Source organism: Cynocephalus volans, chromosome 6 (genome assembly GCF_027409185.1).
Source record: "Cynocephalus volans isolate mCynVol1 chromosome 6, mCynVol1.pri, whole genome shotgun sequence".
Taxonomy (NCBI): domain Eukaryota; kingdom Metazoa; phylum Chordata; class Mammalia; order Dermoptera; family Cynocephalidae; genus Cynocephalus; species Cynocephalus volans.
In genome coordinates this window covers 31424542-31568720 of record NC_084465.1, presented here as the reverse complement: position 1 = coordinate 31568720, position 144179 = coordinate 31424542, and the positions used below count along the sequence as shown (strand labels likewise).

The 144179-nt window shown below is 36.4% G+C and overlaps 1 pseudogene; it reads right to left on the bottom strand.

The window, feature by feature from the left end:
- Positions 1–57213: 57213 nt before the first annotated feature.
- Positions 57214–104693, bottom strand: LOC134380886 (large ribosomal subunit protein uL24-like; annotated as a pseudogene).
- Between the last annotated feature and the right edge of the window lie 39486 nt (positions 104694–144179).

Below are 144179 nucleotides of genomic sequence, written 5' to 3'. Positions count from 1 at the left end.
ACATACTCCTAGGTGACTGTCATAGCAGTAATGAGATTTGACATCTAAACTGACTAGAGCATTTCTAATGAGCTGTGGTGGTTGCTGTCAGGGAAACTTTTCTAAACCACATAAAGTCTTGCCATTGTATGCTGTGTGCATGTATTTTTAAATCCTGAAAATGTTCCAAAATTCCAAGAAATATCAATGATATCTGATTTATACTAGACAAATTGAGATATTTCTAAAACCTAATAAATGTCAAAGCTGAGGTTTGACACATGTAGTATCAGATTTGTGGAAGGACTTAAAGCTATTTTTGGAGTTGATTTTGGTACATAAATAGGAATGCATAAAGCACTTTTTTGGGGATATCTTCTCCCTGCTTCATATTGTTCAGCACCTTTAAGATAATGGATAGTATATCTAGAAAAAAAATTGCTAGGAAGCATTTTCCTGTTTTATATCAGTGTAATATTTGAGGTAAGATGTTTAATTCTTTAGGAAATCTTTTAAAAACTGTTTAAAATCCAAAATGTCATTTCCATTGGAATTTTCTGGATAGATGTACTCTGCAGTGTTATTAGATATAGCTACCAGATGTTCTTGGTCTCTGCCCATTATTTTCTCTCCCTCTTCCTTACCCATATCCCCATGCTTGGTCCACTGACTTCTCTGCCTGCAGACTCAACCCACCTCCAGCTTCTAGTCCAATTCTAACTTGAGTCATTAATATTAAACCTGTCCTTCTCAGGTGATTTAGGATACAGAGACTCAACCTGCACTCCAAAATAGTGCCTTAAGTCATCCTTGTTGACAGTCTGAACTATTGCATGGTGTCTCAAATCTGAAAACTCAGAGCTTACCTTTTTCTCCAAGTAAAAGAATCCCAAGCCTGGGATTCTCTTGGACCCTGTAGGATGGCTATTAAACACTGATGGTTCCCTGGCTTTAGTTTTACTATCTAAGAAATTTGAAAACATGTTTCTCTTAGATTAATGTATTTGTCTTATAGTTACTAAATCATGTTTCACTGATATGAGAAGCTTCCCAGACCCCCTTTAAGAACTGTCCCTGCTCCTTTGGGACAGATTTCTCTAAGTTAGGTATTGCTTGGATTTCTACAGCAATAGTGCCAAGCACTGCTAGCATTATTCCTGTTGCCAAGCTCCTATCATCTGCCCCATATAAACCCTATTATTATTATCTTGGATCCGTCATGCCACCTCTACTGTACTTGGGACCAAAGTTTGATGAGCCCTTAGGCACTGGGTCTTTGTCACTTTAGTAGGTAAATCAAATACCCTGGTCTTTTTCCCTAAGTACTTTATCTTTTTGCTCTGCATCTTTGAGGAATATTATATATGACTTATCTCTGGTACTCACTGGAGAGAATACTGTTTCAAAATTTATAAAACATAAAGTTCTAGAAACATAGAATTGAAAAAGTAGGAATTTTTACCTGCCTAGTGTAATATTATGTATTAATTCTGTTTTGGTATATTAAGTCCATTGATTCCTTCCTTTTAAAAAACATTCATAACCTGTTAGATGGAAAGGAACTCAAAAATCATTTTGTAAAATATTTTTAATTTTCAGATAAGGAAATGCAGGTTTATCATGTTAAAATGGGTTGCCCAAGATTACACAGAGAGAAACCCAGGCTTGCTATGTCTTATCTGAGAGAAGGTTAGGAAGACTGATTTAGTTTTAGACTTTAGACTTTATTTACTAATGAGTACCAGCTTCTTTATCCCAATGCTCAGCTGACTGATATCTGCAGGATTCCAGTAGCCTTTAAATGTCAAAGAATGGACCATTGAAATAAATCAATGCTGGAAAGAAGTTTCAGAGAAAGTTTCAGTTTTACAGAATTAACTGTTTCAGAAAGCAAGAGAATCCCTCTTTTCTAATACTCTAGTATGAGCTTTGAGATTCGTACTAGTAGTGACTAAGAAAATGTCAGCAGGGGGCAGCCAGCTACTGAAGTTTAGAAATATGCTTCCTTCCTGGCTGTATTTGTCTTACGGTTTCTAAATCAGGATTTATAAAATTAGATTTCATAGAATACTTCATAAAATGGTGATGATGTTTGATTAAATATAATAAGAATCTATTTTGTTTCAACTCCAACTATTCCAAGGCCAACTGGTGTACTGCAAATCAGTTCTCACACTCATCACTCAGAGTTTAGTGTCAGATTGTAAACATTTATGGGCATGATATCCAACAAGACCACCTCTGCTTTTAATACCAGCCACAAGTTCCCAGCTCACCAACACTTCTGACGACTGGGTATAAAGTTGGGGGTTCTCATGACCCCTTCAGGTGTGATAATTCACTAGAATAATTTACAGAATTCAGGAAAATGCAATACTTATGATTACAGTTTTATTAAAAATGATATGAACCAAGAGGACCAGCCAAATGAAGAGATTGATAGGCAAGGTCTGAGAGGAAATGCAGATGTCATTCTGCGTCCCCTCTTTAGGGAATCAGGGCACTTCAACAATTGAAAAATTCTACTAAACTTTAGTGTTCAGAGTTTTTATTGGGGTTTTATTACATAGACATGATTGAATGAATTATGGCCACATGCTAGAACTCAATCTCTAACTCCCTTCCTGTCCCCAGAGGTTGGGAGCTGGAGCTGGTATCACATGGCTCATAGCCCCAACCTTTTAATTGAATGATTGGTCTTTCCAATGTGAGTCACCCCCATCCTGAAGCTACTTAGGGGCCCACCATAAGAGGACTCATTAGCATAACAAAGATACAAATATAACTCCAAAATTCTAAGGATTTAGAGTTTCCCTTGCAGGAACTGGAAATGAAGCTTAGTCAAATTCTATTTTGCAACAGAATCATATAAACATACATGTATCCACCTTTGTCAAAGGATGTTAGTGCTTAATAATAATCTTTTAGTTGTTATTCTTATTATCTATTGCTGTTTGTCACTAAAGAACTAAAATTAATGTCAGTGATAGACTTCTTATCTGTAGACCTCTTATAATCTAGAAAATATATACAGAGATAAGTTCTCAAAGAAAATGTTTTGCTATTTAGACAAGTAGAGTCACTTTGTTCTTGATTAAATATTTTCAAAATTTGTAAATTATGAGAAAGTATGCTCTAAATCCTAGGCTTATATTCAATTCATGTTTATAATAGGCATTGGGGGAAAATTACAGATACACCAACAGGGAATATAGGAAGAAAACTTCTGAAGGATAAGTAATATGATGTGTTTAATTAGGCATAAGGAAACCATATTTATATCTTTTTGGCTCTGTCCATAGCTAGCTATGTTATTTTGAATACGTGGCTGCTCTTAATTTCTCTCTTCCATTTCCAACATGTATAAATCATGTATAATTATTTTCATTATAATTAAAAATATATATTCTGATTTTTTAAATGTAAAAATCTTTCATCAGAAATGACCAAGCCTATGGTATCAAAGTGGAATTAAGGTAATAAACCCACAGGCTACTGGCACCAAAATCTGGCAATGGGGTACTAGATTTTAGTGCCTCAGGGAGAAGTAGACTGAATGTATTGTACAAAAAGCAAAGAACTGAAGACTATATTTCCCCATCCATAAATGGAAGCTATAAAAACTCTATTTTCCTGTCTAAGGTTGCATCCAGATGCAACAGTCTCATGGGCGATAAAGGGAGAAATCAAAGGATCCTAAATAATTAATAAATAGACATACTGGGTATTGGCTTTAGTTCTGAAAATGTGAAATCCCTGAAGAGATATAAAACATGCTTCTGACTGTGGGGCCATAGGAGCTTAGCTGAGGCTACTTAAATACTGCTTAAGAGAAAAGGAGAAATGGGAAGGAGAAAGAAAAATAAATCAATGGAAAATAAACAAACCAACAAAAACTACAAACCATCTGAGGAAATCTAATCCCATGAAATGGATCCTTTCCCGTTGCAAACAAACATGCAAATATGAAAACAACAACAAAAGTGAAAAAGAAAATAACTCATGAAAATATAGAATTTATTAAATAATCAAGAACTTACTTTAAATAAACATATTTAAAATCCATGAAGAAATAGAAGAGAAAATAATATTTGTAAAACAAAAGTAGGAAGCATCGAAACAAAAACTGGTTCTTCTTGTGAATTATGAACCAATTAGATTCTTTGTAATACAATAAGTAACTAAAATGAAAACCACAATAAACATTGTACTTGAGACAGTTGAAGAGAAAAATTGTAATAGAGAACTTTGAAAATTACCCACAACACATCTTAAAAAGATAAAGAAATAAAAACATACGTATGAAGTTCAGAGAAATAGAAAATAGATTTAGATGGTCTAGTAAAATATGTTTCAGAGAGAGAAACTAATAATTTTCAAAATTGAAGAGTAATATAAATCCTTATACTGAAAGGATATTCAATACCATATATACTAAACAAACAAAAGATTACTTAGATTGGATAGATTGGGCCTTGTATCAATAAGATTGCAAAAATCTATACCCAGCAAAATTAATAAACAAAACAATGGTAAAAAAATTTTTTTTTGACATTTAAAAATTAAAATATATTAGTTTTGCCTCGGAATGTCATAAAATGTTCTCTAAAGAGTATTATAGCAGAGGAAAAAATAAATCTAGAAAAAAAAACTGTGATGCAAAGAAAAATGTTTAACAAAGACATTGATAAAAACATATCAGAAAGTAAAAAATAGCAATGACTGCAAGTATAATTTTTGTATATTTAAAATAAAGGAGAACTAATTTTCTAGACTACAATCAGATGAAAGTAGCTCATAATTGCTATTTCAAGTATGATAATAGTTCAATAAATAGCTCATACTTGCTTTGTCTTCTCTGAGAGAAGGTTAGAAACACTAAGTTTTAGAATTTAATATATATAACGTTAAGTAAGGTGTTAAAAATTTCATTTTCCAATTAAAAAATTTTTTTTTATTGACTCAAAATTGATTATACATAATTTTGGGGTTCAACATTGAGATATGTTGATCAAATCAGTATTACCAGCATATAGATTGTTACAAATCATAATTATTCTTTATGCCCCTTGTCCAATATCTACCCATCCCCCCCTTCTCCCCCCTCTAATTACCCTAGATTTCTTCTCTTCTTCTGAAAGAATAATGGTTACTCTGTTGATTTGTTGCCTAGATGATCTGTCCGATGCTGAGAGGTGTGATCAGTTCCCCCAATATTATCATAGAACAGATGATTCTTCTGTCACTCTGGAATGGGCTTTGTGGAGAGAGACATCATCTTCTTTTCTTTATCTCTGTCAATGCATTCCAGTGGTTGGCAGACCATCTAAATGGTAGCTGTGGTGTCTAGCCGCTTTCAGGGAAGCCATGGTTATTGTGGTGTCTGTGGTGGGCTGCCCACATGGAGGTGATGTTTTTGGCATGCTCCTTGGTGTTGGCGGTGTGCTCGGTGGGGTGTGTCTGGTCCCTGGATCCATATCTCAGGTCCCCAGGCAGGCCCCAAGGTGCTGGTGTGGTGTGCCTGGTGTGGGAGGGGGATCTGGTCCTTGGCTTCATACCCTAAGCACCTGGGCAGGGCCCTGAGGTGCTGGAGGTGTGTCTGGATGTGGGAGTGGGGTCCGGTCCCCTTCACCATGCCTTGGGTCCCTGGACAGGCCCCAAGGTGCTGGCGCCGTATGCCTGGTGTGGGAGGGGATTCCGGTCCCTGGCTCGAAGTCTCCGGTTCCCAGGCAGGCCCCAAGGCATTGGTGGTGTGCCTGGGCCAGAACTAATTTGTTGTCCTTTGCTTACTTCTAAAATGGGGATCTTCCTGTGGGAACCAGTACTTGAGCTGTGTAGTTGAGCTAAATTGCTGCTTGCTGCTGTTTCCTTAGCGAAGGCTTTTTTTGCAGCTCACGGTTTAATAGTTGACCTTATGGGTACTTCTGGCCCTCCAGAGACCCAGTGGATCCAAGTTGTGTAGAAACTCTGATCTGGGCCTGAGTTTTTTCATCAAACTGCACCCCATGCAATTCTGCATTCCCGACCAGTCTCCTCTGAGTGGTCCTGCGTTGATTAGGTGGCGGGTCAGCTGTCCTTGCTGTGTCCCAGTGTTCTTCTGGTGGGCCCATCTCCCCCACTGCCCATGCTCCAAACACTTCCCATGGGATGGGCTCCACACCAGTCCCTTGCGATGACTCACTGGCCTCTGAATGGCTCCCCTTTTTTCAGTTGTTCTGTCTCCTCACTCGTGCATGGGTCTACAGGAACCCTATTAGTGGTCTTGCTGTCCTGGGGGCCATCAAGGCCCTCTTCTCCCCTGCCACCTCCAAGTAACTCCATCTGAAGGGCACAGCTGCGGCTTCTGCTTCTGACAGCTCCTGCTCCACGTGCTCACTGGTTCCAGCATTAAAGCAGCCACGGCCTGAAACCCTCAAAGCAGTTTTTTCTTTCTCTCATTGTGGTTTCTCCCGCCTTCATGAACTCCACGGATCTCTCCTCCTCTTCCCCTGAGCTCCAGTGGCCCCAGCTTGGTTGATGTTACATTTTAGTAGTTGTAAATTGGTTGATTTGTGGGAGAGGGTGATGCTGGGGACCATCTATTCCACCATCTTGACTGGAACTTGAGTCTCATGTTTAAAAAGAGGAATGGAGGAGATTTAACCACCGTGTTCAAAGAATTTCAGTGAGAAAGTAAAAAAAAATTTTTAAACAAATGAAGTCATGCATCTTGTGAAGCTTTTTGTGACAGCTGTTCTACTCAGCCCATTGGGAAGATTGGAATAACATCATCTTAACTTTTACTTGTCTTTTGCTTGTGCCCTGGCTAGTCTAGCCCCTAATACTGTAGACTCTGAACAATATTAGCTGAAGATTAAGTTGTTTTTTTTAACTGACAATCAGAATAGATTCTCTTCTCTGACTGAGTCCATTTCACAAATATTTATCAAGCTTCTGCTTCATAAATCTCATTTCCTGTAAAAGGATGAATAATATTTTCTCAGCAATCGCCTAGGACTTGAGGAGAAAGGTGACTTCTAAGTATCCTCTTGGACTCACCCCAGCCAGCTTCACTAAAATGCTAGCTGTTCCAATAGCTAAACGTCTTGGGTGTACCCTGTTTATTGTGATGTACTTTCTGAAGGGCCATGTGCTCTTGACTGATGTGTTTCAGGGCCTGGCAATCCCATATGCAGTAACCACAGAGTGGGCAAAACTTGTCTGCACAAGCACACACATTGTGTCCTCATCCTCAGGGCCACGTGGTGTTGGCAGTGGTGGGGAGACTCCTGAGAGGCAGACAGTGGCTCTGGCTGCCAGCTTTCCTTTGCATGCACCTCAAAATCTAGAGAAAGGCTGAAAGCAAAGTGAATGTCAGTTCTGGAGGCTGGAAGTTCAAGGTCAGGGTGCCAGCATGATCAGATTCTGGGGAAGGCCATCTTTCAGGCTGCAGACTGACGATTTCGTGTTGTGTCCTGATTAAGCTGGGCTGTGGGAGCACTGAAGCTGAGCAGCTCGCTATGTCCACATACGCAGCTTTGGTGTCAATGGTGAGAGGTCACAGGTCATCACTCCAGGCTGGAGAGAGTTCACTAAACTAACCAGATGTGAAAGAGACCCGGCCTCTGAGTGGCTCCATTTTTTCAGCTGTTCTGGCTCCTTGCTCCTATGTGGGTCCACAGGAACCCTATTAGAGGTCTTGCTGTCCTGGGGGCCATCAAGGCCCTCTTCTCTCCTGCCGCCTCCAACTGACTCCATCTGAAGGGCACAGCTGAGGCTTCTGCCGACTCCTGCTCTGTGCGCTCAGCAGTTGTAGCCTTAAAGCAGCTGCAGTCTGATATGCTCCGAGCAGTTTTTTCTTTCTCTCATCATGGTTTCTCCCACCTTCATGAACTCTGTAGGTCTCTCCTAGTCTTCCCCTGAGCTCCAGTGACCCCAGCTTAGCTGATGTTACATTTTTATAGTTGTAAATTGGTTGATTTGTGAGAGAGTGACACTGGAGATTCTCTGTTCTGCCATCTTGACTGGAACTCTTACGTGTTAAAAAGTTTAAAGGTATATTCCAATAAGCAACGAAAATAGAAACTCTCTCAATTCCACGGTAGGTGAGAATGAAAAAATAGGCAAAGATATAATATGATAATAGAAAATACAAAATACAGTGGTTGAAACTAACACAACTGTATCAGTAATCACAATAAACTGTTTAACCTATTATAAGAAAGAAACTCTAGAAACAAACAACTATAAGCTATTTACAGTTGGCAAACCCAAAATAAAGCGTCACAATGCTATAGACAGAATGTGTCCTCCCACCCCCACCCCCAAATTAATATGTTGAAGTTTAAATCTCCAGTGTGATGGTATTTGGAGATGGGGCCTTTGGAAGTTGTCTTTGTCTGTCTGAGATGCTATAACAAAATATCATGTACTGGGTACCTTATAAACAACATAAATTTATTTCTCACAATTTTGAAAGCTGGGAAGTCTGAGACAAGGCGCCAGCAGATTCAGTGTCTGGTGAGGGTCTTCTTTCTGGTTCATAGATGGTGCCTTCCTGCAGTGTCCTCACATAGTGGAAGGGACAAAGCAGCTCTCTGGGCTTCTTTTATAAGAGCCCTAATCCCATTCATGAGATTTCTGCCCTTGTAACCTAATCATCTCCCAATGGCCCTACCTCCTAAAACCATCACATGGGTGATTAGGTTTCAACATATTTTGGGAGGGCACAAACATTCAGACTATAGCAGAGGTAATTAGGTCATGAGGTTGAAACCCTCAGGAATGGCATTAGTGCCCTTATAAGAAGAGACACGAGAGAGATGTTTGCTCTTTGCTCTCCACAATGTGAGGATACAGCAAGATGACCATCTACAAACCAGGAATAGGACCCTTGATAGACCCTGAATCTGTCAGTGTCCATGATCTTGGACTTCCCAGCCTCCAGAACTGTGAGAAATAAATGTTTTTTAAAATATCCAGTCTATGGTATTCTATTATAGCAGCTTGAACTGATTATACCACGTGGGAAAATTAAGAAGGAAATGGAAAAAATCACTACTAACACCTTCACATCACTCTTGCGACTTTCATAGTCATAAGCAATATCTATGGAGCACTTCTTTGGTTAAACTTTATTCTAAGATCTTTACATACTTTATCTTATTTTCCATCCTCATTGTGAGCTTAAAATAAAAAGTAATACAATAATACTAATATCAGGTAAGCAGAGCTTATGAAAATAGCATTTCCTCCTTAGCCCATTTTAACCCCATATAAGCTATGCAATTGATAGCTATCAAAGGGATTTTTCTGAGATACAAATCTGATCATTTCAGTGATTTTCTTTGGTGCTTTCAATAGCTCTCATTTTCTATATAAGAATAATAAAGGCAATTCAACTTACATAGCACTATCTGCATTTCAGGAACTCTCTAACTACTTTATATGTGTATGTAGCTCATCTAACACTTACATAACATTATGGGGTGGGAACTATTTTAATCGCATTCTGCAGATGATAAAATGAGACACAGAGGCATACTTTGTCCAAGTTTATGCAGCCATCAAGTGGCAGAGCTGTGATTTGAATATTGGAGTTCATGGTTCTAGGAGGTTATGCTTCTACCTATCACATTATATCTCCTATTTTGACAACATATTGACTTCTAAAATTTTATTTTCAAACCTCTGTGTATTTTTTCATTGTATTTTTCATCAATTTCCAACACACATTGTAATTTATCCACAATAAACTATCAGACTTACAATTTCTGAAATTTTAGGCCTTAGTACCTTATTGGCTGAAATATCTCTCTCATCTGGTCTGCTTATGAACATCTTTCAAGATTCAGCTCAGAAATCACCTTTTCTGAAGCCTTCCCTGGTACTATGGGTGAAGATCAAAATATTTAATAACAGGAGGGGTGAGGTACCAACCAGTCAGAATGAATGCTTTGACCAATTAGGAGCAATGCTGGCCACAAGTGGGAAGACTCTTCATTGGTATGAGCAGAATAAGAGACCAGCCTGGCACCTTCCACCTCACTCCTGGCAGAGGTGGGTCCTCAGTCTGCTGTGCCCTTTATCACTTCACACATATGTGTTATAATAGTGCCAGGTGTCAATATTCCTCTGGAGGCTATAAACTCTTTCAGGACAAGAACATTGTCATATTCATATATTGCCAGCCATGAACACAGTACTTGTCATGTACTTGGGCAAATGATCAGAATAGACAATTCTAAAAAGAAGATGTACAAATGGCCAATAGGTATATGAAAAAATGTTCAATATCACTATTCATCAGGGAAATGCAAATCAAAACCACAATGAGATATTATCTCACCCCAGTTAGAATGATTATTATCAAAAATACCTATAATAACAAATGCTGGTGAGGATGTGGAAAAAAGGGAAGTCTCATACATGGTTGGTGGGAATGTAAATTGGTTCAGCCATTATGGAAAACAGTCTGGAGGTTTTTCAAAAAACTTCAAATACAACTACCATATGATCCAGCAATTCCACTACTTGATATATATCCAAAGGAAAGAAAATCAGTATGTCAAAAGGATAGCTGGGCTCCCATGTTTGTTGCAGCACTATTCACAATAGCCAAGAGATGGAATTAACCTAACTGGCCATCAGTGGATGGCTGAATAAAAAAATGTGGTATATGTACACAATGGAATACTATTCAACCATAAAAAAGAAATGAAATCATTCATAGCAACATGGATAAGCCTGGAGGCCATTATGTTAAGCAGAATAAGCCAGGGACAGAAAGAAAAATATTGCATGTTCTCACTCATATGTGGAATCTAAAGAAGTTGATCTCATAGAAGTAGAGAGTAGAATAGTGGTTACTAGAGGCTGGGAAGGGTGGGGGTGGAGATAGGGAGAGATTGGTTAAAAAATACAGAATTACAGCTAGCAACAAATTCTAGTGTTCTATAGCACTGTGGGGTAACTACAGTTAACAGCAATTTATTGTATAAATTCAAATCGCTAAAAGAGAAGATTTTGAATGTTTCCAACACAAAGAAATAGCAAATGTTTGAGGTGATGGATATGTGAATTACCCTGATTTGATCATTACACATTGTGTACATGTACCCAAATATCACATCATACCCCATAAATATGTACAATTATTATGTATCAGTTGAAAATAATTTTAAAAAGTGCTCAATAAATATTTGTTGACAACATGGAAGAAGAAATGAAATCACCTAGTCTTTCTAGGGTCTCCATTTCCTTAGTTGTTGAATTAAGAAATTTAATTGAACTATAAGGTAATTGAACTATAAAGTCCTTCCAGGAAAAAAAAAATCTATAAAACAAATGAATTTCATGAATTATATCAGTTGACAAATAGTGATTAGATGATTTCACCACAATAGTAACTCAAAGAAAATGCTATTTCGTTAGACATTCTAAAATATTTAATATTTTCAGCAGAACTATTTAAATGTTATCAAGTCTATATTAAAGAACTTTCAGGCCTAGACTAAACCACTTATCAGCTCATACTATCTAATTTTTTAAGAGAAAAAAAAATGGGGATAAAAAACAAAAATATTTGGTTGGCATTTCATAGAACAAACTTATTCTACTTTGGTAGACTTTGAAAAAATTTAGTTAATTAACACATCAAGGGCAGCAGAACAGGAAGTGCCTATTATTGAGTTACTCTGATCCATAGCAGCTTGAATGAATGGCAAAGGGTATAAAAACTAACCCTTTTTTTGAAACTCACTCATTTGTCAGTTTAATGAGGGCATCATCTAAACATTTGGTTTCCAAGAATGTCAAAAGTCAGAATTTAAGAAAGGAAGACAAGATGCTAGTAGAGAAAGTGGTAAGAAACAGAAAACACAAGATGGGGTGTAGGCAAGGCATAGGCAAAAAAGAGGAAGAACGTGTGTATGATTGGATCTAAAAATAAAGAACATTTAAAGTTAACACAAAACTCTTAATGAAAAAGTGCAGAAGGGATGTGTCTGCTGTGATATGAGGGTGACATTTGAGGGCAGCAGGTAAGAAGGTCATAGCCTTCGCATCAAGAATTTTCTATACCATGCATTTGTACAAATAAGAATCTGGCTTATTTCACATAAGTGAGTTGTTAAATATGCAAATAGAATTAAGTGCAGTGTACAGTATATTAAAAATAAAGACTTGGGACAAGGAAATATCTACCCATCTGCCTTTACTGGATGGAAAATTTAATGAGACAAAATCTCTCTGAAGACTCTGTGGTTTACCATTGCACACTTTATATTGTTTTTGTCATCCTTAACAAGAGAAGGTAATTTCAAAACCCTGAAAACAAACTAAAACAGAATGGGAGATCATTATAACTTAAATTTACACAGAGTCTGATTTTGCAAAGTTAAAATTTCAGGTTCCTGACTTTTTTTTACATGTTTTATAATTATTATTCTTCAAATTCTCTTTTAAGTGCCAAATCTGATAATTGCCTGAACCAAAATTGAGTTGCCAAATTAGCTATGATTCATAATTTTATTTTTAGATTATTACATTGAACCTTTATTTGACAATTAGACTATTATGCTGAAACTGTTAGACTCTTAAGTTTTACAAAATTATTATTAACTGGTAGCTTTTTAACACATTTTGTGACATGATAGTCTATCTTGAAAAAATTTAATTTATACTGACAAGCTTTCTTCTTTTCTAATTCATGGCTTTTTTACTTAGAATAAAAGAAAATTAAGTTAAAAGTTGAATATCTAGTTCCCAGTATTGTGCACCTTTCATTGCCACACTGTGAAAAAAGTCATTTTGTCTTTTTCCCCTTTGCCATAATTTGTTCCTTGTCACATTAAAATCTTCAGCATATTTATATAAAACATTAGTTAAATTGAGAACAATAGAGATCATTGAGCCATTTGTGTTAATTTGTGACTTGAACTGATCCTCATCTGAGATGTGGATTAAGCAAGTCATGGGGCATATTTACATTTGACAAAGTCATCATTTTTTGGTTGAAGAGTTTAAAGGATAAAACTAGTCTGTTGAATTAGATTATCATTTAGACAGCATCTAGCAAATGTTGTAGATGATCTTTAAAAATAAATCTTAGCATATAAATGCTTCTTCAATGAAAAACCAAAATCTAGACAAATTGAGAATGAATTTTAGTGCTAATTAATCAAATGAACCACTTTTCCATTATGTGAAGTGGTTGCCAGGCTGTTATAAAGCTCTGAACAGAAACTCCCCAATATTCATAATCCATTCCGCAGGGAAATGTTAGGGTAACACTATTCAACTTACATTGGGCTGTAGCATGAATTCCAAGAATAGGTATTGGTTGTAGCTTTCTTTGTGATGCTTCTAGGTGTGAAGCAGTGATATTTTTGAGGCTGTCAACATATAAGAGTGAAAGCTGTTTGCTTCTTGGATGTTCTTGTTTTTACTTTATTTTAAACAGTGATCTGCTTGCTGCTTCTGATTAAGATGTCATCAGTCAGGGCAATTTGAGAAAAGTAAATCGTGTTCCTCTGAGTTGTCTTGTGCAATGGCTGTAGTGTAAATAAAAGAGAAACAGTCTTTTCATTATTTACTTCAATTGCAGCAACTCAGTGGAGTAAATCAGAGAGTTCTGCCTTTGCTAGGACCGCAAAACAGGCTTTGCTCTCATAATACATATGGCATTGAGATATTTTCTTTTTGTTCAGATCACAGGAAACCACTTATTGAATAAATCACATATAAAATATGCGATAAGCACAACACAATTAAAGCTTATTAGAAAATTCTTGGATTGTAGAATTTCTTAATATTGTAGCATGAAAGAATTAAGGTGATATTGTTATATTGTAGGATAAGATCATTACAGAAAATTTCAGGAATATTAATTTGAAGTGGGATGTACAGGACAAATTGGAAAGTGGACAGACTGGAGTCAGGGAGATGAATTAGGAGACTGTAAGAACTTTTACTGTGGAGTGACACATGGTTGTAATGTTTTAGGCTAAGAAAAAGACTTTAGCAATAATCTAGTGGAGCCCTCATTTTGTAGGTGAGAAGTGAGGCCCAGAGAAGTTGACTTGACCAAAGTTAATCAGTGGTAGCATGATTCATCAATCCAATATTTCTAACACCGCTTCTGTCCAGTACATATTTTTATTATAACATGCTGCTTCTAAGATTTATTGTTGCTTTGCACCCCACGGATTTGTCACCCCATTTCCCCTAGCTGACAGAACCACAAAGGATTACTCAAAGCCCATCTCTTCTGAACAGTCAGAGGCCCTGAAGTGATTAATCTCCCCTGGAACCCCTCAAGATAGAGGCATTCCTTCCTTGGAAAATTAACCCCAAATTGGGGTTCTCTTCCTTCATTTATTTTCCGGAGTTTGTTAATGTTAAACTGGACATTATTGTTTTCAGAGCATCTAGTCTTTTGTAAAATTTTTGATCAATTAGAAGTCTTTTGTTTAAGAACAGGATGTCACTCCCAAGTTACAAACACTCTCTTTAAGGCCAAGAAAATTTAGAGAACTGCTTTTGTAGAGAAGATGTTATTTCCCCCTTTATGATCAAGGCATTCCTCATAAAAGCATTGATGATCAATATCTTGATTGAAAAGGTTTTACCTTTTTTGGTATAGATTTTTTGGTGTTGGCAAAGCTGATTTTCAGGTTGTCTGGTTCCATGTCACTGGAAAGTCCTTCCCCAGGTGGTGATCTTTTGTCCCATGTTGGGGGGAAAGATGAACAGCAGGATGAAGCAGCAGGTAGGCCAAATTCAGGCAATATGAAAGAGGGATCAGCAACTTGGAAATGAGACATGCTATCTTATATCCAAAGTTCTAAATTATATCCTGTTACAAAGAGAGAGAGAGTTAATTTTCATTAAACTTATAAAAATAGCCATATTTCCGCAATAATCATAAGGATACTTAAAGTTATTAAATTTGGGGGGGATCAAATAGGGAGAAAATAAATGCTTTTTATCTCTGTTTTAAATGACATTTTACCAAACTGTTGTTAGCTATAGATAGCTTGAGAGAGAGAGAGAGAGAGAGAGAGAGAGTTTTCATACACTTGGAAAACACTAGGAGGACCAGCAGTGTTTTAAAATAAGTAAATTGTAAAAACCCATAATTCTTTTTAATTAGTTTACTATTAACTTTCATTGTCTTGACCTTTGGGAACAATTTCACAAACCCATCAGTTTCTTCATTAAAATTTTGGAACTTTAGTTTAAAGCTATGAATTCAAATTTTGTCAGAAACTGTACTATCAGAGTTTTTTCATGAAATATTTGAAAACATAGCATTTTTAAATTATAATTAAACCAAGGTTATGACCAGTAGCATTTATATCAAGACACAGAAATTTAAGAACCTTACAAGATTTTGGAACACATATCCATAACACTTTTAGTACTGACAATGTTTTCCCATATAGTCTAATTTATTAAATAAGCCAATTAGTTTTGATACATTTTCTATATATCCTTTGAGAAACTCCAGGGCCCTTGGAATTCCTCAAAGTTAAAGTTAAAATGCTGAGCTTTCAGAATTTGGTTTTGGAAAGTCTTGTTAAATAACAAAAGGCTTAAAACATTTAGTTGAATAAGATCACAAATTACTGCAAAAAATAAAACCAAAGTGACAAAAGGTTTTAAAGGCAGAGAGCACAAGAACTTATCATGAATTGTTTTTTAAACCAGTTATCTAAGGGAAAAAGAAAACCTTTTACAATTTTGTATTAAGAACAGTCAAGTGAAAAGACCTCTAGTGATCCTGTTTGATTAGTAAGCCCAGGCAATGATGTGTGCTGATAAGAACATTTTTATACATTCAGGTTAGTAAGTAGGTGTCCATTTATCAGAGAAAATTATACAAAGCCCAGTTTGAGTTTTAACTATATTTACCAAATGTGTATTTATGGTTTCCCAGCCAAAAACTTGGTGTGTTAGATCTATATCATTATCAGTTAATGCTAACTAGGGCCTATGTGATATTTGGCATAGGTTTCTTTTCACTAGCCATTTCAGGTCCCGGGTTTCCACGTGGCATTTGGAGCTGTGTGGAGCTTATGACAGAGGGTGGTATATACATTAAAGATATTGTTTCTCTCAGCATGGCCAGGAGGCAGAGCTGAGATAACAAGGAGACCTATTGACCTAGAGACAAATTTAGGTAAAAGGTTTGAATCAAATTTTGAAAATATATTTATCAAAACTTTAGAAGGTTTAAGTCACGTGAACTTGAAAAGTATACTTATTTATTTAATAAGCATCCATTAATTATAAGCCAATTTGATACCTTGCACATAACACAATTACACAAACAGATATGAACATATAGACATAACATACAGCTTACACATGCATATATGCAGACATAAACAACAAGAACAAACAAAGACCTTATAGGTTTTGTTCAAGATATAAAAAAAATCTCACTAGTGAAAAGGACAGTCAGGTTTAGATTGTGTTATTTCAAAAAGACTTATTGGTGAGGCTTCACCTTGCCTTAAAGAAAGCAAGATAACCAATTTTTGTAAATACATTGTAAAGCAAAGTATGCAAGCCTTTTCAAGAAGATGCAGAGAAGATTTTCTTCATTTTGAGAAAATAGCATAGAATTCTACCATAGGATTTTGCGAAGAAATACATAGATGAGACTAGGAGAGAATTTAGAAGTCTGTTTCAGATAACCAGTTTGAGACCATCTAGTTAAACAGGTAGATTTTAGTCTAGTTTTTGTTTTTTAAATGGTTTGCTGAGCTCAAGAGCTGAGCCACCAATCAGAGATGAAACCATTTGGCTCTTGAGGTTTTTGGGAGAAGAGCAGTAGACCCAAAAGGGATCTAGTTGGTGCTATGGATGCTTTTCTTCACAAAACCCCAGAGTCTTCAGTGAAAAGGAGTAGCATATGCAGTCAAGAAAAGAACCATGGTTTTTTAAGAGAGGAGAGAAGCATTGTGCAGATAAAAGAAAAGCATGCTCAAACAATACCAACACTGTAAAGAAATATTAACTTCTTTTATTTTAGATTGTCCAATTTAAAGTTTTCTCAGTCACTGGCAAAGATTAAGTTTTATCCTTTTTTGGTGACATAAACATGTCTTAGTTTTTCGTTAAGGTCTTTGATAGGTCTCAGAGTGATTTGACATAGATTCCTAGTTGTTAGGCGGGAAGCCTTAATGAGACCCATTGCATAATTAACCAGTGACCAATTTGTTCCCAAGTTTTTATCTTAAGGCTCCCTTCCTTGAGGTATCAAGGACAGGGTTGTTTAATATCCACTAACAGTTTTACAAGCTGCTACTCAGTTACTTACAGCCTGCTGCTTTAAGGAGACATTGGAGTTGTAACATATGTTCAGTCTCCCCATTTGTTAATGAATTATCCATATTTTAAAAGTAAAGAGAAGTAAAAAATACCTCTGGGGTTGAAAAGACCTAACTTTGACCTGCCACAGGCATGCAATCACTAATTGAAAGCCACCTGTGATTCCCTTACTGGGATGTGTCTCCCTTACTAGGGACTCCCTTGCTGGGACGATCCGGACGTCCTTTTCCTCTCCAATGCTTGGCAGGTCAGTCTCTGATCCATGGAGGACTTCCTCACACAGGGCACCATTTTGTCGCTTTGCCCCCACGGATTTGTCACCCCACTTACCGTGGTTGACAGAGCCACAAAGGATTACTGAAAGCCCATCTCTTCTGAGCAGTGAGAGACCCCGAAGTGGTTAATCTCCCCTGGAACCCTCAAGCTAGAAGCATCCCTTCCTTGGGAATTTAACCCCGAATTGGGGTTCTCTTCCTGCATTTATTTTCCAGACCAGGAAGTTACAGGAAAAGAATATAGGTGGGGTTATAGTTTAACAATATAGGCTGGTAACTTTCAATGAAACAAGCTAGATGACATTCCAGTAAGGCAATTAAGTGATCCATTAACAAAAGCTTGATCTTAGCAAACTTTCCTTCTTACAGCAATTTCTCAGTATCTTTACATATCAATCAGTATCTAGTGTGTCTTTGAGCCAGCAGCCTTGCTGTGTTAGAACTCTTTATCTTACACCAGAGATTTTATAGCCTGAGGAAAATTTCCTGTCCTTTGCAAGGTCAATATTTAAAACTGCAAGGCTTTGGAAAACCAGGCCCTGTGAGGTACATTTGCTTTATGAATCCTCTACATGACCCAGAGAAGGTGATTTGACCAAAGGTAATCAGTGGTAGCATGATTCATCAATCCAAAATTTCTAACACCATTTCTATCCAGTACATATTTTTATCATAACATGCTGCTTCTAAGATTTATTTCTGAGAATTAACAGAATCCCAAAACTTTAATATTTCATTGATTTGGGACTGGTAGTAAGAGAAAAGGAGCCCTGTACTGAATAAATTGCTCATTTTCTCCCAGGTTTAAAAAAAAAGAAAAGAAATAAAAAGGAAATCATGGACTAGGAGTTAGGCTTCTTTGGCTGAGTTCCAGTTTTCACCAAAAATATTCTAATATTTGACAGAGTTTTCACTATGATTCACCATGAAGTTAACAAAACTTAAGCTTCAGAAACTCCATCCCCACAGGCCATTTCAAGAAAAGCCATAGGAATGTTTTCACATACTTGGTAAAATTTATAAAAGTAAATTGAATGAAGTCAATTAATACCACAGTCTCTATTTTCTGATCTGTACTCGGTCATACTTCCCTTTATGTGGGTGACATTTGAGTGATCACAGGCATTTTTGACATCACTCTAAGGAAAAGCTAAATTTGTGCATTTATGCTTGGTTTTTTTTTTTTTTTTTTGTCTTTTTCGTGACCGGTACTCAGCCAGTGAGCGCACCAGCCATTCCTAAATAGGATCCGAACCCACGGCGGGAGCGTCACTGCGCTCCCAGCGCCGCACTCTCATGAGTGCGCCACGGGGTTGGCCCTATGCTTGGGTTTAATGAAATTGTATTTATGTGATTTGCAGTAGCATTGGGTATAGGTTTTTTCTAGCCATCCAGGTGAAGAAACTGTTTTCAGTATCAGTCCATTTCTGTTGTTTATAACAGAATATCTGAAACTGGGTAATTGATATAGAAATTAAATTTATTTTTTACAGTTTCAGGGCTAGGAAATTTATGGTCCAGGGGGTGCATCTGATAAGGACCTTCTCCTTGGTGGGAACTCTTTACAGGGTCCCGTGGCAACATTGGGTATCACATGGTGAGAATGGCATAAGCAAGAAAGCTAACCTTCTCACTTGTTCTTATAAATGCATCACAGTCATGCCCATGACAACCCATTAAAACATCATCCCATTACTCCATGAATGGATCAACCTATTCACTAGGGCACATTCCCCACAATCAAATCATTTCTCAAAGGCTCCATCTTCCACCACCACATTGGGGGTTACGTTTCAACATGAGCTTAGGGAGACGCTCAAACCACAGCATTTTTCTTTAAAAGGCATCCCCAAATTGTGCATAATTAAGTCACGCAAAACCAAATTTCTCTCTGTTGGAATAGTTTTTAGGAATCCTGATAAAGAGAGTTAAAACAAAATTAAACAAAAAACAAGAAAAGAAAAGAAGAGGAGAGACAAGAGATACTTGTTTCACTACCTCATACCTTTGAAGGGCATTCTCAGGTAAGAGAATCCATGGATAAACACGTATAAGATTTTCCATTAGAATATAGAAAGTCAATATTTCAACTTTTGTATATATTTTTTTCTTTAAATTCTTTAATTCCTCTATGTACTTATATACATGCATAATTTTGTATGGATTTGATATTGTAAACTTTTTGCAGTCATTGTTTTTACCTGTTTTTAATTTCTTCAGTTAGTTTTCTATTACTGGGGGTTGTATCAATTAGTTTGATAAGAGAAGCAGAATGGTCATAAATCATATGGAAAAAGGAATTTATTATAGGAATTAGACCCAACCCATTTGTGGAAGCTGGTGAAGAAGTCATGTAAGGGTATTACTTCTGCATATGATGGTTAGCCTGAAGTTCATGTAGGTCAGAAGGGTCAGCAATTAGGAAGAAAAGCTGAAAATGAAGCAGGGGAGAGTAAGGAAAAATTATGAATTGTGAAGACCAAATAGAACCCATGAGGTCAAACAGAACCCACATGTGCCTTTCACAGCCTCTAAGCTTGGCTCTGTGTTTGACTTAGAAGAGAAAGCTGATCACCTTCACCATGGAGTTGCATAAGTGCCTGTCCCAGGAGTCGGAGAAGCTGAAGAAGAGAGTCCATGGGAGCAGATGTGGGTCTGGCAGTTGCCCCAAGCCAACAAGGTAGACCTGTAGATTGGCTGCTCTGTGTGCAAGCTGGAATGATGTAAGGAGTGTGACAGGACCTGGCTACCTACCTATACAGACCTTCAGAATGAAATGGCTCCTGCTTCACTTTTGCCTTTCAAATCCTGGGCAAATTTGTCTTGTCTCCAACCCTAATGTGCAACTATACAGGGAAGGGAATTCTAGGAAATGACTTTCTGACCTACGTAAATTGACATATTTCTCCATTGATCAGACATTGCTGAGCATGTTTTCACGATTGCTGGACATTCAGATATGCTGCGTAAGAATTAACATTTTTTCTTTCCCTTTGTTTGCCACTAAGAATAATGCAGCAGTAAACACCAATAACATATATCCTTGTGTACTGATTGTTTTATTTCTGTGGGATACAGTCCTGTAAGTGGGCTGGACCAAATAGTAGACATATTTTTAATTTTAATAGATGTTGAAAGATTGTTTTTCCAAAAAAGGTCATAAAAATTAACATTGTAACCTGTAGTTTTTTTTTTTAGGATACTGATTTTCCTATATATCTGCCAATAAGAGAAATGATAGCCTTTTAAAATTTATACCAATCCAATGGGTGAATGTGTTATCTCATTTTATATTTGCATTTCTCCCATTTACAGAAGATTTTGAGTATATTTAAAAAATTGATATTTTGAGCATATTTTTATAATTACTGGCCATTCAGATATGTTCTTCTGTTAATTGTTAATCCATATTTTCTTTTCTATTTTTTTTGTCCTTCTGTCAATGTATGCCATGCTATTTTTCAATTGTTGGAACTTGTAATTAGAAAATTATTTGTAGAAGTAAGCTAAGGTCTATTATGATGTTATCTCTCTCCAAAGAAGATTTATGTTTTCTTCTTTTAGGTTGGTGCTTCCTGATGGCTCTAGAAATGCAGAATCACTTAAGTTCTATTTCAAGAATTAAAATGGTTCAAATCTCAGGTGCTATCTATGCAAAGACCTAACTACTTCTAGTTTACACATATTCCTAGGATACAGTATTTTGTTCCCTCCCCCCAATTCTTACAGCTTTCAACTGAAATTTTGAAACACTTATCCTGAGAAGGCCTTCAAATGGTACAATTCAATTTCTTATTCTCTCTGGCATTGCTCGTGGAATCTGCGAGGGAAAAACAGCTCCATACTTCTGGGCTGATCTCCCTATGCCTTTTACTGTTTTAACTCTTAGCCTTTTAAAGTACGTTTTAGTTCATTTTGTGTTGCTATAACAGAATACCTGAAACCGGATAATTTATAAAGAAGAGAGGTTTATTTGGCTTACGATTCTGGGACAGCTGCATCTGGCACGGGTCTCAGGCTGTTTCTACTCATGGTGGAAAAGTGGCAGGCAGCCGGTGGGTACAAGCAGATTACATGGCAAGAGGAAGCAAGAGAGAGAGAGAGGAGATGCCAGGGTCTTTTAAACAACCAGCTCTCGTGGGAACTAATAGAGCAAGAACTCACTCATTAATCTCCCCTCCCCCAGAGAGAGCATTAAACCATTCATGAGGGATTCACCCCCATGACTCAATCAGTTTCCAACACTGCCACATTGGAGATCAAATTTCCACATGAGTTTTGGAAGAGACAACATATCCAAACTCCATCATGGTGATTTAAAATATATATATACTAATGAGCTCTTCTACTATGAGTTTGGACCAAATTTCTCAATCCACCATTACCAGAACTTACTGGATCTGAAATTCTAATGGCATTCATGCTCATAATAAAAGCATTATTGTAGCATTGGGGTTTCTGAGTGGATCCTCAATAAATAGCATCCCTCTTCTCCATTTGGGATTAACAGCAACTTGAGAAATAAGGCAAAGAGTAAAATGGTGTCTACGATACCTCACTTATTAATAACAGACCTAGTTTAGCATGAGAGTCACTTGGCCTGTTACCAGAATAGGATAGATGCACCCAGACAGTTACAGGCCATGCTGTACAAGACAGCCTCTTTGTGTAGTTGTAGCCTCCTTGTGTAGTTGTGGCCTCTTCTGATCATCTGGCTAAGTAGGGGACAACCATAGCCTCCTACATGCAGGCCTGCTTTCTAGTCAGATGTCTGTCATCTGCTGAAGAGTGAGCAAAGGGCTGACAGAGGCTTAATAGTGCTTAGGAAAAAACTTTTCCTCATGGACCCCAGAGAAAAGGAATGCCTCCTAATGGGGTAATGACAGCAATTTAATTTCATTAATTGAGAAAGACTCTCAAAAAGGCTAATATTTGGTATTCGTATATAGCTTAGGATAAAGAGGTATGTGCTTTTGAATTGTTAAATATTTTTAAATACTGAAGATACCAAATATTCTCGGATCTTTGACTTTTTAAGTTATGTGACTTTGGACAAGTCACTTAACCTCTTTGAGCCAATGTTTCTTCATTAGTATGAAGGAGACCATAACCTCTTTTTATCTGATTTGTTTCCAAAGCTCAAATGAGGTGATGTGTTTGAAGTACTTTATACATACAAGTGTAAGAAAATGCTCTTCTTATTTTCTTGTGGGATGTGTGTGTGTGTGTCTGCGTGCGTGTTAGGTATTTTCATTGCTTTCTGAGTGTGGCCTCCTGGGTTGCTGCCTCTTAGGATGCTTGTTTGTCTGCCCTCTGGCCTCCTGCCAGTGCTTGAGGGACTTCCTTTATCTTATCTTGGTGGTGTAACCTCACCATCTCAAACTGTCACATCCTTTTTACCCAGTTTTTTACTTTCTCCCCAAGCACAGGTGAGTGGCAGGTGTTGCACATCTTTTCTAACTTAATATCATGTTTCTAGAAAAAAAACACTTCTATTTGAAAACTCCCAAACCCTGAAGATTACTTCCTTCTATCAAAACATATTCTTTAGTTCTCTGACATGCTGGCTTATTAAATTGCTGCTCAGCTCCAAGTGCTTCAATGGAGAACTACATGCAGCTTTTATTTTCTCTAGCGAGATGTCTCAGGCTTTATCCAAAATATAAGCAGTGAAGTGTCTGAATATATTTTACATATATATAAAACTGTGCTACTCTCCACTCCAACTACACCAGACAGTTCCTCTTCATGCTTCTATGAATATCAGAGAAAATTTTGAGATTACTATTAGGTTAAACCTAGAGGAGTTTCTTTTTTTTCTTTCTCCTGAGAAATTGTGTCATTATAATGTAAGACTTTAATAGAAAGCTTTTATATGTTAGCTCTCTTTGCTTATAAATTATGGAAAGAGAACATTGAAAATGAAAGTATACATGCTTAAGAATTCTATTGCTTTAGGTTAAAATACTTTGTCCTAAAATCCTAATGCTAAATTCAGTTCTATTATTAACCTTGACTTGTGAGATAAAAGCTGGACTATGAAATGGATATGCAAAATATTGGATTTTTCCTTTAAGCCTGTTAAGTATCCTCTAAAGATCATCTCAGTTTTGGCAAGCATCTGCTCCCTAGCTACTGCTAGCTTTGCACCCTCTTTGTTCAACTGCTGCCTGAGGCCTCTGGCCTCTTTTACTCCAGAGATATCTCCTGTTTCATCCTGCGGTAGAGGCCTTCCTTCCATTGTGATCTACCACTAACATCTATACCCACTCAGCAGCCGAGAATACTTTTTCCAGCCTCACTGGAGGTGCAGGGTAGATCAGCTTCCCTCTGAGAGTCTCCCAGAATTTTCTAATTCCCTATTAACAAAAGGAACTCTGAATTTGGGTTTAAGAAATGTTCTCCATTTATAATTATTCTCCCCTGCAAAAACAAGTCTGTTGGAAACCTTTTAGATTGGGATTTCCTGGAGTTTTCCCCTCTGGCCATCATGAATTTTCTTTGCTGAGTATATGAAATTTCCTCTTACTGTTTATTCTCTAAACCATTTGTTTCTCTTAGGCTGAGGCTGCAAAGTGCCAAAATATCATGGTTTTCTATAGTGTAAATGTCATTTGGACAAATGGTTGTGTCAGTTTAGTTTAATACAAATAAAACAAACACTAGTACCTGTGCCTCCTGATAGTCATGGTGTCACAGAACATCAGCTTAATTTTTGTATTTGTTTCTTGGCAGCTTAAGAACAAATTTTTCACTTCTACATCTGAGTTGCATAGACAAGAGCTGCAGCTCATGTCTCTGCTTATTTACTTGATATGCTTCATATATCTTGTGAGACTATCCATCTAATCACAGAAGAACAAAAATGAAGTGAAGTGATATGGAAAAAAAAAAGCCTGTGCCAGTATCCTGCTTTGTTATTTTAAAGACAATATGTGAGGATTCGGGGGATGCTTTCCACTTTAGAGTTACCTTTCTCTGAAATCGGACTGAATTCGATTCAGAAATGATTTCATTTCCATATATGTCCTTTCAGGTGGCTCTCAGTGTTTCCAGGTTAAAGTTGGCTGTCCTATGATATGGGATTTATATTCTACACACCTGTTCTCCACATTTCTTAGGTACAGTATTAATCATCTTTGAAAGTACTGCAGCATATTTGCTATTAAATGCCAGGCCTCCTATGAAAACTGTTGAAGCTTAAGGAAAATTACTTCATTAACCACAAGTTCGACATTATTTTTAGCAGCAAGAAATACGAGTGTCTTCAGAGCTCTGGAAGGCAATAACCTTAAAATGAAAACCATTCACAGTTAACTCTCATCTCTTTATTGTTTTATGGGGGAGATGTAAATCTACTAATCTGCAAATTTTATGTTAGCCAGTAACCTTTTAAAAAAATGTCTGATCGCAACTGGTAAGATACAAATTAGGAATTTCGTCTACACTTTGTTTCAGAGATATTAATAAAATGACCACAATGTGCTACAGAGAAAGGAGAAGGTTTAGATATTAATGTTCTTCAACACAAACCAGGTAAAGTATGCTTTGCTCTCTTTATTCCTCACTGTCATTTATTTTCTTTCATACACTTTTAGAACGAGAAGGAAACAAAGTTCATCTGTTCACCTTCCTCTTTCTATAATGAGTAAACTGAGGCCCAGAGTTGTGACTTGGCCTCGATCTCACACCCTGTTAGCGGCAGAGCTCAGACTTGGGCACTGAGACTGTGACAACAGTGCTCTGCCCACTAAATCCCAGTGTGTCTCTCCAGCTTACACTTTCATTTTTAGACTTACGATCTGGCTCAGCTGTGATTAAGGAAAATAGAGGAAAAACAAAATCAGTAAATATCACAGTTGGGAAATGATAGTTTAAGTTTTGAAAAGTACAGACTAGAAGGCCTGGTCTTATATAAATTTAGGTAAATGTGAAATTTTAAAATGTAGTCTTCTAATTTTTTCATATATCTGAATTAAAATGAGAATTTTAGGTTAGATTTTTCGTATAGAGCAAAACTTTCAAACTGTGATTCAGGAGAAAAAAATGTTAACAGATGTCCTCTTAAAAAAAGGTTTTATTAAAAAAATGAGAATGCCAGGTGAAACAAAGCTAATCTTTTTTTATTTTATTTATTTTAAAATTTATTTTATTTTATTATTTTTTTTAATCATAGGACTTTTCAGAACCTTTGCCTTGCTAATAAATGTGCAATGTGAATTTCCCAGAAAAAAGTAGAGCATTCAGTGGCTCATATAACCAGGAACTCCTTTTTTTTTTCAATTAAATATGTTGTAATAACTGTGGGACTCTAATGTTTAGACTTTCAGCAATTTGGAAGACTCCATCCAGTTTAATGGCTTTAAATTCTGTCTGAATGCTGATGATGTTCATATTTTTATCTCTGGTTCTGATTTCTCCCTTGAGGTCCAGAATCACGTAGCTAACTGTCTTCACATCTTTATTTGGATATGTAATAGGCATCTCACACATAAAATAATCAAACACACTCTTCATATCCACCTCTCACATTTATACACTCAACCAGTTTTTCCCAAAGTAATTCCCTTCTCAATAAATTGCACCACTATGCACACCCTTGCTCAAGACAGATTTAGACCAGCTGTCATGCTGAAGTCATCTCCTTCTGTCACCAGTGTTTTCTACAGAGGCATGTGCTGAGATGAAATTTTCATGCAAGACACTTATTAAAGATCAATACCTGTCAGAGGAAGAGGGAGGAGGCAAGATTGGGCAGAAGAGAGGTCAGACTGTGCAATGCAGCCCCAAGATTTCAGCCAACCTGGCAGGGAGTTCTGGAGTGAATAATCCCTTCCCAGTTCTACCATGTTAGGACGAAATGGTTGCTCTCTTCGACTCCTCCCTTACTCAGTCACCATATCAGGCTGCCCAGGTGAAGGAATGACACAATTTCAGAAAATTTCCTCAGGAAGTTGCTGAAATGTACTCTGCTGAATTCTTGAGGCCTACCCTTTGCAGATCTTTGGTGTTTTCTCTCTGGGACGCTTTCTCCACACTGGTCCTCTGCTCTGCAAATGCTGGCAGCCTTTTTCTCTCAGAACTTCCAGTGCCTTCTCCTCAGTTCAGGGTGTTTTCTTCCTGGCTTCCCTTTTCTTGTTCTATGATCTGGAAACTTTTTAAAGCTGTAATATGGGGCAATGCTAAGGCTTGCTTCATCTCTTCTGCATCTTTCAGAAGTCACTTTTCTTTGTTGTCTGCTGTCCAGGGTCTTAAAATCTGTGGTATATATTTTGTCTGATTTAATTTAATTTATTTTTTGGATGTTTCAGGAAGAAAGGTGAATTGGTCTCTGTTACTTCGTCTTGGCTAAAAGCGGAAGTACTTGGAGTTTATCTTTTGAACTCTTCTTTGTACAGTTTATTTTTACAAAAAAGTATTTCCTTGCAAGAGCTGATTATATCTTGCATCACTCCTTCATCTCAAACAAAGCCTGTGGTGATTGCCTTTGTTAAAGTTTGAAAGTCTCTTCTTGATCTTCGTTTTCCTTTTCCCCTTTATCTCATCCTTCCCTCTTTTCAAGGGAGAAAATATCACGCACACACACATACACACCACTTGTTTACATTTTGATATTGCTACAGATCTTTAAAACAGAGAATACAAATATATTTTACTTCATCTCATCCTGCTGAAAATACCTGAGAGCCCCATTGTGCAATTGAACTTTCTCTGATGATGGAAATGATCTGTATATGTACTATCCAATGCAGTAGCCAACAGTTACTTTAAATGCCTCACATGCCTCGTGGCTATCGTACGGTGCAGGCCTAGAGTTTATTTTTGCTAGAGGTAGATAGCAGCTTCAAATGATGTAGTTCAAATCTCTCTTCTCTACCAATTTTTTAAAAAATCATCCTAATGATAGATTGTATCACCATAGTTTGTGGTCAGATGCAGCGGCTCCTCTATTTACTTTCTACTGTTAATACTAACCATATATGTGATAACATTTAACCTCTTTAAATTTCAATTTTCTTGACTAATGGACCTGAGGACGCTTCTAAATATGTTGTAGTAAAGTGTGTGTGAGGTAATGTGTGTGGTACTCACTGCTCAATGAATATTATTATTATTTTCTTTCTTCTGGTATCTCTCCTTTTAAAAATAAGTATTTCTGAAGGTCGTAGAGTATTAAGCCACTCACATGTTAGTGTTATTATGCTTAATAAATACCTTTCCTCTGGCTTGATTTGTGCACAGGGGAAATACTCTGAAAGAAGAAAGGAGAGAAGTAATTGGGTTATCTTAGAGGACTCAGAATGCACTGAAGACAAACTCTGTCAACTTGAAATGTCCACAGAGCAGAACAACAAGAAAAATCAAAAATAATTCAGATTTAACAAGAGAACTAGGTTCCTTTTTACTTTCAGGTTAAATGGGAACCCATGTGGTTACTAAAAATCAACAATGTTTTTTTTCAACCTGCTTTTCCCTAAGAACACTCTGGTCACAACTATCCTTTACCTCTAAGACTTCATGTTCAGTTTAGCAGGACTGGAACAACACACCAACATAGCAGCTTGCAGCCAAGAGCCCCAGCAATAACTTTCAGGAGATCGGCAACGACAGTGACAACAAAAGCATATTTAGCTTGTCTTTTAAAAATAACATCACGGATACATCAGAGTCTTAATTCCATGGATCTCTTCTTTGTTGTTTTCTCCCCAGGCAACTAATCTGGAGCAGAACATGGCAGAGAGCTCTCAACTAACAATGAGCAATATGACCACTATTGAAGACTGTTCCTCTGTTAAGTGTAAAACCATTAAGCCGAGGGTTCTGTTGGCAGTCATAAATGTCCATCAGCATGAAAGCCCAGGACTGCATGTTTGCACAGTGCTAAGATGATTTGGGGAACATGATGCCAGGTGGCAGAGAGCAGGAGTTTATGCTTCTCTTTGCTGCCTCCTCATGAGCTCTGTGAGGGATGCTGGGAAAGTTATGGACATCTCTTAGCTTCAGACTACCCAAAAGAAAAAAAAGGTGCTAAAATTGGGGTTATAGTGCTGTACAGGATTGTTGTGTGGATAAATGAGATCATAAAAGGCAAAAGGGAAACTTCAGTGGGTTATGAAGCTCTTATTATCTAGAGCTATGATATTCATTTAAACTGAATTCTCAGAATCTTAGATGCTTTAGAATGTCTATAAATGTCTGATTTAATTATTTAAACATTTATTTTAAAACTATTTTAAAGTTTAATACAACTTGACACTGTCTAAAATAGGTCATGTACCAATTTTCACACCTTAGAAACCACCAGTGCATTAGCTTGTGCTTTTAGGCTCACTAGTTTGGGGACTGATATAAATTTTAAAAAAGGCTTTTTCTGCCATCACTGAATTATGAAGAACTGTAGCTGTATTAAAAGTCTTATAAAGTAGCCACTGTGCTAAATTTGTATTAGCAAGTACTCAGTAGAGCACATACGCATTGAACTTATTAAAATGTCAGGCAAAGCTCAGGGGCATCCTCCAGCCCATATCCTCCTTCTGCTCCTGTTGCTACACTGCAGACTGCACACAGTGTGCGGAAACTCACTCAAAGTCACTTGGAGAGGAGAAAATATGAAGACATTTGCTTGTATTCAAGGTTGGTACTTCACAGCAAAACAAAACAAAACAAAAAAATTACTCATTTTCTCAAAGTATTTTATGCAGTAAAAATTTTAAAAGTATTTCTGATATTCCTGCAAAATTACAATAGCATCTTGAAACACAGCACAGTCAGCATATAAATCAGGTTCTCCATTTCTTTCAAAGATGAAATTCATGGAAATAAATTGAAATCCGACAGTGAAAATATACTTGTATAGCATAAAGTTATTAAGTAGTAGGTAAGAGAAAGAATACCATTGAGGAAAATCTCACGGAAGTATGTACAAGTGACATTGCAGCAAATGTGTTTATATGAGCTTTCATTCAACAACTGTCATTACTACTGTCTGATGTAGTTTAGAGAAGCATCTAAGCATGCACATTGTGGCAGAAGTGGCAAGTTGTTTTTTCTAACTTCCCTTCTCTCCGTCCTAAGAGAGAGAACCAAGACTGTTCACAGGACACAGACCACTAATATCAAAGACTGCATTTTTTAGCCTTCTTTGTACTAGGTGTGGTTACGTAAGCAGAAATTTTACATGACAGATTCTGGGAGTGCCTCTGCCCTTTCTTGCCACTTTTCTCCATCTCATTTCCTGGAACATGAATGTGATTGCTGGAGCTCTGGCAGCAATCTCACTTAATTGAGAAATGCTGGGCTTGAGAATTCACCTTACTAGCCCTGGGCTGCCTATCACTGAATTCTTTTATATGAAAAAATATAAGCTTCTGTCCTGTCTAAGCCACCATTATTTTGATTTTCTGTTATACAAAATCTTAACTGATATATACATATGATCACTCGACAGAAATTATGTAACATCTTTACAGTTATACTAAGTCAAAAGCTGTAGATTACTCCACTTGGCTTATTTTTATGCCACGTATTTTGTTGGATGAATATGAGGAGAATTTGCTACTTTTAAAACAAGTGACAAATACATAATAGAAGAAAATTCTTAAATTTTAAGATTAATTTTTAATGTACTATCAAATAAATTGGTGTGTATTGCCATCTTTTCTGATAGAATAATTACTTAAGTAGAAAATTATGAAGGTGATGTAGTTCTTATACCATAATAATATCCAAGACACTTTCAAGAATTCCTTGTATAATAGACTGCATCTTGCACAAGGAATATATTCTCAAATTAGCACCTCTGGCAAAATCACATATACTCAGTATTATCCCTTAAGTCCTCTTACAATTCTCATAAAATTAGGCTATATAGAGCTTTGGGATATAGCTCTATCCAAACTTCTGGGTAGTTAAAACATCCTTCATTTGTATTTGTGGTAAAATTCCTAATTATGAGTGGTCTCCTAAGGAGAAAATTCTGATCTCCCCATGCTTTTCTGCAGCCTTAACTTCTGATTTATGTAATAAGCCTCTAAATCCCAATATACGTTAATAGATATGTTTGTTTTGGTGGAGATTAAACAAGATAGGGGAGTTGCATCTTAATGTACAGCTAGGTTTTAAAGTCAGCTTACAATGTGTTATGCATTCAGGAAGTATTAGCTTCATGTGCTATGTATATATTCTCCAGGTCTTAGTCAGACATCAACATCTTTCAAAACACTGTTGGTTAATTTACATACAAAAGTCAATTTTATTAGAGTATATTTTTATTGTTAAAATTTTCAAAATTATTTGTAATTATGTGGGCAATTTGCTCCAAACTTTTACTTTTTTATGTCCAAATTCATTTGCAAGCTGTCGGTATGAATAATTCACCAAATATATCACTGATAAAGAAAATATGTTAATTAACAGGTTTTAAAAAATATGATATTCTTGCACTGGCTTTGTATCTTGCTGGTATTTTTAACCTACTGAACAAACTCAATTTGGCAAGGCAGGAATGTAGCTGCATTCTGTGGATAAAATCTCAGGGATGGAATTAAAACTTTATGTTTAGGCAGATGAGGAAAAGAAAGTAAATATGAATCATTTGTTGCTTTAAAGATTTGACAGAGGGGAGCACTGAAGATCCCTAATTTTAAATTAATTTTTATTTGTATCAAAATACTGTGAGAAAGCAATTTTGAAAGCCATATAGAGCTAAGAGACATTAGAAAGCATCAGTTTCCTTTTACCTTCATATCCCTAAATGTCTTCCCACAGGCAAAGACTTTCAATTCTTTAGCTGTTCCTTCTGATATTTAGCTCTATGTATGTAAATATCTTTGGCAATTGCTATTTGTTGATTCATTAATTTTAGGCATTATCATTTGATTTCCTGTTTTAAAAGATTAGGATTTGGGCTTATTTAGTGTTCTCTACCCTACTGTTATGCTTTAAATGAATATTTGGTAAAACTCACATAGATCGTTTTCTTGTTACAACATAAACATTTCTTCCTTTGAGCCAAATAATATTCTAAAATTATATTTTGTTCCCTGAACTACTTTCTTTATTTTCCTGGAGATAATTTACTTGTTTTTACATTTATTTAATTCTTCTTGAATATTGAAGCTTTATGCATTTGCAGGGAAATCTGAAATTGTTTTCTATGCAGCCGAACCCCTCAGATTATTTGTCAAATGCATTTTTGTTGTGGAGAACCAGCTCTTTGAGTCCTTTGCCTTCTCGCTACATCGGAATTCTTTGCTCTCCAGGTTTGATGAAGCGCTGGTATGACTTTGGTGCCCTTTGACTCTTCCCTGTACTGGATTCCCGGTTTATATATATTTTTAAAATTTTTTACTCAGACTGTTACTTAAAAATGTGTTGGTAACTGTGTTAATTCAGTGACTTTAAGTGTTTAATACGCTATTGTGTATGTAAGAAGTATTTATGCAGACTTCTTTAAAGAAGTGTCTTACCAAGTGAACAGATATGATGATGATGGGGGGAGGGGGGAAGAGGGAGGGGGAAGGAGGAATTGGTAAAGGGACACAAAAATCAATACATTGTATATTGATAAATTTAAAAAAAAATAAAGAAGTGTCTTACCATTGAATAAAGTTCCTATTGCAAACTGTTATTTCAGTGAGTGAATCTAATGTATGTATTGAGGTGTTTGTAGACACATGTTTAAAGGATGAAAGGAAGACTGTTACTTAAAAGATGTGTGGATAACTGTATTAATCCAATGAATTTAAGTGTTTAATAAGCTATCATGTATGTGTGAAGTGTTTAAACATACTCCTTTAAAGAAGTTTCTTACATGTTGGTTAAAGTCTTAATGGGAAAGCGTGTTGTCAGTGAGTGGATTTAAAATGCGTAGTGAGGTATTTATAGATACATGTTGAAATGATGAAACTAAGAATGTCACTTAAAAGATGTGTTGGTAATTGTTAATTTAGTCAATTTAAGTGTTTAATAAACTATTGGGCATGTATGAGGTATTTATACACACTTTCTTTTTTAAATTTTTTAATTGACAAATTATAGATGTATATATTTATGGGATATCAAGTGGTATGATTTTTGAATACAATGTGGCATGGTTAAATAAAACTGGTACGGTCACCTCAAATATTTAACAATTTTGTGATAAGAACATTTGGAATTTACTTTCTTGGCAAAGTTTAATGTATAGTACTTAATTATCAGCTATATTCGCCATGCTGTGTAATTGATCTCAAAAAAAAAAAAAAGAAAGAAAAGAAAAGAAAAAAACTAAACTTATTCCTCACATATCTAACTGAGGCTTTGTACCTTTTAACTATTATCTCTCATTCTCCCCATCCCCCAGCCTCTGGGAACCACCTTTCTACTCTCTGCTTCCATGAGTTCAATTGTTTTAGATTCCACATGTAAGTGAGAACATGCAGTATTTGTCTTTCTGTGTTTGTCTTAGTTCACTTAGCATAATGTTCTCCAATTCCATTCATGTTATTGCAAATGACAGAATTTCTTCCTTTTTTTAAAAGACTGAATAGTACTCAATTGTGTGTACAGGTATATACCACATTTTCTTTATCTATTCATTCATTGATGGACACTTATGTTGATTCCATAACTGGTTATTGTGAATAGTGCTACAGTGAACATAGGAGTGCAGACATCTCCTTGACATACTGATTTCAAATCTTTTGGGTAAATACCTAGAAGTGGGATTGCTGGGCCATATGGTAGATCTAGTTTTAGTTCTTGAGGAACCTCCATACTGTTTTCTGTAATGGCTGTACTAATTTACATTCCCACCAAAAGCGTCCAAGAGTTCCCTTTTCTCCACATCCTCCCCAACACTTACTGTCTTTTGTCGTTTTGATAATAGCCATCCTGACAGGTGTGAGGTGATACCTTACTGTGGTTTTTATTTGCATCTCCCTAATGATTAGTGACATTGAGCATTTTTCATATATCTGTCAGCCATTTGTATGTCTTCTTTTTACAAATGTCTATTCAAGTCCATTGCCTGTTTCTTAAGAGGGTTATTTGTCTTCTTCCAATAGGGTATTCAAGTTCCTTATATCTTTTGGATATTAATCTTTTATCAGATGTATGGCTTGCACAGATTTTCTCCCAATCAGTAGGTTGTCCCCTCACTCTGTTAATTGTTTCCTTTGGTGTGCAGAAGCTTTTTATTTTGATGTAATTCCATTTGTCTATCTTTGCTTCTGTTACCTGGGCTTTTGGGGTCAAAGCTAAAAAAATCATTGCCAAAAAAAATGTTGCATGGATTTTCACCTATGTTTTCTTCTAGTAGCTTTACAGTTTCACATTTTATGTTTAAGTCTTTAATACATTTTCAGTTGATTTTTTGTATATTGTGTGAGATAAAGGTCTAATTCATTTTTTTGCTTGTGGATATTCAGTTTCCCAACACTGTTTTTTGCAGAGACTGTCCTTTTCACATTGTTTGTTCATCGAACCATTGTTGAAGATCAATTAACCGTGGATGTGTGGGCTCTTTTCTGGGCTCTTTATTTAGTTCCAGTGGTGGATGTGTTTATTTTTATGCCAATAACATGCTGTTTTAATTGCTATCACTTTGTAGTATAATTTGAAATCAGGTAGTGTGACACCTGTAGTTTTGTTCCTTTTGCTTATGATTGCCTTAGCTATTTCAGGATTTTTGTGGTTCTTTATGAATTTTAGGATTTTTTTTTCTATATCTGTGAGAAATAACATTGGGAATTCCTGACTTGTTGATTCCCATAACTTCATCTTTTCTGGTTTATTCCTGCATTTTGATGAAGCACATCTTCAAATAGCTTCCTGAGAAATGATTCATGGGAGATCATTTTCTTGAAATTTTCATATTTAAAAATAGCTTTGTTCTACTCTCATATTTGATCAATTGTCCAGTGGTCCTATAATTCTAGGCTAAAAATAATTTTCTCATAGCACTTTAAAGGGAAAGCATTATTTTATTGTCTTCTAGCTGCCAGTGTTTGTGATGAGAAATCCAATGCTTTTCTTATTTCTAATCTTTGTTAGTTGCCTTGTTTTTCTTTTCTGGAAACTTATTATCTTCTCTTTATTTTGGGGGAGTAATATGTCAGTATTATCTGTTCTATACAATGTAACTAACTGAGATCATATAGGTCAAACTTTGTTTCCATCAAAATTACTTTTCCAAAGAGTTAGGCAAAAGAAAGAGAGGGGAAGGGGTAAGCTGTTAAGTGGAATTAATTTACTGTTCACACTTCACATCTCTTGTAGGTAGTTAGTGATGGTCATCCTTCTCATTCAAAGAAATCCCTCATCTGCCTTTATGTCACAGACAATCCCAGGGAAGAAGAGTCATGAGCTTCGATCTTGACTACCTAGTCAGATAGTTCAGGGACCAGGTGGCTACTTTTCTTCTGTAATTCATAGCTGCATACATCTATAACAGCTGGATTTTGGTGACATTATCAAGACAGGCTGTGCTTATCCTGGCTAAGATCTAGTATATATGACTAATTTTTACAATGGGAAAATTAGTAGGCTTTCTTTTATTGTATTTTGTTTATTTTAAATTATATTTTTAAATTATTAAGAAATACATATTAAATGCAGAAAGCCTGGCAGAGAGAAAATTTATTCATAATTCCAGAGATAATAAATATTCATATTTTGACACATGTTATAGAGAATTGTGATTTTTTTTACTTAACAGTGTATAAGAAGCATTTTCCCTTGTCAATAAATGTTGTTGCACGTATTGTACAACATGATTTTTTAAGTGCTTAGCGCATTTTCTTTTTTTAATTGACACACAAAAATTTTATATATTTATGGTGTACAACATGATGTTCGATATATGTATTAGTTGTGGAATGGCTAAACCAAGCTAACTTGCATTCCCTTACACATATTTTCTTGGGGGTGAGAACACTTGAAATCTACTCTCTTAGCAATTTTCAAGCATACAATACACTGTTATTAACTATGTTTGTCCAACATGATTTCTGATGGTTGCATGGTGTTCCATTGTATGAACTTGTCATAATATATATAAAATTTTCTTTGGTCTTGAGTCTTCAGGGTTTTTTGTTTGTTTGTTTTTGCTGTCCTAAATATTACGGAACACAAAGTGGCTCAAGCTTTATCAGCCTATAAGTGAAAATGAGTGACATGAGCATTAATTTTCAAATTATGCTGTCTCATAGCCCTTTCTTAAATGATTCAAATCTCTATTAATTATTTTTGGAAGTCTCTGCAGATGTCTTGCTTGTGTTCAGGAATAAGTCAATGTGTATTTTTTTCCCTCACGTCTTTCAGAAAGCCCCAGCCACCATTATTTGAGGAGGGATCTTGACTCTTCTGCTAATGCTGGCACCTTCTAGGATGTTATCTCAGCTGCAGGTGATCCTCTGCAGGTGTTTTGCAGCAGTATTCTTAGACCTTGCTGAAACTGTCCTGACAAAGAAATGGGAGGAATATGCCTTTCCCCATTCTGAGCTGAATTCTGTTTTCTAGGCCCTAAGACATTGATGCTTAAGCCCAGAATGTCAAAAAACATTTCATGGAAACAGTCTTTTGCTTCTGACTCTAACTCCTTCCTCTTTAGGGCAGTAGTTCTCCATCTTGGCTGCCCCTGAGAACTACATGTGAAATCTTTAGAAAATATAGATGCCCAGGTCATACTTCAGACCTACTGAAATAATCTGCCAGGTAGAACCTCAGTATATGTATTTCAAAAGTTCATCAGGAGGTTTTGCTGTATGTGGTAGATCCTGTTGGTGCCTCATGCAGACACACCCTCTACTGGTGTTGTATCCCTCTCTTAGCTCATGCAAATGCTGTGGTTAATAGCTTACACTTGCAATCTTTTCCAGATTATTCAGAGATGCTAGGGAAGTTATAGCAATACCACAGAGATTTCATTGTAAAGCATCATCTGCTCGTTAAATCATATGCATGTGAATCCCTGCCATGAGCTCTGCTTCTGTGAAATTTGACTTAAGACAATGTACAACCAAGTTAGTACTCTGAGGCTCACCCACAGTCCATGGAACTTGGTAAGGGATGGACATCATGTTTTTTCAACCATTGATCCAATTTCTCTTCTCCCTCTCCAAGTAGCACTGTTCATTAAAATGTGCATGCATGTACATCTCTCTCTCTCTCTCTCTCTCACACACACACACACACACACACACACACACACACACACACACACACGACTATTCCTTTCTCTTTTCAACAGAATAACAAAAGTCATGCATGCCAACTCATCTGCTACTTCCTACTATTGCATTTATCGACCTGTCTTTGGGTCACATCTCTTTTTATTTCCTAAGCATCGGTCGCTACAACTTGAATTTCTGGGCTGATCATAGGGCTTTTGCTTTATAGTGTCTGCAGTTTTTCTGAGAATTTATTCTAGAACCAGTAGTATAAAATGTTTTCATTCCCTAATACCCTTACCAGGGTTTCCTAGCTTTCTACCCTAGTCTCTCTGGGGAGGGGAGGAGTCAGACAGACATAAATGGTGATTATATTCTGTGGTTAGTAAAAGTGGCACTGGGTATAGATAAGGATCAACTTAGAGGTATGGGGTGAAGAGGATTTGGAATGAGAGCACTTTGAGGCAAGGACAAATAGCACGTAAAACAAAAGATTCTCAGCTTGAGAAGGAGAGACTTGGACATTATCTAAGCCAAGATGAAGAATGTGTGTTCTTTAAGAGATGTTGTCTGGATTTCTTTCATTCACCATATTCCAACTCTACAAGGTGGAAAAGGCTGATGCAGTTGAGTTCTGCCCAAAGACAAAACTCAACCACACTATTATGGAACACAGTGGTGAAAAGAAGAGAGTACAATAGCTTTTGCTTGAAGCAAAATCTTTCTCCTCTTCCCATGGAATATTTTATTCTGTATTTATTTTCTTTGTCATTGAGCTGCAAGGGCAGCTGTAAGTATGTATTTGTGATTTTGTGAGACTTGGGTGTAGATATAAAGAATAACTATATATAAATACTTTTCCTCTTTAGTGCTTCAAGCCTGCCCATGATAACATTCCATTTATTTCATTGGCATATGAATAAAAAACTTCTGAACCCCTATGTCTGCTAATTACAAGTATCTTTAAGGGAAGTCAGAAGGTAAAGTGGATTCCCTGAAATTAAGGGCTCTCTATTCATAGCATTCTGATTAACCGAGGATTTATACACCTAGATTTTGAGAAGAAAGGAAACATAATCTGAAAAACAAAACAAAACAAAAAAATACCTTTTGGGGGGAGGAACTGTACTAACTGCAATCGTTGCCTTAATTCGCATGAGGGAGTAAATCTGGGAAGCCTACATGTGAGTTACTATTCCTTAGTCTTTGCCTTGAAGGTACATGAATTAATTTACCAAAGTTTATCCTGGAAGTAGTTTAGTTAAAAAAACCTTTGGTTATTTGTATATTATTCCTCTATAATCACTTCTTCCAAAACATCTTTTTAAAAGATTTAATATGACCAGGCTAAGAATCAGAAGGGTCACAGATGCATTTCCCAGGTAACACTCCCTGCTCAGAACTGACCATAGTCAGGGATGGATTCTGGTGCCTAAACATCTTCACAGAGGTGCTGAGTTGTCCTGGAAAGCCTGCAAAGAGCTTTGTGCCAATGACTTATGTAATCTGTTCTTGAAATGGACCTTATTAAATTTCTGCTGGGGTAATTTGCTCTGGGGACTTCATGAGTTACTTGAATGGATAAATAAGTGGTCAGTCTTTGACCTGACTCTAGTTAGGAGAACAGGGTTCATGAGGGGATAGGAGGGCTTCTGTTTCAGGCTAAGACAGTTCACACAGGGCTTACTCAGTACTACAGACTTCTAGTTCCTTCTACCTGAGCCACGGACTCCTTACCTGCTCCCTCCTATTATCTCTTGTTCCCAATTGAGAATACAAAATTCGTATTAATATAAATAAGAAAAAAAAAGACTAATATGTTATTTTTTTCCTTGTCTCCCCAGGGAGCACATGTTTTGCTGGAGGCAAGACTGGGCATGCCTTCTTTCCAAATCTTAAGTCTTGTAGCTGAGTTTTTTCTTCTGATTTTACCTCAACATCACACTATTAAGGTCAATGATTGGTGCCTGGACTTACACAGACTATTTCTGAACCTCAGTCACTGACATAATGCCAGCTGTTTTCCCGGCATGCTCCTCTCACCCTCTGTGCTTCAATGGCTGTTAATGAACACTTGAAGGAGGCAGGGGCTTTCTGCATTCACACACAAAGTCTGTAATTAGACTTAGCCAAAAGAAAATGAGCTGATGAAAAGAAAGAATAATGAACAATAAAAATGTGCCTGGTAGGAACCTGAAGGAGAATAAAAAGATAAAACATTGTGTGAGTACATGGCCCTTGGGCTAACATCCGCCATAGGGTCAGATGAAGGCCACTGGTAGCCACAAGTGTCCATGTCCTCTAAAGCATGGGCTTCGCTACAGAGGTCCCATAGGGACACCTAGAAGGAAGACCAGGTGAGGATACTCAGAAGGGAGACCAAGGTGGAGGGTCCAGGGTCAGGCAGGCTGCTCATTGCCAGCACGTGTTACATAAGAACTCAGGCAATTTAAGCAAGGACTTGCAGGAGCTGTCTCAGAGCTGCACCAGGCCCATGAACCTCTGCCTGAGAACCAGAACCATGGGGTTGTGGCAAGACCATCACCTCTGCTTGCTGATGGGCATGAAGAAACACATCTAAATCAGCCATGAGGCACAGAAGATTTTGGAAGGGACCAGGCTCACAATTACAGTCAGCCCTCTGCATCCATGGATTCAACCAACTGCAAATGAAAAATATTCAGGAAAAAGGCGATAAAAAATAACACAAACAAAACAAGTATAACAATTATTTGTATATCATTTACATTGTATTAGGTATTATAAGTAATCTAGAGATGATTTAAATTACATGGGAGGATATGCATAGGTTGTATACAAATAGTACACCATTTTATACAAGGGGCTTGAGCATCTGAGGAGTTTGGATCCACTGGGGGTCCTGGAACCAATCACCAAGGATTCTGAGGGACAACTGTATGTGGTTGCTGAAAAGGACTTAAATGAAAGAGAAAGAAGGTAGCATGGCTACTGCTCTTCCAATAGTCCTGATAAACCTTTTTTGGGTTCTAGGAGGAAAGAGTAAGAGGAAAGAAAGAGAAGAGAAGCAAAGTTGCAGAGAGCAAAGAATAACTAGAATGGCACAGAGAGGAGCGAGGGAGATGGTTATAAAGAGGCTTCTTCCTGTCAGAAGATGCAGAGTAAGGAGAAAGCCACCTAGCTTTACCATCTATCCTTTTAGGATTCTGGGAAGCATTGGCACAAAATTCAATCCAACTAACAGGATATGAGGGGATGTACCACATGCCAGGCACCTTGTTTCATGTCCTGAGGGATAAGAAAATGAAAGAATAGTCCCATGCTGTAGGGTTAATGCAGTTTGGCAAGGGAAATGACACATACACAAAAAACCCAATAACAGCCCACTGACTAAGATCTAAAATAAAGATGCAAGCAGGTAGCAGTATGGGAAAAGGGGAAAAGAGAGTAATGCTTTCTTAGGAAAAGCCTCATGGAGCAGGTGTGCATATAAAGAACAACCAGGACTTCAACAGGCACGGATAAGGGGAATGGCCGTCCAGACTGAGGAGAGAGCTTGAGCAGAATGAGGAATGGAGCTAGGAGTCTGCTTGTGTTTGGGGGAAGGTGAACTTTCTCATGACCCTGGAGCTAAGAGTGAACAGTGAATGGCAAACCTGTAGGTGAAGGCTAGGCCAGGTTGTGCAGAGCGTATAATGTCAGGCAAGGAGGTTTGATTTGATGATGCATGAGATGAGGATACATTGATAGCAATTAATGAAGAGATTGACAAGATCACAGTTGTGCTTAAGGAATATGAATCTAAATGTATTACGCAGGATGAGTTAGAAAAAGCAGAGATGGGAGATACAGAATGTTGCATGGCAATCCTCCATGTGTCTCTTGCATTTATGCATGTCTTGGAAGCAGAGGCACTGACTGCCGTTGTTCTGCACTATCTTTTCAAGAATTTTTTTTATGGTATGAAGCCTTGGAAGATAGAGATAGTGTCTCCCTCCAGAGCTAAAACAGGTAGGCTTACTGTCTATTATAAAAGATTCAGTTTGCCTAAGCTTAGGAGTTCCTCTCTTGTAATGCAACCCACTGTATGTGCAGGAATTCGTCTGAGCCCATTTTCTATGCCCCTTTAGATTTTGTGGGTAAGGGAAACTGATGCAAACATGTTGCTTGCTGTGAGTAATAGAGTACCTTGTCTCTGACCCAGAAGTCTCGTGTCTTCTGCCATATTCATGAAACGATGGCAAGCTAACTTGTTACCTGCAAGCAGTGAAAAGTCTCAAACTCTTCTTAGTTGTTAATGGAGAGATATCCTTAAGAATCTATTTCATTAATCTTAATAGTAAAGGCTTGTTTTACAGCAGAGACAGAATGATACTTTATTTTTATATATAGGAACATGACATATGACAGTTTTATAATATCTAGAAAATATTGCCATGTCTTTATTACAAAGGTATTGTGGTCAACAGAAATATTGACTCAATCCCATCCAAGATCATCAATTCACCCCCCACCCATAGGAAAAGTGTGGCTCTAGAAGAGGTGGGTGTTAGGGATTTTTATCATACGTAGAATACTTTTCACTTGAGTTTGTTTTTCCAATGTGCCTAAATAAAGCCAAAATAGCTTTCTCAAAATGTCTTCTCTGTTATAACTATCTTTGTTTTACCAGTACTCTAGAACATAGTAAATAATCAGTAAATAATAGAGCCTTATCAGTAAATAATAGAGTAATCAGTAAATAATCAGTAAATAATAGAGTTTTTATAATAATAAAAACAAGTGAAAGAGAGTAATTGAGATTTAGAAATGAAACTAGTTGGGAAATTCTTGTCTTCAATTACCTACTCCAGTCCTGATGATAGAGTTCTGTTTAAATTTATTTCATTGTCTTTACATATAGTTATAGGGTGTTTTTTTTTTTGTCTGTTTGTTTGTTTTTTAACTTCCTCTGTTGATTACTATTTGTGTAACCCTGAATTTCAGTATTCTTACCATGAAGCAAGAGGGTTGAACTTGATTATCTTTTTTCTCCTTCCAGCATTGAATTTCAAAAAGCCTAGTTCATTGAGCTGAGTGATAATGTTATTTCCAAATTATTTTTTCCTCACTAGAAAAGTTACTTAAATTGGTAAGAAGGAAAGATGACTATCTGAATATGTATGTTAAATAAACATCTCAGTTTTTTTTCTATGAATAGACCTTTGTCCCCTTCCTTTACTTTGAAGTAAAGTTTAAATAAAAGGGTAGCAATACTTGAACTTTAAAGTAGGTTCATAGTATCTTTAATTTCTTCCAAAGAAGACAAAGAATGGATTTGTGTAAGGTATAAAGATGGTGACTTCTTACCAAAATATAGAAAGTATACGTGCTGAACTTTAGTTGGAATCCTTATTATTCACGATTAGTTTCTCGTGTTTGCTAGAAGTATGAAAAATCAGATAGGAAATATTTTCTCCATAGGAAGAAATGTCCCATTAATTGTGATTACACAAAAACAAAGCCTTTATGGTGCTGTTTCTCCTTCCAAATGTAAAGATAGGCATATGCAGTGAGCTTAATTGGTCACCATTGTGTTAAAGGTGCCAAGGTCACAGGTTCAAATCCAATGTGGGCCAGTCAGCTCTACTCTCTTCTGCCCTGCCAACCACTCTACAAACAGGAACCTAAGTGGAGGTCATGCCCTACTGATGGTATCAGTTATGACTTCAGTCATGATGAATGGTGAAATGGAGGTCACAATTCCTGTGACCTTGAGTTCATGTCTTCTTTATATGTAAATATAATTTATTTCAAAAATATTAATTGCCTTAATGTACTCATAACTATGTGCGGGGCAAAAAGAATTTGGCTTGATAGTATGATGCAATATCTATTCTGGAGAAGCTTGTAGTCTTGAATGGAAAAAAAAACCTCATGAAACATCAAATCAAATCAAATCAAAATAAACTAAAAATACTTTAGAGCAGTATATGACTAAATATGTAGAGGAGTAGTTTACACCACATTTTCTAGAAATAATTCTGTTCATACTATTCATATGCATGTCCAACATCAGTGACTCCATCAACTTCTAGAATTACTTTTTGAGTCAACTAATGTTTGTCTATAGCAAATCATCTTCACTTCCAACTAAGATGTTTGAGATATCAGCCTAAAAGTTAAATCCATGTATAATTCTGTCCCTGGAAACGTTACCTGAGCATGGGTACCCATTTTTGTAACATTAGGACATTAGGACAGTTCCCTTCCTTCTGCCTTTTATCCTATTTGTATATTTTTTTTATCTTCACCATGCATTCAATTACTGTATTGCTTTTTAAACTTATCTTTAGAAGGTTGATTTTCAATGATATTTAATACTTGAAACTGTGAAATTATACTCTCAGGTATAATGATCAAATTTTCCCCTCTCTTTTTAAAAACATATTCATTCTTTACCCCCATGTTTACCTGAGCTAACCCCACTCCCTTAAATTGTCTCTTCATCCTTTACTTCTCCACATATGTCTGAATTCTCTATTTGTCTGATTTACTCCTAAGAACATTCTAACACTTAACTCAGGCATGTACACTTATTCTTTACTTAACAACTTTATTTTTTTTCCTGAAAACAATGCTGCTAAGTGAAAAATTGTTAAATTCTAAAAAATGCCTTTATTGTGAATGGAAAACATTTTGATGCATTCTATCCAAACACAAGATATCCAGACAATTTTCACAGAGAGAAAAATTAAGCAATAAAACAATAAAAGGAAGTACTTATAAACAAAACGTAAGTTTGCGAGTAAAAAAATGTGGATTGTAAGAGAGTACATCAAAAAGTTCATGGAAAAATGGAACTAAAGATATATGCATGAGCTTTTGGAAGACGCTTTGTATGTAAAATACAATGCATTAAAAATTTATTGTATGTGCTAAATGATGAAGACACATGATGGTGAATGTTGGGGGTGAAAGGGCATGAGGGAGTCATTTTTGAATTTAGATTAGTTTTTCTACACTGCTTCCTCATCAGTTTTTCAAACTTAATGAGGATCATAGTTATCTTGCTCTCAAACCGCACTTTAAGACAGTTGCAGCACAGAAAAAACACATTTAGGGCAAAATAAAAGCTAAACAGAAGAGTGCTTTGAAGCCTATGGAAAAAGTGCATATGCACATTTACTATGAAGCGTCACAGAAAATCTAAATTTTTCATCCCACTCGCTCAACTTACATTGAATCCTCTGCATCCATGAAATCAACCAAAGAAAAATGTTTTGAGTTCTTCTAAATATGGTACACAATTCAAATTTGGTCTATTATCATAGTCTCTGACTACAGATATTTATAATGAGTGAACATATGTATCTTTGCCTGAAACTATAATTTAAACTATTATTTCTTAGAGTATATTTATTTAGTGTGTTTTTGGATGAAAAATTCATTATGACAAAAATAAAGGAATCTGAAAAGTGGTATAACCTTTTAAGAGCTATTATTGTGAAAATTTACTAACCATTCTGTACTATGTGAGTTGAGTCTTTGCTTTTGTCTTTGAACATCCCAGAGTGTTCCTTCCCTTTATTCTCCTCTGTGTAGAGCTTTTCCATGTCTTATAGCATTGCTTATAATGTTCTTTTTGTGTATTTTCTCTACTGCATTACAAGATCTCTAAGTGAAGGACCATAATCTTTTTGTCCCTAATCCTTGACCCTGTACCTACACCCATAGTTCTTGATCAATGAATGTCTAAGTCTTCACATTCACTTCAAGTACCTGCCTCTAGATTAAGTCAGGTTTCTGTGTTACCTACTCCATAGACTACTGAAAATGGTTGTCTGTCTTAAATTACCCCAATAATAATCAATACATTATTTCATGCCTGAGAGAACATTTCTCCCTATCAAAATTATGTTGGATAACTAGAGTGGAAAATACTCTAGTGATCAAAGGTTTACCTTTTTTCTTTGACTTTACCTAAGTTTCAGTTAGAGTAAAATACTGGGTTTCTTCTTGTAGTGATCTTAGATCATTTGCTGTGGGTACCAGATGGTTTTCTCTTCCACTTGAAAATGTAAACATCTGACAGACTTTGTCAAGGCATGTGTCAGTAACATTATTCATGGAGAAAGTCTTCCAAATGACACGCCTGTCTCTGAGGACATTTATCTGGAGAATGTGTTATGTCTTTAGATGCCTCAAGTTCACACATTAAAGACATTAATTCAGTTGTAAATTGTTGCAGGTCTGTAGGCTCAATGCCTGAAAAAAATTACACTCTGGGAAATGAACATTTTTACTCTTCTTTTTCTTTTTTTGTTTTAGGGTTCTAAAATGTACTTATAAACTGTAAAGGAGGAAAAACATCTGATTTTCTTTTTAAGTAACTATTCATCTGTCACTGATTTCTTCACATACTGAGAGCCAATTGCATTTTCTTGGAGACTTTAACATCTCCTAAGAAACTGCGCCTGGGAGAACAACCAGACTATCTTCTGCCGGGACCTGCCCCAGACTGAGTAACTGATAACCCCTCAAAACATCAGGTTGTGCTGAGACAATATGTTGATGTGCAGTGTAGAGACATTCCTGTCAACAGTAACGTAATGGGTTTGAGTTAAGCCACCCTTTCTTTTCACTTCACATGACAATGAATAGTCATCAGAAAGTCAAGTGTCTGCAGGTAGCAATTGTAATCCAGGAACAGTTTGTCTCCTTACAGTTCTGATAACACAATCTTACTTCACTAGCACTGTGTCCAGCCCTCAAAGAGATCATCATGTCAGTGGTAGCAAGAACATAAGAATATTTTTGGTGGAAATAAGTGCAAATGGACACATGTGCAAGGTGGTGTACTATTGATTTGGACTCATTCTTGCATATTATACAACAAGAAAAATAATGGTGACCAACATTTACTGAGCACTTATATATCGGGTGCTGCTCTAAGCATTTTTCAGGGTTTTGACTCAGTTCTGAAATAACCTATGAGGTACATGCTTGTATTATTATAACTGATATTGTACATATGAGGAAATGGGGGCATAGAAGGATGAGATAAATTTCCTAAGGTCCACAGCTAATAAGTAGTGAAGAGGGGCTTTCAGATCACAGAACTCATATTCCTAAACCATTATACTGCACAGCTTCATAGAATGATAATATGTCTTTTGAAGAGTCTGAGTTACTTCAGCTTTTTATTTACTCTTTAGTTTACAAGGCTGCTGTTTCATTAGGAAAAGCATAAACATATACCTTTTCCTTCAATCTTTTCCTTTTCAGCTGGATAAGTTACATATGTGAAGGCTGACAATATGCTTTTTGCAGCCAGTTAGTTTAATTCTGCCAAGTTAGCCAGGTAATCTGGACAGGTGGACTAAAGGAGAAAACATAAATAAATGGCAAGTTAACAATGAGCATAAAACATCTTTTACTGTTTCTTTGGATAAAACCAAATGCCAGTTTATGTTAAGAACTCTTAGTAACAGGAAAAGAAACCAGTATGTTAAGAAACCAGTAACAGGAAATTCTTTAACCCGACAAAGGACATCTATAAAAAAGCTATAAAAAAATCATGCTAAATGAGGAGGAGATGAAAGCATTCTTTTTAAGAGTCAGCAAAAATATGAGAATGTACACAATCACCACTTTTTATTTGACATTGCATTAACCTGTAGCCAATGCTGAGAAAACAGCAAGCTTTTTTCTCAGAGAAGAAGAAATTAAATGAAATGGATACTTTTAGAAAAATAGGGGAGTGTGACAACAAGACTGGTTAAAAGATCAATGTACAACAACAACAATTACAAAAATAATTTTTTAAATATATGATTTTAAAATAACAAAACAGTAAAGCATATTCAGTGCTCTTATGGGTTGAACTATGCTACCCCACAATTCATATGTTAAAGGCCTAACCCTCAGTATCTCAGATTGTGACTGCATTTGGAGATAGGTGTAGAGGGTTAAATGTTTGATTTTAATGTTTCACTATTAGATAGGGTATGCAGTTAAAATCTCACGGGACAAAAGTCCTTAGTTAGGAGGCAAAAGCCTACAGATATGGGGCAAAAGCCCAACCTTATAGGAAAGAATGTAAGAATGCTGAGATTGAAAAAGACCAGGAAACTCACACAGGATTATAACCTTTAATGTGGACAAGAGAACTGAGGCAGAACAGATTGTTCTGAGGGCAATAACTCTTAATATAGTGAAACCTCAATGATGGGAAAATATATGAGTTAAGATTTCCAAGTACATGGGGGTCGTTCCACATTTTGCTTTAAGCTGTTTGAGTTTCTTAAGAAGTCAGGCACTTTAATGATTATCTTATTGTTTCTTTTGCATGTCACATAGCTTAGATTTATGACTTTTTTGATGGTACATTGTTTAAACTATTTTGAGCCATGCATGCTTGGATGAAGATTGTTACGTAGCCAGTTTCATTATGTTCTTATTATGATTGACTAACCATTTGTTCTTCTACTGCAACTTCCTTGTCTTTACAATAAAAACTGAAGCAAAAACCGACTTGGGGCTGCACCTTGCTTCTCCTTCCTAAAAGGAGGAGTCTTGATAAAGTCCCTTCGGGCTTCTTATTGCTCTTAACCCTTGGTCTCTGAGTAATCTTCGTGTCTCCATCATTCTGTGAGTGGTGACAGATAGAGACTCTAAAGAATTAAGGTTCAATGAGGTCATACGGGTGGGCCTTAATCCAATGTGACTGATGTCCTTTAAGAGCAGGAGACTATGACACAGACACACATTGAAGAAAAGGCCACATGAAGACAAAGGGAGAAGGTGACTGTTTATAAGTCAAGGAGAGAGGCCTCAGATAGAAACCAACTTTGCTGACACCTGAGTCTTGAACTTTTAACCTTCAGAACTGTGGGAAATTAAATATCTGCTGTTTAAGCCATCTGGTCTCTGGTATTTTGTTATGGCAGTCCTAGCAAGCTAACACAAGTGCACAGTAGTAAATCTAACAAAAGATGCATAAATACAACTTTACAAAAAAACGTAAATTAATTCTAAATTATGACCTCTTATCAATGGATAGGTAGACTTAACATTATGGAGATATTAATTCTCCCTAAATAATTTAGAGATTAAGTACAACTACAATAAAAATTCTAATAAAATTGAAAACATTGAATAAAGCTAAGAAACTTGACTAATTGATTTTAAAATATAGTTGGCCCTAGGTATCCACAGGTTCCACATGCACAGATTCAACCAATCACAGATCAAAAATATTTGGAAAAAAACCCAATAAAAATAACAATACAATAAAAAATAATACAAATAAAAATACAGTACAACAACTATTTACAAAGCATTTACATTGTATTAGATATTACAAGTAACTAGAGATGATTTAACATATATGGGAGGATGTATGTAGGTTGTATGCAAATACTATGCCATTTTATATCAGGGATTCAAGCGTGTAGGACTTCCTGAAAATACTGAGGGATGACTGTATCTGTGGAAGAGGAAAGGACCAAAAATAATCTGAACACGTCTCAAGAGCAGGGAGAAAGACAGAAAACTTCTGACAGATGTAAAGATTATCATAACAATATAGCAACTAAGATAGTATAGAATTAGTGAAGGGGTCAGAAAACTGACCAGTTTTTGAGAAACAGAGCTACATCTATATGAAATTTTGATATGCAACAGAAGTAGCATAAAAAAGTCACTGGAAAAGGAGGTACTGTTTAATAAATGGAGCTAAAAAATGATTATCCATGTGGAAAAAAAGAATGTGGATCCTTGTCTCAGATCAATACAAAATTAAAACCACAAAATATATTAAAAACTTAAGTATCAAAAGCATCATTTGAATGCTTTTAGAAAGAAAAATAACAGTTGGAATATCTCATAACCTATGTATAGGGAATGCTTTCTTAACTAAGGCAAAAATCTGTAGGCATAAAAGAAGTAAAATGATAAATTGAACTATAATAAAACCAAGAAATTTAGTTTGACAGACAACACCTAAAGAAAGAGAGAAAAGAAACCACAATTTAGGAATAGATATTTGCAACATTTACACACCAAAGGATTGGTGTCAGTAATCTATAAAGAACTCTTACAAATCAATAAGTAAAAGACAAACAATAACATAGAAAAATATGCAGAAGATATGTGAATAGGATATTCACCAAAGAAAAAATAAAGAAAAACAAATAAGAGAACCTTCATCTTACTAATTATCAGTGAAATAAAAATAAAAATCATAGTGAGATGGCATTTAACACTCTTTCAAATACCAAAAGTTAAGAAATATGAAATTATCAAATGTTGAGAAGATATGGATCTTTTACATTGCTGGTAGGTTGTAAATTAGTATGACACATTTGGAAAACAATTTGAATTTAATTTTTAAAGTTGAGTATCTGCATTCACTACATTTTATAACTTACCCAGGGGTTTCACTTCTAGACACATTTCTAGAAGAAATTCATAGAAAGATCTATATTATTTTTAAATTCTATTTTCCACAAAAGTTCTGAAGTACCCTCATATGTACCAAGACACAACAGAAGATGTTCCTAGCATCTCCGTTATGATAACAAACAATAGAAGCAACCCAAATACTCATAAACAGAATAATTACATTTTAGTGCATTCACACAATGGAATATTATACAGCAGTGAAAATGATTGATCTACTTTTCTATAATCATGGATAAATTTTAGAAACTTGATGTGTGAAAAAAATTAAGTCCCAGAAAATTTACACAGAATGGTACTCTTTCAGAACCAAGGAAAACTAGGTTTGAGGCTGTACCTCTAGCTAGTAATATGGTAGTCCTGCACTTTGCTTTATGCTCTGTGGATCTTTTCCCCTTTGGGAACTTACATATTATGGCAGGTGAAGGACAAATTTGGGGAGTTTAGTAATCATGTCTTGCCAATCTAACTTTTAATTTAGAAATATCTTTTGGCACCATGTTTTGATCTGATTTGCAGAATTGTTGCCCAGTTTCAGAAATATGTAGTTGGCTGATTCTGCCCTCAGTCCATTCCTGGTAATATTCTACTCTTTTTCACTCATTGCCTTATAATTCAGTAATTTCTGTCTGTTTGTCCATTCTTCCAACTCATTCTCCATCTTTGGCTGGTGATGGGAATAGGAAAGGGATACTAATCTTATTATTTTGTATCCTCAAGTAATAATTACCAAAACTATTTGTATGCAGTGCTGCAAAGCAAATAATTGTTACAAGAATATATTCATTAATCATCTGAGGCCATAATTTTAAAGTTTAAATTGAGTAATTTTGTGTTAATAGCTATCATGAACTGAGAAATTATTATGTGCCAGTCACTTTATATATACTGTCTATAATTCTTACACTAATGGTGCAGATCAGGCATTATGTTGAACATTTTACTGAGGAAGAAATTGGGGAGAGTTCCTTGCTAAAGGTCACACAGTAAGTAACTAAAACAATTCTCTTAGCCTCTACACGTTGCCACACTTTCTGTCTTGAAAAGTCTCTTTTAAAATCTGTTTTTTTATAATTCCCTTCTTCACCAATATTTTTTGACAACTATAGCAAAGCCAATAACCTGAACTGTTTACAAACTTCCATATGTCAGTGCTATGGAAGTGAGAAAGGATTAAAATTGTGGTGTGTTATTAGATTTAAGTTTTTGTAGCAAATAGTTCAACAGATGAAAACGTTGTTCAGTTTTTATGGGATGTGAAAGGAGTCTTTGAAGCAAGGCTAAGCAGTGTAAGGCAAATCTCTCAGTTATCTAAATTACATAGCCTATGTCATTCAGAAGAAAACTTTCTCTTGTTTGAATTATTACAATTCTAATTTATTTGATCATATTGTACAACTTATGTATTTCTGATATTATAGTTATTTCTGTATGGAAAAATCTATGAAGGTCAGGGTTATGTCTTATACTCTTTCATATTCTCTGTGTACTATTTAGAAGAATGCTATATATAGTAAATACTCAAACACCAGCTGCATTAATGCATTTGTAAATACAAATGTTGTTGTAATGCAACACAGTTGTCTACTGCAGTGATGAATGTTGATTAGTTCCACCCCTCCACCATAATGGGTGAAGGCAGAAACATCAGTTCTTCATATATGAATTTAAATGGATTTATGCTCCCTAGTACAGGGAAAGAGCATGATGGTGTTGACAGATGTGAGCGTCTTTTCTTCATCATTTACTAATTTTTTAACGTTATACCACCAACCTCTTAAAGCTTTTAGTAACTTACCTTTCAGAAGAATTCTATTTCTTCCTCTACAAAATGGTGATAGTAGCACTACTTTTTTTATAGGACAGCTATGTGGCTGAAATAATATAATGTGTGTGTAAATGCTGCTGTACCATTTTAAGTGACTATGCTGGGGCAGGAATGTGGGGATGGTTAGCTAGCCAGTAAATTCTTCTACACTGAATTTAATTGATTTCTTCTATAATACTGAATACTGAGTGAATGAAAAGCCATCCTTGTGCTAATTGAGATGAAAGGTCTTGGGCAATGCCATAGAGGATGCTTTTAACAAAACCAAGAAGCACATCCAATATTTCTGGCTTTGAATCATCCACTAACTTTCATCAAAATAGAACAGAATAAAAAGACACCGAAATAGTGTCCATTATATAATAATTTTTGGTGTCCGATAAAGACGGATTTTCACAACATGGACTTCCTGCGTATGAAATTGTCTTTAATGTTCCCAAACTTCACATAAACAGTCTTAACCACTGTCATTCCATTTGTGCATTTCAGAGAAGAAAAGCCTTCTTTTGCTCAGTTTACGTATTTTAAAAATTACAACAAAGTTGAAACACAATTTTCACAATCTTAAACTTAAAAGCTAAAATATCAATTTTCTAGAAAAAAAACATAAGTGAGTATCTTTATGACCTTGGAATGGAAAATAATTTCTTGGCAGGACAGCAAAAAAGTGATAAATTGTACTTCATAAAATTTTAAAAATTTGGTCATCAAAGGACACCATTAAGAAATGAAAAAGCAAGCCAAAGGATGAGGAAATATTCACAATACATACGTCTGACAAAGAATGTGTATTTAGATTATATAGAGAATGCTTACGACTCAATAGTAAAAAGATAACATCATAAAAATGCACAGAGGCTTGGACAGATACTTTATAAAAGATATATAAATGACTAATGGACACTTAAAAATTTGCTCAACATCATTAGTAATCAGTGAAATACAAGCTAAAGCCAGAATGAGATACCTCTACACCCTTAGAATGGGTAAATTAAAAAAGACATAATACCAAATGTCGGTGAGGATCTGGAGCAATTGGAGCAAAGTCGCTCTGGAAAACAGTTTGTCAATTTCTTATTATTTCAAACATGTAACTCCCTTATGCTCCAGTAACCCCACTTTGAAGCATTTACAGTAGAGAAATAAACATACAGATCCACAAAAAGACCTTCACAAAAATATATATGACATATTCAGTTTTATTAGCTAAAATCTAGAACCAATCCAAATATCATGAACAGGCGAGTGGATAAATACATTGTGGTACATTCATATTATGTTATACTTCTCAGCAATAAAAATAATTACTGATATATGTAACAATTTGAATAAACTTACAGACATTATGCCGAACAAAAGAAGTTGAACACAAAACTAACTTGTCATGAAAAAAAGGACAAGTGGTTCTGCTGGGGAGTTGAAAAATAACTGAGAAAAGAGAAAAATTTCTAGGATGGTGAAAATAGTCTACATTATTTTATACCTATATTATTAATCAATGCCTTAAATATTTCAGTGCCAGCCCCAAACCTTTATCTATTGTTGATAAACTCTGCAGCTACATTTTGATTAGGAAAATCTCTCAGTGGGAAAATCTCTCACTAAGTTACAATGTCCAATAGAAGATCTTCATGCCATTTGAAAACATAATTTTTCCAAGGTCAGTTTTATGTAACTTTTGCTATTTTAAAACTATAGCCAAGTCTTGTCCATTTGATGAGGTTAAAATGTTCTTTAAAATTATCTTTTGGTAGCCAAGAATTACTCTTCTTTACCCTTTAGTTATTTCAAAAGTTATAATAGTATATTAATGTGGATAAATGAGACTTAGAAAAATATGCAATTGCTTATGGATTAGAAAAAAAACCTCTCTATTCTCAACAATATGGTAAAATTTACATATTTTGCAATTATTAAGTATCACAGATATTTTTCTGAACTGATCATGTCGTTACGTTCCTAAGAGGAATCTGTATTACATTTTCTTGTAATGGGGGCTGGAGTCCTTGAATACTTTTTAACAAGGAAGTTCATTGATGTAGACACTATATGATTTTAGCATCAGAGGAGGAATAGATAACTGTATGTGACTACATCAGCTTATGTATACATATATATTTATACTACTGCATGTATATGAGGATATACATACACACTCAAAAACATACATATACCACATAGGTGCACATACAGCAGAGGTTTCATGTTTAAATCTTTGTCACTTATATCAAGAATGTGGCCCTCTTGAAAGTACTGTTCAGATATTTTCATAAAATCCACTTATTGCCTGTTAACATGTCAAAAATGAAGTTATTTTTGCTGGTGAATTTCCCACTGGCTAGGGCAAGAGTTGGCAAAGGAAATGAGCAGTCATGATTAGTCAGACAGAGAGTTGATGCTGTAACAGGCTTGAGATATAAAGCAGAGACAGCTAGGCTTAGCTTTGAACAAATTATACAGCAGAGATGCTTTGATGTTTGTTGGTGATAGCTCACCCAGACAATCCAACAAGATTTAATCAATTTAGTTCCCAGGTGACAAGAAGCAGAGATGAGGTAGGGTGACATGTAAATAGCATAGCAGAGGGGAAGAAATTGAGGTGTGGTTTTTATGTTTCTAGAATTATGTTCTTGAAATGGCTACACCTCATGGATAATCAAAACAATCAGCAGCTTTGAAACATTTTGAGCCCCATAGTTATATCTGACTTTGTAGGACGTAGCTTAGATATGACTCTCTTCAGCCAATAGTCTAAGCATTCTTGATGATCAAGAAGTTTATCCCCTCTTCATGCAAGAGAAAAGAAACGTAGCAAATCAGAAGAATGCAGCAAGTTGTCAGCAGCCATTCTGAATGCCCTAGCTTGCATTATTATCAGTCTATTTATTTTGTTGTTGCCTGAAGATGCATCTTCTAGTCAGGTATTCTTTTCAAAAGTCACATTTCTCATTTCAATTCTTTAACAATTCCCAACAGTAATTGAAGTATTTTTAAAGAATATATTTGGACCAAGAAGACAGAAAAAAACAACCATAGAATAGGGTCTTGGTTTCAGTTTAGGGGACCAGAGCTTTCCTAACTGGATGGGAATTTTTAAAGACCTCTCTGCACATTTCCAATCTACTCCAGGGGAATAAACGAGAGTTGGGACTGACGGCTGCCTCCTCTTGTATTGCCTCTACCCATCCCACTCCTCCTCTCCAAATTCTAAAATGCCAATAAGAACCATTTATTCAGGAATAACTGAAATGAACAATAGTTCAGACCTAAAGAGGATTTCCTAAGAAAGCTAAATTCTCTAGTCCCTGTGCTTTCCTAGAAGAGTCCTGTTGTCTCCAAAGGCTCTGGGAGGCCATGGCTTCTAAATTTCCTGTCATAAATCATCGGGGCAGAAATTGTTGATAAAAACATGCTGGAATATTATTTTCAGCCTGTCTAGGGCCAGCATTCACTTTGATCTTATAAAATGCATTTAATGAACACCATTTCAGATAAAAATGAAGTCAAGTGAGTAAGAAAGAAAAAATAGTAATCAAACTTCAGCTTTGACACTCCAGTCAAAACAATTGTATAATTTAAGATTGTTATTCACATTTCAAGTTGTTTTTTGATAAGACAGTATATATATATAGATAGATAGATAGATAGATAGATAGATAGATAGATAGATAGATAGATAGGTAGATATAGATATAGATATAGATATACACACACACATACACACACACACTTGGATAAGAGCATATATATGTATACATACACACACTGTACCTAAACTTGTGCATTATTGGAAGGCCATTTGTGACCAGTATAGAATACACTTCCAATAACTTTAAAAAGTGAAACTTATGCCAAAGAAGTTCTGAAATTGTCAGCTGCGACCTCCTGCTTAGCAAGGCCAATTCATGTCTGAATTGCTTCTCTCACTTAGGATTCAGTCCTCCAGGCAGAGAGGAGTCTCCTTCATCAGTAAGCCCACTGTCAGCACTGTATAAATAATTAATTATTATTAATAACCACTATCACCATCTTCTCTGTCTCTCTCCCCTGAATACAGCCTGTACCTCTCTATAAACTTCAGGGAACAGGTTTATTTGGTTACTATGATAAATAGGAAGTGGCAAGCATGCCCAGGGCCACAAAAATTTCCAATAGTAGCAGTTGAGCAGAGTGGATTCTGTGTCACATGAAAACAAGGCTATGTGAAATGTAAATATTTTCCAGTGACTTGAAAAATGTAATCAATTTATTTTGAGTTTTAGGATCCATAAAGTTATAGGAGTTTAAGTTTTGAGCTTCAGTCAATCAGCAAATATTTGTTGAGTTCTTCCTACTTGTGTGGTACCTCAAGCAACCTACATAAAAGGAGTGTCCTCTCTGTCTCAACATACCTGAAACTAAGCTTATGCCAAGAAATGCTCTCTTCCTTTTTATGAACTCTCCCAAGTGTGCCTGTGGCAAATATTTCCCAGAACTATAGAATACAATACTCCAATTGTGGCCATGGGACTGTCAAAGAGAACTGAACTATACTATATCAGGACAAGCAGAAATTTTGACAAAGGATCTCATAGTAAGCATGACTAAGATGAAAATAAATAGTATAAGTGTGGAAAACATAAAACAAACAAACAAAATCAATATGCAAAAGAAGAGTGTAGAACTTTCTAAATAAAAGGCAACCGAAGCAACATATTTCTTTAAAAGCTCCCTACCATTATAAAATATTTCAATGACAACATAAATTTAATAAAATATAAGATCAAAGATATGAATGCAAGATCAAAAAATATGAATATAATGTTGCTTTGCCTCCCATGGATTTGTCACCCCTTTTCCCCTGGGTGATGGAGCTGCCAAAGATTACTTAAAGCCCATCTCTTTTGAGCAGTGAGAAGCCCTGAAAAGGGGTTAATTTCCCAGAATGTTCAAGATAGAGGCATTCCTTCCATTTGGGAAATTAACCACGAATTGGGGTTCTCTTCCCACATTTATTCTCTAGACCAGGAAGTTACAGGAAGAGAACATACGTGGGGTTTTTTTCTAAGTATAGTATAACAATTTGAACAATTGGGCCGGCCCCGTGGCACACTCGGGAGAGTGTGGCGCTTGGGGGCGCGGTGGCGCTCCTGCCTCAGGTTCGGATCCTATATAGGGATGGCCGGTACGCTCACTGACTGAGCGTGGTGCGGGTGACACCAAGCCAAGGGTTGCGATCCCCTTACCGGTCACAAACAAACAAACAAACAAACAAAAAACAATTTTAACAATAGAAGCTGGTAACATTCAGTAAGACAAGCAAGGTGACATTCTATAATGTGATTTTCAAGAAGTTAAGTTGATCCACCAACAAAAGCTTGATCTTAGCAAACATTCTCTTCTTACAGCAATTTCCCAGTATCTTTACATATCAGTCAGTAACCTATCTGTCTTTCAGCCAGCAACCTTGCTGTGTTACAATTCTTTGTCTTACAGCAGAGACTATAGCCTGGGGAAAACGTCCTGTCCTTTGCAAGGTCAATATTTGAAACTGCAAGGCTTTGGAAAACCAAGCCCTGTGAAGTACATTTGCTTTATGCATATTCCACATCATGATAAATCTTAAGATCAGAGACTAGATAACAAAACAACTACATGGGATAAAAAGGCAGGTGGCAGAGTCAAGAAAACAGCACCAACACAGAACTAGTAAACTAGAAATAGCAAAGGATGGAGGAGACGTGACAGAAAATAAAATGCTCACTGCACCAGATCTTTTCCATTTGGCTTTCATTGCACTGAATGCCCGGTGGCCAACCAATAAGCTACATACATTAAGGGGTGTCCTTCTCCTGGCACTTCCGGTTGTGTTCACCTAAAGGGAAGTAGCTGCAGGAGACTGCAGGGAGGAAGAAGATGATGGTCTGTGTATTTTTCTTCCCGGCTAACTCCTCATAGGATCAGAGTGGGCTTGCTGCCTCCCTTCCTCAAACCATAGGTTCTCTCTCTCTCTCTCCTCTCTCTCTCTTTCTCTCATTCTCCTCTCTCCATCTTCCTTTCTCTCTCTCTCTGTCTTCTCTTGGAGTCCCTATAATGACTTTCATACTTCACAACTTCAGGTCTAGGGCAGGTAATAACTCCCTGTTCCTGCACTATCCCTTGTGGTTTTCCTACAATCTTCCCACACTTTTATAAACACTTTCTTTCTTTCTTTTTTTTATCTTAGTAATTTTCAGTGAAAATTGTATATAAGATTACTTTATTCCTGCATCTCCTCAATTGTTTCTTTCTTACATTTGCCCTTTTCCTTTCCTGCTTGGCAAGATTTGGCTTTCCATTCGCGGATCTTTTTTCAGTCTTTGTCCAGTTTTAGCCAAGTGATAACCTAGGGGGTGGATGTCCACGTGGACAGTTGTGCCATTCGTCTCTTCCTGCTGCACCTGTTCAATGTAGATGACATTTCTTCCCATAATCCTGGACTGCTTTGCCCATTTGCTGACGTGTACAGTGTCCTCACATAACCTGAACCTCGTCATCTTTTCAAATGGGCGTGGATCAAATGTTGTACTTCCATCTCAGCTTTTTGGAAAGAGGGGAAGACATAACCTTCCTGCAAATGTGGGGAGGTGCATTGAAATGCCTTTTATGGTTCTTGATTCAGTGAGAAGTCACAAGGGGACTTTATTTTGGCTGCTACCACCTCGGCAATGGCTGCAAAAGGGAAAAGCAACAGTTTCTTTCTTAAATTTCCCTCAAATTACCCAATTTGGTTGTGCTCTTTCCTGGCTGACAACACTGATACAGAAGAAAGACTTTAGAAAAATAAAGTGAATAAAAGATAATGATATTATAGACATAGATATGATAATATATAATATATGTTATTTATATTAGATATATATAATATAGATAGATATAATAGCCATTGGTATAATAATAATATAAAATAAGATTATTTAGCGATTACAAAGTCTCAGATACTTTTTAAGTACCTTACATATATAGTCATCTGAAGACATTTAGAAGATAAATAGCTTGGCTAAGTCTCACGAATAAGTGGAGAAGCTGGGGTTTGAACCGGGCCAGCCTGGCTCTAGCACCTGCTGTCTTCATCACGTCCTCCATCACCTTCCTTCTCAGGTGTGGAGGGGAGAGACAATCCTGTAAAAGCTAAATGGTATTTCAGAAGCTAAGAACCCAATGAATGGAACAGAAAAAGCGTTAGTCAAAAATATAAAAAAGCCATGTTCCCTAAAATTAACAGGTGACTTTGTGTCTTGAAAAGAAACTCTGTGTTCTAGGAAAATGGATTCAGACCAATGGATGCCAAGATGTGCCTTAAACATAAGAATACTGTTCTTTGTGGATTTTTTTTTTTTGGCCTTGTAGGAAATATCTCCTGCAGTGAAAGCATTTATGTTAAGTTCGTGTTCTTCCAGTTTGACTTCAGTTTTTCCCCTTTCTGTTTAATCCAGAAGTTAAAACAGTTGTTTTTCATGACGAAGTAACATTTATAATATGATCAAAGTCTTATTATCTGTCTGTCATATATATGTATAGGAGAATTTCTGGAATTCTGATTTTTCAGTGCTAATGAAGGCTAATTTCTGAGAGCTGGATTGTATGTTTTACTTTTTTCTTTACAATGAGCATGAATCATTTTTACAAGAGTAATATAATCATTCCTAACATGAAAGAATATATAATACATGCATTTAAGAAATATTTTTAAACTAAAGATAGCAAAATTTTCTCTTTGTTACATATACATTTAGGTCTTTATCTGAGACAGGATTAAATGGATGTTCAAGGAATCAGATGATTTTATGTAAATAGACTCTTGGCAACTCAGGGCAATTAAAGCAAGTATTTATGTTTTTAGGATTTTAGGCTGCCTTTCAATCTTTGTAACTAATCTAATGAAGTTAATTTTTCTTTTAAGTCTGATAATCTTGTAGGAGTTAAGTATTGCCATTATGAGTTCAAGCTCTCAACTGTGATGTAGTCCATGTAAAATTATGAAGTATTTATCTACCTTTGTCCTGATCATAGGGCATTCTTTATGTTTAATTTTTTTAAAATTCTTGCTTTTTTCCTACATGTAGGTATTTTCTTGCTGTTTTCTAGCTAAATTCTGAAAAAGGAAAAACCTAAGATATTAACAAATAGATTCCATTTCATTATTTTCCATTAATACATTTATTTTGGGGCCTTCTTAGAGAATTATGCTATAAACAAGTTATTTGCTAACTGTTACTCTGTTAAAAATACAGAAGAATAATTGGAAAAACAATTACTTTTTTTCAATTGCTGAGCATCATAGCTGATCCCTGTGCTCACTGGAAAAAAAAATTGTATAATGGAGTTATCATTTTGTTCATTGACTCAATATTTTTAACTTTATGTTTATTTATTCATGAACTGTATGTATATATTATGACAAAATGCTTGATTAAGACTATTAAATATACTTATTGAATTAAAGTTGAATGAATAAATTCAGTTCACTGTTCTTGTTTTCCATAACAGACTATTCAGACTGCAGTTTAGCCAACGTATTTGTTCATTTATCAGATGTTTATTGAGCCCTTACCCCTCAGCAGGTATACTGGGGTATAACATTGAATGAGAGAACACCCCTGCTGCACGGAGCTCAATTTCCAGCAAGAGAGAAGGCCGGACCAATTAATTGTGCTGTCTGAGGTAACTGGAAACACAAATAAAAGTGAAAGTATTGATCGTGTATAAATGTAACCAAAGATTACATGGAAGAGGAGAAGCAAGAAAAAGCAGATTTAAAACCAGGCCCAAATTACATTGCAATGCAGGATGAATGCAAAATAAACAGTAACATAAATAAAAAACAACTACAACAGCAGCACAACCTTTATTTTGGGTAATGTCCTATGTTAGAATGCTTTATTTCATGAGATATTTCTTTGAAAGGCCTGGTTCAGATGTTTGAAAGGTGATCACTATAGGGACTTTTACAATAATTTGTAACTAAACCATTTTCTAGTCCTAGAATTTTGGGGTCTATCTTGTAACAATGGAAACTTCTAACTTGTTGATCATTTATACTTAAGCTTTTTAGTATTTAAGAATAAAAATGTGTTGAAGAAGAAAGTGTCCCTACCAGCCACCTTTTCTCTTTTATTTTCTTAGGTACTGTCAAGGAAAATTTATCAGACTTAGAAATGGGCAAGAGATTCCTGGGTGCCCTTTCAGTGAACTGCTGGTTACTACCTAGTGGATCTTTGAGAAATTATCTGATTTTTTAAGGATATGTGCCTTTGATTGTCTTTTTTTTTTTTTTTTTTTTTTTTTTTTTGACAAGAATGATTTACAACTCTGTAGTGGTAAAATATTAGGTTGTAGGAAACTGAGAGTAATGCAAATTATTCTTGGCCAGGGTGATTTATACTCTACAGAAAAGATGACTCCAAGCTTCAGATTTTCTTACCCTATAAGATATTAAACTCTTTTACATTTATTAGCAAGTGTATTTCAGCACTTCTAATTCCTATATACAATCTGTCTGTTCTTCTAATTTTCTTTAAACTGGATCTAATATCTGACTGATTTCTTCATTTAATTAATGAGTTAAATAAATTTTTGTCACATGTTTATTTCATATTTGTAAGAGGTCATGACTTACTATTTGGAATGTTGTGCTTAGGTGGTATAAATATTGACCTAAATGTCTTCATTTTTGGAAAAATGGAGGTTATTCTTTTTATTTATTTATTTTTTTAAATAACAAATAAAAAATAAAAGGATATTTCAGGAAAGTTTGCTTGCATGCATTGATTGTAAAATTAGACCTCTAGTTTAAAGGATTTGCTTTGTGGAGATTTTACATTTACATTTGTTTCAGTCTCTCTTAAATTTTTTTATCTATTGGAGAGACGGATCAGTCAGATCTTTTGCCTGTGGCACTGGGCAATAGAGAAAATTGGCAAATACATGAGTAATAGATTTTCGATGATATGAAGAATGGTGCATCCTTTATGAGTCTATCTAAAATTAACCACACTTGAATGAAAGTATTGGTACTGAAATAAAACTTACAACTTTTATAATTGTTGTACAATTTTAAAAGTACTTTCAATTCATTGTTTTATTTATAATCTCAATACCATCAGAGGCTTGTAGGGATAATGAACCATATTATATACTTTTTAAAAGCACCAAGAGGTTAACTGGCTTCGTTTCCCATAGTGAAACAGAGAAGAGTTTGCAATACTATGAACAGATCTCTGGTCTTCTCTTATATGATCAAATTGTACAGGTCTATTTTTCCTATAACATATGCTGAAAATATGGGTGAAATTTTACTCCCTGTTTTTTCTGGTTTTGCTCAATGAGTGTGGGCTATTTGGTTCAAGTTGGTGAGTGGATTCTTTTACACTAAATAATTCAAGAGTTGCTAGTGACACAGAAAAAAACAAGGAGCCTTTGTTGTACCAGCATAGCTTATGGAGATTTGGCTATTTTGTAATTTAAACAAATTTCCAAATAGCAGCTTACTTTTAATGTGTTCCTCATTTTGTGCACTTGGGATCACTCTGGATCAAATTCAATTTTTAATTTTTTTAAATTAAAGGGTGAGGTAAAAAGAGCAGGGCATTCCCAATGGTTTTGTGGAGAGGAAAATTTCTTTTTCTTTCCACAATGCCTCGAGACTTTGGGGTAGGTAGGATAGGTAAAGGTTAATAAACAATAATATTGAAGAGTTTCTTCCTTCTGACAATCTCAGTAAACTTCAGAAAAAAGAATATTTATTATTATATCAATGCATAAATACATATTTTATGAATGCCTTCTTGTGTCAGCTATTGTGATGGGTGCTGGTGATGGGAGTACAATGAGAAATAAAATTTGCTTCTTGAATTTAAGGAGATTCTAGCAAGGGAAACAGAGAACAATCATCAAATAGGAAAGAGGAGACAGAAGCTTGAGATGTGCCATAATGGGAGTGTGTTCCAGGTACCGGTGGGCTGGAAAGATGATGGTTAAGACAAAGGTTTGTAGTAAAAAACTTAGTTCACATTATTTAATCTCAGTTTCCTCATCTTTAAATTATTAATTTAGATACTGCCTTACGGATTATCTGTACAAAGAAAAAAATTTATGTACAGTGCCAAGCATCTACAAGTGTTTAATATATGATAATCACCATCTCTCTTCTTATCATGACTAATAATAAAATGGAATTTAAAGGATTGAATAACATATCCTCTAGAAGAGGAAAGAAGGAAAAGAACAGATTTGATATGCAAAGGCCCAGAAGTGGGAGGAAGCTTAATGAAATTCCTCAACACAACTGCATCTAGAGTGGATGGAAGAGGTGCCAGAGGTGAGCTGGAAGATCAGGAAGAATCCAGATCATGCAGGGCTTTGCAAACCACATTAGGATTTAGAATTTATCCTAAAGTTCATGAGGAGTTATTAAAGGATTTCTTCAAGCAGGAGTGTGATATGTCCTTGTTTTCACCTTACAAAAGTCAATTTGAGTACAGTTCGGAGAATGCGCTGGAAGGGGGCAAATTTGAAGGATATGGGGAGACTATTACTGAAATACATATAAAAGATGATCTTGTCTTGAACTGGCCAGGAGATGTTGGAAAAGAAATAAGTGGATAGATTTGAAATTTATTTAGAAGATGAAATCAACTATTTGGGATTAGAAGTGAAAGACAAATGGTGGGCACGGTTCAAAAGGAAAATGGGTGGTGTAATTCACTGGTGTGATTCACTGGCCTGGAGATGCAGTAGAAAGAGGAGGAAGAAATGTAGGAGGAGAAAAAAGATATAGGGAGATTTAATAAGCTTAGGTTTGGATATGTTGGGTTATTCTGTTTCTTGATGCATAAAGGTAGACTAAAAATGAATACTCAACCACAAATATGAGAGTACTTCAAAAAGTTCATGGAAAGATTCATATTATCTTTAAAGTGCTCTTATACTATATGACTTCCATTTTCCCTTGATTATTTTTGGGTATGTTTTATGGAGAGGATTAAGGTAAAGAAAGATTTTCTTTTGAGCCTCAGAAAGAAATTCAAGTGTCAATAGCAATAATTTCATCTTCCTGAATCCCAAGTATTAGGCAGTTGTTCTGAGCAAATTTTGTTTTGGGTTTTGGGCCACAGAACACCATTTATTTCAATGTGTAACAAGCATGCCATAAAAATATCTGAGAATGCTGAGAAACATTGCTATCCTAGTGAGTGTGAGATAAAATATTACTTTATAGCCACAATCCAAGTTCTGGCTCTGGGTTTATCATGTAAATTATGCAAAAATAAATTTAAAAAATAGACTAATTACTATCTTCACCTATTGTTAATTTGTGGGGAAAACATTGTGATTTTTTCTACTTGTAAATCAAATTTCTTTTTAAACCTCATATACTCTTAACCTTACACTTTTTGTCGTTCTAAATACTGAAATTTTATTTATAGCTTATACTATCTATTTCACCATTTGAATCCTCTTTGACTACTGACGAGGAACTCTTTTGTGTTCTTTGGTTCCTAGATATCAAAGAATCTTCAAATACACCTTGCCATCTACTACTTAGGAATTAATTTTTTATGGAAGTTAGTTTGCCACTTGGTTTGAGGTATTTGAGTGTCTTCGATACTGGTTACTTTTATCTGTGTTTCATGGGGTGCAGGAACAGTAATAAAGAATGTTACCCTTGAGTAATAGGTTTTACGTTTTTGGCATTTGTCCAACCTATTCTATATAAAATTCCTCTGATATTTAAATTTCCACTGTAAAGTGAATGTATGGAGATAAATTTTGGAGTGACCACAACCATGGTCTTTACACACTTGGAGACCACTGTGGTTACAGACCATAATAGCCCCCAAATCAGAGACATTGAAGGACAAGCACAGATGACATTCCAAACTCTGGATAAAAAGTTCTGGATGTATCCATAATTTTTTTCTCTTTAGCTTGTGATCATTAAGCAGTATTTAAACATATAAGTACATTTGAGTCAGTATGTAAACTTTCATTCATTCATTTTCATTCATCCACTTACTTTTGTTGAATACAGTCACTCTTGTGCGAAGTGTTTAATTTCTGTAAATAAAACAAGTATTTCATTGATTTTACAAGGTGAAATGTATAATGTCTTTTTTCTTCTCTTACATTCAACTAATTGACAAGCCTTAATAATTTTTGACCTTGAGCAATTCATAAACTGCACAAAAATAATTGGTTTGTAAGCAAAGTAAGGGTTAAAACTTTGTATGAAATAGTCTCATTTTCCATTAAAAATCTTCAATTTTTATTTTTTTAGTTTTTGGAATTTTTCCCAACTCAAATAGTTGGTTCAAAAAATCTCTCAGACTAATGCTTATTAGTGATAGAAATTGACTGTTGATGTAGACAGAATTACCGAGAAATTAATACCCACGTGTCCATCTTTACCACTTCATAGTCTCATCTCTAATCACCAAATTGTGCAAATAAAGTCTGTTAAAACATTCAACACACAGTTATTCTTTAATCTAGTCATTACACTAATTTGTGTAGAAAAGAAAAATCTCTGACAAAGAAAAATAATCACCCAGAAGAAAGCAGTGTATTGAGGCCCTTCATTTATCTTAGACATTGTGGTCAAAGAAGGAATGAGAAGGCATCTGTGCAAGAGGAAAGAGTAATTAAATCAGTCTCTGCTCCTTTCCTTAGCACATCTGAAACCAAGTGAAGAAGCGGGTGTCAGTGCTGCTCCTTTCTTGTGGTTGAGACCAGCTTGTGTCCTGAGAATCCTGGGAGCATATAAAAAAAGCATAGGATAAGACCTTGGGAATGTCAAGCTTCTTTCCTGAAAATGTCATTTTCTCTGTAGGAGGTTTTCTTTTGGGAGGAGCCCAGAAAAACTTACCTCTCCCAGGAAGCAACAGACTTTTAAAAAGCTTCTTCCTTTTTAACAGGTCTTATTCCTGTAAAGTAACTAGCAGTTAGCTTCTAGAAATAAATTTTTTTTTAAAAAGGTTGTTTAGTTAATAAATAAAAATAATTTTTTTTTAGCTCTGTTCAGCTGAAGGGTTTTGGGGGGTTTTTTGTTTGTTTGTTTGTTTGTTTGTTTTGGTTTGTGGGTATTTTTGCAATAGGTTGGATTACTTTTTGAACTAAAAATAAGTATACTATGAATACATGGTCTCTGATCTCATATCAGGTCCAAGGCAAGATAGAACGAGTGGGAAGTTATTGATATTTAATTTGTATTTTACATTATGAAGTTTTCTGTGGCACAGGCCTCTATGCATAAGATGTGCTGAATATAAACTTTCAGATGATGAAATGTGATACTCACTGTGCCTTCAGAGGCTAAAATATGTCCTTCCTGATGTGATTAAGTAAAGCCTATTAAAACATTCAATACACAGGTTTCTCTGGAATTAAAATTTCCATAAGAAGAGATTCTTTCACTGGTAAGAAAACACTGAGTAAATTAGTTTTATTTTGTATACAATTTCTGTTTGGCAAATGAATGATGGAAGTAAAATCACAAGGATCTTTAATCTTAGGAGACCTAATGATTTCCAACTACTTTTAAATTAATCACTTACAAACACTTGATGCAGTTATGTTACATGATTAAATAAAACAGCCCCTACCAGGCTAAAAGCCTGGGAACTACTTTTGGGGATAAAGGTCTCCAGAATTTTCTCATGCCTGGCACCTGCAGCTCTGCTGTCTTCCCGAATGAAAAATACTTAAAAATGACATGCAGGTCAAGTTAAGCAGTCTCCACCAATCCTTGGTCATCCATCAATGAGTATTATTCATTTTACCACCTACATACTAAAAACATGATTGAAGATAAAAAGCAAAGGATTAATTCAGCTTGACATTGTAGAAGTTACTCTTTACCCTTTAGTATCTTGTTTCATTTGGAATATGGTAGAACATGGCTGACTTCATTTAGCAGTCCTCTAACTATTGGTTTTACTAAGATAGTCCGAAATGGGATGACTTTAAAAACTCAGCTGAAACATCTTTCATTTGCTCTAAGACAGAAGCATACAAAGATGGAGGATGGCCCAGAATGCCAAGGATTTGTATGCTTTTATAGCATTTCATATTCAATTATGCAACAGAGTAATGCAATATTTACAAGGAAGCAGCACTAGTACATAAGCTAAAAAGTTATAAAAACATACACACATACATCTTCTCTACTATATTTATAGTATTGGAAAGACTGTTATCCACAGGGCATAAAGCTACCAGAGCAGAATTCTCCAGCATGGGCAATGTGCTTTCTGAATGATTTGTTTTCCTTGTTATTTGGTTCTATTATTAATTTTATTGTGTGATACCTATAAAACCATTAAAATTGCAATTGTGAAGAAAACCAATTATGATTTTTAAAAAGTTGCATAACAAATTTATATTGGCAGTATTAATTAAAGCAGTGTAACTACATAATTTGTGGAAAAAAAATTGAAGATACCAAATTAGGGTCCATTTATTGTTTTTCACTGTAGAGGAAAGTTATGCAGTTTTATCATGACTATTGATGGTTCTTGTCACAAACTCACCCCTGTGAATGCTCTCTCTACTTTCCCAACAACAAACACTTGGCCAACTTAATGACAACTCCAACAATAGGACCCAGATTTAAGGAATCCCACTACTTATTTGAAGATTGTAGTGTTTATTTACATTCACAAGACACACTCTTTAAATAAAGCCCCTTTCTTACTCCAATACTTAGTCAAATATGGTTTATTTTGGGATCAAGAGCATGCCTTGATCATATGGTTGGTAACAAATGGGAGTATGTGGTTTACTATATGCATTCACCTTCCTTGTTCCAAAACACATTTAATACAACTTGTAAAGATCCAATACAGAATACCAAGAAAATATGAGGTCAAAATTTAGAAGAGCCTGAGGCAAAGGTAAAATAAGGATAGGTAACTAAAAGGAAGCCAAGAACAAGATTATTGCACAAAGCTCCTGGTGTGATATTCTGTGCTCTTCTTGAGGCGTGGTACATGTTTGATTCTGTTTTCTAATACTCACAAAGTGGGAGAAAATAAAAAAATCACACAATGACTTTGAAGTAAATATTATTCAAGCAAAAGCACAAATGTGTTAAAAGAAATAATTTTTTTCCTATGGGACAAAGTGTATACAGCACTAAATGATAACTCAAGTAGTAATGTAGAGTGAAGATGACCTGCATAGAAATTTTATCAGGTGCTATGATGTGACATCATTCAAGACACAATTTTATAATAGCATTTTGCTGTTTGGTAGGAGGGGGAAGAAGATGGGAGGCATGGGGTCTCTGGCTTTTAGTCTCTCAAGGAACAATATTGGTCTGTGAGTCAGTGAAGTCCATGAATTCTATTTCCCTTAACTGAGTTTCTGATAAGAACAGGGCTAACACACCTTTGAGGTCATATCTTTTAATTAATAAATGTCATGAGTACAGCTTTTTAGTGTTTCCACTCAAGGGAAAACTATAAGCTTTCAGAATCAAGATTGTTCTCCCAGAGCACAAGCCTTACTAGAAAGGTGTGCCACTTGTGCTTAGGCATGGACTGAGAGAGGTATTTATCTTCAGCATTAAGATAGTCCTCAAGAGATCATTTTGGGTCTTTTCCAATAAACTTTCAAAAGAGTAATGCTGTGGATTGGGTGTTTCCCAAAACTCATTGAAGCATGATCTCCACTGTGACAATATTAGAAGGGTGGGAAATACTAGCCTGATAATTAAGAGGTGTGGCCTAGAAAAGGTGATTCGATTGTGAGGACCATGCCCTAGTAAATGCATTAATCCATTGATGATTTAATGGAGGTCATGGGCATGGTTCTGATGGCTTTAAAAGGAGAGGAGTGAGGAGGCGAGTCTCTCTCTCTGCTCCTGCTATATTTGCCACGTGACACCCTGCATTGCTGGGAAAAGTCATCACCCACCAACAAAGCCCTCACCAGATGTGTTCCCTGGATTTGGACTTCCTGGCCTCCAAACCATAAGCAACAAATATTGTTTCTTTAAAAATTACTCAGGTATTTCTGTTATAAGCCACAGAAATGGATTAATACAAGTGATCATTGTCATAAGGCTTCAATGTCACAGAGTCTGGTCATAATTTTTTTCGCCTGAAAAAATTTAAAATATGCATAACTTGATAGACATCTTAACTATTACTTTTAGTAATAGTTAAGTTTTAGTAACTTCTGTAGTGAACCATATAATTTATCCTCTAATCTCCAAGATAAACAGGTTGTGATGTGTTAATTTCAGCTGCAGTTACTAAATGTGATTTACTTTAATATTTGGTAGTCATAGAGCAGACTACCTAAATTTAGAGACTGCAGCAGAGAGGAAGTTTTCCAGAAAAAAAAATCCTGAAAATCTATCTATAACCCTTCTTTTTAAATTTTATTATTATTTTACTACATAAATCATTCAAGTTCTTTATAGGTTAAAAATATGAGTACAAATAAGACATATTCTTACCAATCGGAGAAAAACAACGTAATATTTTTGTACCTTTCCTTTTAGGCATAATATATATATACTTATACTTCACAGCTCATTTGTATTCATAGAGTCAAAAGCTGAAGATAAGAAAACAAAATGCGTCAACTAGTTTTTTGTGTTTGTTACAGATTTTCATGAGTTGTTAAAAATATAACATTTTAATAGAAAAAATACTGTACTCATAACTTGTCAGCTCCCAGTGTAGAAAATTGATTGGAGAAGGCTCAGTTTTCATTGTATTAAGGAGAAAACAGCATACATTTTATATTAAATGTCTAGAAAGCTAATGAGCCTATAATTATGAGAGAGGAAAGGATTCTATTTTAAAGACTTAGACTCTTTATCTAGGCAGATGAAAATTTATCTGCATTAATAAAGGTAAACAAGTTAACAGTGTTTTGAACAATCATTCATAGTGGTCCTTGAATCATTAGGGGGTAGAAAATATCTCCCAAATAAACAAACAATTTTTTCTAATTTTCCCTCAATAATGACTCCATTTTGCCATTCCAGAGATTTAAAATTTTGTGTAAAATAAGGCATTCATAGTGTAAAATAATGTGTTAAAATATATGTAAGAAATAGATTAAAGATGGCCACAAATTCTCTGCTGCTCAGCCAATTAAAAAGTTAAATATGAGTTAAATCTATTTTTTGAGCAATAGAATGCAATATAAAAGAAAATGTAAGAGAAGTAGCATTCTGGGACTTCTGTGGCTAGAAAAGGCTTTGCAGTTTTTAACTTGGTCTTTTGCAACACTCATTCTGGGAGAAGCCAAGCTCCATGTAAGTAATGCATCTCTAAGATTCTGTGCCATGGGGAAGCTCAAGCTAGCCACAGAGAAGAGAAGCAGATGCCTCCCCAGCCTCCAGCTGCTCGTCTATCCAAGCCCAGCCATCAGATATGAATGAAGAAGCTTTCAGATGGCTCCATCCTCAGCTACTCTATGGCTACAACTCTATGAGGGACCCCAAGTTGAGTACAACAACCTGCAGAAACATGAGTGATAAAAAATTAAGCTACTGAATTTTGGACTAGATTATTACTTAGCTGTAAGCAGATAACTAGAAAACCCAGGTTGTAAAAAGAACCAGCCCATAGTCGACTTACCAGTTTCATAACAGAAACATTAAGCAGCCTTTAAATCTATACTGTCAGTGAAGTGGAAAATTTCTTGAGAGGGATCAGGAGATCCAGAATTTAGTTTTAGTTCTGCAAGTGCAAAATGTGTGAGCTTGGGCAAGTCAGTTAACCTCTTTAAGTTTTGGTTTAATCATTGTAAAATGAATTAGTGGGACAAAATGATTTCTGAAGAATTGTGAAGACCTAAAATATAATCATCCCTTGGTATCTGTGGGGTATTGGTTCTAGGATACCCACACATACACATTGTGGTACCAAAATCCCTAGATGCTCAAGTCCTAGATATAAAATGGTGTTGTATTTGCATATAACCTACACCCATCCTTCCATATACTTTAAATCATCTTTAGATTACTTATAATACCTAAATAATATAAATGCTATGTAAATAGTTGTTATACTATATTGTTTATTTGTATTATTTTTTATTGTTATGGTTTTTTAAAAAATATTTTTAATCAATGGTTAGTTGAATCTGCAGATGTAGAACATATGGAGGGCTGACTGTACCATGAGTTGATAACTTGGAATCAGTAACTAGCAGTCTCTGGTTGCTTGCACTTCCTAATTCCCTTAGACTGTTGTCATCATAATCAACCAAGGGGGAAATAAGGAAATTATGAGCCCCACTGATAGTGACTTGACTGTTTCATACATACCCTCTGAGAGATTTTTGGCTATGTCAAGATAGCAGCCATGTGCTAGGAAGATTTTGCTGAATCACTATACCTTACAATCAGAAATATGCGATTTATTTAGGATGGGTAAGACTGTGTTTGAATTATTTTTTTCCAAGATGAAACTGTGGTGAGACTGTTTGCTGCCAAAGAATCACATACCAAATGTTTTTTTGTCTTAGAAGTTTGAGAGCTACATAGATGACTCTCTGCATGAGAAAGCACAAAACCCATGATTCACTCAAAGCTTAATTTACTGGAGAGAACCTGAAATTCTCTTTTATTCCCCATCACCAAAAACTATAAACTTCAACTTCTGAAGACTGTGTTACATGAACAGATCTTTGATGAGGACTTAGTGAACGTATCATCATCACTGAATGTGGCAGGATAAAAGTGTAAAACCCATGTTTTCCTTTTAAATTGCTTATAATTCCTCAGGGGAGACATGTGTACAAAAAGTATAAGTAATCATAATAAAAATCTTAAAAAGTATAAGTAATCATAATAAAACAATGTGGGAGATGTTGATAATGGATAACCCAAGTCTGGCTGGCCACTGCCAAACTGAAACAAACGATTTGAAAGTCAAATATTGGTAAAAAAAAAAAAAAAAAAAAAAAGGGTAGGCAGCTTTATTCAGGGCTGAGAAAATGACAGGCTACACCATCTCATACTTTCAAGTTAACCCAGGGTTTATATGGGGTAAGAAATGGGAACTGAAAAGCAGGAGAGAGAAGTACATGTGCTGTGGGAGCTGCATATAAGGAGCCAGTTGCAAAATTTTGCCAAGGCTGTCTGGTTTCTGTTCTCATCCTTGATGTTATCTTAGGGTCCTGCAGGATTCTGATTCACTTAACAGTGGAATCAGCACAGCTTTATTGATGTCTTCCTTGGTTTCTCAAGGTCTGGATAGTATGTGCCTCGTAGCAAGTCTGTAGCTCCAGGCTCACTGAAAAACAGCCTTACACTTATGTAAATAATGCTATTCTGCCCCCTAACTAAGGTTCAAAATATCAAGTGACCATGGGAAAAGAGGAACTTAGAGAAATGCATGCTAAGTTAGCCTTTATGCTTATCTTATATTCTGCTAGATAAGTGTACTCCTATTTCTGGGGAGTTAGACAGCAAATTTGCCTTGCAAACTTCCTCCAAGGCTGAGGCCTGCTTCAGCCCTAGAGTAAAAGGAAAAGCCCCCCAATATGGGGGGAGGGTCCTGCTGTTACAGTTTTACTTGCTTAGAACAGGTAGGAGCAAGATTACACACACACACATACACAGACATACAACACGTGGACACTATTTGAATTTTTTTCTCTTCCTTTTTGAAATACTGAATTCAGCAGTTCTGAATTTGCAGAATTCTTTCCCTAACATCTTCCCATTATTATTTATCTGACAAGGATGAAGTAGGGGTGGGAGAATTTTTTAACTCTGACCCAGATGATTCAAACTGCATTCACTCTTCATGTCATAATAGAGCAACAGACAAGATCAGACTGGGTGTTTATCTAATGGGGCAGTGTTTTCAGCTTTCTCAGCTTGGGTGCAATTTAGAACAAGCTTCTTAATGTGTCTGGAGAGCTGGGAAAGTTGACCTACACAAAGCCTAATTTGCATAATGATGAAGGTACTTGGTGATGACTACATAAGGGTATTCCTGGAATACCTTCTTATTTTGAGATGAGTCACTCTTTGAGCCAAGTGCATGTGCTGCATACATTTGCAATGCTGCTGAATGATGGATGAGCGGATATGTGTAGCTGGAATATCTCATCTTTCAATAATGCCTAATTCGTATCTGAGCTGCCGTAAATGCTAATTACTTATACTCCTTGCCTATACATAATTCTTTACTTAGACTTTTTACACATGCTTTTTCCTATAATATTCCAGTTTTCCCACCTCATTCACTTCCCCCCAATGTTTCCAGTGCTCATCCTCCTAGAAACAGCTCAGGTATTATCTCCCCACGCAAACTTCCACAACCCCACTAGCCTAAACAAGGCACTCCATAGCACACTCCAAACTTCAGGGTGTGCAGTTAAAGCAGGGCAATGTACAGATAATTCAGTTTCTTTATTAGTTTCCTATGCTGCTATAATAAATTACCACAAACTTAGTGGCTTAAAACAACACAAATTTATTACTTTACAGTGTTGTATTGTAGGTTAGAAGTTATAAAATCATGTGTCTGCAAGCCTGCATTTCATATAGAAGCTCAAGGAAAGAATCCTTTTCCTTGTCTTTTCCAGCTTCTAGAGGCTGCCTGCATCACTTCAATCATGGCTCTTTCATCCGTCTTCAAAGCAGTGTAGCTTGTTTCATATCTGATTCTGACTTCCTTCTTCCATTTATGAAGACCCTTGTGTTTACATTGGGGCCATCTAGATAAGCCCAGTGAATCTTCCCCTCTTGAGATCCTTAGCTAATAACATCAGCAAATTCCCTTTTACCATGTAGGTAGCATATCCACAGGTTTTGGGGATTAGTAGATGGACATCTTCTTTGTGGGGCCATTATTCTGCCTACCACAATACCCAATTTAGGATGTCCATTAGTAAATGTAGTCTAGTGAATGGTACTCTGGTTAAGACTAGAAGGACGAGGCTCACAAACTTACAAGACAAATTGGCATCTTGCACCTCTACCTTTAGACCTTTGCCTTCTTGGCTTTAATGTGAGGATGAACATAGTACTTCATAGATATATTGGAAAAATTCCTGACATAATAATTCCTGCTCTCATATTGAGGAATTTTTTTTTCCAATACTCTAAATATGACTCTTTGGACAAATGGTTACAATAACAACAACAACAATGCCATCGTGCATTCTCTCTGTCCTTGAAAGGAAGAATCACTGCTGAACCAAATAACCTCTTCTATCCTAGAGCAGCAGTTCCCACTTGCACATTTATATCACCTGGGAAACTTTGTAAAAGTACTCATACCTTGGACTCTTTCTTATCAAAGATTCTGACTTAATTGGTCTGGGGTGAAGTCCCAAAATTACTATATTACTATTTTAAAAGCTATCTACTTGATTTTAATATTTCAGAGGTTTCCACTTGGTGTACACATATCAAAAATGATTCATTATTAGTTATTAAGCTGGTAATTACTCTGGTGTCAAATTGAAAGGACTAAGAACCGTGCAAACATTGCAAGTTCAGCATGACCAAACCATATTAAATTCCAGACACTTTTCTCATATTTCAAAAAGGCGTAGTTAGAAATTTGAGATTATAAGTTCATAAATCTCACTTTACTTGTGACATAGACACCACAGATATATTTCAGAAGTGATTTAAATGTGTTGAAGGTGTGGAAAAGCTTGGAAACATCATAAGCCAAGAAGAAACTGACCACTGATCTTAGTTTATTTGAAAGTGAATAATGGTAATAATCTTAAAAACCTTATTAATCACTTCATAGCAGTTTAATTCAGAAAGCAGCATAAGGGATACATCACTTGTTTAGAGTGTGGTGTTGGTAACATCAAGGTCAAGAGTTCAGATCCCTGTACTGTCCAGCCACCAAAAAAATGCAACGTAAAGCAACACGGACTGATGTATTCTGGATGTATCTGAACATACCAAGGTGATTAGAAATAAGAGGAAACGCTTGGACTATTTCTCTGTGAGGGAAGTGACACTGCTTCCCAATGCATCACAGCTTTGGAAATGTAGATGCAATTATATTGTTCTTTAAAAATGCACTGCAAGACGCATTACTTGTCAGAATGGCAGCCACTTGACTTCTTAAATCACAATCACCAGCAATTTTACTATGTAGGGAGGTACTGTCTTCTAAAGTAGTAGTTATAAAGCCAATATCTAAGTTGCAAGATATGTTCTTCTGAACCCATGCACCCAAATTACTATATTCTAAATATAATAACTACAGATTTGATTATGTATCAGAATGACTTGACTTTTTTTTTTTTTTTGGTGATGATGCTTTAAGTATTAAACCCTGGTTGGACACAATAGAGGGGTTTCAAGACATATTCTAGCTCTTACTGACATTTTTTTGCCAAATTTAAGTGCTTTATGAACTTGAATTTCTATTTGTCTGAGTGTTGTCAGTTCAGATAGTAATTCTTGGCATACTTTAAAAGAAATGATAGAGAACTCCCTAGAAACTCACAGTACTGTGACATTGTCATCTTTTGCAGGTCATAATTTTTGAACACACTTCGACATATCCCTCTGAGCTTTTATTTAAGTGCCTGCTATACTGCCCATGGCTCAAAAACAGAAGAAAAGGCATGTAGGTAATTTGAGGTAACAAAACCTTAACAAATATAAAGTCCTTGATTCATTAGGACTCAATGGAATGTGTGCTGCGTGCTAGAGGATCCATCTTTTTGAAGTTCAGAACATTTGTTTAAACATTTGATTAGGTCCTTGCCTATTTGGGTAATTCACTTGGTTTAAGGGCTGTCCAAAGCATCTTTGTTAACAGATTTTGACATATAAGATAAACAATACTACTCTAAGTTTTTTTCTGTTTTGTTTTGCATTGTTTGGCGGCTGGCTGGTACAGGGATCCAAACCCTTGGCCTTGGTGTTATAGTACCATCCTCTAACCAACTGAGCTAACTGGCCAGCTCCCGTCAGTTGTTTTTTGCTTGTATTTTTTAAATAAACAAATAAACAGATATCAGACTAGTGCTATTGTCTGTACTTAGCTCTGCATAGACATTCAAGAGACGTTTTTTACCTCTAAAGAGTCTCATATATATTAAAAGATGCCCCACTTTCTTTCTGCCCCTCTCTATCCAAAGGCATTGCTAAGGCATTTTTTTTCCCTCCAATTGCTCCCAGGCAGCAAAGCAGAAGTGGACTGTAATTATTACTCTACATGTAGTTATGTGGAAAATATAATGTGTCAGACATGAATGGTCTGTCATACAGATAAGATCTTCCATATATGTTCTCCCTCTATTTCCAGTTCACCAGACTTTAGCCTATATGAAAATGGAAGAAGTGTTTTTATTTTTTCATCATACAGCCATACTAAATGATGAAGAGAAAAATGGAATTCATTTTGAAGCTGCTTTTATCCCTGTGCTTAATTGTAAGCCATAGTAAAGGTGAAAGCACTCATCAGGGGCAAGGGACCTCTTCCATTTCTGTAATGCACCACAATTGCCAGACACTAAGGTTTGCCACAGCTGTCTCAGTGGCTTTATTCTGAAGAAAGGAAAAGTGCTCTAATGGTGTCTCCTGGGCTTGAGAGAAAAGCTTGTCAAAAAGACAATGCCCTGTGTTCCAAATGCAGAAGGAGGCATTTTTTTTCTGTTTATGAAGGATATTCATGCTTCTTTATAAATAAATGGAGTTTGTTTTGTTTGCCCGTTTATTTTAAAAGGTTTAGAGCTTTATCACAAGTAAAGGCAGGAGACCACCTCTTTGAACAAACAAAAGCAGGCAAAACAGAAAAATGGGACTTTCTTAAGTCAAAGAGAAAATGAAGTGGGAGTACAGGGGGATTTCCCCACCCCTAACCCCACTGTAAGATTCACATGGTTTTCAGTCTCCAAAATTTCTTCTGGCTTTAAACTTCCTGTCTTAATTTGTTCTCCCTGAGATACTAGTCACATATTCTGGTGCTGGAGAATTAATTAATAAAGGCATTCTTAAGCTGTGTGTACTGAAACAAAGCCAACAATGATCACAAGTATCACCAAGTTCCGATGCTTGTGTTTGTGGAACCATAATATTTTAGAGTTGCAGCAGGCCTTGGACATAATCCAGTTCTTGTCTATCATTTCCTCTCTGAAAAATAAAAAATAAAAAGTTGAGGCCCTCTAGTGAATTTTTTTTGTCATGCTTGTGACTTCTGAGTGGAAACATAAGCTGAGCCAGTTGATGGCCTTAAGTGGCTCCCAGGAGCAATTTTGGCAGGATTTGGTTCTCTATAGACAGAAATACACATACGCACTAAAATATCCTTGATTTAAAGCACAGTGACTGGAACATGCATTTGTTGATTGAATTAATAAAGTAAAATGTGATCCCTAAAGGACTGCCTGAAATGGCTACCACTGGAAAGATTTTATTGTTAGTTAATACATTATATTTCCAAGCACTCCTCCATAAGAAGTAACACCTAAAATTAACTGACAATGTGGAGAGCATTATTCTGGGGCTGCTGCTATCTGAATCCACATAGTTTCGAGTGGTGCTTCCCTACATTGTTTAAAAATGGATTAATTCAGAACAGAGTTTTTATCAGTTCAAGGCTAAATGAAAATTTAAATAAATAGAAAAAAATAAATTAATTTAGAAATATTTTAAATTCTCTCTGCTTAAAAGATAACTCTTTTCTCTAAGATCAATTTCATTTTTCTGATATAAAATAAATAAATATTATTTTATGAAATAATCATGCTACTACATGGTAGGATTTTTTCTTCTGTCATCTTTACATAAAAAAGAAGTAAAAAATTGAAAGCATATTTCATTGACCCATGATGCCAGAAGTTTGGTAATTCTTGGCTTCCACACATTGGGAGGCTTTTGACATGTCAAGGACAGAGGCTAGGGGTCGGTAGGAAAGCCCGTGGTCTGGCTGCTGGGGTTAACAATGAGGGCACTTTCACTGTAGAGAAAGGTAATAGTGGACCATTATAGCTGCCACCCTTAGTCATGAAACTATAGCATCTGATGGTCCAAAGCACATGCAAATCCTAGAGTGTTCTTCTTCTGCCATATCTTACAACATATCCTTTATCTTCCATACTCTTTGTTCTATTCTGGGTAGGGCAGGTGAATGTCCAAGAGGTAAATCAATAGATGATTTTATGCTTCCCGCCTGACAGACATCCTATGTCAAATAATAAAAATAATTAAAATGAATAGATTTGCCAGCAGTGGGAAGACTAATTAAGACTGCATCGGTTTTGGAAGGCATATGAGTAACATGAATGCCCCGGACTTCACCAGCCTGCGAACACAAGTAAGGTCATCTTAGTCGAACTTCCATTCCACTGGTTATATGGCTTTTATGTGCCTGATGGAAGACATTCAGCATCTTCTCCAAGGTCTCTCTCCCTGATGGTATCTCTTGCACACTTCAAAAGAGAGTATCATCAGGTTACCACATCAGTTGGAGTTGCAGATTCAGCTGCTGGCACTGCCTGGCTCCAGATTTCCGATCTCAGCTCCACCAAAGCCTTCTGCTTTGCTGCTGAAAATCTCAAAACTGTCACTTTCCATTTCCTCCATGGAGTGCTGCCTCATCTCTCCTGCAGTTCTGGGGCTCTGGACCCTCCCCAGACTATTGCTGTCCAAAACTAACCCCAGGGATACTGCTCTTCCCTACACCATCTTGGCTTAAACATGGATGTAGATCGTTCCCTACATTTCCCACAGCACAGCTGGGCCCAAGCTTCTCCTCTCAGCCTCGTGGCTGCCTCTTATATGGGATGTCTCTCTATATAGTTGCTGAGCTGTTTTCTCGTGGCAGAGAGCAGTATACACAGTCATGAGGAACACAAACACCAGCCTCCTGAAGTTCAGGCTAAGAACTTGAGACTTAACAAGGAAGACTCTACTCCTCGTCTTCAAAATCCACCAAAAAGAAAAAAACTTCTTATTTGGAATTCTAAGCTCCATGTCTTTTCAGGAAGACTGAGAATTTGAATGCCCAGATCCTTCAAGGAAATCTCTACTCTAGTATAGATGGGTGTAGCCTTGCCCACTGGCCAAACCGAAGCTGTCACAAAAACATTCTGGGTTACTCTGTGACAACACATGACATAAAGAAAGTGGTCTAGTTAAAGCTTGACCTACTGAGAGTGATTTATATCAGATCTTTTAGGTGCTTCCAAATCTTAAAATTTCATGGAAAACTTGTAAAGTTCTAAATTTACCCAGATATCTGGAATGAATTCGGAATTTGGGGGCAGGATTATAAAAGTGAGTGTGTGCTCGTTTGGGAATGGGCTAAGAGAAAGAGGTTTGCAATTCACTCCACTCTGACAGTGGGATTAACAGAGAGTGACCATTCTACATAAAACGTGATGTTCAGTAAATATACCCAAAGTAAGCCCACGGAGAAAAAACACTCAGAGAGAGAATAAGAAGCTCTAAAAAACCAGGAATATTTCAAAGAATATTTTTTATGGTATCAAATTTTCAGTGTTCATAGTTCTCTGGGAAATAAGCTCTGAGGTAAAGCTTTGCATATAGGACAATCATTGGTGAATAATTTCAAAGACAGCATCTGTAAGGGAGTGAAGGAAACAAGATTGGGCAAAAGCAAAAGACAACAGTCATCAGCCATCCCCCTGGGAGTGCTGAAACCTTCATGGCTCTTGAGAGATGTTAAGAATTAAGGCAAGAAGTCCAGGCCGTTGTATCTCACCTTGACTAGTCATTGCACGGGGACTGCCAGCAAGGGGGCATAACTTGGGCAAGACAGCAACTTTCGGCCAAGGGCAGTGCCTGAGAAGGGACTCAGCTTTCAGCCATCAAAACTCTCTGCAGCTAAGGAAATGAATGACTTCATCCTGAAGGGGATCTGGGCAGTGCATCCATGACCCTCAGCACTCAGGAAACTCTGGGTGTAAACCAAAGAAGGAAACCATGAAACATGTTACCGTGAAAGAGAGGTCATCAAAGTATTATTACATGCACAGGTTCTTACAGTACATACATTGTGTGAGAATATCTGTGTCTTCTTGGACTATAAATATGTTGCCTGTTGGGCCCATAAAGGGTTTCACATGAGAGGCTATGAGGAAGAAGTGAGAAACGTACATATAAAAATATATATAAATATAACAATTGTGTAGATGGCACTGGAATAAAGAGAAGTAGGGTGTACAGGGCAGAGGAAGGAGAACACAGGAGGTACAGGAAGCAGTTAATCTAGAATAAAGATGTCAGGGGAAGAGGAAATCAGAGTTAGATGAACTTGAGAAAAAGTTAAACTTCGTGCTATTCTGAATGGAAAACACTGCTCCTCTATACTATCATAGCTTTTAAGAATTTAAAATGATGATATTAACAATTTCCTTTCTAGTTTTAGGTGAGGCTGAAATGTGGTTTTTTTCTCTGCCCATCGCAATTTTTCTCCCCAGGGTCTTTTGAATGCTCAGCATTCCCTACACTATACTAAGGTTAAGTCTTTAAAATAACAGTAAAAATGCTGTCTATTTAGGCTCTTTCTAATACCCAATTGTTTTCATCCCACAGGGGTGAAATAAGTAGATAAATCATGTTACATTTATGATTTATGCTTGCAAAAATTGTTTTCTACATGTTGAAAAATGTAAACGGAATCAATAGCAGTTCTATTCACCTTGCCAACCAATAGATAATTTGATTTCCTGCACTCAAATGACAGACCCTGGCTGCCTGTTGCAGTGATAATCTTTGCAAATGCTATTTTGAGGCCCAGTTTGGTTTAGAGGCTGACAAGCTGAAACTCAAAAGGCAATATTAAAATTAACATGCTGTCACCTAGTTAATTCAGTTTGCATGCTTCTAAGCAAACACAAGGATCTGTTCCGAGATTCTATGTTCTCTTAAACATTGGTAGACTAAAATTTAGTTCACTAAGTTCACTGCCCAAAGTTATTCATTCATTTGTTCAAATTATATTTATTGGGTACTTATATAACTGCTTTTGTGAGAAATATATAAAAATATAGATTGCAGTGTCCTCAAGGAGTCTATAATAGCTACAAATTCAAGCTTTAGATTCACATAGTCTGAATTTCTAATTCCAACTTCACTACTCCATACCAGTTGTGGAATTGCATATAACTCACTTAGCATCTTTAAATCTCAGTTGTTTCTAGTGTAAACAGAAACAATATTAATGACCAAGTTATAAGGTTACTGAGAAGACTGAAAAATATTATGCATGTGTCAGTACCTATACCTAGTAACCTCTTAATAAATGGTAACTCTCTACATATGTAAATCTGTATGAGAGTTTTACATATGCAGGACTTCAAAAAGCTTCCAGAAAAATGAAATTAAAAGATAATACGAACCTTTTCATAAACTTTTTGAAGACCCTTCAATATGCAACATCTGTATGTAACATGCATATGTATATGATCTATATATAACGTTTATATGTATATACAAATACATATATGATATGTGTAAAATATAAATACATATAGGATATGTTAAATGATAATACAATAAAATTAAATGATAAGAAAGTTATACAGATTTCAAAGGAGAGATAAATAATGGCAGTACATGGATATTTAGAAAAAGCTTCAGGGGTTAGTTGGAGTTCTACTGAGCCTTGAAGGATGGAAATCAGGAGAAAAGAATGAAGCAGGTATTCAGAGGCAGATGGCATGTTGTAGAATAACTACAGGAGCTGAAGGTCTTATGCTTTTTAATAAAATAAATGGTTGGTATTAATCCTTTTTCAAAAAGTTGGCATGATATGATTACTAACAACTTTTTCAAAACTAAGTCTTTCTCAATTATATTAAAAGTTTGAAAAGATAAATTGCCTTTATGCTATGGAAATTTTTTTCTGCCCCAAACATTAAAGTTCGTAGATATTAGAATGAATCCACAAGGTATGCTTCAAGTCTGCTTTTTAAAGAACAAACACTGTAGTCGTTGAGACTTGTGGAAGTTAGTAATTAATAAATGCATCTACTTTGCATTTCATTAAGGACATCAAAGTCACAATTGTAGGATTTTCTGATTTTTGCCTTCAGCTTCTGAGACATTAAAAAAGGAGCAGGATACAAAATCAACACACAAAAATCAGTAGCATTTCTTTTCTCCAATAGTGAACATGCAGAACGAGAAATCAAGAAAGCCTGCCCATTTACAATAGCCACCAAAAAAATAAAATACTTAGGAATTGAGTTAACCAAGGAGGTGAAAAATCTCTATAATGAGAACTACAAACCACTGCTGAGAGAAATTAGAGAGGATACAAGAAGATGGAAAGATATCCCATGCTCTTGGATTGGAAGAATCAACATAGTGAAAATGTCCATACTACCCAAAGTGATATACAAATTCAATGCAATCCCCATCAAAATTCCAAAGACATTTTTCTCAGAAATGGAAAAAACTATCCAGACATTTATATGGAACAATAAAAGAACACGCATAGCCAAAGCAATGCTGAGCAAAAAAAATAAAGCTGGAGGCATAACACTACCTGACTTTAAGCTATACTACAAAGCTATAATAACCAAAACAGTATGGTACTGGCATAAAAACAGACACACTGACCAATGGAATAGAATAGAGAATCCAGAAATCAACCCACACACTTACTGCCATCTGATCTCTGACAAAGGCACCAAGCCTATTCACTGGGGAAGGGACTGCCTCTTCAGCAAATGGTGCTGGGATAACTGGATATCCATATGCAGGAGAATGAAACTAGATCCATACCTCTCACCGTATACTAAAATCAACTCAAAATGGATTAAGGATTTAAATATACACCCTGAAACGATAAAACTTCTTAAAGAAAACATAGGAGAAACACTTCAGGAAATAGGACTGGGCACAGACTTCTTGAATACGACCCCAAAAGCACGGGCAACCAAAGGAAAAATAAACAAATGGGATTATATCAAACTAAAAAGCTTCTGCACAGAAAAAGAAACAATTAACAGAGTTAAAAGACAACCAACAGAGTGGGAGAAAATATTTGCAAAATATACATCTGACAAAGGATTAATATCCAGAATATATAAGGAACTCAAACAACTTTACAAGAAGAAAACAAGCAACCCAATTAAAAAATGGGCAAAAGAGCTAAGTAGACATTTCTCTAAGGAAGATATACAAATGGCCAACAGACATATGAAAAAATGCTCAACATCACTCAGCATGCGGGAAATGCAAATCAAAACCACATTGAGATACCATCTAACCCCAGTTAGGATGGCTAAAATCCAAAAGACCCTGAACGATAAATGCTGGCGAGGTTGTGGAGAAAAAGGAACTCTCATACATTGTTGGTGGGACTGCAAAATGTTGCAGCCTCTATGGAAAATGGTATGGAGGTTCCTCAAACAATTGCAGATAGATCTACCATACGACCCAGCTATCCCACTGTCGGAAATATACCCAGAGGAATGGAAATCATCAAGTGGAAGGTATACCTGTTCCCCAATGTTCATCGCAGCACTCTTTACAATAGCCAAGAGTTGGAACCAGCCCAAATGTCCATCATCAGATGAGTGGATACGGAAAATGTGGTACATCTACACAATGGAATGCTACTCAGCTATAAAAACGAATGAAATACTGCCATTTGCAACAACATGGATGGACCTTGAGAGAATTATATTAAGTGAAACAAGTCAGGCACAGAAAGAGAAATACCACATGTTCTCACTTATTGGTGGGAGCTAAAAATTAATATATAAATTCACACACACACACACACACACACACACACAAAAAAAAAAAAAACGGGGGGGGGGAAGATATAACAACCACAACTTCTTGAAGTTGATATGACAAGCAAACAGAAAGGACATTGTTGGGGGGGAGGGGCGAGGGAGAAGGGAGGGAGGTTTTGGTGATGGGGAGCAATAATCAGCCACAATGTATATCGACAAAATAAAACTTAAAAAAAAAAAAAAAAACATTTTAAATTAATCTGGGGTTATACACCCTGATTCTTCTTATGCCATTTTGTAAATAAATTTATTTTTGAAAAATAAATAAATAAATAAATAAATAAAATTAAAATTAAAATTAAAAAAAAAAAGGATTTTGAAATGAGCCTTTATGTTTAGAATGTTCTGGGTTAACGGTGGGAAAATAGATTAAAGGTATTTCTTTGGAAAATGATTGGACTCTTGTTTGGATACCGCTACTTCAAGCCCTTTTCTAGAGAGACATGATATGGTATTAAACTTTATTTTGACTTCATTATGTGATGGATTCTTCTTGAATGTTTTCTTTGCTATATTATAGTGGGTTGTGAGAATCCACCTCTTTTGTAATATTTTTAAAGAGATAAACATTAAGAAATTCATGCTTACCAATGCTGGACACTCAAGTATCTGCTTTAAATACTTGTCACTTTTAGAGTATATTCCCTTGCATAGGACTATCTACCGGTGGGAGTTTGAGGACAGCACCCAGCCACAGGGTCAGTTTATAAAAACTGATGTTTTAATTGTTCTGTTTCAAAAGGAACAGCAGTTTTCTTATGCGCTTTTATGGAGTTAGCTATAGCTTCTCTCTCATCCACTCACAATTTTAAAATCTAAATCTCCAGATATGACATATTACTTTTATCCTTAACTGTATTTCTCACTGTCTTCTTGGCTTTTCTACCCATTATTCTATCATTATTCTAAAGTGAGTTTGTCTAATACTGAATTTGTATTTTCCCCTTTCCAAACCAACTATAACAAAAAACAAATAAAAACAAACATTCCTGACTCTTCATCTTAAATTATTCACTATGTCAACAGAAACATCTTTTTCACAGGCTACGAGATTTACATTGCTCCTTGCTGTCTCCCTTTCCTAGAAAGTGTCCTTAGAAGTGTCTTTCAGATTTAGCCTCTCCTTCCAACAGCTTTAAGCCTCCCCTACCTTCAGTCCACTAGATGGGGAGGTGACTCTTGAAGGCACACTGTTCTGCTTACTTTGCTTAAGCATTTAGTGACTCTCTGTAACTTAATCCATAGATGACATTCCTCTGTCTGCTTTTCAAGGTCGTCTGTACCTTGCTTTCCTCTATCAACTCAACTTACTCCCAGCTCCAGGCTACCATACTCATATGCTTGAATGCTCATCTATCCAAGTCAAGCCATCCTACTCCTTCCTCTGTACATGCCACACTCAGCTTCCTTTCCCTTCACTGATTCACACTGTTGACAGTTTGGAAATATTTTCCTTTCACCTGCTGCTGTATGAACATTATAACTCAGTTTGGGGCCAGTTCAAATATATGGAGCCATTTTGTCTTCTTTGATGCAGGCTTCTTAACTATTTAAGTTTATCTTGATTTCTTCCTTTAAAAGTGGTTTGTAAGTAAAGGCAGGACCTCACAAACTATTACTTAATTTCATTACTTAAACTATTACTGTTATTGATTGTTTCATGTACACCATTGAGTTCTAGATCCAATTCCCTAACGTGACACTGTGCACATAGTGAGTACTTATTTTTGGGGTAGTTGATTGATTATGGATCTCTTTCAAGAATTAAATTTTTGGGGCTCTTGGTAACTATAGTCTCAATCTAAAACCATGTGTATCAAAAATGGTTCTTTCAGACAATTATGAGACTAAATCAATCCTTTAAGAAGCAGAAGTGGCTTTCAACTTGTATCTAAAAAGCCTCACATTCTTCAAAAAGTTATACAAGAGAGATTCTGAGGAGAATGCTTTAAAGAAAATATAATAAAAATCTAAATTTATGATTTCATCTTTATCCAAACAAATCAGTGCTGAAGAGACATGACCATAAATAGATAGGACCCTGAAGGCAGCAGCTGCAGGTGCCGAACAAAGGAACGATGTAACAACAGCAAGAAAGGTACTGTGGGGCCATATGCTGATCATTTGAATCATATTTTTACTTACAGCAGAGTAATTCATGCCACAAATACTTATTGAACACTTACATGAAGGGAACTCACTATGGGATGTAGAAAATAAAACATTAAGATAACATGCAACAATAGAGGCAAGCATATATAAATAAATATAATAATCAATCAATTAATATAAAAACTACCATTTCTTAGGGGCCCACCATTTGGCATGCTCTGTGCTAGCTACTTCACATACATGATCTCATTTGATAGTCACAACAATTCTAAGTAATAGGTTGTTTTTCTCCTATATAAGAGACAGAAAATTTAGTTATCTTACCCAAAGTTACAAAATAACTGGTGGAAACCTGAATTATGTTCAGTTCCGACTGACTTCAAATCCTGTCGTACATTGTCTCCTGAGGTAGCACTGAAGAAGGAGTTGCTAATTCTTTCTGAAAAATAAGGAAAGCTTCTCAGGGAAGGGGCCCCAACTGTTTAGAAGGACTAGTTGTTTCTCAGCAGATGGAGGCAGTCATAGAGAACGTGCTGAAGCAGTTCTAGGCTGGGGCATTAGCTTGGAGGATAAAGCACAAATGTGGGAATTAACAGTATATCTGTGCAATTGTGAATTGTTTAGTTTTGTTGAGATTAGGGGACAGATGAGAGGAGAAGCAAGGGTTTAAGTTTGTGGAAGACACACTGTGAAACAACATTGTTCAGAATTTAGACTTTATCCTACAGATAACGGTGACCCACCGATGGGTATTAAACAGAGAAACATAAGCAGATTTGCATTTCAGGAAGGTCACTGCATTGACAGTACAGAGGCTGGTTATGGAGACCAAAAGAAGGATATGGAAATATTTAGAATAAGAGGTGGTGGGATCCTGAACTAAAGTTGCATGAGGGCATATGGACAGGAAGCAACAGACCTGAGAAAAAATTTTTGAGATGGAACTAATAGAGCCTAGCAATCAATTTGCTAGGGTGAGAGATAGAAAAGGTAAAGCTGAAAATAGCTTAAGGTGGTTTTACTCTTAGGCCCAGGCAATGGGCATCCTTGCCCTATCTAAGCTTTAGAGAGCCCTGCTCTGATCCCTCTCCACAAGGTATGGTCTGCAGAGCAAAAGGACCACACCCATGCTGAGCTCACACTTTCCCTTCCAAACCATGCTCTGAGTACCTGGGACCACAGAATTCCCTGCCCAAACTACCCCAAAGCTGCTGCGAGGGCCTAAGTAGACCTCTTTTCAGGATTCTCCTCACTAGGGCAAATCAGACCACTGTGTATATGTCCTTTGGTCTGAGAGATGGACAAGGGTCAGTTGTTTGAGAGTAAGTGAACAGAGACTGAAAATGAGGAATAGGACCCCACAAATATTAGGAGTGGGACTTCTCTCAGGTTACTGGTTTGGGTAATTGGGAAGACCATCGAACAGCATTGTGAATATAGGAGGAGAAGCAGGTTTGAGGCAAAAGAGAATAGCTTGGTTTGAGATATTTGTGAGATATCCAGTGATGCCCTCTAGGCAGTTGGAAACAGAATATGGGCATCAGGCGAGAGATTTGGGCAAAACAGGACAAAAAATCATCAGTGCACAGGTGGGAGTAAAAGGTGTGAGAAGAAAACTAAAGGTGATTGCCCAGCTTGTACTTCAAGAGAGAAGATAGTTAAGGACAAAATAGAATTGGAAAGCAGATATATTTCATGGGTGGTCAAAGGACAAGGAAAATCTGGAAAATGTAGAAAAATTGGACCGGGGGTTCTTGGATAACCCTGCCTAAGCAGGCCATTTGGCATTGCTTTTTTCCCAAGAGCATGGGAGAGTAAGTTGTGAGCTAGAATTCTTCAATTAGAATTCTGAAATATATAAGGAGAAATTTTACTCATTAAAAAAAAAATTAAGTGTATCTGTTAGACAATATAGGAAGCCCAAACTATGATATCCGTAGAAAGAAAAAGGGAAATAATATCTTACTTGGTCATCTTGTATGCAAAACAGGAAAGCAGTGTTCTCTAAAGAGTGAAAATGATCAAGTTTTTGTTAAGGAAGGTTGACAGTAAATTAATTTCCTTATATCTACTCCTTTTCAAAACAGGAGAGGTAGTTGGGGGTCTCTGATTTTCTTTGAACCTTTGAAGTTGAGAAAATTCAACAGCTGGATGCTGAGAACCCATTTTGGTAACAGCTGATCATTATTTACTGTTATTTCCAGCAGAAAATAAAAGGACATTGTTTCAAGCAATAATAACACCACAAACTATTTGAGTGATGGTTTCCCTAAGAATTCCAAATTGCTTTATAAAAATAGCCTAAGAATTAATTTAGCACTTATTAAGAAGAACAAAATGTCCACTTAATTTTGACGAAAATATTCCTCAAAGTAGACTGAACGATCCAATGACAATGTTCTGTTCTTTTTGAATTATTAGTGCCCGACATGGAGTTGACACATAAAAGAGTTGCTAACTGATAGAAAGGATAAAAATTGCTGATTGAGATTGGACCTAAAAATCATAGCTTTCTTTAGCAATGACCAAGAGGAACTTTAATGGTTCCTTCAGCTTTACTAAACTTTAGATAGGCTTCTTCCTGACTCTAGGCACTGACTTCCCTTTTCTCAGCACATTTACTTTTAAAAGGGTAAAATTGTAAATCAATTCTCTGACTCTTTGAGATGTAAGTCTTTTTAAAATCCTCTTGCCAGTTTTACAAGTCAAGACTGTCTTTCCCAAGGCCCTGGGGACCATCCCTCTGAAATGCAATCATCACGGAAGATAAAGCTCCTATCTTCTAGTTTCCGTGGGAAGGTAGGAGCCTAATTTCAGTGGGTGACTTACTCCGAATTATAGAACTACCTCCTGTCAGGAAGATAGTAGAAAGTTACTTTACTTGGGTAAAGCCAGTCAGTAAACATGGATGGCTGACAATATTCCCACCCCACTTCAAGAAAAACCTCTCTGCCCTTTGTTTCAGCTGAGCTGAGTATCCAGACTTGGTCTGTGATCACTCCCCTATTGCTGGCAATAGCATTGGAATAAAAATCAATTTCTGTTTGCTCACCTTGTCAGGTGTGACTTTTCTTTAACAGCCCGCATGAGGTCATTGGCAATCTTAGTGAGAGCGCTTTCAGTGGAATGTCATGGAAGCAAATAAATATATTGAACTGAAGAGTAATTATGAAGTAAGGAACTTAGGACAGTAAGAGAAGTTATCAACACTTCATCTTTAGCTCTTTCTCTCATAACTCTTTCTAAAATTTTAAAATACTAGTGCTTAAAAAAAACATACCTGGATTTATCCTATTAAATTAAAACTTCCTTGAGTTCTGGTCAAGATGGCAGAATAGACAGTTCCCAGCATCACTTCTCCCACAAATCAACAAATTTACAACTATAAAAATGTAACATCAGCCAGGCTGGGACTGTTGGATCTCAGGGGAAGAGGAGGAGAGACCTATGGAGTTCATGAAGGTGGGAGAAATCATGATGAGAGAAAGAAAATGCTCGGAGCGTTTCAGGCCACCGCTGCCTTAAGGCTCGAGCTGCTGAGTGCATGGAGCTGGCAGAGGCCGCAGCTGTGCCCTTCAGATGGAGTTACTTGGAGGCGGCAGGGGAGAAGAGGGACTTGGCAGCTCCCAAGACAGCAAGACCACTAATAGGGTTCCCATAGACCCACGCAGGAGCGAGAAGCCAGAACAACTGAAAAAAGGGGAGCCATTCAGAGGCCAGTGAGTCATCGCAAGGGACTGGTACAGGGCCCATTCCATGGGAAGTGTTTGGAGCATGGGTGGTGGGGGAGACAGGCCCACCAGGAGAACGTTGGGACACAGCAAGGACAGCTGACCTGCCACCTAATCAGCACAGGACCACTCAGAGGAGACTGGTCGGGAATGCAGAATTGCGTGGGGTACAGTTTGATGAAAATACTCAGGCCCAGATCGGATATTCTACACAACACAGATCCACCGGGTCTCTGGAGAGCCAGAAGTACCCATAATGTCAACCATTAAACCCTTAGCTGCACAAAAAACCTTCCCTAAGGAAACAGCAGCAAAGCAGCATTTTAGCTCAACCACATAGCTCAAGTACTAGTTCCCACAGGAAGTTCCCCCATTTTAGAAGTAAGCAAAGGAAAAAAAATTGGTTCCGGCCCAGGCACACGACCAGCACCTTGGGGCCTACCTGGGAACCAGAGGCTGGGAGCCAGCGATCAGACCCCACTCCCACAACCAGGCACACCACGCCAGCACCTCAGGGCCATCTGGGGACCCGAGACATGGAGAAGGGAACCAGAACCACCGCACAACCAGGCACACCACCAGCACCAAGGAGCATGCCCAAAACATCACATCCATGTGGGTGGCCCACCACAGCCACCACAGTAACCATGGCTTCCATGAAAGCAGCTAGACGCCACAACCACCACGCAGGTGGTCCACCAGCCATTGGAGTACATTGACAAAAGGAGAGTCACCAGCAGAGATAAAGAAAAGAAGAGGATGTCTCTTTCCACAAAGCCCATTTCAGAGTGACAGAAGAAGCATCTGGTCTATGATAATATTGGGGGACCAGATCACATCTCTCAGCATCGGACAGATCATCCAAGCAAAAAATAACCATTATTCTTTCAGAAGGAGAGAAGAAATCTAAGGTAATTAGAGGGGGGAGTGGGGGAAGGGGCGTGATTGGACAAGGGGCATAAAGAATAATTACAATTTGTAATAATATATATGCTAGTAATATTGATTTGATCAACATATCTCAATGTTCAACCCCCAAAATATGTATAATCAGTTTTGATTCAATAAATAAAATAAATTAAAAAAAAAAAAACTTCCTTCATTGTAGAGACTGTTCCTTAGTATCTTTATGTATCTCCAGCTACCTGATGAAATCTTGTACACATCAAGTCCTCGTTAATGTTCTTTCAATCAAATGCTTGTGCAGAAATAGTTATAATACAAGATAGAATAATCATTGAGATTATTCTAAGAGTCAGAAAAGGTGCTATGACATTCTAATCATTGGAATGAAAAGGATATGACTGAAAATTTTCATTTTTTATTTATTTTATTAATCCTCTATAATGCAATATTATTCCTATTTTCAGTTTGAAAAAATACAAGAAATCTGGAAGTAAAATATCCAAAGGATGAGTTTTCAGAAGGTATTGGTTTTTCAGTTAATGTACTAACCTCAATTTGGAAGTTTTTTCTTTTTTTTTTTTTCCTTAAGTCATAATAAAGGAAAAATCTTAATTGGTGACAGAGAGAGAGGGAAAAAAGATGTTCCAAAGGATTAATTTGAAAGTGCTGATAATGTTGTTCTTTTTTTATTATTATTAATTTAAAACAAAAGAAGCATGACATTTGAAAACAAAATGCTAGTAATACTGCAATCTGGTTTACATATTTGGCAGACAGTAATGATTGTCTTCATGTGATTGTTGTTGAGCATATATAGGTAGACTAATCCACTGTAAACCATTGCCACATTTGAGATTCTTGGTGTTCTTAGTTGACCATCTTTTCCAGGGGTAACTTTTCCTCTTTGGTTTAATTTCTATTAAAGATGAGTTTTAGGCTCCATCTGATGTTCAGGCACTTTATCCTGACAGTGTCCTTACAAGATGGACAGAGGAGCATCCCAGTGTCCTGGGCCAGATACAGTCAGGTGTCAGAAGATCACCTGACCAGGGGGTCACCTTCTAGAGGCCTTTCTCAAAATTTGGAGGATCCTTCTCTCTTTCTCATAATTGTATTCTGTCCTGGTCAGTTACCGGGTGTTTCCTTCTTAAAGAAAGTTTAAGCCATTCCCATAAGGGTAAGCTTTATTTTAAGGTTCATAGAAATTGCATCTGTGCTGAGATAGCCTTGTCTCTAGAGCAGCCAGTGATTTTAGGTCTGGTTGTCATAGAAACTGGGTAATCCCTGGGCCAGGGATGGAATTCCTAAGGCCAGGTTGCATCATATTGCTAAGTGACATGTAGTGTAGGCCCTGTGAGATGTTGAAGTGAGCTTTATGGCTTTCTTAATTTTATGGCCATGATATGTTTCTTATCTTTTACTACAACTTTTAAATCTCATCCATTCATTTTTTCCCTAAATTTTCCGATATTTGAAAAATGCTGTTTTGATTACCCAGAGGCTATATTTTTAATATTTTTAATGTTGAATATTAATATTCTTTTTATTTTTTAAATTTTATTTATTTATTTATTTATTTATTTATTTTTTTGGTTTTGCATTTTATTTTATTTTATTTTATTTTAAATTTTATTTTGTCGATATACATTGTAGCTGATTAATGCTCCCCATCACCTAAACCTCCCTCCCTTCTCCCTCCCCCCCTCCCCCCCAACAATGTCCTTTCTGTTTGTTTGTTGTATCAACTTCAAATAATTGTGGTTGTTATATATTCTTCCCCCCCCCCCGGTTTGTGTGTGTGTGTGTGAATTTATATATTAATTTTTAGCTCCCTCCAATAAGTGAGAACATGTGGTATTTCTCTTTCTGTGCCTGACTTGTTTCACTTAATATAATTCTCTCAAGGTCCATCCATGTTGTTGCAAATGGCAGTATTTCATTCGTTTTTATAGCTGAGTAGTATTCCATTGTGTAGATGTACCACATTTTCCGTATCCACTCATCTGATGATGGGCATTTGGGCTGGTTCCAACTCTTGGCTATTGTAAAGAGTGCTGCGATGAACATAGGGGAACAGGTATACCTTCGACTTGATGATTTCCATTCCTCTGGGTATATTCCCAACAGTGGGATAGCTGGGTCATATGGTAGATCTATCTGCAATTGTTTAAGGAACCTCCATACCATTTTCCATAGAGGCTGCACCATTTTGCAGTCCCACCAACAATGTATGAGAGTTCCTTTTTCTCCGTAGCCTCGCCAGCATTTATCGTTCATAGTCTTTTGGATTTTAGCCATCCTAACTGGGGTTAGATGGTATCTCAATGTGGTTTTGATTTGCATTTCCCGGATGCTGAGTGATGTTGAGCATTTTTTCATATGTCTGTTGGCCATTTGGATATCTTCCTTAGAGAAATGCCTACTTAGCTCTTTTGCCCATTTTTTAATTGGGTTGCTTGTTTTCTTCTTGTAAAGTTGTTTGAGTTCCTTATATATTCTGGATATTAATCCTTTGTCAGATGTATATTTTGCAAATATTTTCTCCCACTCTGTTGGTTGTCTTTTAACTCTTTTAATTGTTTCTTTTGCTGTGCAGAAGCTTTTTAGTTTGATATAATCCCATTTGTTTATTTTTCCTTTGGTTGCCCGTGCTTTTGGGGTCGTATTCATGAAGTCTGTGCCCAGTCCTATTTCCTGAAGTGTTTCCCCTATGTTTTCTTTAAGAAGTTTTATTGTCTCAGGGTGTATATTTAAATCCTTAATCCATTTTGAGTTGATTTTAGTATACGGTGAGAGGTATGGATCTAGTTTCATTCTCCTGCATATCGATATCCAGTTATCCCAGCACCACTTGCTGAAGAGGCAGTCCCTTCCCCAGTGAATAGGCTTGGTGCCTTTGTCAAAGATCAGATGGCAGTAAGTGTGTGGGTTGATTTCCGGATTCTCTATTCTATTCCATTGGTCAGTGTGTCTGTTTTTATGCCAGTACCATACTGTTTTGGTTATTATAGCTTTGTAGTATAGCTTAAAGTCAGGTAGTGTTATGCCTCCAGCTTTATTTTTTTTGCTGAGCATTGCTTTGGCTATTCGTGGTCTTTTATTGTTCCATATAAATGTCTGAATAGTTTTTTCCATTTCTGAGAAAAATGTCTTTGGAATTTTGATGGTGATTGCATTGAATTTGTATATCACTTTGGGTAGTATGGACATTTTCACTATGTTGATTCTTCCAATCCAAGAGCATGGAATATCTTTCCATCTTCTTGTATCCTCTCTAATTTCTCTCAGCAGTGGTTTGTAGTTCTCATTATAGAGATTTTTCACCTCCTTGGTTAACTCAATTCCTAAGTATTTTACTTTTTTGGTGGCTATTGTAAATGGGCAGGCTTTCTTGATTTCTCCTTCTGCATGTTCACTATTGGAGAAAAGAAATGCTACTGATTTTTGTGTGTTGATTTTGTATCCTGCTACTGTGCTGAAATCGTTTATCAATTCCAACAGTTTTTTTGTAGAGGTTTTAGGCTGTTCGATATATAGGATCATGTCATCTGCAAACAGGGACAGTTTGACTTCATCTTTTCCAATCTGGATGCCCTTTATTTCCTTCTCTTCTCTGATTGCTCTGGCTAGTACTTCCAACACTATGTTGAATAGGAGTGGTGAGAGTGGGCATCCTTGTCTAGTGCCTGTTCTTAAAGGAAAAGCTTTCAGCTTTTCCCCATTCAGGATGATATTGGCAGTGGGTTTGTCATATATGGCTTTAATTATGTTGAGATACTTTCCCTCTATACCTAACTTATAGAGGGTCTTTGTCATGAATGAGTGCTGAACTTTATCAAATGCTTTTTCAGCATCTATAGAGATGATCATATGGTCCTTGTGTTTGAGTTTATTAATATGGTGTATCACATTTATTGATTTGCGTATGTTGAACCAACCTTGCATCCCTGGGATGAATCCCACTTGATCGTGATGAATAATTTTTCGTATGTGTTGCTGTATTCTGTTTGCTAGTATTTTAGTGAGGATTTTTGCATCTATATTCATCAAGGATATCGGCCTGTAGTTTTCTTTTTTGGTTATATCTTTACCTGGTTTTGGTATCAGGATGATGTTTGCTTCATAGAATGAGTTTGGGAGATTTGCGTCCGTTTCAATCTTTTGGAATAGTTTGTAAAGAATCGGTGTCAATTCCTATTTGAATGTTTGGTAAAATTCTGCTGTGAATCCATCTGGTCCTGGGCTTTTCTTTGTTGGGAGCCTTCTGATAACAGCTTCAATCTCGTTTATTGTTATTGGTCTGTTCAAATTTTCTACGTCTTCACGGTTCAGTTTTGGGAGCTTGTGTGTGTCCAGAAATTTGTCCATTTCCTGCAGATTTTCAAATTTGTTGGCGTATAGTTGTTTATAGTAGTCTCGAATGATTCCTTGTATTTCAGATGAATCAGTTGTAATATCGCCTTTTTCATTTCTAATTTTTGTTATTTGAGTCTTCTCTCTTCTTTTTTTTGTTAGCCATGCTAATGGTTTGTCAATTTTATTTATCTTTTCAAAAAACCAACTTTTTGATTCGTTGATCTTTTGAATTGTTTTTTGGTTTTCAATTTCATTCAGTTCTGCTCTGATCTTAATGATTTCTTTCCGTCTGCTAACTTTAGGATTGGATTGTTCTTGTTTTTCTAGTTCTTTAAGGTGAAGTGTTAGGTTGTTCACTTGCCATCTTTCCATTCTTCTGAAGTGAGCATTTAATGCAATAAATTTTCCCCTCAATACTGCTTTTGCAGTATCCCACAGGTTTTGGTATGATGTATCATTGTTTTCATTAGTTTCAATAAACTTTTTGATTTCCTGCTTGATTTCTTCTTGGACCCATATGTCATTAAGTAGAATGCTGTTTAATTTCCATGTGTTTGTATAGTTTCCGGAGTTTTGTTTGTTATTAATTTCTAGTTTTAATCCATTGTGGTCTGAGAAGATACATGGGATAATTCCAATTTTTTTGAATTTATTGAGACTTGATTTGTGACCTAATATGTGATCTATCCTGGAGAATGATCCATGTGCTGATGAGAAGAATGAATATTCTGAGGTTGTTGGGTGGAATGTTCTGTAGATATCTGCCAATTCCAATTGGTCTAGAGTCTTGTTTAGATCTTGTGTTTCTCTACTGATTCTTTGCCTAGATGATCTGTCTAATATTGACAGTGGAGTGTTCAGGTCCCCTGCTATTATGGTATTAGTGTCTATTTCCTTCTTTAGGTCTAATAGAGTTTGTTTTATAAATCTGGCTGCTCCAACATTGGGTGCGTACATATTTATGATTGTTATGTCTTCTTGTTGGATCAGTCCTTTTATCATTAAGTAGTGTCCCTCATTGTCTCTTTTTATGGTGTTTATTTTAAAGTCTATTTTGTCAGATATAAGAATAGCCACTCCAGCTCGTTTTTCTTTTCTGTTTGCATGGTAAATCTTTTTCCATCCTTTCACTCTTAGTCTGTGTGAATCTTTATGGGTGAGGTGGGTCTCTTGTAGGCAGCATATAGTTGGGTCCTGCTTTTTGATCCAGTCAGCCAGTCTGTGTCTTTTAATTGGGGAATTTAAGCCTTTAACATTAAGAGTTGTTATTGAAAGGTGTTGATTTATTCCTAGCATTTTATTGGTTGTTTGGTTGTCTTAGGTGTCTTTTGTTCCTTGCTTTCTGATTTACTGTTTGGTTTCTTTGTTTGTTGGTTCCTTAGGTTGTAGATAGTGTTTTTGTTAGCTTGTTTTCTCTTCATGAATGCCATTTTTATTGTACTAGCGGGTTTAGATTTTTCTTAGGTTTTTATGGCAGTGGTAGTTATTTTTCAGGAACCAAACCCAGTACTCCCTTGAGGATTTCTTGTAAGGGTGGTCTTGTGGTAGTGAACTCCCGCAGTTTTTGTTTGTCTGAGAAATATACTATTTGCCCCTCATTTCGGAAGGATAGCCTTGCAGGGTAGAGTATTCTTGGCTGGCAATCTTTGTCTTTTAGTATTTTGAAAATATAATCCCATTCCTTTCTAGCTTTTAGGGTTTGTGATGAAAAGTCTGATGTTAACCTGATTGGGGCTCCCTTATAGGTGATTTGACGCTTCTCTCTTGCAGCTTTTAAGATTCTCTCTTTGTCTCTGAGTTTTGCCAATTTGACTATGACATGTCTTGGAGAAGGCCTTTTTGGGTTGAATACGTTTGGAGATCGTTGAGCATCCTGGATCTGAAGATCTGTGATTTTTCCTATACCTGGGAAGTTTTCTGCCACTATTTTGTTGAATATGTTTTCAATGGAATCTCCATTTTCCTCCCCTTCTGGAATACCCATGACTCGGATATTTGAGCGCTTGAGGTTGTCTGATATCTCTCTCAGATTTTCTTCCATTTCCTTGATTCTTTTTTCTTTCTTTTTGTCTGCTTGTGTTATTTCAAACAGCCCATCTTCAAGTTCAGAGGTTCTCTCTTCAACTTCGACAAGCCTGCTGGTTAAACTCTCCGTTGTGTTTTTTATTTCGCTGAATAACTTCTTCAGTTCAGCAAGTTCTGCTACATTTTTTTTCAGGACATTGATTTCCTTGTATATTTCCTCTTTCAGATCCTGTATACTTTTCCTCATTTCATCATGATGTCTAGCTGAGTTTTCTTGTATCTCATTCAGTTTCCTTAGAATTATCACTCGAAATTCCTTGTCAGTTATTTCAAGGGCTTCTTGTTCTATAGGATCTAGAGTATGAGATTTATTAACTTTTGGTGGTGTACTTTCTTGATTTTTTGTATTTCTGGTGTCTTTTTTTTGGTGTTTATTCATTGTGGCAGGGGGTTTCACAGTCCACCGGTTTAAGACTAATGACTAACTAGGATGTTGCTGTGGTTGCCAATTTGGTATGGCTCCCGCCGTGACTGCTCAGTTGGCCTCTAGTGTCTTGTGTGTGTGGTTGCCTCGGGTCTTGGGCTTCTCCGGGGATCCACCTTTCTGGTCAGCTTGTACTCTGCTGGGCTGGTGGATCACGTACCACAGGGTGTGTGATCTCTGTTGAGCTTTCACTTTCTGTACAGGACTTCTCCCCATTCCATGTGCTCTGGCCCAGGCTGTTAGATCGTGCAGTGGCGACCCCACCGGGTGTGTGGTTTCTGTCGAGTCTCCGCCTCCCTGGCCGCACGTCTCCCCCCTCTGTGCACACTGTGCTGGGTTGGGGCGTGTCTTCTGCACCCCTCGTCTATCAGCTGGGCCTTCAAGACCCTGCTCAGCACCGCCTCGCCCAGGAAGTCTACCAGGTTTCTGCTAGGCACAGACGACCGGTCTCTCTGGGTGCCTTTGTAGCACTGTGTAGATCTTTCTCGGGTCTTGTTCACCTTTGTATCCCCCTGGTATAAACCGAGTCTAGTGCCCGCCTGCAGCCTGCTCTCTGGCAGGTTCAAGCGGATCTGGGAACTCTCCTACCACACTATTCCCAACCAGAAATTCGTTAGGCTTTTTTCCAAACTGCTGGTTGCAGAGATGGTATCTGCCTCCCAGTAACAGGAAGTTTACCGGGCCGGAGTCCAGGGTGTGGTGGAGTGACAGTCGGCCCGCCTGTACTTCCTAGCCCTCCCAAAACTGGTCGGGAGGCCCCACACCCCCAGCCCTGCCAGAGAACCGCGGAGGGAGTGGGAGAGGAGGCCGGCCCACAGGCTCCGGAAAGCCCCGCGCCAGGCCAAGCAAATGGGCTCAGTGATGGCCGAGCAGGGCGGAGCTGCCCGCACCTGGGAAAATGGAGGCAGCACTGGGGCACTGAGTGGTCTGGTGGTGCAGGCAGGAGCCGCGTGGGCATCCACCCCCCGAACAGAGCTGTGCCAGGGATCACTCACAGTGCTGTGCCAGGTCGGGCGCTCGCTCTGTCTCTGGTTTGTTGCCTTCCGTGTTCTCCGCGCTGCCGCCTCGGGCTGTTCTGTCGGCGGCGCCGCTCGGGCGCTCCCAGGAATCTTCTTTAATGCCGGCCTGAAACCTCGAATCCTGAATAGGGCAGCTGGCCGCCTTCAGTGCGGCCCCAGCCTCCGGGATCCTGGCTGCATCCACAGCAGCCCTGGCGCCGTGTTCCCTGTTTCAAGACTCGCTTTTGCAGCTAAGAATCAGTTCTTTTCCTGCTCCACACTTCAAAGCTGTTGCCTGTAAATGAGGCAGCCTCTCCTGCCGGGGGCCAAGTGGCGTTGAGCCCCCACGACCGGCCAGCAGCAGCAGTCCTCCCTTAAGAGATGGCCAGAGGAAGGTCCACAAGTTTCCCGGCTGCCTGAGGCCCAGTGGCCACCTTTTCCACCTCAGCTACTCCGCGCCAGCCGCCGCAGCCGCCGCCATCTTGAAACTCAATATTCTTTTTATTTTAAAGGCATTGTATACTCTTCCCAAGTGTGCCATTTTCACTCTGGCAATTTCCTTAATGAAGTAAGTTTAAAGAAACAGGTCTCATTAAAAAAGATTAATTGCTTAATTTTTAAGCAAAAAGGTATATGCTAATGTTTTAAAACAAGAAACAGAGAAAACTAGAAAGAAACAAATATAAAAAAAGATACCCAGTGGAGAGAGGGTTGAATAGGTGAAGCACAGGAAAGTTTTAGCATATGAAACTATTCTAGTACTGTAATGATTAATACATGACATGGTGCATTTGTCAAAACCTATAGAACTCTGCAGTAGAGTGAATCTTAATGTATGCAAATCAAAAAATCATTTAAAAGGCTAAGGGATCATCAAATGAATTGCCAATGGTGACCCAAAAAATCTAACTCTATTGCAAATACTTGGAAAATATCAATGAATAGGGCAGGGGAAAAGGTGCTCACCTAAGTAACTATAAATGAGTGGCATCTGTAAGACTGAAGTCAAAAGGTACTGTAGGTAAGCACTATACTGTAGATGACCTGTTTTCCATGCAGGTATGAGTTAGCAATTCTGAAACCACTATGCATGTACATTGGACCTTAGGTATCGATAAATGGACATCAAATGATGGTAGCTTGATTTTTTATTGCTGGAATGAGAAGTTACAGATAAGCCAAAGTAGGAGGCTAGAATTGGAATTGGAAGCTTCAGTATAAATTTGTTTGACATAACATGGATTCAGATGGTTACATGCAGAAATGTTTTTAGAGATAAGTATATACACGGGTTAGTATACACACGTATTTCCTTGCTCTCTCAGCTGAGAGGGACTGGAAGCAATGACACGCCAGTAGCAATTAGCACACCTTGCATCCAGATATTGGTTTCTAATGCTATTCTCCAATAAAAGGAACCAGGAGAACTGGTCAATTCTGTGGGACAGGAATTATACAAGATGAGCCTGGAGCACCTTGTAGTGCCAGAAAGTAATTAAATACCCCCACCAAAAAAACATCCACAAATACACAATGATGGGAGTGGGTCAAAGGGACTGAGCCAACTGAAAGGGCTCCGAAATGCCAAAGTTGAAACAATTTGAACAACAAAATAAAGCAGTATTTTGATTATAATCCAAAATATAAAATAAAATCGGTCCATATCGATACACATAAATGTGGATAAATAATAAGTCTGTGTGTGAAGGGGGTGGGGCTGAGAGGGGATAGTGAAATCTTCCATGCAGAAGAGTTCCAAGTAATTTATGTAGCTTTCTGCTCACAAGGAAGTGGAGTCTAACTCTCCACTCCTCAAGTTGTGCATAGTGATTTCCTTCCAAAGAGTACAATTTGGAAAGGTGGAAAAAAAGAATAATGTTTACAATGGAGAAACCTGACAAACATAATCTCAGTGAGGTGATCAAGATTCACATCAAAAGTGATGCCATATTAATAGTGTGTACTCCTGATATGATGTGGCAAGAATGACATTTTACTTCTTTGGTCTTCCCAAAACTAATAACCTCTGTCTAATCATTAGGAAAACATTATGCAAATCTCAATTGAGAAGCATTCTACAAAATACCTCACCGGCACTCTGCAAAACTGTCAAGGTCTTGAAAAACAAGGAAAATCAGACACTGTCACAGCCAAGAAGAGCCTAAAGAGACATGATAACTAAAAAGGGTATCAGAAAACTACTAAGGAAATATGAATAAAATGTGGTCTTTACTTAATAGTGGTGTACTGATATTGCTTTATTATTTGTGAGAAATTAATATAATCATATTATACTAATGTATATTTATTTGTATTAATGTAAGATGTTAATAGTGATGGGATTGGGTGTGGGATATAGAACTCTGTACTATCCTCACAATTTTTCTGTGAATGTAAAATTATCCTAAAATAAAATGTTTTTTTTTTTTTTTAAATACCCAATCCTGCTACTCAGAAATACGTTTTATTAAATATTTGGTGGACATCCTCATGGAATCACTGACTAAATGTACAGTTATAAAGCCAAATGGGTGGACAGGTAGATAGCTATAGAGGAATGATTTTGGAAAACTTTTGTACTAGTTATACCATTTTAAATTAAAACTATGATAATGATTTTTACCTAATTTAACCAAAGAGGGAAAAAATGAAGTAAAGGTTGAATTTCAAGCAAGCATATTTTACCGTGGAACATATTACTTCCCGAGTCTTCTAAAGTTAGAAAAAGTGATTATGAAAAAGAGGCTACATTCATTAACTAGAATCTAACTTTAAATAGTATGTATTGATTCTCTTCTATGAAAGACAATGAAAAGGGCACCCTTACATCCCCATACCCCTTTCTCCTCTTGATCTTCTATTTATATTATAATTTTTATCTTTTCAAAGCTTATACAATATACATTATCTTCTGTCACTATAGTCCTCACTTGAAGATCTTATTTCTAAGCTTAAGATGTGTCAGTTCTCTTCACTAGTCTTTTTCCCACAGTTTCCTCATTCCTACATTCCTTATTTTTTCACTCTATTGGCTAAATTCTGTGATTCAGTAGCCTTTTTAAAAAGGGTCTATGCACACATAGTCCTTAACTTTGGTATGCTTGAAAAAAATTTACTTTTTGCCTTTATACTTGAATGGCAAATTGACTGGGAATACATTCCTCTGGCATACTTTCTTTCCCTTATTACTGACTAGCTGCTCTTTATTTTCTGGCATTGCATTTGCCATAGAAAAATATGAGGCCAACTTTGTACTTTCCCCTATTGGAATGCACTTTGCATTTTCTCCCTGGATGCTTGCTTGATTGTTTCTTTATCTTTGAAATTCAATAAAATTTTATCAGAATAGGCATTGGTTAAGCTCTGTTACTTTTTCTGGATATAAGCTACATTTTCTTTCAACTTTCATATTCAAATTTTGCTAAACATATGCATATGTTCTTTCTTGGTCTTCTATATTTGTTATGTTCTTTATCGCTATCATGTTGCTGTTTTTGTCTCTCTCTGTGTGTAATAAAAAATCTGACTCTATTTTTGATGTGTGACTGCTGACAGCTTTCAAGCCCTACCACCCTATTCTCCATCTCCCCCCTCCTCCCCCCATATGATAAGAAAGCCCTGGTGCCTTTACAGCACCAGCAGGAAATTCAAATATCCAACCCCCCTAGCCCATTGCTCTCTCATCTCTGCTCTCTCTCAAGCCATGTTAGGACCTGCTTGGGATCCTGACCTGCTCTCCTGGCAGGCTTTATTATCAAAGTAATAAACTTTTTCGCACCTACTTGGTGAACATGTGGTGTCCTCATTCTCAATATCCAAACCAAATTTTGAATGGAGAGACCATGTCACCTCAGCAAGGTGGCTGAAACAGTGTCCTTTTTTCAAAGAAAGTGCCATTTCTCTGTTTGAGGTTCCACTGTGGTATTAATTTGCATTTCCCTAACAACTAACAATATTGTGCATTTTTAAAATATACTCATTTGCTATTCATCTATCTTCTCTGATGAAGTGTCTTCTCAAATCTTTTGCCCATTTTTTAAGTTGGTTGGTTGTTTCTTGTTGAGTTTTGAGGTTTATATATTCTGTATGCAAGTCCTTTATCCGTATATGTTTTTAAATATTTTCTTTCATCTATGGTTTGGCTTTTCATTCTCATAGCTATCTCTTCTGCTTCACTTATCTATTTCTGTGTCAGTGCCACACTGCTTTGATTAGCTTTATCATGATTTAATATCTAGTGAGGCTGGTCTCCCACCCAATTCTGTAGTCTCAGAGTTTTCTTGGATACTTCTTCCATTTTTATTTTTTCACATTAACGTATGAATCAACTTACATATAGTTTTACAACCTTACTCATATTTTTAATGGAATTAAATTACACTGTTGAATTACCTCGGGGAAACTGGAATCTCTGCAGTCTCGAGTGCTCTTTTACAGTAACGTGATGTTTCTTCATTTGTTCAAGTTTTCTTTTAGTGTTCTTGTGTAGTACTTTAAAGTTTTATTCATATCAATCTTGTACTTCTTGTTATGTTATTCCTAGGTAATTTATCTTTTTTTGATGGTATTGTAATGACTTTTTTCCCAATTTATTTTCTAATTTCTTGTTTGCACATACAAAGGATATTGATTTCTGCATGTTAACTTTTAACCTAGCCACCCCTCTGAATTCTCTTACTATTTCTAATCATGTTTCAGTTGATTCTTTTCAGTTTTCCAGGTATACAATTTTACTTTCTTCTCCAGAGCTATTTCTCTTAATCCTTTATTTTTCTAATTATGCTATTGCTTCCAAGAAAAATATTAAATAACCGTGGAGATAATGACCAGGGGATCTTTTTTCTGTTTTTAATAGGTTGGTTTCAAGTATTTGATCATGAAACATTATACTAGCTTTGAGGAAGAGCTAAACTTATTTTTAATGTAAAATTATTTCTCATTTTTTAGTACCTGATGGCTGCTGCAGTGCCTGATTTTGGGGTGAGAGAGAGGGTAATTTAGGTCATTGCACAGCTTCTTCACACAACACACATGTGAACTTTTTATTTCTTTTGTTTGGTAGATTTTTCTTCAGTTTGGGGCACTAAAGAGTTGCTATAGCTCACACCAAAATTCTCTAAGCTATAGTACCTCCCGTTGCCTTTCCTTCACTGAGCTTCTTATTGAACAGTCTCCCTTTACCAGGGGACAGGGTTAAAGACAACAGAAATGACATGTGCTCAAGAGTTTTGCTTCAATCTCGCCTTCCCTGATGCTCTGTGCTATCACCCTGGCATCTTCAGTGACGTTTTCTGCTATACTCATGCCAGTTCATGACTTTACATGTGAGCTTTCTACTCAGTGGGTAGCTAGGCATTCTTAGGGGAAATTGACAGTTTTCTTGAAGTCTAAGCTGCACGTGTTGGTTTTCAGAGACCCCTTCTCCAGGGTCAGATGAATTCTTCTGAGCTAAATGTACTTTACAGCATGAGGTTTAGGATTATGACTAATTACATCACTTTGTCTATAGTATTTTTTCTGTGTTTTTGTGCTTTGATACTTTTAGTGTTTTACCTGTGTATAGAAGGAAGAGAGTAGAGTTTGTCCACATTTATGCTCTTATTTTGATTCAGAAATTTCCTGAATTAATTTTTAAATGAGCAAAATGTACTTATTGCCGTTTAAAACAGCTACTTTAGGAAAGAATATGTTGATACTACTAATACTGATATTTTGCAGAGGCGTGAAAATATCCCTCCTTTGGAAAAAGTTCAGGATCAGTTTTTGTGTAATCTAAATTCCACTTAATTACTTTATAGTCACATTGTATTTTTTTATGTAAAAATGATTTCACTTAAATATCTACTTCACTCTTCAGTCACTGATAATTATGGACAATATTTGAAAATTAAATTAATGACCAAACACTGAAAATTTAACACTATTAAAATTTCAAATAAATATCCCAAATGGGTTTGTTTGCCTTTCTCTTAGACAGCTCAAAAAGGTATATTGCTTCTTAATTTTCCCCAAGGGCACAATTACTTCTCTTAGAATTAACATTTGGCATATTTATTCATTACATTTTTAGTGAAGCATGCATATTTTGAGTTAGAAACTTGTCACTCACATTTTTAAACTCTTTTAACATTCTTGATTTTCCAAATTGTGTTTCAGAGCTCTACCTAGGGAAGTTTATAGCTGATACATGAAAAAGGACCTCCTTAGTTAATAAATTTGAGAACTACAGATAAAGTTAAACAAGTTTCTTTGTTTCAGTAGTTCTGAGGGTCTTTTTAATGCTAATGTGCTCTGTGAATCTCCAAGACAGAAATGTACTACACAGCATTTCTCAGATCTGGCTGGCTAATGGGTTTTTCTCCTTCCCTTTTTATATTTATTTTTCATCCTTCTTAAAATGTGTAATATCCAAGTAAGAGCATTAATATATAACGCAGCAAAAATATCTCTGTCTCTTATCTATATTCTTTTCTTTCCTTCATATTAAATCATGAGCTAATTTATCGGTAGAGCTCAGTGAAAAAGTAGAAACAAACAAATGATAAAGCTTACTGAAAATTTACATCAGCATATCTAATTGTTTTATAAAAACTTTGCTTAATAATGCAAATTTTCTCCCATTTCTTTTCTGCTTAAAACCCCTCAAAAGCTGTTATTAAAGGATACATTTTATGTCTTCCTATATTTCTGGACTCATCTACCACAATAATTCACATGCTCTGAATGTTTCAGCAGCACCAGACAGTTTGTAGCTCATCTAATAGGCCATATATGCTGGGTTGCTCAGCAATGACAGTGTGAGGAGCTCTGCAGACCCACTCCCCAGTGAAAATTATTTAAAAAACAACTATTTTGAAGCCTCTGAAAATGGTCTTATGTGCAAACAACAAATGAAGAAACATTTATTTATAAAAATTCAGTAAGAAAAGCATGAATTTGTGATATTTGAACCAAGATGACTTCCTTTTTCCCTCCTCTGAACTCAGGGAGGCACAAACAAGGCAAACTTATGCAGCCAAGAACAAAGGACTCTCTCTTGCTGTAGCCCTTACTCAAAGGATTTTCATTCTGGGTGGAATAGGGTGTCAGCATTTCTCAACCTGCCCCAGCTACCTATTGCTGAAGTTAAGTTTCACATGAATATGGTTGAAAGGTTGGGGCTCTCTTTTTCTGCCTACCCACCACTCATGGAACCAAGGCTTTACCTTGGACACAGCACTAGTGATACTACTGGGGTCCCTATGCCCATGATTTGTGGTGACAGGAACCATGAGTCAAGCCTCAGAGGTGGTGGTTCTACACCAGGAAAGGCAAGATGAGAAGACCTCAGGCTACTATCTACTCCCTCCATCAAGTACTCTATTCCTAAAGCAGGAGTATCAGTCAGAGAGAGAGAAAGGGGCAGACCAAATGTTCTAAGAATTAATGGTTGAAACTTCCCAAATGTATTGAAAAATGTTGTCCTACATGCTATGGTTTAAATATTTGTCCCCTCCAAAGCTCATTTGGGTGCTTGATTGCCAGTGTGTGATTGAAAGGTGGGAACTTTAAGAGGTGATTGGATCATGTGGACTATGTTCTCATGAATGGATTAATTAATCATGGAGTAATGAGTTAGGGTTTTAATGGGTTATCATGGAGGTGAACAGGTGGCTTTATAAGAGCAAGCGAGCATGTAAGCAAACATTCTTGCCATTACCTGCATTGCCATGGGACTCTGTAGGGACTCTGTAGGAGTCCCCACCAAGAAGAAAGCCCTCACCAGATGTGCCCTCTGGACCTTGTACTTCCCAGCCCCCAAATCTGTAAGAAATAAGTTTCATTTCTCCATAAATTGCCCAGTTTCAGGTATTATGTTATAAGCAACAGAAAACAAACTAATACACTACACATCCAGGAAGATCAATGAACTCTACGTAGGATAAACAAACTTCAATATAAAAACAGACAGATCATTGTAAAATACTAAAAGTCAAAGACAAAAACAAATCTTGAAAGCAGAGAAAAACAGCTCCTCACTTACAATGGCATCCCAATAAGATTAACAGATGACTTCTTAGCAGAAATAATGGAAGTCTGAAAGCAGTGGAATAACATATTCAATGTGTTTAAGAAACAAAAACCAAAAACACTAAAACTGTTAACAAAGAATAGTATATTCAGCAAAGCTATCTACAAAAAGTGAAGGCAAAATAAAGACATTTCCAGTTAAGAAAAAAATGGAGAGAATTTGTTGCTAGCAGACCTGACTTATAAGAAATATTAAAGAAATTCTTTAGACTAAAATCAAATGATCCCAGGTGATAATTTGACTCTACACATTTAAAAAAAAAAAGCACCAGTAAAGATAATAATGTAATTATAAAAGACAGTGTGCATGCATATTTATCTCCTTTCTTCTTTTAACTGATTTAAAAACAACTGTATAAAATTATATGTAATATTGTTGGGACACAACAAAAATGTTCTATACCACACAGAAATGTAATATATTGCCAATAATAGCACAAAGGCGGTAGGTGGGAATGAAGTTGTAGTGGGCCGAGAAAATGATTATAGATAGTAAAGTAATAATTGTAACAATGTCTTGTTGGATTTGTAACATTAATTTATGTAATATGTATAACAATAATACCACAAAGAGGTGGAAAAGGGAATAGAACTATGTAGAAAAAAATGTTTCTAAATGTCATCGCAATTAAGTAAGTAAATATCTGAAGCCAATTTGATAAGTTAAACTGTATATTGTGAACCCCAGAACAACCACTAAAAACAAACAAAAAGCAACAAAAAAACCCATTAAAAATATAGTAAAAAATTATTTTAAATACTTAAATGATACATTAGATAATATTTATTTAATGCAAAAGAAAGCAGTAAAAGAATAACAGGAACACAAAAAGACATGAGACATGTAAAGAACAAAAAGTAAAATGGGAGATATAAATTCAACTATATCAATCACATTGAATGTAAATGGATTCAATAATCTTTCAATTGGCAGAGACTGTAAAACTAGACAAATGTGCTAGGCTGTTTCACACCTCCATGTGTATAAAACTCTACCCCAAATGTCTTTCTCCTCTTCTTGACCTCCCTCGCACCATTCAATAAACAATAATAATATGTAAACCTATCCCTAGCATTTTCAAGCCTCAGAGAAAAGTTGAAATGGAGGACCAAATGTCATATTAAATAATTATCAAATATTTTTATATTTTTAAAAGATAAATATTTAGAAGTTAGCAAACAACTTGACAAACTGTCAAAATATGCCGTATCTTCTAATCTTCCACCTAGGTTTGAATTTAAAATTCTTGAATTTCTCAGAGTTCCATTCCAGAATGGTAAATCTCCTGGTCCCTGGTTCCTGGCTCCATGGTCTACTGTCCTTTTCCTTTCATTCCCTGGCACCATCCCACATAACAAGTGTCCTCGCATGCATGCATGTAACTGAAGCCCCACGATCAAATCCCGTTTCCTTCCCCCTTGAAAACAATAACTTCTTGCCACAGGTTGGGCCATACAAATTGTGATTACCACCTGCTGGAAGATTTGATCACAAAAGATAACCACCCAGGTTCTGGAACTGGACAAGATGATATTTGAACCAAGGACTACAAGGTTCAATGTTCTTGGAGCTTGGTGGTTATGACTCTCTGTGGGTATTGACTTAGCCCTAAAGCCTTCTTGACCTATGAGGCAAGATGAGGTGAGAGTAGGAACACTTCAAAACCTAGGATCAAGGAAAGGGACACTTCTTACCCTGTTCTAAGAATACTGATGATATGTTACCTAAATAAGTCTTGAGATTCTACAAGTTTCAGCCTTAGTGCATTGAAAAGACTATACAGTGTATCTGATGAAGCAATTTGTAATTCTCTTCTTTCAATTTTCTTTGTCTCTTCATTTAGAACATTAAAGAAGTTCCAGTTAATAACACATACCGCTTATCATCTCTTCCATTGTTACACTGCTAATTAAGTCTTTCACATGACATAGCTCCACCCAGATCTTTTTCTTGTCACTCTTTACTTTTATCTCTCAATCAAAACTCCCCCTTTTATTGCTCCTCTCACTTTTTCCTTATGCTTCTACCAGTTTTTCTCTTTTCAGCAATATTCTTCTTTGGTTCTCTGACTACAAAGTATTCCTATGATTAAAACAAGGTCTAAGAGATAGTAAGGAGAGGGGAAAATCTAGAAATTTCCCTCAGATGAGGATAGAGGAAGAGGCAGTAACCAGGTATTAAATCTAATAATTTAGAAATTATCTTTGGTCTTCACTTCCTCTTACCTTCAATATCTAATAAAGTACATCGTGATGATCAGCCTTTCAAATGTTGGAACATGTAATAGAGAGTTTTAGGAATAAATACCATAATATAAAATCATAGTTGACCTTAGCAAGAGTAATTTCAATGAATACGTGGAAGACATAGTGCAAAGCATTGAACAATGCATGAAAGAGCGAGGAAGTGAAGAACAGGTGGATGTAGACAATATTTTTGAAATTGGTATGAGGAGCGGAGAAGAATAAACAAATGTATAAATGAATGAATGAATGCGCTAACTGTATTTCACTCTTTTTTGTAGTTATATAATCTTTTACTTCTACAGGCAGTGGCTTTAACTGTTACATTAAGCTTACTGAGTTTTTATTGAGGATGTAGGTGTCAAAATTCTGGATTTCCAAGGATAATATCCTCAGTTCAACTCGTGAACTTAATTTTTAAGTCTCCTGTTTGGTATCACAGGAATTTTTCAAAAACAGACTAGCAATCTGATAAAGACCTTATAGGGAGGTTAAATCATTCGATGAATATTTTAAGTAATGGTAACCTCTATGATCTCTTTACATTCCGAGATTCTATTATTTTATGGTTTAAATGGTCTTTCAGGCAAAGAGCCAATTTTGTCCCCTAAATTCATTGTCATGCTCATCACATTTTCAAGTTGTAAAGTGGTAATAGTGTTGTCTGATTTATGGGCTATTTCGTTTTATTTTACCTGACTGAGCATATTTTATAAGGCAGAATTTAAGAATTCTAGGAAACTTAAGATTTGACACCTAAAGGAAAATTCCAGACTTTCTAAAAGCATTTATTAGTTCCTAAGAAAAAGCTTGCATTGTATTAAGCTTAGAAGTGGACAGCACATAATGGCATAGAACATTTGTCACTAAATTTTTAAACTTTAAAAAATAGCACCGCTTATACTCAGTTAAACATTACGGCACATCCTAATACATTTGGCAGGTAAAAGAGGAACTGTTCTTGATAAGGTATGGGAAATGGCCCCAGAGCCCTACCCACTTAACTTCCTCATTTAAATTTCCCCCCTAAATACACACTGTCTCACACTATGCACACAAAACATGCATTCACACACACAAAGACACATTGTCTCACACTATGTACACAAAACACACACACACACACACACTCCTTAGATTCTGCAGGATGCCATTTGAAAATGACAAATTGACATTGAACAAAGACAATTTCGGATGAATTCCCAAAATGGGTGGTATCATTAAAGATGGAGGAGATTAATAACTACTAGGAACATTTTACAAAGTATGTATAATTGGTCTACTGCTCTGTAAAAAATTGCCCCCAAACTTAGAGGCTTAAAAGAACAATATTTATTATCTTACAGTTTCTAAGGGTCAGGAGTCAGCATAGCTTAGGTGGGTTGTCTAGCTCCAGGTCTCTCACAAGACTTCAAGGTATAGGTCAGGGCTTCAGTCACCCCAACGTTCTACTGGTACAGATGTACTCACAAGTTCTCAGATTTTGATGGGATTCCGTGGTTTTTGATAGGATTCAGTTCTTCACAGTTTCTTGAATCCTTCCTGATTGTTGCTTCAATCCTTCCCTGATTGTTGCTTTACTCCGTTTCTTGCCAATTGGGCTTCTCTGTAGAGCAGCTCAGAACATGCATCTGGCTTCATGAGAGTGAGCGATAGGGCAAAAGGAGCATGAACAAGTTGGAAGTCATGGTCTCAAAAATATGAAAAGATCTATACATTTGTAATCAATATTATTTAAGCTCTTAAATCTAAGAAATGTTTTGCAATTATACTAATTTAGGTCTTTATGCCCTTTAAAAACTTTTTAGAATATTTCTTTTTATAGTCTTTTTTTCCCTCTAGATACTTAACAAATAATGTCTTTTGTTTTTTAAAAAGTCTGCAATTCACATATCGAAGTCTTATGGAATATTTCATAATCTCAAGTGTGTGTTTTGGGAAGGAGAAATGGAGTTAATTGGAGATGTGATGATGTCTCCAGACAAAATTTAACATCTTGATATGTTTAAGGTTAATCATGTTTCCCTGTCTGAGGTATATTCAGTGTCTCTACTCCTACCCCAAATATTGAGCCCCATAATTACAGACTGATGAAGAGCCAGAACTGTTGTCGGAGGTACTTACTTGTCATTTTAGAACAAATTGTCCTAAAAGCAACAAAACCAGAAAGCAAGAGGCTATGAATTGCATGTGGGTAAGGCATTTAGATAATGTGGAATGAGCAGCTGTGGGTAATAGTATAATTGATACTAAGTAACTACACAAACATCAGGCAAGAGGCACATTTTGAAAAGTGAGCTTTCTCCTGCATAACTCTTACTGAATTCCACCCACAGGATTTCTAATTGCAAGGTGATGGTATTCTTCAGAAGCACTTCAGGAATCATGCCTCATTTTCTCAAGGAGAGACGGAGAACAACAAAGAAAGAAAGGTGTATTTTCCTAAAAGTAAGAAAAGAAAGCACTTGATAAATTAAGGGTTTGCTGCTTTTCATCTAATACTGCTCTAGAAATATCTGGAATCATGGAGTTGAAAAGAAGTGCTAGGTGTTAAAAGTGTTTTGCCTCCCAGAGAAAGAAAAAAAAATTTTTTTTTGGACCAGTAAAGGGATTGCCTTCACCGCGTCAGCCAGTGAGCGCACCGGCCATCCCTATATAGGATCCGAACCCACGGCCCCCGCGCTACCAGCGATGCACTCTCCCGAGTGAGCCACGGGGCCAGCCCAGAAAATGTTGTTTTAAGATCAGAAAAAAGCTAGGGATTGAGGGAAATTTATTGCACAGGACTCATTGGCATGCCTCATTGCTCAAGAACTCTTTGCATTTTGCATGGGCTCAGACTACAAATTTTACAAACACTCCCCCACTCCCACTTCCATCTGATTTTACATCATATTTTCCCCAATTTAGATGAATTCCGTTATCCACCCCCAATTGCTGTTGGCCACTACTGATACTATGGTAATGCTACCTTAACTGGTGTGGCTCAGGGCTTTCTATAGCTGGAGAACTACCACTGCATCCTCTTTTCCCACCCTCCACCCTATGACCTCCCTCCCACTCTGCCATCACCCACATTCCTGTCAAGTGTTCCTCATTGACTTTGTGCAGGACTCTCAAGAGACCATTGCTGCTCTTTCTAGCTTCATCACATTGAAAATTGTTTTCCAAGTTTTGAAAAGTATTGTTCTGTCAATCTGCTCTGCCAGGAACTTAATGAAGTCCATTAAAACTGTTTTCTGTTTTTGCCTTCCTTTTGGAAACTATTCCAAACAGTCATACTCATTCTACTAATTTTGACAGTGATGTATACTTCTGGCTCTCTAAGATTTCTTTGCTTCAGAAGGCAAGGCTTTTTCATGTTTCTGCTCTCTTGTCCCTCCCTCTGTATACAAGAGTCAGGACCCTGCTTAGGGGCAAGCCTGGGGGGATGATTTCAACTTTGGGTACCATCATATTCTATGACACAGTGTTTTCAGTTGCTGGGACAGGAGACATGCCAGTATTCCTATCCAATCTCTGGATTCCTCATGTCTTGCACTATAATTAAATTCTCTAGGAGTCCAGATTTGTTAAATTTCTATAATCATACCTCCTACTGTCCTTAAAGTCCCGCAGTGACCCAATGACCACCTAGTACACAGTTAATTCATGGAGGACAAAGTCATTCAAGCATACTCTCTAAGCCTTTTTGCCTCTCTTTCATCTTAAGAAATAAAACCTACAGGGTTAAACTATATAGTGTGGTTCAGACAGTTAGAAAACAGTGGGAGAAAAAGTGACAAAGTGAAAAAGGATGTTGAGAATACAGAGTTAAACAAGAACTGTAGTCAATAGGAAAATGTTATGGTCAAGGAGAGGCTTGAGTTATGCTTCAAAGGAAGAGCAGTCGAATGAGAAGAGGAACAGGCAGGAGGGATGAATAACCATATACATCTATGTGATTTGGGCTCCCTATTATAGGCCAAAAATACTGGCTTTGTATATTTTAATAAAAAGAAGATTTTTTTTGTTTTTCAAAAATTAATGGCTTTACAATGATGCAATCTGGTCTGTTTCAAACTGTTGAGTTGAACATTGTAAGAGAAGAGAGAAAAGTTTGCTCATGACTCTCAAGATACTAGTATAAAAGATAACTCCATTCCTTTGTATAATTCTTATTGTTGCGGTTTTTGGAAGTCCCATCCAAAAAGTTGAATTAATTTATTACAAAGAAAATAAAAAGGTTTTGAAAGAAAGATATTTGACATTTTTGCCTATTCTTTTCGCTTGTAAGTTTGTGTGATTTATGACAGTGTCAGAATTCTTCTGAAAAAAGGAATATGTACACACACACACACACACACACACACACACACACACAGATTTATTTCAAGGAGTAGATTCATACAATTATGGAGACACACACACACACACACACACACACAGATTTATTTCAAGGAGTAGATTCATACAATTATGGAGACTGGAAAGTCCAAAATCTGCAGGGTTGGCCAACATGCTGGAGACCTGGTGATGAGACAATAATATAGTTTTATATTATATTAAAGTCTGAAGGCCATTAGCTGAAGACCCAAAAAGAGACAATTTAGCAGTTCAAATACAAAGGCCGTTAAATGAAGAATTCACTCTTGCTGGGGCTAAGTCAGACTTTTTCTTTTATTCAAACCTTCAACTGGTTGGATGAGGCCTACCCACATTATAGAGAGTAATCTGTTTTACTTAAAGTCCACCAACTAAAATGTTAATCTCATCAAAAACACCCTTACAGAAACATTCAAAATAATGTTTGACCATGTAAGCTGGGTACCATGTTCAGCCTAGGTGACACGTAAAATTAACCATCACAGACACTCAGTTATTCATTTTATTTCCTGCAATCCTAGTGACAGTGGATAAATAACTAATTCATTCCTTCTAGGCCACAGTCTTCTGTAAGGTGAGGTGATATGATTTCTAAGTTCTATTCTAACCTTCCAATGCCCCTTTCCCTAATGTAGGACCTTTCTCATTTTTTTAAATTCTTTTTTCCCACAAAACTACTTTTATAGATGTATAGCTATATGTGTAAAAGCAACAGATAATTAATTGATCTAATTATGAGAGGCTGTGATACCAATAATTGCTTATTTTATTTTATCTATGTGAAGATAGTATTCTCATTCATTTTTAGAAGAATGTTTAAACTGAGTTGCTTTTTTGCTAATGTCACTAGGTTTGAGCTTTGTTATCCTCATTTTCACAACAGGTTTACCTTGAAGCTTAAAGTACACACAAAGAGAACATTTGCTACTATATTAGGGTAGACTGTGCCCTTAAAACAGAGATAACTGGCTTCTGGGAGATTTAATGACCTTATTCACTAGAATTGTGTTCTCTAATTAACTGAGTCAGCTAGGCTAATGATCTGAGGTTTATCTGAATAGCTAACACACCAGGATTCATGAGAAAATGTCTTGCTAGTTAAAATGTCAAGCTCAAATGTCAAAATGATATTAAACAGATCGTATCAAGATTTCTAACTTAAGGCATGATTACTACGTGCAAAGTTGCTGAGAGCAATTGGCTTTTCTGAATTAGAGAATGGAAAAATAAGCAGTTGAGAAGTAGATGCTTATTAACATTTCACCATTACTGATACAAGTCCTACTTTTCTGGTGTATGCAAGCAAGTTTCTATAGTCATTAGTCAGAAATGGTCATAACCAGAATTTTAAAAAATAAAGTGAAATTTTCTTCCCAGAGTGCAATGGCACTACTGAAGGCTCGTGCCCCCCCCACCAAAAAAGTTTATTAATGACATGTGATAAAATGTCCAATAAAAGAAAATTCCAACTTTCAAGATATAATTGATTAATGTTTCTTACATTCCAAAGATCTGCTATGGGATCCTTTAACTATGGAATTTCCATGGCAATTTAAGTTTTCATTCCTACCATTTCATTCATTTGTAAATGAATTGCCTGATACCTTAATTAGAAACTAGTTGTTACCACCTCTGTAGATAGAATCACAGATAGCAGGTTTTAGAAACTTGTAAAAATTTAAGATAAAGAATAATAATAATAAATAATTTGAAAATTTACCAGTTAAGAAGCACTCTCTACCACAGTATTAACAACCTCATTTTTTTCTGTGCAGCACACAAAATGAGGATAGTACACAAGGTGAGGTTGGCTTTTTAATGTAAGAAGGTAACTCCTGTCTTATATTTATTACAGAGAATTGATACAAAGGGCTTATGATGAAGGCTGATTCCTCATAATGAAGACTGCAGGCTGATTCCTATGAATGTAACTGCTGTGGTCTGCAGGTGTTCCCAAGATTCATATGTTGTTAATCAGCGATGTGATAGTATTAAGAGGTGGGGCCTTTTGGAGGTGATCAGTTCATGAGAGGGCAGATCCTTTATGGATCGAATTAAGTCACTTATAAAAGGACTTGAGGGAATAGGTTCATTCTCCTCTGTCCTGCCATGTGAGGCTGTAGCATTTATCCCCTCCAGAGGAAGAAGCAATCAAGGCACCACCTTGGAAGCTGAGAGTAGTTCTTCTCGACACTAAACCTGCTGTCACCTTGATCTTGGACTTCCCAGACTCCAGAAATGTGAGAAATAGATTTCTATGATTTGTAATTTACCCAGTCTGTGGTATTCTGTTATAGCAACAGAAATGGACTGAGACAGTAACAAAAGTTCATTTACCTCTCCCACTTCATCTGGTGGCTCTCTTGTTCTTACTCCCTCTGCTTCTGCACCCCCTTCTTACCGTTCCCCAAATGTGCCAACCTCTTTCTTCCCTCAGGGTGTTTGTCCATGTTATTCTCTCTGACTGAAATATCATCCTCCCCACTTTTCACCTGAGTAATTCTCACTCATACTTAAGAAAATGCTTCACTCAACCTCCCGATCTAAGTCAAATCCCTCTTATTATTCTCTTTTATTGCATCTGTTTTCTTCCATGTTAGTTTATTTTTTCCAAATCTGCTATCATATATTTCCTTATGTGTTCATCTTCCTCTAAACTGCGAATTCCATACCGCCAGGGAAGATGTTGCACCCACTTTTCTGACAACCTGTTTCCTTAAAGAGTAGGTGAAGCAACACGGATGTCTGCCTTCCTTGATGGAGATGACAAATAAGTAGTTTCTAGTAATGAGAACTTTGAAAGAATATAATAATAGAAAATGGAGACATTAGTAAACATTGCTATAAAGGTATATTCACAAACTCATCTGTAAACTAGGAACAAAACCAGTCCCGCTTACATCCTAGAGTCTTTGTCAAGGTCAAATAAGCTAAAGTATATAAGAAACTATGGAAACTGAAAAGTCTTATACAACTATGAAATGGTAGTAGTAGTATGCCAGATTTTGGGAAAGAACATTTCATATATTCAAATAAATAATAAACAGAAACCAAATAAAAAAGGGTTTCTACAAATATAAATCAAGCAGGTTGAGACATTTTATTTTAGCTACAAAATAATGTGTTAATTGTAGAAAATGTATACAATTATGACTTTAAAATAAAATTAAAATATTCTTTATCACTTGAAAATAATCACTTTTAACATTTTGTAGGTTTTTGACATTTAATTTTTCTTTATATCAAGAAAATTGGAGCCATTTTCAAATATTGTTTTGTAACTTCTTTTTTTGTTATCTTTTTAAAAATTTTAACTTCCCAATATACATTGTAGTTGATTTTTGTCTCCCTTTACCCATTTCTCTATCCTCTCTCCCTCTCTCACCTCTCCCTCACTACATCATATCTGTTCACGTGTCTTAACAAGCTCAAGGAATCACTGTGATTGTTGTGTCTTCTTCTCCCCATCCTTTATTTGTTAGTATATTTATTTATTTATTTTTAGCTCCTTCAAATAAGTGAGAACATGTGGTATTTGTCTTTCTGTGCCTGACTTGTTTCACTTAATATAATTTTCTCTAAGTCCATCCATGTTGTTGGAAATGGTAGTATTTCATTCTTTTTTATAGCAGAGTAGTATTCCATTGTGCAGATATACCACAGTTTCCTTATCCACTCATCTAATGATGAACATTTCGGTTGGTTCCAACTCTTGGCTATTGTAAAGAGTGCTGCAATAAACATTGGAGTATAGGTATCCATTTGGCATGATGATTTCCATTCTTCTGGGTATATTCCCAGCAGTGGAATAGCTGAGTCATATGGCTTAGTCAGGGACTTAGAGGTCAAAGGAGGCATATTTTGAAATGGGTTTTAAAAGAGGAGAAGAAATTAACTAAGCAAACAACCAGAAAGCTGGCATATGCAAAGAGCTCAATGCAGGAATTTACAAGTAAATAGACTGATTTTTTGAATGTGGACAGAAATTGAACCATCATTTATAAAATGAAATTCTGAACAGCCTCTTGAAAATAATTCCAGTTAAGAAAAACCAGAGGGGAGCCTTAAAGAAACCAAAGAACAAGAAGATCTTTTTAACTCAGACTTCAGAAAAATATTTACAAATTATGAAAGAAGGACCATATAATGAAAAAGTCTTACTATTCAAGGATCAATCCAAATGTCCTACAATTTGGGGAACCTTCTCTGATTCTGCTGAGCAGAATTCAATTGGGATATCAAATCGAACTTGATATTATACAGTCATTTCCTACCTGTTAGAAATACACACTGATAGTTATTGCATAGACCCTGCGAACCCCAAAAGATGTACCACACAGTGTCTTTATAGATATATCCCTCTGAATTATTTTTCAGATGTACATTGAAGGGTATTATGCTTAATAAAATACAAATACTTTAAACACATTGCTTATCCTAACAATGATACCATCCACTTCTGGTTGTGCCACTGATCCTTTGGCCACCCCTTTTTTATATATGAAGATCTTAGTGCCAGGCTCATTGGCATGCTCTACAATTTATCTGTCATAATCCTTAATGAATTTCAATATTCGTATAGAGAATTCTTCTAACATCCTGACCTCTTGGTTTTTTGACCTACTTTCCCCTAGTGATCTTGTCCTTTATCCTAACACTGCTATATGTTCCTAATCTTTACTGATAACCAAATTTCAATCAATTTCAAACTCTGACATTCTTTCATAATAGGCGTATCTGCATGGACAGATCATTCTTTTTTGGGCTATTTCTAAGAATTAAAAAAAATGTTTAAATTTAAGTAGTCATTTATGACTAACAAATCATCTTCTCCTACATTATACCTCAGATCTTTCACTGGACATCTCTTATCCGGTTCCTCTTGCAACCCGGATAACTGATGAAGTTGAGGTTTTAGTTTATATCCTTGGATTAGAATAATATTAGATGGCCTATGAACACACTTGAACTTTGCCCATGTATTTTCTGGACATTCTACGTGAGTCACAAAAACCAACATTTTTTGCAAGAAAATCATGCATAAATTAGACTTCTGTCCATTTAAGTATTGAGGTGAACCAAAGAAAGTAGAGGAGAGAAAGGGATATTGAAAGGTGAGAAGACTATAATTGTTAAAGGTGATACATATGTTCCTAGGACTGGGAAAAATTTGTTTTGTGTAAACAGTTAATATTTGTTACTAAGTTAGTTACATTGTTTTGTAAACGTTAAGACATCACTCACAATGCTCAACTTCTGTTCTGCATCCTCACTGCCTTGGAGCCGAAAAACTTTAATTCACAGAATTAATCATTTAACAGATTCTTCATAAATTTTGATTAGTTGGCTGATTTTTTTCAAGATTCAACTATTTCAATAATACATGTCAGAATAGGACACTACATAAATTAATTTCTGCATAAGAAAAAAGTTTGGTTTCTCATGGTAGAGAAATGTCCTGAAACTCAAACAAATATTGAAGAGTGTGAGTGTGCGTTTTCTAAAGCACAGATTGGTGGGTTCCTTTTTTTTTTTCAGTGCCATTCTGTTAGCAATTCATTCATGCATTCTTTCAACACATGTTTATTGGAACTCTACTTTATGTCAGGCATTGGATGAAGTTCTTTGGGTGTAAAGTTAAAAAGAGACATTCTTAGCTTGTAGTCTAGGATGGGTGGGAGGCAGAGGATTCCAGCAGGAATGGCAGCACAGGCTACTACTATTATGTTAGAAGGGTGACAGCAGAAAAAGCAGAAACAACAGCTACTCTAGTATAAAGGAATTCAAGGAGAAACTTCATGGAGAAAAAACATTTAACCTGAGGACTGAAAGATGACTGTCAGATAGCAAGCCCAAGATGGGCTTAGGAGTAATAGGAGTGAAGAGAGTAATTAAAGCAAATCTTAAAGCAGACTAGCCTGTGAGGACACGGTGCATTTGAGGAACCAGAGAAGACTAATTTGACTACAGCCCAATGTTTGTGGAAAGTCAGGAAGTGAAATAGAATAGGCGGAAGAATGTTGGAGACTCTTATAAGCCATATTAAGGAGGTCTCATGGGAAGCCGTCAGGAGCTATTATTTTCTTTTTAATTGCAGTAAAACAAACAAAAGAAAAACATAGCATGAGTTCTACCCTCAACAAACTTTTAAATACACAGTACATTATTGCTAACTATAAGCATAATAGGGATTTCACAAGATCATTATTAGATGTTTTTAGACATTAAGACAGCTTCATCATTTTTCTCATAGGTTTGTCTGTCATTGCATTGATCACCAGGCCTGGTTCAGCTAATCTTGCTGACTCCAGGAGCCTCCCTCCTCACATGGTGCTGTCTACTGCATTTTTCATGTTTTTAAAAAATACCTTGTAGACATTTCTTAATGAATTCACCTGGGAATTTTGTATTTATTATTTAAATATTAATGCCGGATAAATACAATAAACTTCAAAGTAAAATGACTCTAGGGGAAGGAGGCCAAGAAATAAAGGTACTAACTAATTTTGCCTAATTATATTGACCCAGAGAGGCTAAATGGTGTAATATGCAAAACTATTTAGGCAGAAAAATATGGTGGTTCTCTATGGCCTCAGAAATTGCCAATCAAGCATTTTGTAGAATTTAGAAAATACAGAATCTGAATAAAAGTCTGTTAACTGATTTTAAAAATGAGAACACAAACTTAGGAGGTTTGCTTTGCTGTTCTGCTGAGAAGTTTGGGGTTTATTGTCCCAGAACATTGTTCGGCAATTCACCCTAGAGTCTGGTATTGGAACAATGCAGAACACCTGATTCAGGTCATATAAGAAGCAACAGTTGAGGCAGGGCACCACACAAACCCAAGTGAGCACTGGAAACCTGGAAAGTTCCCCATTTTCTGCTTCAAAAGTAAGTGCTTCTCAGTCAGTTAAGTCATGGAAAGAATTTCAGGGGATGTTCTATCCCTCCTTCTGAGATAGAGAATTTCCCATCGTGCCAACTTGCTTCTGACTTCCTATCTTTGTCAATGGCATGTCCTATTTTTCTCACTCAGGATTAAAACTCCTTATGCTTGAGAATATCTTTAACCTCCTTTACTCCCACATCCAAGAAGAGAACAAAAATTGTTTATTCTTTATGATGGCACATTTCCATTTCTCCAGGTGTCATTCTCCTTAAAGACTTGTTAACCCTTCCCTGAAGCACTGAAGTTTCCAGATTGAGGGCAAACATAATTGCAATCTCAAATATTTGAAAAGCTGTGGTCTAGAAGTGGCAGACTGACCACACGGCTTCAGCTGGTGATGAGAAGACTGAACATCCAAGCTGCTCAGCAGAACACTGGTTCAACATCAGGAAGCCTCATGAAATAGTGCATTTGTTATTTCTTCCTTCCAAGGAGAATTCAGATGATTCTATCAGGAAAATGGTAGAAGAGATTTCTACATCGCAAATGTAGTTGGATTTAAATCTGATATTCTATGATTATTTGATTAAGGCATTAAAGACCTATATTTTTCAGCAAATTAGTACAAAATTCAGAGTAGAATTACATATATTAAAAGAAAAATCATGTAAATTTGTTCAGTGATATTCTAAAATAACTTTTGGCTCAAAGCATCTTATTTAGGTACTATCTTTAGAATGATTAAAATTAAGCACATATGCTGGTTCATCTGCTTTATAATATCCTGGTAATAATATTCAGTGTTTATATCAATTTTAATTCAGTTAAACCCACTTTCCCACTTTACAGAGGAATGCAGAACAGCAGTATATAAATTATGACACTTTATGATATTTTGCAGACATATTTTTATTAAGACCTTGTGAAAATCAATAGAACCCTTGAAGTTCAAGTTTGTCTAAAAATTCTTGCACCTTACTGAACATGATAGACAATTGTAAATGTCAGGTGAGATGTGACCATTAAGGAAGCCAAAGTTGACAAAAAAGAGGGTTGTGGTCAGGTATTGAGTGTTTATTCACTTAGAGATTGTCGAAAGAGAACAAAAATAAACAGAACATAGTTTCTGGCTCCCCTTTTTTCAAAGAATATTCTTTCTCACTTTTTAAGGTTTTAAGTTGTTTGTTTAAATTATATAAATGCAGTGCATGAATCTTTGTTGTGGGGGAACTTCACGTTCTAGTTTACTTATTTGATTAAAACTATTTATTGAATGCCTAACATATACCAGGATATACAAAGTGGATATGGAATTTATTACCTCTTATGTGAATTCCAGAAAAACCCTTCTGGATTCTTTCCTTGCTTCTGGAAAATGCTCCTTCCAGTTTACCTTCCACACTACTGTCAGTATTCTAAAACACAATTCAGAGCGCCTCACTGACCTAGCTAAACTTTTTAACAGCTACCATCAGCAACTGAATGAAATCCAAGTGCATGTTCTATCATCTGTGTGCATGTCCAGCCTTGTGTCCTAACACTCCCCTTTGTGTACTGTTCCAGCGGTTGTGAATGAACTCCTATAGATTTAAGCACACTTATTCTTTCATGCCTTCACGTATCCTATTTCCTTGATCTTGAATTCAGAGAATTTTCCTGTTTTTTTTTCTACTTTTGCTCTAGTCAGTGGACTATATACTGAAGACACCTTCCTTAATTTTTATTTCTCCCAAGAGTATTTTTTAAGAATAAATAAGTTGCTCCCTATTGCCCTAGTTTTGTTAATATACTTTGTGTTCATTCTACTGATATCCTGGTAAAGGTGGGCTGGGACAGAAGAGATGATCACTGGTTCTGAGAAGAGGAAGGAGGCGGGAGAAAGTCTTTATGGAGAGGACTCAATTGAGGAGGCAGATAAGACATCAAGGAAGTCCCAAGGAGGCTTCCAGCTTTTGCTGCCAGTACTGACTGATTCCACCACTCACTAGGTTAGATGGGTCAATCCTCTTTAGGTTGAAAACTTACACATATTTTTACCTCTTTTAGTCTTCTTCAGCACCACTCTTTCATGAGTATTTGTTATTTAGTATTATAAGTAGTTTCTTACATTTCTGTCCTCCCCACTAGCCTGGTTTTACTTAAGGATAACTAGCCTATAGAAGGCTCCAGATGAATGAATAGCAAGGCCTTGCTTCCACAAAAACTGATGAAAGAAAATAATGACATCCCCTGCCCCAGGCATTGCAGCAGGCATGGGCTACAAAAGAAAACAAGACAGTTAAAATTCCTTGCCTTGCAGAACTTAGAGTCAACTGCATGCATTTTGGGAATTTGGGAATTTCCAGTTATATTTAGGTATAATTGCCAAATAAAAATTGCATATATTTACAGTGTATAATGTGATGTTTTGATATATATATATACACATATATATACAAATTGCAAAATGATTACCAAAATCAAGCTAATTATCATATCCTTCACCTCGCATAATTATCCTATTTATGTGGGGAGAACATTTAAGAGCTACTTTCTTAGCAATTTGCAAGTAAACAATACATATTATTAACTATAGTCACAATGCTGTACAATAGATTTCCAGGACTTACGCATCCTGCCTAACTGAAATTTTGTTCCCTTGACCAACATTTTCCCATTCTCTCCCCCTTGCTCTCTGCCAGCCCCTGGCAACTACATTCTACTCTCTGCTTGCATGAGTTTGACTTTTGTAGATTCCGCATGTGAGATCATGCAGTCTTTGTCCTTCTGTGTCTAGTTTATTTCACTTAACATAATGTCCTCCAGGTTCATCCATGTGGTCACAGACGACAGAATTTTCTCCTTTTTTAAAGTTGAATAGTATTCCATATATCACATTTTCTTTATCCATTCATCCATTGAAGAATATTTAGACTATTTCTATATCTTGGTATTGTGAATGATGCTGTAAAATGCCTATTCTTTGACATACTGATTTCATTTCCTTTAGATATGTGTCCAGAAGTGGGATTGTTGGATCATATGGTAGTTCTACTTTTAAATTTTTGTGAAACCCTCATAATGTTTTTCATAACGATTGTGCTAATTTATATTCCCACTAACAGTGTATAAGGGTTCCCTTTTCTCCACATCTCACCAACACTTTTTATCTTTTGTCTTTTTTTAATATTTCTTTTTATTAACATATTCATTATTACAAATCATAATTATTCTTTATGCCCCTTACCTGACCAATCACTCCCCAAACGCTTTCCATCCCTCCTTCCCATCCCTAGTATCCTTAGGTTTGTTCTCTCCTCATGATAATAGTCATTCTAATGGGTGTGAGGTGATACCTCCTTGTGGTTTTAATTTGCATTTCCCTGGTGATTAGTGATGTTAAGCATTTTCCATATTCCTTTTGGCCATTTGTAATTTGGGGGGTGGATTTCTATTTAAATCCTTTGCTCATTTGAAATTGGGTTATTTGTTTTCTTGCTTTTGAGTTGTTTGAGTTCCTTATATATTTTTGATACTAACCCCTTACCAGATGTGTGATTTGCAAACATTTTCTCCCAATCTATAGGCTGTCTCTTCACTTTGTTGATTGTTTCCTTTGCTGTGCAGAAGCTTTTAATTTGATGCAATCCCATTTGTCTATTTTTGTTGCCTGTGCTTTTGAGGCCATATCTAAAAAACCATTGCCCAGACCAATGTAAAGAAGCCTTTTCTCTGTTTTCTTCTAGGAGTTTTAAGTTCTACATTTAAGTCTTCAATCCATTTGGTTGATCTTTGCATATAGCGTGAGATAAGGGTTCAATTTTTATCCTTCTGTATGTTGATATACTTTTTTCCTAATACCATTTATTGAAGAAATTGTCCTTTCCCCTCATTATGTGTTCTTGGCACTTTTGTCAAATATTAATTGATTCCAAATGTGTGGATTTATTTTAGGTTCTCTATTCTGTTCTGTTAGTACATATGTCTGTTCTTATAGGCAGACAGTTTTTAAAAGAAAGTACCACAAACAAGTATTACACTTAATTAAAATATATTATAATTATTTTAATTATGAAGTTACGTACAATGTTTTGTGTACAATTAACTTTGCCTTAAGAAATAACTACAAGGATAAAAACAGATAAAGGCAATATAATATATGAGAAAACAAGCATAAAGGCATGGAGATGTAAATGTATGCATGACTTCAGACCATTACACATAATTCGCTGTGGCTATACTGAGACCAGCACAGGGGATGTGACATTTATGTAATAACATTTCTCATCCAGGATCATGGTCTTAGGTACATATATTCCCAAATACAGTAGACTTTGCAAACTTAATGAAGTACTGCAAGATTGTAAGCTCCATGAGAGTAGGGACTGTGTCATTGACTTTGGTGTCCTAGTGTCTCACAACATGCTCACTCTCTGTGGTGCTGGGGTTACATTTCTGGTTCTCTTTTACCTGTTCTATGAAAGCCCTTCTGTGGTGAGTAATTACATCCCACAGTCAGCTGTGTCCTGTGTGTATGAGAACACTCTTAATGTGTGCTTACAATCTGAAGGTTTGGAGGAGGAAGAGTGAGATTTTGGCCTTTTTCCTTCATCTGGTGTCGATTACTCCAGACATTCTGATAAGGACAAGTCAGGGGTCCCTATTAAATATTAAAAATCCTAATTTTTCAGGAAGTTATATGTTGATTAGTGCCAAAAGTCCAAGGCTGGGGAAAGCATCTTTCCTACAAAATAGGTAAACTTCAAATAATGGGCTTTTTATTGGGCAGAGAAAAAACTCCCTTGTTTGTGCAAAGCAACTTGATCTCTTCAAGAAATTGAAAAATGTTTCTCTTTTATTATCATTGATTTAGCAATATAATACTTTAAAAGTACTTCTGAATATGGATATAGATTATTCTCAAGTCTATTTGAGTACCTATATTCCATTTTACTACTGGTTTAAACATAGAGTCACAGATGTACTTTTTAGAATTTTGGAACTTTACACACTGACATTATCATTTATTTTCTTCTCTCAGATATTCACATTAGCTAAGAGAAAACATTTCTTTAAAAGTGTAATAGAGCATCAAGCAATCATGCAAAAAAGTTATGTGAAAACTAATTAAAAAATCATAAAATTTAAAGTACTCAGGGGAAACTGAAATAGTTGTAGGGGAAAGCACCCCGTTCTCATCTATCCTTTTATCAGCCCTATTACCAGCATGCATATTTAGGTTTTCAAGAACTAAGAAACCTTCGTTTTTCTCATAAAACATATGAAACAAATAACTTATATTTCAAATTGACACTATTTCCTACAGAAAATCATTTTTTTTTTTTGCTCAATCCATAAATTTTGAGTTGGGATTGCTATACTCACCGTATTTAGTATCTTAGAATCAAGACAAGTGCAGGATAACCCTAGGGAAGCTTTACAAAGCCTCCTAGACATTAAGGCAGGCAGTACCCCAAAGACAAGGCTGACTTCCCAGGGTTAAAACAACTTTTCAGTATAAATGTCAACATCAGAAGAGTGTGGCATTGCTTTTCCAGATGAGGCTCATTCAAAGTTATTTGTTAAAGCAAGGCCCACTTATAATGGAATTAAAAGAAGTTAGTAAGTTGTTTTGCTTCACAGATTTGTGCATAATCAGAAATTTGAATCATAAGAGACTGGGAAAGCATTATAACTGCAGGAGAGAGAAGGCCACCATGTGCCAAGCTCTCAGGAGGGAAACGGAGATGGATCACATCAGTGTTGAGGCAGGTGAAAGACAGACGGGGTGGTTTAGTGCACTCCAGTGAATTTAGTGAGGAAGGGAAAGACAGTATTTGTGGTTGGGAGGGAGTGGCAAGAAAGAGCTGGGATTTATGAACTGAAATATGTGTTATAATGGAATGGATTTCAGGAATCTATCTTACTCTTACTTAGGTCACACTCACAGCCTTACTGATGAGCCCCAGGCAGTATTTTAAGGAAACTTTTCAGACCAATTGATTGTGCATTATTACCACCATGAAGGTCCACATAGAATATATCTGAATCTCAGGTTTATGCCCGCATGTTTGACAAAGGTCAAGATCTACTTACACATTAAGTTTTTGTATTAGTCCATTTCTGTTGCTTATAACAGTGATGGAGTTTGGATGTGTTGTCCCCTCCAAAACTCATGTGGAAATCTGATCCCCAATGTGGCAGTGTTGGAAACTGATTGAGTCATGGGAGCGGATCCCTCATGAATGGATTAATACTCTCCCTGGGGGAGGAGGGGTAGCGAGTGAGTTCTCTCTCTATTAGTTCCCACTAGAGCTTGTTGTATATAGGACCCTGGCACCTCCTCTCTCTCTCTCTCTTGCTTCCTCTCGCCATGTGATCTGCTTGTACCTGGCTCCCTACCACTTTCCACCATGAGTAGAAGCAGCCTGAGGCCTGTGCCAGATGCAGCTGTCCCAGAACCGTAAGTCAAATAAACCTCTCTTCTTTATAAATTACCCAGTCTCAGGTAATTCTGTTATAGTAACACAAAATGGACTAACACAAGCAGAATGCCTGAAACTGTGTAATTTATAAAGAAACAAAATTTATTTCTTACAGTTTTGGAGGCCGGGAAGTCTTTGATCCAGGGGGTGCATCTGGTGAAAGTTTCTTCTGGGTGAGAACTCCCTACAGGGTCCCATAATGATGCAGGCAATCACATGGTGAGAATTGCAAGAGGTCTCTCGTGCTCCTTATAAAGCCACCAGTCCACACCCATGTTAACTCATTATTCCATGAATGGATTAATGCGTTCATGAGGGCACAGTCCTCACAATCCAATTATCTCTCTAAGACCACACCTTTCAAATATCATAATGGGATTCCTCACCCTCTTAATCCTGTTACAGTGGGGATAAAGGTTCTAACACATGAACTTTTAGGGGAAACATTTGACCCATAGCAGTTTTTTCTTCCTGTCAATAGGAATATTTGCTAAATAACACACTAACAAAATCAGATTTGTTGTCTTCTGTTTCCTAAACCTATGTACCTCTATCTACACTTAATTATATGCTATGAGTGTTTGGAGGCAGTCTTGGTGAGGAGCAAAAAGCCCCAAGGGGAACACTAAGAATAAGGAGTCTCCTGGTTTTGCTGCCACCTTTGTTTGTGTCATGGGTATTTCAAAACCACAGGTTTGCAAGGTGAATAAATTGGATTAGCAAGAGATGAACTTCAAGTGCTTCTTGTTCTAGCATTCCATGAAACAAGAAAGGGGCTATGACTCTATTTCAGACCAAAAGTATAGAATCACTCTAGACCCTTGAATGAAAAATAAAACCAAATATATAAAATAACAACACAAGTAAATACCAAACTGTAAAAATATCAAAACATTAGCATGTCATATATATCTATATATAAAATAAGTAGATTTATTGATTTTTTATATGTGTCATTATGCAAGTATATTCTACATGTACATGGTTGAAGTAAAAATCACACTATGTCTACATTAAAAACATTTTATTACACATTTATTAGGATGGATATTATAAATAAAAAACAACAGAAAATAACAAGTGTTGGTGAGGACGCGGAGAGACTGGAAACCTTGTGCATTGCTGTGGGGAATTTAAAATGGTGTAGTTACTGTGGAAAATGTTATGGAGATTTCTAAAAAAATTAATCATAGAATTAGCATGTGATTTAGTATTACACTTCTGTGTATATACCCAAAAGAAATGCAAGCAGAGACTTAAACAGATATTTGTATGTCAGAAGCATTATTCACAAAGACTAATACATGGGAACAACCCAAGTGTCCATCGAGAGATGAATGGAAAAACAAAATGTGGTCTATATATGATGGAGCACTATTGAAACTTTGAAAGGAAGGAAATTGTGACACATGCTACAGTGTGGATGAACCTTGAATACATTATGCTAAGTGAAATGAGCCAGTCACAAAGGACATACATTATGATGCCACTCATATGAGGTACCTAGAGTAATCAAATTCATAGAGACAGAAAGCAAAATGATGGTTGCCAGGGAGAGGAAGGAATGGGGAATTAGTGTTTAGCGGGTACGAAGTCTCAGTTGGGAGAGATGAAAAAGTTCTAGAGATTGATGGTAATGATGGTTGCACAACTATGTGAATGTATGTAATGCCACAGAACTGTACACTTAAACATGCACGATTACGTGGTACATTTTATGTTACATATATTTTACCAGAATAAAGTGTATTTTATTAACACACAAAAAATAAAGAAGCCACAATTCTACTTTGGAAGCTGAGTTGGCTTCCTGTTCTGACCCAGTACTTGGATAATTTACACTATTACTTTTTCATTATAAGAGAAGCTATTGCCAGAAAATGGGAAAATAGTAGTCGAATAAACAAAAGCAGCAAATACTTTCTCTACCATAACTCCAAAGACATGTCAAAAGGCTAGAGTTCTGGCAATCAGAAGCAGAGGGGCCATGGGGTTACGAGAAGTGTCAAGAGGGCTTTTGTAAATACTGGATTTTAGTTTTGTATTCTATTTGTCCAGCCATGCAATGGCAGACTCATCAGATATTACTTATAGTTTTTAAATCAATTTCTATCATCATACATATCTATTTTCTTTCTGTTAATTAGGTTCAACATTTTTACTTCTCTCACTTGGTCATAAGATATTTGTTTCTTAATTTCTTATCATTCATAATAGATACTTTTTAAATAATGAATAAATAAAGGTGAGTTAAGTAACACAGTGGTCACCCTGTCAGAATTTGCAATTCAAGAAAATATTGAATTGTTTATCAACCAAACAATTGAAATATATCTTAATTGACTAGGTAAACTACCTATTCAATTCAGGAAAAATATCCAAATGATTTTGTTAATCTACAAGTGCAGAAGAAAACATAAATTTTGCTGAATTGGACCTGCCACAATATAACAGAATGCATAAGGAAAGAGAAATTAAAATGATAAAGATATAGTAATACCTAACATTTATTTAGCATTTACTAAATGCCAGACTCTATGTTAAGCATATTTCATGGATTCCCTTGTTTAAATTTCACAACAAATTTTGAGATATTTATTTTTATTTTACAAATAGAAAAATCCAAAGATGTAATTACATAGTTTTTCCAAGGCCACATACAAAATAAATATTAGATTAATTATTTAAGCCCAGAGAATTGAGTACAGGTCCTACAGGGTTTAGAGACAATTGTGTTTTCTGACTAGGGAAGTGATCAGCAGCAGAACAGGAGCATTTTGCACAAATATCAGGAGGTCACACATGACTTCTTAAGTCAAAGATTTGTGCTAACTGTACAATGACTTGGTGAGATGCTGATTAGTGGTCACAGATTTTGGAATTTTTTTTTTTTTTTTTCATTAAAGGAGTGAACATTTTATTTGTTTTCAGCAATGAAATAGTCATTTAAGGTTTGTTAAGGAGCATCTGCAAGCCTGAGGCTCTTTGTGGAGTGCAATGAGAACCGATACATATTTAAAATAAAAGTGACAGGCCTATTTCTGTAAAAAGAGGAGGTAACATATTTCCTTAAGGAAAATATCAGGTTTTTAAAAGAGATAGTTAAAAGTAAATATTTTTTAATAATGTAAAATTATTTAACCTTTTAAAATATATTATTTAGTTATTAATGCCAAATAATTAAGTATACATGGGTTCCCAATTTAAGTGCTCATTTGAAAATATTTTTTTCTTCCAAAGCATGGCTCTATGGGTGTTCCTGTAACATGAGTTCAGCCTTATATGTGGTTTTTCAATATGGTAGACATATGTGATTTGTATACTATTGCTAGTCAGATGCACACTCATTGGTAATTACTGTCTAGCCTGTGTTACTTTTTTGGTTTTAGAGTGCTACTAAAAAGACTTAGCCCGTAGCTTCATTACCTAGCTGAGGCCACTTAACTGTACAAAGCAAAACAGTTGCATAGAACCGTTCTCTGCACCTTTAACCCTATCTAACTGTTGTCCAGATATGTCATGTGGTATTGGGCAAGAGAGTTTCTGTGGTGGGAACAAGACATAAATAAAGCAAACAAGGACCACTACCATTCCCACCAGGCAACTCAACACGAGGACCAAACAAGGACCAAATGAGGACCACCATTCCCACTGGGAAACTCAAAATACATGCCCTAAATTATCAATGGTATTTTTACTTTATTTAAGCATTATTTGATAAAATCATTATTATCTGTTGTTGAAGTTGTTTTGCTTCAGAATAACAGACATGTAGGAAAAGACTATACTACGAATACATATCAAATAATTTATCATGAAGGGAACATTCCCATTTAATCACCTCCGAGGTAAGCGTGATACTAATTTCTAACACTATAGTCTGTTTTTTCCCCAGTGTTTGGCTGCTATGAATAAATGTATACTCACATTTTTGTTAGTAAATACCAAGAAATGGGAATTGCTGCATCCTAGGGTAAGCTAATGTTTAGTTTTAAAACATAACACCAAACCATATTGTAACATTGGTTGTTTAATTTTACACTCCGATTAGCAGTGTAGGAGAGTTCCCATTACTCATATCTTTGCCAACCTTCTTATAAGCAAAGTAGGGCTGATTTTTATTAGTGTTATCAGCCTGACAAAAATTTTCTTCTAATTGGGGCATTTCATTTTGTTACATTCAATATACTTACTGATATTTTGTGGTATAATTCTATAATCTCTATTTGCTTAATATGTATTCCATCCAGCTCTTCCTCTAGTTCATGAGTCTGTCAGATGCTATGCTTTGCTTCTTTGCTTTTCAGTCTCGTCTTCAGCTTCATCAGGGGCCCTGGGAAAAAAGCAGCCCCAAATATAATGTTTATAAGCATTTGACTATATGTTTATATATTTAGTACCTTTTATGTGCTAGACATTTTATATATCTTATCTTATTTTCTGTTAAAAAAAAATTTAACATGAACTAGAGAGACCAGACAGGGAGAGTGTGAGTGTGTATACCAATAATACATATGGGTTTGTATAATTTGGAGTGTGTTTCTCTTTCTTTCATTATCTATCTTTCATTATCTAAGGGGTCTTCAAAAAGTTCATGGAAGTATTCTTATGATCTTTTAATTCATTTTTTCCACAAACTTTAAAGACGTCTTTTGTGTGTGTGCACGCACGCACTTTCATGTATACACGTATAAAATTTAGAATATATTTCCCCTTCTCGCTTTTACAAAATTATAATCAAGTCAACAAGTCATAAATACTTATTTTAAGTTCCTTCTTAGATAAATTATTTTTAATATAAAACTAAGGATTTTTAATATAAAACTAAAGAGATTTCAGAAAACTCAATCATTTTTAATAAGTAGCATTGTCTTTATTTCTTAGAATATTTAAATTTTTTCACCATGGAAAATGTTATCAGAAATCAGATGATTTACTTGGTTTGAAGTATATGATATTGATACCGTCCAATATCTGAAAATTGTCAGTATTAACCAGAAGAGTCTGAAACATTTTAAATCCTTAAAATAGCCAGTTAATATTGATACCTCCATTTTTGATGTTAGGATTATACCTTTACATATTCACATTTTCTTAGTAGTATCACAAATATTCATAAAACAATTAATCAACACTATGTTTGTGTCCTGTATTGACAACTTTAGTATTGCTTAGGTCTAATAGTACACTTAAGAATGAAACAATTGACTACCATTATGAACTTGATGTAAAATATTTCAGATTTTGTTTTGCTTTTTGCATGGAGGCACCCATAGGGTATTAGAAGTCACCAAGATATTATTAGAGAATCATCTCTCTCAAAGGTCCAGAAAAGCAACGCATAAATACAGGACAAAAAGATGCATCAACATCAAAAATGCATCAGAGAGGTATGTATTCTTTCTTGGGCTGATTTTGGGCAGTTCTTTGAGGACTTCACTGAGTAACTCTTTTTCCTACCTTATATTTCCTCGTGTATTACCTGGAATGTCCCTGTGCCCTTAGATTCTTATACTCAGGTTCTTTCCCTCAGAATTTCCTTTGCCAGAATTACTGCTGTTGTTTTTAACAAACATACAGAAGAAGTAGGCTGTGCTTTAGCACTTCAAAGTATTTTCAGATCAATGCCTTTCCTGTGATTCAAAATAAAATGAAACCCTAATTTTACTATGGTGTTCAATAAACCTGTAATAAATATCAAAAAGACTCCAGGTAGGACATGAATTCTTCATATGTAGGGGTGATGGAGACATGAGTCAGTCTTTCTGTAGAAAGAAAGTTATGCACAGTTGGAAAAATATAGACAGGAGGAAAAATAATTATTTTGCGCCTATTTTGTGCTAGCTACTGTATATACATTATCTTATTCTACACCTTCAAGTAGTTACTATCGCCTCTATTTTAGAGAGGAGTAGTGGGCACTAAAGAAGGCAAGTATCATGATTTACTGCACATGGCTGGGGCTGACGATCACAGTATCAAACCCAGATGAGCCTCATTCCAAAATTCTTCACAAAACATCCCACCTTGCCAGACTTGTAACTAATGCTAATGTCTTTTAATACACAGACAAATAGTAGAATAAGTCTGTACAAACAACTTTTTCTAACCTGCTTGTCTCCGTCCGTGGAAACATGGCAAAATCTTTGTGTAAGAATGCAATTTTGGTTGTCAGGGAAGCACAGATTCCGATCTTGACTCTAATACCTATTAATTATTTTATCTTTAATACGTATTAGAATAAGGCTCTGTTTTCTCATGTGTATAATGGAGATAATAGCAGTACCCCTAGATTGTAAGGTTGTTTAACTTATAGATGAGATAATGAAAATTAAGTGCTTAATAGTGCACAGTATATAGTAAGCATGTAAAACTATTACCTATAGTATTAGTATCTATTTTTAACTTTAACACATTTAAAAACTGCTTAAAATAATCTGCCTACTAATAGCCAAAAGATAAAGTTAGTCATGATTTACCACTGTGCTAGTTCCAAAAAGCATAGTTGTGATGGGCAGGGAATCACTGATGAAGGCATTTACCGTCATTTAAAAAATAAATAAACCTTAAATTGGGAATAAAAGTGTCTGTACAAGCACAGTTGCATTTGCTTATTATTAATGAATTTTAGACTGACAGAGAAACCCAAGACTTCAGAATGTGCAGTTTTTAAAAGCTTTGCTCTCATTTTCCTCTGCATCTAGTAATGGTTACAAATTATGTTTATCCACTGTGAAGTCAGTTTTAATGAAATCCAAGTAGTTACATAAGACTTTGGCCCCTTGTAACTGTTTTGTCTGGAGCCTTCTTTGAAGTGATGATGTGGGAATAACCCTATAACACAACAGCTATAGCAATTAATTATAAATAAATAAAAAACAAAGGGATGGATCAAGATTAGCATTTTAGTTCACTTTAGCAGTCATAAAATTTCAAACTGGTATCATTGACTGAGATTGAGTTTACTGGTTGTCACAGTCACAGTTCCAAGCATTCATAGTTGTTTTCAGACCACTTAGTGTAACACAGAAAGGGTAATTTTATCATTGATTTCAATTTCTTTCTCTCTCTTTCCCTTTCTTTCTCTTTGGTGCACTTTGCATAGGGACCTGCAGATCGTGTCACCTTCTCAACCTTACCTAGGTCACAAGCTGGAGTAAGAGGAGATACTATATTATTTTTAGTCTGTAGAAAAGAAGGATTTCCAAATCTTTGGAAGGAATGAAAAATCTGGTGGATTCCATTTAGCTTCACAATGAAAATCTATCATTTGACTTTCAAAATTAACCATTTAAGTAAAATATATTGTACGTGAATGAGGATTTTTCTCCTCCTCATGTGAATAAAAATCTCATGGAAATATTATTTACAGTGTTACAAAGTATTTTTGGATTTTATCAGAAATATATAGCAATTTTACGGCTAGTTTACATTTGCCATTTATCAATAGAAGAACCATGCGAGGGAAGCTATTACAGTGCGGTTCCCTACATTGTTCCTGTGAGGAACACTATACTGATCAGCAGTGCTGTGTCTCAGTAAAACTTTACTATGGTCACTGAATTTGAATATCATATAATTTTCACGTATCAGGAAATATTCTTCTTTTAATTTTTTCAACTGTTTGAAAATTAAAAAAAAAAAAGCCTTAGTTCATCTACCATACAAAAACAGGTAGTGGGCTGAATTTGGCCTGTGGGCTGGTCCGTGCACCAGGTGATTGAATTTTTAACAAATGAATATACTGTGCTGTTGATTTACTTAACTTGTACAAACGTATCCTGATCATTGAATAAAAAGAACATTTCCAAACTCTTCCACTAGAACTAACTTCATGCACTATGTGAATGCCCACTTGAAAAAGTATGTCTTTGACAAAATATAGTTGTCATTTTTGTATGTTTCATAGACATAATCTGATAGAAGGTTATCTATATTTATGTGGTCTATATTTTCTAAGGATACTAATGTATAATTTATTTTGATTTAGAAAGACTTAAATTTATATTCTTGTGTCATTAATAAAGTTGAGTAATTTATGCCTATGTATCAAATAGCTAGAAGAATATGTTTGCCTGATAGCAGAAAACTAATATGTTGCACGATGTTTGAGTGTTCGCTAGTGTTTCTAAATATCCTACTTTAATTTTTAAGGTGTCAAGAAATCTTATTTTAAGAAAAATCTGGTATATATACACAATGGAATACTACTCAGTCACAAAAAAAGAATGAAATTCTTGCAACATGGATGAACCTGGAGAAAATTATAAGTCGAAATAAGCCAGGCACAGAAAGAGAAATACCACATGCCTTCACTCATAAGTGGGAGCTAAAAAATAAGAAAGAAAGAAAGGGAGAGTGAAGGGAAAAAAAGAAAGAGAAAGGAAAGAAAGAAAGAAACAATATTCACAATAATACATTGTACTTTCAAAAGGAGAGAAGAGAACTCCAGTTACTAGAGGTGGGAAAGAGAGAGGGAGATTAACGAGAAATTGTTAATGGACACAAAGAATGGTTATGTTTTGTAATGACGAATATGCTAATTATACCAATTTGATCATCACATATTATATGCAAGTATTGATAGTCAATTTTGTACCCCACAAATATGTATAATCAATTATGTTTCAACTAACTAAATAAATAAATAAAATTAAAGTAAATAAAAAAAAATAAAAATCATCATGTGATGATGTTTTAAAGTCAATAATGGTGGCAATAAAGTATGATGAGAACCCTAACCTCATTTTTTAGTCTCTTTGAGCCTTGGTTTCTTCAACAATTGGAAAACAAAAATGTCTTTCTCATGGCTGTAAGGAATTTCTTTGTACATGGTGACTTGCTAGAAACATATAAAAGATTATAAAGGTACGATCATTTTGTAAATGAGATACCTATTTTAAAAATCAAAAATTGCATGTATATCTTTAAAAATTTTAAGTAAAACATCTATAGGTGGTTATTACATTTATTCAAAATTTGGAATTATGTATTGGAAATAGGAATTTCTTTATTTTTTTTTTTTTTTTTTTTTAATTTTATTTTGTCGATATACATTGTGGCTGATTATTGCTCCCCATCACCAAAACCTCCCTCCCTTCTCCCTCCCCCCCTCCCCCCCAACAATGTCCTTTCTGTTTGCTTGTCATATCAACTTCAAATAATTGTGGTTGTTATATCTTCTTCCCCCCCCCTGGTTTGTGTGCGTGTGTGTGTGTGTGTCTGTGTGTGGGTGTGTGTGTGTGTGAATTTATATATTAATTTTTAGCTCCCACCAATAAGTGAGAACATGTGGTATTTCTCTTTCTGTGCCTGACTTGTTTCACTTAATATAATTCTCTCAAGGTCCATCCATGTTGTTGCAAATGGCAGTATTTCATTCGTTTTTATAGCTGAGTAGTATTCCATTGTGTAGATGTACCACATTTTCCGTATCCACTCATCCGATGATGGGCATTTGGGCTGGTTCCAACTCTTGGCTATTGTAAAGAGGGCTGCGATGAACATTGGGAAACAGGTATACCTTCGACTTGATGATTTCCATTCCTCTGGGTATATTCCCAACAGTGGAATAGCTGGGTCGTATGGTAGATCTATTTGCAATTGTTTGAGGAACCTCCATACCATTTTCCATAGAGGCTGCACCATTTTGCAGTCCCACCAACAATGTATGAGAGTTCCTTTTTCTCCGCAGCCTCGCCAGCATTTATCGTTAATAGTCTTTTGGATTTTAGCCATCCTAACTGGGGTTAGATGGTATCTCAATGTGGTTTTGATTTGCATTTCCCGGATGCTTAGTGATGTTGAGCATTTTTTCATATGTCTGTTGGCCATTTGTATATCTTCCTTAGAGAAATGCCTACTTAGCTCTTTTGCCCATTTTTTAATTGGGTTGCTTGTTTTCTTCTTGTACAGTTGTTTGAGTTCCTTATATATTCTGGATATTAATCCTTTGTCAGATGTATATTTTGCAAATATTTTCTCCCACTCTGTTGGTTGTCTTTTAACTCTTTTAATTGTTTCTTTTGCTGTGCAGAAGCTTTTTAGTTTGATATAATCCCATTTGTTTATTTTTCCTTTGGTTGCCCGTGCTTTTGGGGTCGTATTCATGAAGTCTGTGCCCAGTCCTATTTCCTGAAGTGTTTCTCCTATGTTTTCTTTAAGAAGTTTTATTGTTTCAGGGTGTATATTTAAATCCTTAATCCATTTTGAGTTGATTTTAGTATACGGTGAGAGGTATGGATCAAGTTTCATTCTCCTGCATATGGATATCCAGTTGTCCCAGCACCATTTGCTGAAGAGGCAGTCCCTTCGCCACTGAATAGGCTTGATGCCTTTGTCAAAGATCAGCTGACAGTAAGTGTGTGGGTTGATTTCTGGATTCTCTATTCTATTCCATTGGTCAGTGTGTCTGTTTTTATGCCAGTACCATACTGTTTTGGTTATTATAGCTTTGTAGTATAGCTTAAAGTCAGGTAGTGTTATGCCTCCAGCTTTATTTTTTTTGCTCAGCATTGCTTTGGCTATGCGTGGTCTTTTATTGTTCCATATAAATGTCTGGATAGATTTTTCCATTTCTGAGAAAAATGTCTTTGGAATTTTGATGGGGATTGCATTGAATTTGTATATCACTTTGGGTAGTATGGACATTTTCACTATGTTGATTCTTCCAATCCAAGAGCATGGGATATCTTTCCATCTTCTTGTATCCTCTCTAATTTCTCTCAGCAGTGTTTTGTAGTTCTCATTATAGAGATTTTTCACCTCCCTGGTTAACTCAATTCCTAAGTATTTTATTTTTTTGGTGGCTATTGTAAATGGGCAGGCTTTCTTGATTTCTGTTTCTGCATGTTCACTATTGGAGAAAAGAAATGCTACTGATTTTTGAGTGTTGATTTTGTATCCTGCTACTGTGCTGAAATCATTTATCAATTCTAGCAGTTTTTTTGTAGAGGTTTTAGGCTGTTCGATATATAGGATCATGTCATCTGCAAACAGGGACAGTTTGACTTCATCTTTTCCAATCTGGATGCCCTTTATTTCCTTCTCTTCTCTGATTGCTCTGGCTAGTACTTCCAACACTATGTTGAATAGGAGTGGTGAGAGTGGGCATCCTTGTCTAGTTCCTGTTCTTAAAGGAAAAGCTTTCAGCTTTTCCCCATTCAGGATGATATTGGCTGTGGGTTTGGCATATATGGCTTTAATTATGTTGAGATACTTTCCCTCTATACCTAACTTATAGAGCGTCTTTGTCATGAATGAGTGCTGAACTTTATCAAATGCTTTTTCAGCATCTATAGAGATGATCATATGGTCCTTGTGTTTGAGTTTATTAATATGGTGTATCACATTTATTGATTTGCGTATGTTGAACCAACCTTGCATCCCTGGGATGAATCCCACTTGATCGTGATGAATAATTTTTCGTATGTGTTGCTGTATTCTGTTTGCTAGTAATTTAGTGAGGATTTTTGCATCTATATTCATCAGGGATATCGGCCTGTAGTTTTCTTTTTTGGTTATATCTTTACCTGGTTATGGTATCAGGATGATGTTTGCTTCATAGAATGAGTTTGGGAGATTTGCGTCCGTTTCAATCTTTTGGAATAGTTTGTAAAGAATCGGTGTCAATTCCTCTTTGAATGTTTGGTAAAATTCTGCTGTGAATCCATCTGGTCCTGGGCTTTTCTTTGTTGGGAGCCTTCTGATAACAGCTTCAATCTCCTTTATTGTTATTGGTCTGTTCAAATTTTCTACGTCTTCACGGTTCAGTTTTGGGAGCTTGTGTGTGTCCAGAAATTTATCCATTTCCTCCAGATTTTCAAATTTGTTGGCGTATAGTTGTTTATAGTAGTCTCGAATGATTCCTTGTATTTCAGATGAATCAGTTGTAATATCGCCTTTTTCATTTCTAATTTTTGTTATTTGAGTCTTCTCTCTTCTTTTTTTTGTTAGCCATGCTAATGGTTTGTCAATTTTATTTATCTTTTCAAAAAACCAACTTTTTGATTCGTTGATCTTTTGAATTGTTTTTTGGTTTTCAATTTCATTCAGTTCTGCTCTGATCTTAATGATTTCTTTCCGTCTGCTAACTTTAGGTTTGGATTGTTCTTGTTTTTCTAGTTCTTTAAGGTGAAGTGTTAGGTTGTTCACTTGCCATCTTTCTATTCTTCTGAAGTGAGCATTTAATGCAATAAATTTTCCCCTCAATACTGCTTTTGCAGTATCCCACAGGTTTTGGTATGATGTATCATTGTTTTCGTTAGTTTCAATAAATTTTTTGATTTCCTGCTTGATTTCTTCTTGGACCCATATGTCATTAAGTAGAATGCTGTTTAATTTCCATGTGTTTGTATAGTTTCCAGAGGTTCGTTTGTTATTAATTTCTAGTTTTAATCCATTGTGGTCTGAGAAGATACATGGGATAATTGCAATTTTTTTGAATTTATTGAGACTTGATTTGTGACCTAATATGTGATCTATCCTGGAGAATGATCCATGTGCTGATGAGAAGAATGAATATTCTGAGGTTGTTGGGTGGAATGTTCTGTAGATATCTGCCAATTCCAATTGGTCTAGAGTCTTGTTTAGATCTTGTGTTTCTCTACTGATTCTTTGCCTAGATGATCTGTCTAATATTGACAGTGGGGTGTTCAGGTCCCCTGCTATTATGCTATTAGTGTCTATTTCCTTCTTTAGGTCTAATAGAGTTTGTTTTATAAATCTGGCTGCTCCAACATTGGGTGCATACATATTTATGATTGTTATGTCTTCTTGATGTATCAGTCCTTTTATCATTAAGTAGTGTCCCTCATTGTCTCTTTTTATGGTTTTTAGTTTAAAGTCTATTTTGTCAGATATAAGAATAGCCACTCCAGCTCGTTTTTCTTTTCTGTTTGCATGGTAAATCTTTTTCCATCCTTTCACTCTTAGTCTGTGTGAATCTTTATGGGTGAGGTGGGTCTCTTGTAGACAGCATATAGTTGGGTCCTGCTTTTTGATCCAGTCAGCCAGTCTGTGTCTTTTAATTGGGGAATTTAAGCCTTTTACATTAAGAGTTGTTATTGAAAGGTGTTGATTTATTCCTAGCATTTTATTGGTTGTTTGGTTGTCTTAAGTGTCTTTTGTTCCTTGCTTTCTGATTTACTGTTTGTTTTCTGTGTTTGTTGGTTCCTTAGGTTGTAGATAGTGTTTTTGTTAGCTTGTTTTCTCTTCATGAATGCCATTTTTATTATACTAGCGGGTTTAGATTTTTCTTGGGTTTTTATGGCAGTGGTAGTTATTTTTCAGGAACCAAACCCAGTACTCCCTTGAGGATTTCTTGTAAGGGTGGTCTTGTGGTAGTGAACTCCCGCAGTTTTTGTTTGTCTGAGAAATATACTATTTGCCCCTCATTTCGGAAGGATAGCCTTGCAGGGTAGAGTATTCTTGGCTGGCAATCTTTGTCTTTTAGTATTTTGAAAATATCATCCCATTCCTTTCTAGCTTTTAGCGTTTGTGATGAAAAGTCTGATGTTAACCTGATTGGGGCTCCCTTATAGGTGATTTGACGCTTCTCTCTTGCAGCTTTTAAGATTCTCTCTTTGTCTCTGAGTTTTGCCAATTTGACTATGACATGTCTTGGAGAAGGCCTTTTTGGGTTGAATACGTTTGGAGATCATTGAGCTTCCTGGATCTGAAGATCTGTGATTTTTCCTATACCTGGGAAGTTTTCTGCCACTATTTTGTTGAATATGTTTTCAATGGAATCTCCATTTTCCTCCCCTTCTGGAATACCCATGACTCGGATATTTGATCGCTTATGGTTGTCTGATATCTCTCTCAGATTTTCTTCAATGTCCTTGATTCTCTTTTCTTTCTTTTTGTCTGCTTGTGTTATTTCAAACAGCCCATCTTCAAGTTCAGAGGTTCTCTCTTCAACTTCGACAAGCCTGCTGGTTAAACTCTCCGTTGTGTTTTTTATTTCGTTGAATAACTTCTTCAGTTCAGCAAGTTCTGCTACATTTTTTTTCAGGACATTGATTTCCTTGTACATTTCCTCTTTCAGATCCTGTATACTTTTCCTCATTTCATCATGATGTCTAGCTGAGTTTTCTTGTATCTCATTCAGTTTCTTTAGAATTATCACTCGAAATTCCTTGTCAGTCATTTCAAGGGCTTCTTGTTCTATAGGATCTAGAGTTTGAGATTTATTAACTTTTGGTGGTGTACTTTCTTGATTTTTTGTATTTCTGGTATCTTTTTTTTGGTGTTTATTCATTGTGGCCGGGGGTTTCACAGTCCACCGGTTTGAGACTAATGACTAACTAGGATGTTGCTGTGGTTGCCAATTCCGTATGGCTCCCTCCGTGACTGCTCAGTTGGCCTCTAGTGCCTTGTGTGTGTGGTTGCCTCGGGTCTTGGGCTTCTCCGGGGAGCCACCTTTCTGGTCAGCTTGGACTCTGCTGGGCTGGTGGGTCACGTACCACAGGGTGTGTGATCTCCGTTGAGCTTTCACTTCCTGTGCAGGACTTCTCCCTGTTCCGTGTGCTCTGGCCCAGGCTGTTAGATCGTGCAGTAGCGACCCCACCGGGTGTGTGGTTTTTGTCGAGTCTCCGCCTCCCTGGCCGCACGTCTCCCCACTCTGTGCGCACTGTGCTGGGCTGGGGCGTGTCTTCTGCACCCCTCGTCTAACAGCTGGGCCTTCAAGACCCTGCTCGGTACCGCCTCGCCCAGGAAGTCTACCAGGTTTCTGCTGGGCACAGACGACCGGTCTCTCTGGGTGCCTTTGTGGCACTATGTAGATCTTTCTCGGGTCTTGTTCACCTTTGTATCCCCCCAGTATAAACCGAGTCTAGCGCCCACCTGTAGCCTGGTCTCCGGCAGGTTCAAGCGGACCTGGGAACTCTCCTACCACACTATTCCCAACCAGAAATTCGTTAGGCTTTTTTTCCAAACTGGTGGCCGCACAGATGGCATCTGCCTCCCAGTAACAGGGAGTTTACCTGGGGCCGGAGTCCAGGGTATGGTGGAGTGACAGTCGGCCCGCCCGTACTTCCTTGCCCTCCCGAAACTGGCCCGGGATGCCCTCCGCCACCAGCCCCGCCAGAGAACCGCGGAGGGAGTGGGAGCCAAGGCCGGTCCGCAAGCTCCGGAAAGCCTGGCGCCAGGCCAGCAAGTGGGAGGGCTCAGTGATGGCCGAGCAGGGCGGAGCTGCCCGCACCTGGGAAAATGGAGGCAGCACCAGCAGTGAGTGGGCTGGTGGTGCAGGCGGGGGCCGCTTGGGCATCCACCCCCTGAACAGAGCTGTGCCAGGGATCACTCACAGTGCTGTGCCAGGTCGGGCGCTCGCTCTGTCTCTGGTTTGTTGCCTTCCGTGTTCTAGGTGCTGCCGCCTCGGGCTGTTCAGTCGCGGCGCCGCTCGGGCGCTCCCAGGAGTCTTCTTTAATGCCGGCCTGAAACCTCGAATCCTGAATAGGGCAGCTGGCCGCCTTCAGCGCGGCCCCGGCCTCCGGGATCCTGGCTGCATCCACAGCAGCCCTGGCGCTGTGTTCCCTGTTTCGAGACTCACATTTGCAGCTAAGAAACAGTTCTTTTCCTGCTCCACTCTTTAAAGCTGTTGTCTGTAAATGAGGCAGCCTCTCCTGCCGGGGGCAAAGTGGCGGTCACCCCCCACGACCGGTCAGCAGCAGCAGTCCTCCCTTAAGAGATGGCGAGAGGAAGGGCCACAAGTTTTCCGGCTGCCTGAGTCCCAGTGGCCGCCTTTTCCACCTCAGCTACTCCACGCCAGCCGCCGCAGCCGCCGCCATCTTGAAAAGCCTCGAAATAGGAATTTCTTTAAATGCATGTGTGTTCGAGGGTCTATGACATCAGATAGATATGTATGAATTTGCAAGGAATTTAAATTAACATTTTTGTATATATAGTTTTAACAAATTTATGTAAAAGTCTTTTAAAACTGCATTCCCTCCATAAGAAAAGATTCATAGCAGTGCTAGAGAGCATGACAGATTTTCAAATTACCATTCAAGAAGTCTGGTGGCTGAGTCTTAGCAGGACATATCGAAAATGTAGCCCTAATTGTTTACAACCCTTTCTATTCTTATGTTTTTTTAATATCAGCATTTAGAAAGCCCCCAGGGATGCGTTTATCTGAATCAAGAGAATCTATAATCACACAGTTAAGTGATTATTTTGTCTTTTCTCTGAGGATTTATTGTCCCAAAAACTAGTTAATATTTTGTTGCTGATTTAAAGCATAAAATTAATTCATGCTCATTTTAAAAACGTTGAAAACACTGAAAGATATACAGAAGACAAAAATTCACACATTATCCCACTTATCCAAATAAAATCACAGCTAATGTTTTGGTGAATTTTAAATCCATTTATATTTAAACTACTGAAGATAAAATTTACATAAATTTTTCATACTGACTTCTTAATCCTAATATTATGCCATAATCCTCTTTCAATATTATACAGGATGTATAAATGTCATTGTAGAAGTTAAGGCTTGATCAGATAGATATATATGTCATTCTTCGTGTATTGATGGTTCAACCATCTTATATATACATTATATATAATAAAAAGGCATTCGTTATAAGGATTATTCTTATGCAATTGAGAAAGCAGAGTGAAGAGTCTATATGAAACTGTTGTTCTGTGTCTGGTGCAGGAGCCTGAAGTCAGCTGGGCAAGCAGTGGAGAAGGAAGGATATCATGAACTAGAGGGGAAACAAGAATAAGCTAGAACCTTTGGGGATGAACTGGGATCTATTAGGCTGAACTGGAACCCATGCTGGTCTATGATGGCCTCCAAGCCCTCAACTTTGATGATGAGGGTGACTTGCAAAGAGAAGCTGGCACCCACCTCCACAGCAAAACACACAGCTGGCCCAGTAGAGAAAGAAGCTGATGAAAGAGAACTATTGGGCACTGTAGGAGCTATGGCTTGGCTGCTGATCAGCAATGATGAAAAGGAGCTGCAACAGCACGCAATAGTCTACACTGTCACTTCTCTTTGAAAAAAGAATGTGCCTGCCACCGCTCTACTTTGCCTTCCAAATCTCATGCAAAATGTCCTTTTCTGGCACTCCTAACTTAGAACTGTACAATGCAGGGTACTCTGGGAAATACAAGTCCTGCTTAAGTAGGTGCAATCTACTACAATCATTTCTATTTGAATGCTTATGAAATATTTCATGAAGTGCACATACTACACTCAGCATCACCATGCCTGATTATTGAATGCTTGCAAACAGTAAGATACCTAATAATATTTATATATACTTTATTATTTTGCACATTGCCTCTGAAGATGATGGTGTTTGGTGTTTGTTAATAGTCCAAACTTACTGATTTTCCTGATTTTTAACCTTCTTAACCCTATCTTCCTTCAGGTCTCAGCTTAAGTGTGAAGGTCAAGGAGAAATCTCCCCTGATTTTGTAGAAATGGTTTATGGTTCTCCACTGTCCTCTCAAAGTACTCTGTGTTAGCCCCGCTGCAGCATCCTTACTTTTCAGTGTAATTGCCTATGTCCCTGTCTGAGTCTTTCACTACAGTCTAAATTACTTGAGGGTTGTTAGGAGAGTTCTTGGCACATAGCAGTGTTTTCCGAATTGATGAAATTATATCGTTAGGTCAGCCAGGAAGATGTATTATTTTTCTTTTTAAGAGTACTTTCCCTATTTGCAAAATACTCTATGATTTTAGTTACCTAAGTTTTGAATAATGAAATGGAATACTGAATAATGAAATAGAAACTACTTTCTCCTGGCCTCATGGAGTGTTTTGCCAGTACCAATGGATAAAAATCACTTGAAATGTTTGTCACTAGAGTCACATAATTGGCTAATATCCACTGAAATAAAAGCTATTTCGCCATGAAATAACAATGTTTCGAGATTGTTAAAGTTAACTAGTAAATTGCGATGTACTTCTGTGGAGACTTTGAAGAAATTCTAGATGATTTATTGCTATTCTTCTGGAAAATATTCATGTGACATAAATGTTAATATTTATATTCATGCTATTGTCCCTGAATCATCTGTTATTCAGGATGCTTTTACAATAATAGTTTCAACCTAAAGGCAGGGAGGGGTTGCGAATAAAGGACAGACACAGGAAAATTTGTTGCCTAAATATTTTCTTTTCTTTTGCTTTTATCAGTATATTTAAAATTTTCACTTATGTGTTATTCTAGACATATGTTATTGAAGCCTTATGAATGGGTTAGTGGTGATAGGAAGAGAGCAGGCTCTTCTCCATAATTTGTGAGATGGCTATGTACATTGCAGTACTTTCTGGTCATAGCTTCTTTTCACATTTCTGTTTTTTCCATCAAAACTAGTAAGTTCTAAAATAGTTAAAATTTAAGTAAATTTTTCATTGACTTTTTAGCATTTTGTTACCAATAACTCATTCTTTTTAACACCCCAAATATTAGTTCTATTTTAAGTTTCTTTTCTTTGATAATATTTTTGATACTGATGAAGTCAGCTTTTTAAAAAGTGTGATCATTAGGCTTTAATTTTAAATTTTCTTTCTTTTATTTGCCAGCAACCAGAGATGAATCTCAAAACAGGTAAAATACTCAAATATCACTGGAGGAGTTTTGATGCATTGTTACAAACAAATGTATCCTCAATAATCTAGCTAATAAAGAATATTTTAATCACTTTTTCTTGTTGGATATTTTTAGATTTGGTGGGCTCTAAGATTTTGAGATAAATAGCTATGATTCAAAGTATTTTCTCCTTTTAGATTTTCTCCTGCCGTTGAACTTCACTGTGTTCTCCATCTCTGACTGTTAAATTCCAA